The 144,179-nt window shown below is 42.0% G+C and overlaps 5 protein-coding genes and 3 pseudogenes across 6 annotated transcripts; 3 read left to right on the top strand and 5 right to left on the bottom strand.

The window, feature by feature from the left end:
• Nucleotides 1-19,604: 19,604 nt before the first annotated feature.
• On the bottom strand, nucleotides 19,605-20,467 carry LOC105106460 (ATP synthase subunit gamma, mitochondrial-like; annotated as a pseudogene).
• Nucleotides 20,468-38,009: 17,542 nt separating this feature from the next.
• LOC105106461 (tripartite motif-containing protein 60) lies at nucleotides 38,010-39,469 on the top strand. Its single transcript, XM_011000274.3, has one exon. It carries the CDS (start codon nucleotides 38,025-38,027, stop codon nucleotides 39,438-39,440), a length of 1,416 nt encoding a protein of 471 aa, XP_010998576.3. The 5' UTR covers nucleotides 38,010-38,024; the 3' UTR covers nucleotides 39,441-39,469.
• Nucleotides 39,470-43,432: 3,963 nt separating this feature from the next.
• Nucleotides 43,433-44,781, bottom strand: LOC116148974 (tripartite motif-containing protein 60). The gene is made up of 2 exons (XM_031439791.2): nucleotides 43,723-44,781; nucleotides 43,433-43,444 (listed from the first exon to the last, which is right to left on the bottom strand). Exons 1-2 carry the CDS (start codon nucleotides 44,779-44,781, stop codon nucleotides 43,433-43,435), a joined length of 1,071 nt encoding a protein of 356 aa, XP_031295651.1.
• Nucleotides 44,782-55,796: 11,015 nt separating this feature from the next.
• On the top strand, nucleotides 55,797-64,509 carry LOC105106463 (small ribosomal subunit protein eS26-like; annotated as a pseudogene).
• A 4,237-nt stretch (nucleotides 64,510-68,746) lies between these two features.
• LOC116148970 (tripartite motif-containing protein 75) lies at nucleotides 68,747-71,825 on the top strand. The gene is made up of 2 exons (XM_064475956.1): nucleotides 68,747-68,920; nucleotides 70,215-71,825. Exons 1-2 carry the CDS (start codon nucleotides 68,747-68,749, stop codon nucleotides 71,823-71,825), a joined length of 1,785 nt encoding a protein of 594 aa, XP_064332026.1.
• Nucleotides 71,826-76,181: 4,356 nt separating this feature from the next.
• On the bottom strand, nucleotides 76,182-77,603 carry LOC105094362 (tripartite motif-containing protein 60). Its single transcript, XM_010986369.3, has one exon. The coding sequence runs from the start codon at nucleotides 77,601-77,603 to the stop codon at nucleotides 76,182-76,184; it is 1,422 nt and encodes a 473-aa protein (XP_010984671.3).
• A 10,885-nt stretch (nucleotides 77,604-88,488) lies between these two features.
• Nucleotides 88,489-109,042, bottom strand: APELA (apelin receptor early endogenous ligand). Of its 2 annotated transcripts, none has more exons than XM_010986368.3 (3): nucleotides 108,830-109,042; nucleotides 107,382-107,471; nucleotides 88,489-90,520 (listed from the first exon to the last, which is right to left on the bottom strand). In XM_010986368.3, exons 1-2 carry the CDS (start codon nucleotides 108,903-108,905, stop codon nucleotides 107,383-107,385), a joined length of 165 nt encoding a protein of 54 aa, XP_010984670.1. In that variant the 5' UTR covers nucleotides 108,906-109,042; the 3' UTR covers nucleotides 88,489-90,520; nucleotide 107,382. The 2 variants fall into 2 exon arrangements, with proteins under 2 accessions (XP_010984670.1, XP_010984669.1); XM_010986367.3 differs by lacking the exon at nucleotides 88,489-90,520 and adding an exon at nucleotides 103,473-103,526.
• Nucleotides 90,899-91,300, bottom strand: LOC105094359 (large ribosomal subunit protein eL32-like; annotated as a pseudogene).
• Nucleotides 109,043-144,179: the final 35,137 nt, after the last annotated feature.

The following is a 144,179-nucleotide window of genomic DNA, read 5'->3' as shown; positions in this document are numbered from 1 at the left end:
GACACAGGAGGGACTGAGCTGTCAGGGAGGGGACGCCATGGAGGCGGTCCTAATACAGTAACTTAGTCTTCTAGGAACACAGAGATTTGAGAAGGGTCAGATCCGGAGGCGGACACTCAGGATTACTGAGGAACCCACAGACCGTCAGCGTCACCAGTGGGACTTCCTTAAACTACATTCAAGGCCTCCTCAAGGCAAACTTCTGATTCACTGCATCCAGGGCCTCCTGCTCTGCTGCCTGTGCTGGCGACTCCCTGGCACAGTCCCTCCCCAACCCGCTCCAGCACCCCCAAGAGCCCCCACCATCTGAAGGGGAGGGGCTGCTCCTGAGAGCTTGTCTGCTGCCTGGGGGTCTGCCACATGGACAACTGCAGAAAGCCCTTGGAAATGCACAAAGCAGAGATGAGGCCAGACTCCAGAAACACCTCTTTCCAGGGGCAGATGGAATTCCAACAAGCTCTGAAGGGACAGGCCAAGACTGCTGAGCAATTTCACTGGAGAGAAGCAAAGCCAGGACTTTCCAAAGTATTGGATGGTGTCATAAACTAGATCTCTGATGGAATTAGCTAGAGGGGATTAAGGTAGGCGTGTCCCCCAGCATCCACGGACAGAAGATGCAATCAGAGACAAAGATGAGAGGTCCCCGAGGCTGATTGCATCTGAGCTCTGTCCAATGGGAGTGAAGGAGAGGACCCTCCCTCCAGGCTTATAAAGCCCAAGGGGCCACACTCTGGCCCCAGTGTGAACTGAGAACCCGGGCTTTGTCGGGTGCTCAGACCTGCATCGAGGAAGGTCATCTGCTCTGAGAGGAAGAGAGGAGACCAGAGTCCTGGTGGGGTGGGTGGAGACTGCGCCCGGGCTTTAAGGACACAGAGCAGCTCCCCCAACACAGAGCCAGGACCCAGGAGCTGGGCAGGTGAGAGCAACTCGAGTTCCGGGGTTGGGGGGGCGGGGACGGAATCCCCTGGAGGCCTGAGTCGGGACAACCGAGCTGCCCTGGGTGCTGGGTGATCCCACCGTGGTAGGGGTTGGGGGATGCCGGCCAAGCTGGGGTGGCCTGGGAGGTCTGAGGGTGGGAGGTGCTTACTGGATTCGTTAACAACAGACTCCTGCCAGCTGAGTGGGTGATTCCCTGTGTGCAGAGGAGGACTGGGTTGGGGGAGGGAAGCTCCAGCTGTGGGTGTGGTTGTGGCCTGACCTCTGCCTCTCACCTGGACCACACCTGCGGGAGCCGTGGGCCACTCCCAGGGCCTCCTGCCTGGGGAGCCCTTGTGCCAGGCACCGTGCTCACTGCTGTTCTATTTTCTTTCTCAATATGTGGACTCACTACTTAAGGTTTTATGTACCTACATGTGTGGTCACTTTATGGAACAGAAATATTTGCTGGCTTTTTCATAAGGACATATACACACAGTTTCCTTTTATGGTGTAATCAACTTCCTGGAATTTCTTTTTGTGAAAATCACGCTAGATTTTAGGTATCCCAGGGAATTCAATGTGATTTTGTTCACTATTAATTTAGTTTTGAAAACTATGTTGAGAATAGTCAGGAAATCTATAATTAAGCAACCCAAATGAGGACCAGAAGTGATACAAACACCCTGAAATTCTGTGTCACACCAGTTTCTTGCTGTTCAAAACCAAACTATTCCAGGAGGCCTTGTCATATCTGTACTTAGGCCCACACACAAATGAGAGGGAAGATGAGGACAGTTCCCCATCTTCCCTGGGTCCCTGAAAGGGTGGGGGACCCAGGAAGCGCCCTGAATGGCCCCGGCTCTGAGACCAGGCCTGGACGCTGCCCCCCCAGCATCCGAGCACATGGACCCTCTGCTGCCTCCATCTCCTTTCAGTCTCAACCTGGGAGATTTGGGGAGGTTAGTGGAGTGGGCGGGGAGGGAAGGGTTGCAATGGGAGAACCGGGCAGATGTGGATCAGCTGTGAGAAACAGGAGACGGATCCTCAAGGATCAGAGATCCCCGATGTGGAAGGGAAGCTCAAAAAGAGGGGAGAGAGAAGTGGAAGCCAACCCCTGGCATCTGAAGATTCATCTGTGAAGATGTCCTTATGTGTCACCTGGAAGATATTTTTCAATGAAGGTGTCTAATACCGTGGTTGCCATTTAAGATAATTATCTAATATTTTTATAGCATCAGATAGACACCTTCCAAAATGGAGTTGTTACTGGACCCTTTCCAGATTCTTGGAGAGCAATACCATAAAAATGAGTATCATTTCCACAAGACTCTTAGACAAGCAAAGGTTTTTATTATAAGAGATCACTTCTGCACAAGGGAGAAGGCAGGGAAAGCGTGTCTACTCTGGTAGGAGAAGGGGTAAGAGTTGAAAATGGGTGGGGGCTGTCTCATGATCAGTGATAGTTTCCAGAAATAATCAAAGCTATTTGCTCAGCAGTAGGTGGCTCCTGCAGACCATCAGGACCAGGGAGCACTTCTGGGAGGGGAAAGGAATGCGTCAGAACGTTCTCCAAGAAAACACAGGAGCAGACAAGGTTAGAAGTTGCAGTTGAGCTTCTGGTCTTGTGGCAGTTAGGTACACTCCTGAGTGTAACTGAGATAAGGTTAATCTTTTAATCCTTTTTTCTTCTTCTGGGACTCAGGCCCCAGGGCTTTTGATTTTTAGCCTGCAAAGTGGGTTTTTCCAAGACCATCTGGGGTCCTTTTCCAAAACGGCTGTGCTCTGACTTCCTGTCTCTTTCCCCACAGACTTTATGTCCCGTCATTTTTGTTTTCATTCTTAAACTGTATTTATGTATTTATTTTACAATATCATATTTTTAAATTGAAGTATAGCTGATGTACGACATTATATGTTACAGGTATACAATATTGTAATTCACAAGTTTTAAAGGTTATACCCCATTTGTAGTTATTATGAAATATTGGCTGTGTTCCCCATGTTGTACAGCACAGCCTTGAGGCTTATTTTACACCTGATACTCTGTACCTCTCAATCCTCCACCTCCATCTTGCCCCTCCCCCTTCCCTCTCCCCACTGGTAACCACTAGTTTCTTCTCTACATCTGTGAGTCTGTTTCTTTTCTGTTATATTCACTAGTTTGCTGTATGTTTTTAGATTCCACATGTAAGTGGTATCTTACACTATGTGTCTCTATGTCCCCTCATTCTTAAGGGATCGTTGGAGGCCGCAGGTGGGTCTTCTGCAGTGGCATCAAGGCTGACTTAGGGCCTGGGTGCTACCTGACAGGAAGCAGACAAGTCTCAAACTACCTGGCTTGGATGAGGCCGGGGCTGGGCCACATAGATGTTTGAAATCTCCTGGGATTTCTTTGGTAAAACAGGCCTTGTCTATATCCTATACAACATTTACACCTAGCTCTACAAACCAGGGCAACTACACAGAAGACAAGAATCCTAAGTTCAGGTCCCACTGACACGGCTCCTCGAGTCAGAACACAGCCACCCAGAGGGTCCCCTGCCAGCACTGTCGTGCTCTTTAATGAGGCCAGTTACCTGCTTTCCCCCTTGATTTACTGTAAACAAGTGGTATTTCTTGTGTTATTTCTGAACAGTGGTGGTGTTTCTTGGACTAATAACCTGAAGTGTTTTTCTGGCCATTGAGCCTCCATTAGACTGATTTCCAGAAGTAGAGACAAACTGGTTTCTAGAAATAGCTTGTCTTTCAGCATCTAGACTGTTAAAAGTCTTACTCACTTGGAACAAAAAAGGTTTCCCATGGGCTGAGTGCTGTAGCAGATTCTTGTCCTTCTGACATTAACAGTTTTATTTTTATAAGTCAGAGAGCACCACGGTTTCACTGAGCCTGCCTTCCTAGCATAACTGTTCTTTCCCCATCACCAGATAGCGTTTCGTACTGGAGTTTCCACGATGGGCCAGGCTGGAGTGTCCTCTGAGCCCTACTGTGTTTAGGGTACAACCAAATACTGCTTTTCAGGGTGGAGCTGAGCACTGACTGGCATCCAGATTTGGGGTTCAGTCTTACCTAACAGAAGCCAGGGGCTCCCCATGGGGAGTATGCATTGTTTTTGAACTGTATTTCCTGTTTCAACCAACAGTACCACTGGGTATAGCTGCTTTTAACTAATTCAGGGAACTGAATTACTCAGGGCACAAAAATGAAGGTTCCAGTTGCCACTTATCCCATAGTCTTGGGGGACAGTAAGTCTCCCAGGTGAGTCTCTGGCCTTCCGAGGCTGGTAGGGTGGACCATTGTTTGGGTGTCACTTCTGATTTTATAGGTACCTTGTGGCCATAAGGTTGCAGTTGGCAGTTGCTAGCAGATACTGTTCTGAGAACAGTTGGTGGTGTCCTTAAATGTGCTGTAGCTGAGAAATTCAGATTCTCGGTAACACCAGGAAAGTGTGTGAGACCTCGTCCACAGTGGCCATCCAGCTCTATTTTGAATGTTTTAGCCATAGTTACTCTGCTTTAATTTTTAAATGTACTTTTTCTTTAAATGGTTAAAGCAGATGTACAATGCATGTTTAATTGGCCACAAACAAACTGTTTTGGTTAAAGTTTAAATTAAATCATATATCAGCCAGAATGGTTCCCCCATGTCTCAGAATGTGCAGATTTTTCCATCATTTCCCATCTTGATTGTAAATCTTTCAATAGAAAGCACTGATAATCCAAATAAATGCTCCCTGGACGCTGCAGCGGCTCAGCTGCCTGCCCTGGTCTGTATCATGTCCCTTGGTGCTAGGCCCCCTTTATGTTTGCCTAGTTACCCACGTTGAGGGAAAACCAATGAGACATCACGCACAGGCTCAGAGGTAAGTTACTGGGGAGACATTTGATAGGCCATACCTTTCATCACAGATACACAATTGTCACACAAGCTTGTACACGTGCTTGCAGCAACAGACTTAAAGCAAGCAGGTTTCACATCATGAGTAGTTAGTCTGTGAAAACTCCACTGGAGAACTCTCCCCCTGTCCTGAACACTGAGAGCAACAGTTTGGTTAGAAGTAAATTGATGACTTTCAATGTTGATAGGGAGACAAACATTTGGAAAACAGTCCCAGTAGCAGAGTGTGATGGTCTTGCAGGCATGGGCTGGATTCGTGGCTCAGCTGCTCACCACTGTTGTCTTCTCACCCTGGTGTGAATGCCTTTGGAGTCAGCAGTCCCTTCTATAGACCAGTCCAATGCAGAGGCACTTTTTAAGTAGGAAATACAAATTCAAGAGTGAGCTCCCTTCAGTTTCTTTGTGCAGGAGGCACTTAAGAATACCTGATAAGGACCTAGGTTGGAGGCAGTCCTTTAAATGATGCCTTTTCTGGTATGTATAATCCCTGCGGTGTAGAGCATGGGTCACTTGATGTTCATCCAAAGATAGATCACTGTGATCAGCTTCAGAAAGAAGCTTAGAGTATCTTAACTCACTTAAACTGTACAATAATGGAACACAGCAACAAGAAGGTATTTGGGAAATGAATCTTAGGCAGCCATTACTGAGCTTAATTAACAAAATTAGAATTTAATCTCTACTGAAACAGTTTCTTTTTCTCTCTAAAATTATCTCCATATTTGCCAAATAAGGGTTAGTTTAACCAAATAAAAGTTAATTTGTTCACAAAGAGAATGTGGTTAATTGCTTACACAGGCTCTTTTAAAGGGGCTGTGCTGAAACTTTTCATAAGGAATCTCATACTGGACTTCTTTTACTTTAAAATATTTTATTAAAACGTGCTATAAAACATATTGATAATTATTTGAAGGTGTACTGTATCAGTATATTATGCCATACATATATTTGCAAGAGATCAGAGCCAGTATGCATTTCAGTAAGAACTTTAAGAAAGCAAACTTTTAAAATCTATGCAACTGATTGAAATTCCAAATGTAATGTGCAGTTTAAACCAATACCTCAAACATTTTTTTTTTCTACAGCAGAATTTGGGCATCTTGATGGATGTAGATATTGCTCGACATTCAACTATCACAAGCTTTTCTGATTATCATGAGGGATGTGCACCCGCCCTCGTAATAAACCACACACCATGGGACGTCCTCACATATAAACAGGTATAAAAAAAAAAAAGGATCATGGAAAATCTGACTGGCTTTCACTGCTCCGCAGTCCCTTCTAGGAAATACTTGGGACAAGATGTGTTTCATAGTCCACATGTTTTCAGATTTTAGAAGGGTAATAGGGAACACATATTTATTACTAAAACCCCCGGCAGACTGAACTTTTAAAAAAGCGTCTGAAAGCCAGGAGCCACGTCAAGGGCTTGCCACAGATTTCAATGGAAATATCTACAGATTTGGGCACATTCCTGTCTTCCTGAATTTCAAAATATCTTGAGGTTCCTGCATCTGTCGGGAAGTAGCCTTCCTTATTCACCTGGAAAGGCTGCTGGGAACCTAAGAGTTTCTAAGTTCTGGAAGGATCCAGTTGAGAGAAAGGATAAATGCTTCAATACTACTTACAAATGTGTAATTTACCAAATTGCTAGAAATCATAATTAGCTTAAGGGGAAAGGTTCCCTGATATCTGGAAAACAGGATTAAAAGCCATTCATATTTTGGACAAAACCCCCCATAAAATTATAATCATAATTATTAGTTTACTCAGTCCTGTAAAACTAATCTGTTTTGCTAACAGTTTTATGAAACCATCAGGGTTTCCATTAAAATTCTTTAATTTTTTTAAACCTAGTTCAGAAGTATGATCTAAAAGTTGTTAGAAAATTATAGTTGTTAAAAAGTTCTTCTTGTGAATCTTGTTGAAAATGAAGCATTTTTGCAAAAGCATCAGAGTGAAAACAAAAACTGTATGAATGACAAAATGCTAAAAAAGGCACTGTTAAAGATTTGATTACAATGTAATTGATAAACTTAATCATCTTGCTGTGACAAACAACATTTTAAGAGAATAACTAATAATATAACTGATAACTTGATGACAGGACACATTTAAATTGTAGGGACTTTAGATAATTTCTAGAAGACTTCTATTAATGACATTTACCCATACAGTATAACCTAAGAATGTTTATCATTATTATCTGGCAATGCTTTCCAGGCCATCTAGTCTATGAAAAAGTGTAATTAATTTAATGTTTCTCTCTGAGATGATTCAGGTGCCTTCTGAATCATCCCAAAACTAGCTGGAGGTCAAAAGAACTTTAATTAGAACTTGATATTTGAGAAGTTCGTCAAAAATATCAAGAAGTTTCAAAAACACTTGGTCAAGTAGGAGCACTGTGAAACAATACTAACTCACTTAACCAAAGTGACAAAAGATTTCAAAAGCAATTATAGATCACTTAAAGGCAAAGTAATTGACAAAATCTGTTATCAAAAGCAGTATTCTAATAAAACTTGGTTCTCTTAACAGAGAGAAAAAACCGAACTCCAGTATTCTATCAGCTTACTTAAGAACATACTTCATTTACCTAATTAAATGCAATCTAATCTTAATGAATCTTGATCATGTACAGAACTCTTTTCTCAAGGCTCCTTTTCCACAAACTTTCTATCATTTTTATCCATCTTTAGGCCAAAACTATTCTCCTCTTTTTTCCCCAATGAATGTATTTCTACTTTTCACATACTCTACCACCAACAGAATATTTCCTATTTTTTTTTACACACTGAAATGCTTCTTTTATTATTTTAGTAACTTCAATTACACACTATAATTTTTAACCTTTAAAAATAAAAAACCCCTTAATCTCTAGTGAAAACCAAGAAGAAAGCAAATGCAGTCTGTTTGTCCTGCTGGAATAGCCTCTTAAAAACATACATTTTTTTTCGTAGCATAATTTCCCTTTTTAATGTGGTACCAGACGTGTGTCTAATAAACCCAAACATCTTTAGTTTTTTTTTCTCTCTCTCACAAGAAGGCAAAAGGGGTACACTTAGACTTGCTTAGCAATAAATGTTTCAGTATTTTATCTGAATTAAAATAATCTAGATTTTAAAAAATTTTTTGATGGCTTAGGTATGCTTTATTGATAAAAATGACCTAGACTTTCCAGGAATTTTGATCAATTAACTTAATTTAGCAAAACTCCAAGGTTTTAAGATACTAAGAATGTGGAAAAACTAAAACATTATTTCTAAAGAATTCACCTAAAAGCTTTTACATTATTTATCTCTATTTTATTACTTAAGACAATATTATCATACCAAGTTAAGTTTCTTGCTGGCATATTTTGCAGCAGATATAAAGTAAACTTACTGACTTTCAGTAAAGCTGGGTACAATAAAAGTACTATACTTAACATTGATGACTTTAAAGATGTGTCTGTATTAATTAACAAACTTAAGCTAACTCTAATACTAGATATTAATTTAATACAGACTATTCACCAGATCATGTGAACCTGAAATTTATTTGGGTTACTTTTTGTTGTATTTAGAATGTTTGATTTGTAAGTCTTTACCTTTTTTTTTGTTTGTTTTTTAACAACAAACGACATGCAAATGGAAACATAGGAAATCATGTCATGGCAATTTACCTGGAAAGTGTAAGACCAAAATTAACAGGTAGAATAAGTTAAATTTACTTACTTGAGTTAAAAAACCCTCTTTCCCACTTTTTTTCCTTTGGTTTGAAGTTTTAATTAGTCTCAGGCAATGTGGGCTGTGCTTATTTTTTAAGGACATGATATGATTTATAATATCAAGATTTCTCCTAGGAATACTTTTGTTCTCTCAGTATCAAAATTCTGGGGGAAAAAAGAAAATACATTATCAAGCCAAACTTTGTAAACTGTATATGCAAAAAGCATCAGTTTTGGAATTCTTTTTTTTTTTCCTCTGGGTTTAAAGAATATTGTGGCTACTTAGTGTTAAAAACAATCTTTCTTTCTTTATAGGAACATAATTAAAGATCTCCCAGTTTTTGTAAAATACACCCTATGGAACAAGAGCAGGATGGAACAGGGCTCTCATTTCCCATTGTTCTTTCAAGAGGCTGTTGTGACCAGAAACAGACAGGTCAGGACTAAAGCCCTGTTTCTTTCACCCCAGAACTGAAAGCTCTGTGGGCAGCGATGCCTGGTCAGAGGCAGCAGTCAGCACTGTCCCTGAGACAGAAGTGCTCAGGTAGCTGCTGGACAGAATCCCAGAGCCACTGGCCAGGGGCCAATGCTCCACAGGCAACAGGCCCAATTAACATGGAGCCCAGGACAAAAGTGGTCCCCAGTTACTCCCAAAGACCTGCTCTAACAAACCCCAGGCCACTGGCCACTGCAGAGAGCACTGCTGCCTCAGACCTTGACCTTCCCATCAATTTTTAACAATATACACTGTAGACCAGGTCCAATCCCTGCTTCATTATATGTAACAGTCTATACCACTCACTAAGCAGACAAGGAGAGAAATCACAGGAGTACATGGCTCAGAAATGTTCCCAGGTGGGGAATAACTGATTTTCCCAGAAATAGCAGTGAGCTGAGAGCAGTCTGTAGCCTCTACGGCTCCACTGACTTACATAGTCACAAAGGTCCTTTCCCCACAAATACTGACTTTGCTTAGAAAAATAGCATTGGCGCTTACAACGTGAAGTCAAACAAGGACAGTCATCCAGGTGCACCACAGTCAAAGAGACATGCAGAGGGGAAGCAATTCCAATGGTGCCTGAACCAACCCCTGGGGATCAGTCTTGGATTTTCAGATTCAGGCCAACCTTCCCAGTCAGCAGAATAGACAACTGAAGAGAACAGACCAGACACAACAGAGCAGATGAAGGACTCCCGCCTCCTTGCTAAGAAAAAAAAAAAAAGGGAAAGGAAAAGAAGGGGAGTAAGAGAAAGAGAAGAAAGGGGAGAAGCCATGCCTGCCTGTGACAGATTGACCAAAGCCAAAGCCCCGGCAGGGTAGCAGCCGCCCCAAGGACACTGAAACAAAAGCACTTCAGGCAGCTCTGCCCTCTGCCCCAGAAGGAATCTCCTCCTCTGGGATCCCGGGAGCCTGGGGGCCCAAAGAGGTCCTGGCTCAGCCTCCCTCCTAGCTCCCCATCTTACGTCACTAGGCCCTTTCCAGATACTTGGACAGCAATACCAGAGAAATGACTATCATTTCCACAGGACTCTTAGGCGAGCAGAGCTTTGTATTAAAAGAGATCCCTTGTGCACAAGGGAAAAGGTAGAAAAACGTTACACCTCCTCGAGCAGAAGGGGCAAGTTTTGCTTTTATAACAAAAAGGGAGGGGTTTGTTTCATGATCAGACATTTCCATAATGTGTCAAACTTCTTTGATCAGCACCAGAAGGCTCCCCAGTGACTATCAGGAATGGGGAGTGTTTCTGTGAGGGGGGAAAGGAGGCATGAGAATTTTCTGCAGGAAAACACAGGGACAAAAGGAACAGGAAATTGATAGTTGAACTTCTTGTCTTGTGGCAATTATGTGTACTTGTTAGTGTCACAGAGATAAAGTTATTCTTTAAGCCTGTTTCTTTTTTGTTTCTTTGCTTCTAGGACTCAGGCCCCCAGGGCCTTTGTTCTTGAGCCTAAAGGCATGCTTTGCTCAAATTGCTTCTGGGGTCCTTATCCAAAATGACTGTGCTCTTCTCTTCCTGTCTCAGAAAGAAAGTATTGTTGTCAAGTATTTGAAATGGCAGCCAACTCAGGTCAGTTACTTGTAATGGTAGGTCTGGCTTTGGGTTTGCTGTAATCCCAGCATTTCCCTAAGAGACAGAGACAGAAAGGATCTGGACCCTTGGATTAGAGGGAGAGTGTGGCTCACAGAAGGGAGAGGAGCTGGCCTGTTGCCTGGGGCAGGAGCCCACTGGGAACAGTGGCTGGTGACCCTTGTGAAACTGTATCCACACAGAACATGTTCAGCCTGTAAAATAACAGATACAGAGTAGAGCAATGTATTCCTTTCCAAGGGCTGCCATGCAGAACACCGCTGGGATGACTTCAACAATAGACACTGATTCTGTCACAATTCTGGAGGCTGGAAGCTGCTGATCAAAGGGCCAGGAGGTTCACTTACCCCTGAGCCCTGGCTCGGGGGCTCCCAGGGGGCCGCTTCCTGCCTGGGACCTCCTTTCCTCCGTGGGTGCCTGTCCCAGACGTCTCTTCCAAGGTGACCAGTCAGTGTTGAACTAGGGCCTCTCCCCAGCAGCCTCATTTTAACTTAATCAACATTTTACAGCCCTTCTCACCACAAAGAGTCCCATTCCGATGTGCTGAGATTTACAGATTCAGTATAGGAACTGTGCATGGGGGGAGGGGAGGACACACGGTTAAGCCAACATGTCCCATGTTCACATCCAGTGAGTCTCCCCCACCCTTCCCTGCTCCTCCTCACTGTGAAGCCGGTCCTGGTATCACAGGGTTTTATATGTAAATAGTGTACTGTGTAGCTTTCCTGTTGAGTCTCTTTTCATTAACAAAATCACATTAATTAACCATTACCAGGCTCTGCTATCCTAACTGACTACAATTCCTTTTTGTTTGGAAATGTATGTGTTTGAATCCAGAAAAAAACTGGTAAAACACTGTCGATTATGTACATGGTGTTTATCTCCTTAATGCGTGTTCTTTCCCCCGTGTTAGCATTTTCTGGAAGGAGCTGCTGAGCTGTGCGGAGACTGGCCCACGTCTGGATGTGCTGACTGGCCCACGCTGGGGATCCTCACGGCCACCTGGAGCTGGGCTGTCCCTGAAGGAGAGGACGACCTCTCAGGCCTCGATTTCCGGCCACCGAGTGAAAGGGACCAAGGTGCCCAAGGCAGCGGAGGCTCCTGGGGCTCCGGGCCCTGCGGCTGCGGCTGTGGAGGTGAAGGAAGGGGCAGGACTCGGCCCCACTGCACACAGCTCCCTGGGTCCTGGGAGACCCACGGGCGGGCATGAAGGCCAGAGAGAAGGTGGCGGGTCGGAAGCTTGTCCCTGTCCCAGCCCCTGGAGAGCCGGGCTTCTCTGAGGGCGTCTCCCCTGACAGGACCCCTCCCGGCACGATGGCCCTGGCGGCCTCCCTGGCGCAGCTGCACGCGGAGGCCAGCTGCCCCATCTGCCTGGACTGCCTGACGGACCCGGTGACCACGGGCTGTGGGCACAACTTCTGTCACGCCTGCCTCCAGCAGCGCTGGGAGGGGCTCCGGGACCTCTTCCCCTGCCCGCTCTGCCTGCAGCCCTGCCCTGAGCGCAGCTGCAGGAGGAACAGCCAGTTAAGCCACCTGGCTGACGCTGTGAGGCAGCTTCCCAGCACGAGGGCCAAGAGGGGCCGGCAGGGGGAGGCCCCCCTGTGTGAGAAGCACAGTCAGGCCCTGAGCCTGTTCTGTGAGGAGGACCTGGAGCTGCTGTGTCCCCAGTGCAGGCTCTCCTCTGAGCACCGCCACCACCCCCTGGTGCCCGTGGAGCAAGCTGCAGTGTGTCACAGGAGGAGGCTCAAGGGCTACCTGGAGCCCCTGACAAAGCAGCTGGAAGCTGCTGAAAAGGGCTTAGAAATGCAAGTCTCCAAGTCATTTGAGTTGGTGTCCAACATGGAGAATCAAAGGAGCAAACTGCACTCTGAAGTTGAACATTTTAAGAATTTCTTGAAAACAGAGCACAATGTAATTGACTTCGTGTTACAGGCTGAAGAGAAAGGTGTTCAGTATGAAATAATTGACAAAGAAACCCAAATATCAGACCATGGATCCACGTTGAAAAGTCTGCTTTATGAAATAACCAACAAGTGTTCCCAGTCTGACCTGGATTTACTCACAGGCATTAAAAGTATCCACAGAAGCTATGAAAACCTAGAGAGCCCAGCACCCATTTCATATGAAGTCAAAAAGGAGGTTTTCACTCTCCCCCCACAGTATTTTGGCTTGCACAAAATGATTAGCAACTTTCATGTGCATTTGACACTGGAGCCTGAAACTGCTCACCAGAGCCTCCAAATTTCACAAGATCAGAAAACTGCAACCTTTCAAAGGATGGAACCAAACTGTGTTCATCCTCCCCAGGCATTTGCTTCTTACCCCGCTGTCCTGAGTTCGGAGGGGTTTGATGCTGGCAGGCATTTTTGGCAGGTAGAAGGCAGAGGCATGAGGGAGTGGTCCTTAGGGGTGTGTAAAGAATCTTTCCCCAGAAATTCTCCTGTCTCACCTTCCCCAAGCAACGGCTGCTGGCAAATTCAGCTCTGGGCTGTGATACAGGACACGCGGGTTTTAGGAAACCCCTGGCGGTATGGCGTTTTTCTGGACTGCGATTTGGGAGAAGTTTCCTTTTACAATTTGAATGATAGATCACATTTATATACATTCAGTGAAATTTTTACAGGGAAACTTATGGCCTATTTCTCTATTAGACCTTCTCCTAAATCACTTACAATAAGTATAGTTGAAAATGAGTGTTGATCTAACTTGAAAGACTTTCTATATGATCCATGATCTTGCTATGTTTGTGGGAAGTCCTTGTAATAAAGAGTCTGAGTCCACCTTTGATGTCTTGATTGATGATGTCTGTTTTTTTTTTTTAATTTTATTTTTTGTTTATTTTTGTGAGGAGGTAATTTGGGTTTGTTTGTTTGTTTTTAAAGGAGATACTGGGGACTGAAACCAGGACCTCATGCAGACTAAGCGTGTGCTCTACCACTTGAAGTGCAGCCTTACTCCCTGCTGATGTCTTTTCACCCTCAACCTCGGGCCTCCCCTCTGCCCCACATCTGGGCAAGCCGTCAGGACAGCCTGGGGGCTCCTTCACTGGGCTGAGGAGGGTGGTTCCAACTCAGGAAGGTCCTGCATGCAAAGGACATAGCTATATTCATGTGGCATGTGTAGGTACATACTTTAAAGATAGTTAATATTTTGAAATACTGTAATATATAGGATTTATATTTTAAAAATTAACTATTTTTAGAAGTCACTGGATTATAGTACAAGTATAAAAATTACAAAAGGATGTAAAGTTATAATTGAATCCCACTAATCTGATCCTTCAGCCACATTTTTTTTTTTTCAGAGATAAACACTTCCTGGCTGGTCATGTATACCATACATATTTTATTTGGTGTTTTTGCTTTTTAAATTTATTTGTATGTGTGTATGTATGTATGTATGTATGTATTACCATACATATTTTAAACACAAATGTAGCCACAAACACACACAGTCAAATGATGGTGTGTTATATACACCATTCTGACTATGTTTTATGCTTAGTTTTGTTAATGCCTTCACATTGTCTTAAACATGACAACATATCAACGCTTGTAAATACTCATTCTACTTAAAGTGTCATCACTCCAATTGGACGTGCTGTAGTTCATTTAGGCAATCCTTTCATGATGGCCTTCTAAATTGTCCCAACATTTTCTCCTCAAAATTTGTATAACAAAATCAACTGCTGAGTCAAAGGTACATGCCACACTTACAATGTTGATATATGTTGGCAGATTGCCTCTTGAGTAGGATATTGGCAACCTACTGCCTGCAGACTGAATCCAGCCCAGGGCAGGCTTCGGTACAAGGGCTGAACTGGAACACAGCCTTGTCATTTGGTGCTGTATTGTCCAGGACTTCCTTTCATGCTACAGTGGCCACGTAGAGCAGTTGTTGTAGAGATCCTATGGCTCACAAAATCTTAAATACTCCCTGATACTTTTAGTGACAATTTTCCCACCTCAACTATAGTTTTATCAACATACACTTTCACCAGAAATATAAGAAAGTACTTTGTTTCTTCATATCTTTAGAAGCCCAGTGCCTTATCAAACTTAAGATTTATCAGGGAACTAGGCAGACTACGGTATTGTGCTGATTTTTATTTCAGATTAGAATTTTCAGTGATACTATCACAACTGCAGCTGTTATTATTTAATGTTTGAATTATAAAACCATTAGAACCTTCTCATACAAATATAGGTAAAAATTGTAAAGCTTCCTTCTTTACTCAGTTCTAATCTTACTTTCCTTAGGAGTGGGTAATAGGATTAAAACTTGGTTTATACCCCTGTAATCCTTTCTCTATTCCTCCACATTAACATTTGTCGAGGGGAGTGTGTGTGGATAGCCATACACGGCGCACAGATGGATGCAGATAGATGTGCCGTTGTACCGTCTGTGGGAAAATCACAGCTTTTGATATCTCCCCCATAAGCCTGGGTTCCTCCAATCTGTCAACATGTTTACCAACAATGGCCACACTTATCCATTTGCTGAAGCCAAAAATGGTAGGTTTTATGCTTCATTTCTTTTTTTCTCTTACTCTTCAATTATCCTTTCCACTAAAAAGTTCTTCAGACACTTGCTGAATCTTTCAGCTTGCAATCTCTACTCTAACATTCTAGACTCTGCCATCATCCTGTCTTGTCTAGATTCCTATAAAAGTCTCCTAAATGCTTTCTGTGCTTTCACACTGTTTTTATCCTTAATAACCAAGTGTTCTTTTAAAAATTAAATCAGAGCATGCTCTTCTCCAATGTCCCGTTTTCCAGTAGCCAAGGAGACAGAGACTGATTCTGAATTAAGGTTGAAGGGGTGGGGTTATGTTCAGGAGAACCAAGACACTGAGAGAAATCTGAGAGCTACCAGACATGGATCAAACCAGGCTGAGTCCCTGAGACCTGAGGCTGCCTCCAGAAGTAGGTTATTTTAGTCCATCTCAGCCTAGAATGGGGAAGCTGGCTTAGCAGAGTTTTCCAGGAGTTTCTGGACAGCGTGAAAATTAGACTAGTTTCTAGTTTGTAAGCTTCCCAGATCCCTAGAATAGTTCTTTACAGATTGGATGAGCACATTAGTGATCAGATCATTATACGATAATTCTTGCAATAAACCAAGATTGGATCTCTTATTACCTCTCCATCTGCAATGACCTGGCTAGTTCAAGTTACAATCATGAAATGCTCAGAATATTGCAATAGCCTCCTAGGGAGTTTCCCTGCTTCCTCTGCCTCCTGCCCTGTTCCTCACTGTAGTCCCTGTGCAGACCAACAGTTAGGGTGATCCCTTAAACATAAACCAAACATTGTCATTCGTCTTCTCAAAACTTCATCTCACTCAGAAATCATGTCAACTTGTCACGTGGTCTCCAAGCCAGTACAACCTGGTCATTGCCACCTTTTGCAGTCACAGAGTATTTCTCCTCCCTTTAATTACTCTGCTGAATCCACCTGTTACTGAACCAAACTTGGGTTCACTTGCCTACACAGAGAAAGGCAATCTACTGAGTGTGTTGAAGGAACGTGCAGTGTTTACTGCAGGTGCCAAGCAAGGATTTGGGGCAGCTAATGCTCAAAAGACCAAATTCCCCAATGGGCTTCAGGGAAGCATTTGTAAAGATAAGGTGAAACGGGGCATCCCAGGGCACACGGTCAGTTCGTGCACAGTCCTCTGATTGGCTGATGGTGAGGTAACAGGGTGGAGTCACAGGGGTAACCATCATCGGCCCTCAGACTCCAGCTGCTCTGGTTGCTCCATGCTGATGTGCAGTCACTTCCTCCATCTGGTAGAGGTTTCAGTATCTGTAAAACAACTCAGGAATGTGCATCAGACACTGCTATCTATGCCCTTCAGGGAGGAACTAAAGATTCTGTGACTGCTGTAAGGCTGATTTACTATTTAAATTGTTACCAGTTCTTCTGGCCCAACTGCCAATATTCTGTTGTCACTACATGTTCATATTCTTTCAATCGTTAACGCTTAAGCCAGGCTTCTGTGACTCAGGGGAGGCTTGGGAGACTACAGTGTTTTTATAAACAAGAGACAGGCAGAGGACACGGTGGGGGCGGGGCGGGGGTGTCCCCAGAATCCCCCATAGGGTCCTGCTCAGTTATACTCCTTCCTGTTTTGACATGTGGGGCATGGTCCTGCCTCAGGGTGTTTGCTGTTGCACTTCCCTCTTCCTGGACCACACTTCTCTCCATCATCTGTAGCCCTCACTCCCACATTTCCTTTGGGGCTTTGTTCTAATGTCACTTTTGTAATGGTTTTCCGTGAAGATTTCATGTAAAGTGGCTGTACCTCACCCTTACCCCAACACCTCTCTCTTTCTCATTTTCTGTCTTATTTTTCATTCATAACAAGTTTGTTCTGCATGATTCTTTGAAATGCAAAAAAACTATGCCTCCAGCCAGGATTTCAAATGAAAGGACCTTTAAAGATGAGTGTTCCACTTGGCACAGTGAAAGAAAGACACAAGGTAAGATGTGTAAAATGGAAACCGCGGTCCCAGAATGACGTCACTCATGCTAAAAGCCATGACACCAGACCTAGATTTACTACCTAAGTGCCCTTCTAGTTTCCAGATAGGATGCTGCCTGATTCATGAATCTTTGAATAAAGTCACCTGAGTCTTCAAATTTACATACTTGAATTTTGTTTTTTAGCAGATGTCATAAAGATCCTTGCATGGACAGTAGAATGCATTAAGTAAACTGTATTTTGGTCATATAGTTGTTCACTATTCAGCCCTGAAAATGATGCTTTTGATCAAGTTGAGCCAGAGTCAGAATTCCCTGGAGGGCTACTGAAAACAGATTGCTGGGTCAAGCCCAGAGATTCTGGATTCATCAGGTCTGCAGTGAGGACTGGCAACTTGCATTTCTAACAGATTTCCAGCTGATGCATCTGGTAGGAAGTTCCAGCAAATGCCTTGTTCAGGAATTCAGCATGGTGTACTCCCAGAAGGGAAATGAGTCTTTGGTCACCATCAGGAATGTCTGAAACTCCATAGGGGAAGAAGAGTGCCCAGGGGAGGACTTGCATTCAGGCTGTGGTACCTGTAGAGGTCTCTGTGACACTGACTGATATCTTGAGTATCTGTGAAGTCAGAGCTCTTGACCCGGAGGGGGCAACTCTTTACAGGCAATGGCCCCAGAGTCTGTAAAAATGTGCATGTGGGCTGATTATTGGTTAAATGTGTGCTAGAATGACTGTCTGAGGTTCAGCCAATTATACTGATCCTTGGGTTCCATCACTTGTCAGTAACAGTCCTGTAAAAGAGTGAAAAGCAACAAATCTCCCCTGAGCTCATTATGTGTGACCGAGGTGGTACCATCCATGCAGTATAGGAACGCTCACTGCTGTTCCCTCAAGTGGCCCCAAGCAGCTCCCTGCTAACCAAGCAGTCTGGGAGGGGTGACCTCCTTTAATACCACAGCATGATGCAAAGTAGCAACTGAGAAGAGGAAAGACCATCCCTCCTGCAGGGGTGATGTGCCAGAGGGTCTGGGGTTGGCTCCGTTTGGTAGCAAGGTGGTCTGGGTAGCTGTGGTGTGCTGGTGGGCTTCTGGCCCATAATTTAAGGCACTGTGGGCGGCTGGGATGGAGGGTTACGTCGACAACGGCCACGGCACATATCCAAGCAGGTCAGGGTGCAGCACCAGGAGCCCAGGGGAACCTGTGGCTGTCACTGTGGTCCAGAGTCTCCAGGAAGCATGAGGCAGTTGCTGAAGCCCCACAGAGAAGATGTCCCTGGGGCACTAATGGGATTCCAGCCTAGACAGTGTCTAGAGCCTTTTCATGGTGGCAGTCCCATTCAACGTGGGTTGATCCCCAAGTAACATCATAAACAGCCTGAAGTAAAATTTATAATGAGGAATATGTTGCCTTCAGAACCCAAAAAGTCCTAGAAGATGTTGGGCTTGTTTTCACGTTCTGGGTGCGGAAAGGGTCACTAGCTATCTCCTGACAGTGTCTAGGACAAAGCTGCCCTCAGTTACCAAATAATTTTCAAGAGTTTCAACAAAGTAGGAGGACCTTGCAATATGTGTGGGGCGATGACTCATTCCCCTGCTGTAAACTCCTTTGTGAGTCCTTTGTGCGTCCTGAGTTTTTCAAATTGATCTCTGTGGGGGATGATATCAACAAGGTAAGTCATATTTGTGCCTCTGGAGAAGTTGATTGCAGTTTAGATTTTGCCTGCAAAGACATGGGCCAAGGCAAGGCTGTTGAGGCGCTGGGATAGCCAGGTAGAGGTGCGTGGTTTCCCTCTGGAGGTGAAGGAAATTTATGGCTGGGAAGCTGTTGAAATAAGCCCTGAACAGAACATATGGGCCAAATCTATAACAGCCAGATATTTACCAGCTGCTGGTTGAATGGAAGCAGGAAGTAGACAACATTGGGTGAGAACACAGCATTTAGGTTGTGGTCATGCACTGTGAGATTCCATTCCCTCTTTTCAAGTCTAAGAACGGATCAAATTGGGGTTATCTGGAGAAGTCAGGCTAACCACTTCTACTCTAAATAAGTCTTGCATTATGGATTTCAAACTTGAATGCTCTGTTTTAATTAACATTTAGTGACATTATCTATTTTCACTGGGTGTAGGAGCACCCATGGGGTCCCATTAGTGAAGCGAATTAGTAATCTCCAAAAAATCAATTAAATTTTAATTTATTACATCAGGTCAGAGCAATCATACCTTCTCTGAAATATTTAGGGCCACGTACCCTGTGCTTATGGGAATTTGGGCAAGGTAATTGTTCTGAAGGTTAAGATGAGGCTTATCTCTTTGAACTGTATTTTGTCAATTTATTTTCTTATGGTGAGTGGTTTATTGTAAGATAATTTACAAATATCTTGCTGTCTTTAGTAATTCAAACACTGGACCGACAATTTCTTCCGACAAGGACAGCAGTAAGCTAAAAACAGAACCAGCTGGCTGAATTTTTCTTCTTTACCCCTTGTCTGAGGATGAAACTTGATTTTCATTAATCCAGAGCTGCAGCACGAGAGCCGATTTCAATCAACTCCTTTGTGATGACAGCTTGGCGGGTACGACTGAATGTCAAAGTCAATTTGTCAACTATCTCAGAAGTGTCCCTGCTGGCGCTGTCCACGGCCATCATCCTGGCGGTCTGCTCGCTGGCGAGTAGCAGACGACGGCCAGGCTGTACCCCTGGGAGTTCTGCTGCATGTCAGCACAGTGTCGTCATAGACACGCCTGCTCTCAGCACTTGCGGTGGCATCAATGGAAAAGATGGGGCTTTTCTTCTGTCTTGTAGGAGACGACAGACCTGAACTGGTTTAAGATGACAGACCCTTCATCAAATTCATATCCAGGATCTAACGATTCAAGGGTGATGACTGATGCATCTTCCCACTTCTTTGAATGTCACCAGAAACTGGTCAGATTGAGTCCTGTGAAGTAGACCCCTGATTTTGTCACCAGCGCCAACAATCTTCACTTCTTTCCCAGCTGCTGGGAGGTTGGCCACCTCATGCTTTATCTGTTTAGCAGCCGAGGAGTGAACAGCACCACAAAGCCCCGAGTCTGAGGACACACCGATGAGGAGGTGTTTCTTCTTGTCTTCAGGCGCTTTTACGTCAGCCTTTGCACGCAGAGCCAAGGATCCTACTCCCTGCACTCGGCTGGTTTCAGCTCCCTCTCAGCTCGGGCTTATTTTGCTCCTGCTACCATTTTGATACAGTTGGTAACTTTCTGTATGTTTTTGATCAACTTTAGTCACCTGGTAATATCTTTCAAGGTTGCCGTATTTTGAACTTGGATCCATTGCAGCTGCACAGCCCAGGCCGAGAGCCCCACGACGCCCCCCGCCCCCCAAGAGAACATGGTGGTACCCTCCTGGCGGAAGGGCGGCCAGACAGTGACCTGTATGTTAAATTCACGGACATCACTAAGATTTCTGGGGGAGGGAAATTTCTCCCTCTACCCATCTTGAGCTCTTATGGTTAGACTAATAATAAAATTGACACTAAACACACTAACAGGAGAAAAGGAAACAAATTTTAATTCACGTGCACGGAGGTCTCATAGGAATGGAACCTAACAAACGGCCAAAAAAGGCACCTTTTACACTTTTTAGACAAAAATATAATGAATTTGTGAGGAATTGACAGGACAAAGAAACTTAAGAAAATTAAGCTTTAGGGGGTTTAATTAGCGAGGCTTTAAACAGAGTTTGGGCTTGAGGTAGTAAATTAAGAAGTGACATGGTTTGCTTATTCAGGCTTCTCTGCCCGAATTCCCTGTCTCTGGAGATGAGGGTGCCCTTCCAGCTCCAGACGCAGGGAGCGCACTTTTCCCAGGGAGATTTACTTCCAGTTTTCAGGGAGAAAGAAAGGATGGTCAGAGTGTCCCTCTTGTATCTTAAGTAAACTTCATCCAAAATAATCAATATGCCGTTGAGGTATACTCTCTGGCAGCCTGCTCTTGGTCTCAACAATTTTAACGGTCTCCTCTTTAAATGTAATGGGATCTCCATGTGTAATAAACCTGAGGCCCAGTACTGGTTAAGTTCACGATCATTTTCTAATTGTTACACTCCAGCAGACGCTGGAGTTAAAACTGCATCTAGGTTGTCGAGGAACAAAAGCCAATCAGCACCCCCTCTTTTTTACATTGAAATAGTTGATTTACAAGCATCCTTTTTTGTTACTGTTGTATAATTTATTTTGTTGAGAAGGAAGAATATTCCCTTTACTTTTCTAAGTTCTTCTGGCTGGTCTAGGAATTAAATTGCCATGAGACAGGTTAAAGGAGAAAAATCAAACAAGGTTTAATAACAAGTGTACATAGAAGAGACCCAGGAACACTGAGTGACTCACTGGAATGGCCTATTGTGCTCATGGCTCTTAGGGTTATATCAAGTCATTCAACCTCCGTTTGCAGGGCTTCCGGAAAAAGGCAGCTTTAGATCTCAATGATTCCAAGTCAATAGTGGGAGAAAAACTGGAAACATTAGTTATAGCCAAGTATTTGCAGAAACTAGAATTTAGGGTCCAGTCCAGTTTATGGACTGAAAAACAAAACCTTAAAAACAAAGACATTTCACAGAACTAGAATTTAATATTCACAATTGTACATGATAGTTTTTATTGGAACTTTTCTTCTCTCTAAAGTCACCTTCCTTTTTACCAATGATAGCCAAAGTAAGAGTAATTTGTTTGCATAATCAGTTTAGTTTCATCAATCTTGGCCTGATTATTTATGTAAGTCCAGCAAAAATAGCAATTGACCACATAGGCTTGTTGATATCTACTTTGCTGGAAGTTTTCATAAGGAATCTCTAAACTGAACTTTAAATGCCTCTTGAGGCCAGGAGGCCAAGCAAAAGACTTGTCATCAGACTTGCCTGTAGTACGTATAGATTTGAGCAAATTCCTCTCAAGGTCTCCAAAATATCCTGAGGTTCCTGCACCTGCCAGGAAGTCTTTCCTTCCTCACCTGGTAAGGCTGCTGGGAACCCTGGTAGCAAGGTACCAGGCTGTTCTTCCAAGGGGCTTAACGACCCCATAAAGTCAATCTCTGTTCGTTAAAGCTGCCTGGTCATAACTGATTCAATGCACATTCTCAAATATGGCATTTCAGTCAAGCCTTGGTAATATAACCAATGTTTTCAATTATGTCCTGTTACAAGGAAAACAGATTCTTAGTGAACTCGTGTACATAAATATATTGCCATGAATATAAGAATACTCACTAAGAGATTCCATATTCTGGAGCAATAAGGTAGGGAGAAAAAGATAAGTGTTTCAATTCTATTTGCAAAAGTATAATTTACCAAATTGCTGTAAATCATGGTTAGCTTAAGAGGAAAGGTTTCCTTATATCTGGAAAAGTTAAAAAGCCAGTAATCTTTCAGACAAAATGTCATAAATATTATAATCATATTCATTAGTTCATTCAGTCCTGTGGAATTAATTCTTGTCGATTTTGATCTTTTGTTAGTTTTATGAAGCCATCTATTTTTCCATTAGAGTTCTGTAATTTCTTACCCAGTTCAGTATTATGATCTGAAAGTTATCAGAAACCTACGTTCATCGAAAAAATCCTTTCTATGAATCTTAAGGTTTTTTTTTTTTTTTTGGTTAAAAGCATCAGAATAAAACAATATCTATCTATAAATGACAATGACTTTAAATGGCATGGTTAAATGTTTGACTCATTTAGAATTTGGTTTGGGGAAGTTTGTCAGAGATAACACACTAGGCAGGCACTCTACCACTCAGCTATACCCTCCCTCCTGAAAAGTCTCCTTTAGAAACACATAATGACACAAAATAGATAAACAGCAAGGACCTACTGTATAGAACAGGGAACTACATTCAATTTCTTGTAATAGCATATGATGGAAAAGAATCTGAAAAGAAAAAATACATATATAACTGAATCACTTTGCTGTATACCTGAAACTAACATTGTAAATCAACTACACTTCAATAATTTTTTTTAAAGAAATACATAATGAAATATTTTATGAATGCAGTCATATTGTATCTAAGAATTTCCTTCAAAATAATGGCAAGAAGTTGGTAGGACTAAAGGTAGGACAAAAGTTTACAATTTCAGAGCAGCTGGATTCTTGGTGTATCAGGTCTTTATAATATTCTCTCTATTATTATATATGACTAAAATATTTTATAATTAAATCATCCCTTACAAACAATTTTTGAATTCACTATCTCTGCTCCATTCTAGCTGAGCCAGCTTCTCTTACTCTCTTCTTTAATATTTGTTCCATCTCCAAGCTCTCAGATTCTTCCAGTGCCTTCTTTCTTCCTCCTCACAATTATCACAAACCTGTCTCCTTTCTTTTCCAATCCAGTCCATCTTCTTCTTCCCTGTCCCCACTTCTTACCCCACCTCTCCTCTCCCAAACTGAGATAAATTGAGATTGGGGGAAGACCAAGCAGGCACAGGGTTCCATGTGCTTGAATATCATGTAGGTTGGATTCCAGGTCTGATTTCAGACTACACGTGTCATTGGGGACTGGTTGCTTGATTCCCCCACTCTTTCAGGGACACAGGTTACAAGGATATCTACACTCACCTTCTCTTTTAACTTGGCGTGAGTATAGATAAGCCTCTTGGAACACTTGGTTTAAAACAATTTGGTGTGGCAGAGATTTTAAAAATTTCTGAAGAGTATTTGCAATCTCTTCTGTGAAATAATAAGAAATGTCTGTTTCTCTTTTTATTCAGGAGATTGTCCATGTAGTTCGTTATATTTTAAAATGTGTTGCAAACTTGGGTACATATCTAAATGAGCTGTATTACAAACAATGTTTTTTGGAAAGCTTGTAGGCTGTCCTCTCCTCTTCTTTACTATTTCCCTAATATTTTGTCTTCAATTTGTTAGCTAAAAATACCTTCCATTTACTGAGTTATTAACTAGGTTACATGCACTGTGTCAAATGTTTCACCTAAACAATGGATTTTCAATGCAGCCAGTGAAGTAGTGATCATTATCTCAAAATAGGGAAGAGGATAGTGAGCCCTAGAAAGGGCAGTTTATCCAAGGTCACAGGGCTATTTTGTCATTTAGCATGCATGAGGTCCTGGGTTCAATCCCCAGTACCTCCTCTACAAATACATAAATAAATAAACCTAATTATCTCTCCCCCTCAAAAAATTAAAAATAAAAATTTTTTTCTTTTTTTATGGAGGTGCTAGGGATTGAAGCCAGGACCTCAAGCATGCTAGGCAGGCCCTTAACCACTAGGCTATACCCTCCCCCCAAAAATAAAATTAAATAAAGTACTTAACAGATGAGATGATAATGATTTTTGAAGTCTACATCAAAATGTTTTAGGGAAGGTGGAAAGGGCATGGAATTGATTAAAAAAAATATTGATCATGTTAATTGTTGAAGCTGTGTGACAGGTCTGTGGGGGGGTCTATTATACCATTTCTACACTTTGCTACATTTTGCAAATTTTCCATAATAAAAAGTTAAAATATACAAGCATAGACATTGTACTCAACTGCCATATCTCTAGTGATACTAACTTTTCAAGTCACCATCATCTCTCCCACGCTCTCAAACAAAATGTTGACAGAAAAAACAATGTGTAAGTATATAGTGTGATACCATACCATACGTAATTTAATACAAATATATAAAGATTACATACCTTATAGATATGTATATGTGAATGTATTAATTTATACACGTTAAACACAATTTCTATGAGTACAGATATCCAATTATCTTTATCTGTGATGTTTCATGTCTTCTTTTTTTAAGGAGACTTAGACATATTACAAAATATTATAATTGTCTATTCTCAGAACTTTGTTTTCAAATTTCTTTCAAATTAATTAGAAAGAAGACTTCTTTTTAAAGCAAAAATATAACCATTCCCATTTTTTCTTTGAAAATACAGACTTGTTACAAAAAAACCGAACCCTGTTATTTACTAAAAATAGTTTCCAAATAGCATCCTGGAAGATTCTTATTTTGTCATTTTAAATTACACAACTAACTGTATTTTAAAAATCGAATATAAATATCATTAAATATCAGATCATGGATGCAGTTGTGATCTGTTTTAATACAGGCAGTTTATTTTTTATTCTTTCCCTAAATCCATTATGATTCTGGGTTTTTTGTTACTTTATTTACCAGGAAATAATTATTCATAAAAATGTAAAGCAACAGGCATCATGTATCCTGCTAACATGGAAAAGAAAAAAATAAATATTTTTGAAGACTATGTTATTAAAATGAAATATAATTAAAATGTAAATATACAGATCTAAAATAGAATGTTCTCTAAAATCACTTTATCACATATCATGTAAAAGTGGTGAAAATACTTTTAAAATCCCAACTTCTCAGAATTAGATTTTATAATAAAAGCATTGGGGAAGGAAAAAATTATATAACAGTGATACAGACAAAGGATACAATACAAATACTGTCCTATCAACATTTCTCATTTAGGCAAGGGAACAAGGAACAAACGGTTTCCAAAAAGTGCAGTATATTAATATGCACGGATATTAAACAATTTGTAAGATATATCACTAAGTGAAAAGGCAAGTTGCAGAACACATTTAATTTGTTAGAAAAAAGATTCTGTGTTTATATATGCAAAAAAACAATTTTAGGATACTTAAGAGATTGAAAGTTACATAAACACACACACACAAAATGCTAGAGGAAAACTTGGAAACATAAGCAGTCTTTTTCTTATAATTGAAAAAGATGGATGTTCAGCAGAAAAGAAAACCATTTAAAGAATATCTAATTCTGAGTGCAAATGTTATGATTCTCGAGGTCTATAAATACAATGCTACAATCCAGAGATTTCTTATTTATATATTTGACCTGTGATCTGAGCAATCTGATTCACACACCCATTCCTAAAAGGTAGATGTTGGACAAAAGCATGAATGGACCATGTAGGTTTTTAAGAATTCTGTTCCCCAAAAATGAAAGTGATCACCATAAACTCATAATGAATTCTGAAAAAGTAATTGTGGCATAATGACTGTGTTTCACTGGGCATTGTCATAAAGATTTTTCTGTTAAAATTCTTATCAATGAAATTTAATCAATTATTTAAGTGATATTCAACCTTTCTTGAGTTTCAGCCTGACCATGTATAAATATTCACACTTGTTGTAAGAATTAAATAAAATGCATTTTATGGGGCTTAGAGTTACTTACCTAGTGGGCTCTCAAGAACTCTAATCCTTCTTGTCTTCTGGTCTTCTCATCAAAAACTCATCCCTTACTAGGGAATCCCCACTTACGACAAACTAGCTCTAAGGTGACTTCTAGGTCTCAGAATTTTTACAAGTATTTGAGGTAATTTTGATAAAATTTAGAGGACTGGATTAGATGGTAACAGATACAGGCTTATAGGGGAATCCCAGTAATAAAATATGGGATTACATTCATTCATGTTTACCCCATACCAAGTTAAGCCCTTCAATAAACCACTAACCGTAAATATTTATCATCTCCCACACCACAGTGAGTCAAGATAGTGTAGCCAACTGAATTCAATCTATGCAGTCCAAGAGATCATCCAAAGTTGGCATCAGGTCTACCTCTGTATTTCCAATAACTTTTTCCCAAGTGTTATAAAAAAAGTGCACAATGTTAGAGTAGTGAGTTAAGTTTTATTTGGGGCAAAATCGGGATTATAGCCTGGTGGACAGCCCCTCAGATAGCTCTGAGGAATTGCTCTGAAGAGGTAAGTGGGGAGGTCAATATATACGTGATTTTGGTGAAGGGGGGATACGTACAATGAAGCACACATTTTGGCAGAAGATTCCTGCTTATCACAAGGTTACTGCTAGTCGTGAGGAGCAGACGTCTCTATACGTGACTTACGTGCTTGTGCTTTTCTAAACATGAGAAGATGCAAGACATTGGGCTCATAAAATCTTCCAAAAATATCTAACCACCTGAAGGCCTGTTTTGCCAGTTTTTCTCAGAGCACAGAGTACCTCATTCCTGATCTCCACCCTAAACCCCTTTCAGGGCATGGTGAAGGTCAGTGACTGCAGTGGCTCATGACTTCAGTCGTACAGAACCAGGTGGCAGATGACAATTTCCAGTTGGCACGGCCCACACTTTGGGTTCTAGTAAACCATCTCCTTTTACCCAGCAATCCTGATCATGCTATCATTTGTCTTTCAAACATTGCAATAGTGTTATCAGACCCAAGTCCAAGTGCCTGATGCACAGTGAGGTCAAACAAACTGAAGTTCAGAGTTTGGAGCAGAGAAAGGTTTATTGCAAGGCCCTTGCAAGGAAAATGGGCAACTTCTCAAAAGACCCAAACTCCCCCTTGGTTTTTGGGGAAGTTTTTATAGGCAAAATTTGGGGTGAGGACTGCAGGATGCATGACTTTCTTCTGATTGGTTGATGGTGAGGTAACAGGGTGGTGTTCTAGAAATCTGGTGCTCAGCCCACAGTTACCATCCTCCACCTGGGTGGGGGCCTTAGTTCCGCAGAACTCAAAATATATTGGTATGTATATTCCTTGAAGAGGAACTAGGACTCTGTTATCGCTGCACTATTGTTTCTTTACTATTTTCCCTTTGTTTCTGCATTCCCTCACTTCCCTAATCAGTAGGAGCTTGAATCCACTCCTTGGAACTCAGGAAAGATCTATGAGGCTGAAACCATTTTCTACAGACAAGAAATAAGGTACCCAGAAAGGCTTTTGTACCTGGGAGGGCCCCACATGGTCCTGCTTGGTTTCAAACCCCCCTTTTCTTTGCTATGCCTCAATCCTGAAGGGAACATGTGTTGGACAAGAAAGAGAATAACATTTTGGATAGAGAAGTTAATCATAAACTCAGCAGAGGAACTTGGTTTCAGGGGGACTTAGTTTCAATAGTTTTTTATTGCTCTTGGACTAAGTGCAAAATTCAACATGGCCTAAAATGCTCTGGCCTCCATTCCAACCTGCTTCTGCAGCCAGTCTCTTTTTTGCCCATGACTGACCTTTCCAGTAGGTTCCCTCTGCTTTAACAACAACGCTGCTCTCATTTTGTCCAATTCACCCTTTATCTTTCCCGAAACAGGGGCCTCACAGACAGATAGTTCCCTGTCCCCGTGGAGATGATTCCAGCGCCAGTTCCAACAGGGGGGCAATTTTCCCCACACTGTCAAGCAGTGCTCTTGACACCAACTGGATTTCCTACAATTCAACTCAATTCCGACATCGTCTACTGGAGACAGCATCAGATTCCACCGATTAAGGCCCAATCCGTTAAAACTGCCTCCTACCTCAGGCACTCATTCCAAATCCAGGTTGCTACCTTCGCTTCTTACCTATAAATGGCTATACATCAGAGGTTCCCACAACCCCCACCTTGGGTTCAATTAATTTGTTAAAGTAGATCACAGAATTTAGGAAACCACTTTACTCACTAGATTACCAGTTTATCACAAAGGACATTAAAGGATATGAATCAACAGCCAGGTGAATGCAAACACAGGGCCAGGCCCCAAACAAGGGAGTTTCTGTCCTTGTGGAGTTCGGGTCTGGCAGAGCAGTTCAAAACAAGTGTTATTCACAGTTCATTCCCCAGGCAACCAGCAGGCAGATGCCCACCCCCTTCAGGGAATTTCCAAAAGTCACTTTATTAACATAGACCCAGCAGTGGTGGGGAGGAGCTGCTTGTGAATAACAAGACACCCATGTCACCTCGGACTCTGAATCGTTCAGGAATTGAAGGCATGTGACCAAAAATTATAACAATAGATGCTCCAATTACTCAGGGAATTCCAAGGATCCTTGGAGCTATAACCCAGAAACCATGGATGAAGGTTAAATATATGTGAGAAATATTTATTTTAGTCATCTGAATGAGTAAATACACAGTTCTTATGAATCACAGTATCACGCCTATCAACGAAGCTGCAATAACACACAATGGCTCTCCCTAATTGAGTCCTATTCTTCCACTAAATATCAGATCACAGAACAATAGGCTACTCTGGGAATCCAGCACTATGATTTCAACAGAAAAGTGATATGCAAATTTTAATATTTCTCCTGCAAATAGTAGCCTCTTTCAGTCCCACAGGCATGAAGTCACTAGAGCCAAGAAGCTTTTCAATTACAAGTGCTTCAGCCTTTAAGACTTTACCCTTAAGTTTGTCCATCTAATTCACATTCTTTCCTTAAATTCCACCTTAAATATTATTTCCTCAGGAGAGGCCTCAGGGAGCCCGGGTCCAGGTGGGACACACTGTATATAGGGCAGGGGCAGACCCACCCAGTCACCCACCCTGAGGCAATGGATCCGGCAGGAGACTGTTCTTCACTTTCTGAAACAAAACCACCCCTCCCCTGCTGCGTCCTGCGACCGCAGACCACCAGAAGCGGTTAGACGGGAGGTGGCGGTGACGCTTTTCACAACTACCCCAACCTTACTTTGACTCTCAGCTTGCTCATGGGACTCGAAGCAATAACAATGTGAAAAGTCCCCACCGGGAACTAGATGATCGGCAGAAGTTAACGTTGGCCCGACCACTTTGGAAATGTCCTCCACCGCATTCCCCAAGCTCAGGCGCTCCTCCTGGTGCTCCCGCCCCGTCACTGAGCATGCGCAGGCCCATCCCCGCCCACTTCTGGGGGAACCGCCAATCACCGCGCGCCCAGTGCGCTCCATTTCGCGAGACCGGCCGCTCGGTGGCGCGAAGCCTGCGCCCTGGGCCCACGCCTGGAGGCTCCTCATATTCGCTGGCCTGAGAGGGTCGAGCCACGCGCTCCAGGTGAGCCGGGAGGGCGAGAGGAAGGGCCGAGGGGGGCTTCGCTGAGCGGGGCTTGCTGGGCGTCTCCCGGCGCCGGACCGCGGGGTCTCCTCAGACTGTGGGGGGGGGGGGCGTGGCGGACGGCGCACAGTGACAGAGACTGACCTGGACGGAGGTTTGGGAGGTGGCAGGCCTCAGAGGCATTACTGTGGGGAATTAGGGGAGGCTCTCCAACCAGGCGGGTTGAGCCATCCGGTACTCCGCACTGTTGTGTCCAGGAGGTTGTCTTCTTTTCAGCAGGTGAGAGGGTGGAGGCTCTGGTATGTTAAACATCATCTAAAGTCACAGGCAGTGACTTTAGATGATGCTTCACATACCTGATATTTATGGAGCTCACACTCGCCAACACTTTTCAGCAGCTCCAAGAATAGAATAAGTAATCAGTTTTGAGGAGAAATAGGGAAGCATTCAGACCCTGAACCGTACATTCTAGTGTCATTAACCAAAGGTTGAGAAAAATGAATGGGAAATCCGAACTGTGACTTGTGGTGTGAGAGATGCGTGGGCCCGGGAAATGAGAGTAGGGGCAGGATGGCCGTGTACTCCGGATCTTGCTGTTCTTACAGTAAGGAGAAGGGCTTGCAGTGCTTGAAATGGGAGGTCGGAAGGTTATATTTGAGTTTAGAATGCTGTATTGTTGAGGGACTCATGACATGGAGTAGGAGACGGTAGTCAGAATAGTCGGCCTATGTTTGTAGCTTGGACCGCGAAAGTGCCCCCCAACGCTGTTCTTTTCACTCCACGGCCTGAGTCTAGAAAGTGGGTTAGGGGAGGTAACTATAGGGGGAAGGGAGGACCCATTTGAAATCTGTACGGAAACACTAATTTAAATGAAATAACTCTTTTTAAAGCAATATAACTCTTCCTTCTGATTCCAAAATTTTCAATCCTGCTTTGAAATGTGCTACCTGTATTATAGTCTTGGCAACATTCTTAAAACTTTCTCTGTATATTTTACTCTGTTAAAGTGCCTTTGTAAAATCTGGAAGGAATTTTAAACAAGGATTAGGAACCCATGTGATGTGACAGTGTTATTTATAAAAATTAGGTTGGAAGGTCAGAAGGTTAGAAGACACATTTTCATTACTTAATACATTCCTTTTTATATTGGAGGGAAGGAAAAATATTTTCCCCTCTGGTAGGCTGTTTCCTGAGATACCTCTACCCCGTCCCATAATAAAAAAGGTTAACAGAAGAAAAAAAAACCAAACCAGTTTTAATTATCTATGAACATAATGTACCTGCAGGAGCTCCACAAAGGAATGAGACTCAAAAGGCAGCCAGGCAATTGAGGCTTATATACCATACTGAGCTAAGGGGGGGGGGGGGTGTATGGGGTTTCAAATAGGAGGAAGACAGTTCATTGGAAGAGTAAATAGTTGGTGAACATAATTTGCTCTGCCATGTAAATAAGTCAGGTGGAAAAGTGATCTTTGTAATAGATCTCTTCCACGTACAGACTCCCTTTTTAATGTAAATTTTCTTTACAGAAGGCTACCTTCTACTCTTTTCTGAGTGCTGCTGTGTCTGCAGTTTCTCAAAATCGTCCTTATGCCAATGAGCATACTTTGCAGTGGCATTTTCTTCTGCTATTCAATTACAGTATATTAAAAAAGAATTTTAAAGGAATGATACCTTACAGCTTCTTCATAACTGGAATGTATGCACACTTTATTTGCCTAACTACTGCTATGAGCAGTTAACACCTTTTATCCTCACTAAAGAGCAAGCAGTACCAACATATGTAGTAGCTTTTAGACTGAAATAGTGCTATAGTATATACTTTAATATAATATTACATACTATAATAAAAATCTAGGCAGTTGTGCTTGATTTCTAAGAACTTTTTTGACTTTGAAATTTTATAAGCTCTAATAATACTTGTGTCTAGGGGTCCCCAAGACTGCACCTAGGTTCAGCCATTACTAGGAGGACTTATGGGGCTCAGCATGAAGTGTACTCAGAACTATGATTGATTATAGTGAATGGATACATGCAAAATCAGCAAAGGGAAAAGATGCATGAGGTGAAGTCTGGAGGAAACCAAGGCTAACTTCCAGGAATCCTCTCCCGGTAGAGTCACACAAGACCCACTTAATACCTCCTGCAACAAGTTGTGGCAAAATGCACAAAATGTCTGCCAGGGAAGCTCTTTAGAGGCTTGTTGCCCAAGAATTTGGGGGGGGAACAGGCTATGTAGTCAGCCTCTGCCTAGCATGTATCAAATTTCCAGATTCTCAGAAGAAATTCTGGTGGTTAGCATAAGCCACGTCATTGAAATCTACTCTTGAGCGCAGTAAAGCATTATCAGGGAATGGTGGGTATCCTTACAAAATCCAAGTTCCCAGACAGCCAAGGGCCAGCCTTTCAAGCAGGTCTTTTTTTTTTTTTTTTTTTTTTTTTTTTTGGTACAATACCACTTATTCAGCATCTGTTCTGGGTTAGGTACTGCATGCTGTTCCCACAGCACCATGGTGTATTCATCAACCCAGAAGTTCTCTGAACCCCAACATTTAGGGATTTTTTTTTTTAATGGAGGTTTCATTATGTAGACATGGTTTATTAAATCTTTGGCCATTGGTGATTACCTCAATCTCCAGTTCCTCTCCCCAGGAAGTCACAGGTTAGAAGTGTAAGTCTCATCTCTAATCATACCTTGATCTTTCTGGCGACTTGCCTCCATTCTGAAGCTGTTTAGGAGTCCTTGGCCATCACTTAGCTTGCAAAACACACTCTTGTCACTAGGGAGATTTCAGGGTGTTCAGAGCCCTGTGTTAGGAACCTGATAGGAAGACCAAATTCGTATTTATTAGGTACAGAAGTAACAAGAAGTAGAGGATGCTTAATGGTTTAGAGTAATGGCAGTAGTTACACCAATTAATTATGACTTTGGATAAGCCTGTTCAGATTCTCAAATTTCACAGCTGCAATGAGGACTTGTCTCCCAACTGTCAAAGTTTGTGGTTTTACTCTACTAGGAAGCTGATAAGTTAGCCTGTTAATGTTTCATAGTTGGTGCCAGGTGACACAAACTCCTGGGTCAGACACAGAGGACTCTTAGTACCGGCAGAGCCAGCAACATGAGCATCACGTTTGCATCAGGTCCCCATACCTCTCAAGTCCCACAGAGGTGCTGGAGGGGCCACGTGGACGCCGTGTACACCGTGGGTTTGTAACACAGCCAAGTAACCCTGAGTTTGGGGGATCCACTTTTAGAGAAAACCTGTTTTTGGTTCCACAGGGAGACTTTACCTCCTGTTTCAAGGGTGCTTTCTTCAGACAACCCTGAGAAATGGCCTGGGTGAAGGGAAATCAGGGCCCTGCATTCCTGGCAAATGTAGAGGATGAATGCAGAGATGCTCAGGGCCTATGATGAATTGCCTCTCCTGGCACTAATTTCACAAAGTTGTGTTTAAGTGAGAATCAGTGACTGTGTTTCCACACACCTACCACAGTGCCTGACACACAGCCAGCCTTACCAGAGAAGGTGACTTGAATTCCTTCCAAAAAGCCTCAACTCAACTCAGGGAAAAAGTGAGGAAAGGGAATAATTTTTGCACAGATGGGAGATTAACTGAGGGTCTAAGAAATACTGAGCCCTGCTAGATCAGAGGAAAAGGAAATAGGAGTTGTGGGTCAGTCCGTTTGAAAACCCACCTCTACCAGCCCATTCCTACCATTCACACACCTGACACAAGCCCTGCTTTCCAAACAAACATGCATGGATAATAGTAGCCAAAATATCTGGCAAGTAAATCAGACTCAAGGTATGTATTGGCTGGGTTGGGGGTGGGGCGGGGAGGGTGTGGGTGGTGTGATTTACCTCTAGAATAGGGTTACCTGGGCTACCTGCATGTATATTCAGGAAGGCAGGCCACACTCAGTCCAACTGGCTTGTCTAAGTTCCTTCAGGACTCTTAAGCCTGATGTTCTCTTAAAGTGAGTTAGTTAAAATGGGTGAGGAGAGGATGTTAAATGCACGACAAGTATATATAACCAATTCTAAGATGCACTTTTTTCACATTTTACTAATTTTAAAATAAGATGTAGTTTAGAATTGGGAGTCAGAATGAGGTGATTTCCTCTTGGTCATAAAGACAAATCCAACATCAAATGTGAAATCAAGACAATTTTACTATGTTCAAGCCTCATTTTATGTGAAATGTGAGCAGCAGGAAAATTTAAAAGAATGGTGCCTGGTAGTGTGAGGGAGAAGGAAAAGAACAGTGTACTGAGTAGCCACTATTTGAGAAAATAACTCTGCCTGGAAATTGGGCATGATAGAATAGATAAATCAACTAGAAGTTTCTCTAACCTTTTTTTTTAACATTTTTTTTTTGAGTTATAATCTTTTTTTTTAATTGAAATATAGTCAGTTACAATGTGTCAATTGTAACTGTTATACAGTATAACCTCCCAATCATGCATATATATTTGTTTTCATGTTCTTTTTCATTAACGGTTATTACAAAATATTGAATATAGTTCCCTGTGCTATACAGGAGAAATTTTTTATCTGTTTATACATATAGTGCTTAACATTTGCAAATCTCAAACTGCCAGATTTATCCCGTCCCACCCCCTTTCCCTGGTAACCACAAGACTATTTACTATGTCTGCAAATCTGTTTCTTTTATAGGTGAGTTCATTAGTGTCCTCTTTTTTCTTTTAACTTTTTGGAAATTTTTCAAACCTACAGCGATGTTAAAAGAATAATGTAGTAAACCCTCTTATTCCCTTGTTAGAGTGTCCAGTTTTTTAAGATTTGGGATGACCAGTATTCTTTCTACATATGAGTGCTAGTGTGTGTATGAGTGTAAAATAGACTCTTTTGAACAGTTTATATTACAGATATGTCAGTTTTCCCTTAAATATTTAAGCTAATATTTCTTGAGAATATGGATAGTTTCCTTTTTCATTATAAAACTTTATTGTACCCAGTTTATATTGATATACCTTAATTATCTAATACAGGTTCATGTTTAAGTATTCTCAGTTATGTTCACAGTGATCTTTATAACTTTCTCTCTGTTCCCAGTTATAGTCAGATATCACACATTACATTTGGTTGTCTCTTTAAACTCTCGTAATCTTGAACAGTCTTCCCACTTTTTTATTTTATATAACATTGACTTTTTTAATATTTGTGTTTTTTAGGGTTTATTCATTTATGTATGCATTATTGTTACTCAGTTTTTAATAAAAAGTCCTTGAGTATTTTCTACATGCCAATGAAAAAGGTAGACTAAGAATGTACTTATTCAATATTCATGGCCAAAAGAGAGAGTAACTAACAAGCAAATACATGAAGTAGACAATTTCAGATTATGATTGCATTCTATGGAAGAAAATAGAGATAGCAAGAGAGTGTAGGGAGAAGAAGGCAGTCAGATTGGGTGAGTAGAAACTGTTTCCCTAAGGAGACAGCATTTGAGAGAGAAGACCTGAAGAGAAAGACAGAGGTGTACAAAGGTTCCTGAAGAGAATGCTCCACTCCGTAGCAATGACCTCAGCATTGATGAAATAAAATTTATATTTTAAGGCAGGACAAGAAAATTTAAGCATGAAATTCTCTCTCTCTGTTTAGGCCACCTCTCTCCTTCCTCATAGTGCAGTATGTGCAGCATTACACATTAACCAGGGCTCCGCAAAGATGGGAGTGCCTGCTCCGACTTAAAGACCAAATTTTTACCTTTTTTCTGACCCTAGCAATATAACTTAAAAGAATAGCATTCTTTCCCAACTCTGTAGGAGGTCGTAATGACTTGCTGCTTCCTTTGTACACGCTTACTTGAACTATGCATCCTTGGTGAACTTTTTGTAAAATGTCAGTATATCATTTTGCTGTATGATCCTTTGTCTTGAAAATGTATATAACTGGGCCTTCAACTTCTAGCAGGTGGAACAGTTCCCAGAGCTTTCTGAGAGTCTGTCTTCTGGGTTATAATCCTCAGTTTGGCTTGAATAAAATTCCCCCTCTTCTTAACTTGATCATGAATTGACTTTTCATCTACAGCATATTCAACCACAACAAGATAATTGTCGCTGCAGTGTACCGAGGTAGGAAGAATGATAGGACTCCAGCTCAAAGTGACTAGGAGGGGTCAGTATTTTATAGGGCTTTGTATACTGTGTTGAGAAGATGAGGATTCAGATACTGAAGGAATGTAAGCACTGGAGAGAGAGATTCTAAGTTGTCTATTCAATGGAAAAATGTGATTGCTGAGTGGTGAATGGATGCAAGGGAGCGAGAGTGGAAGCAGGCTGACCAGGTAGAGACGGTGGTACAAGAGCTGATGGCAGCTTGGTCTGGGTGGGGCCTCTATACTGTGTCCATGTATCTCACAAGGTAGCAGACTGCCCCCAAAATGTACAATCAATGAGTAGAAAAAGCAAGGGACATAGTAATGGATCATGTGTCCCAGGGAACTGTATAGAATGAACTGCACCACTTCCCTCTGGGTTAAACATTTGGATGAGCCTGCAGGTGATTTTCCTAAAGCCTTAATATTTTGAAATAATTATAGATTCACAGGAACTTCTCAAGATAGTACAGAGATAGTACACCCTGATACCCACTGTGCATGTTCTCATGTTTCTTAACAATATAATATCAAAACCAGAAATTTGATATTGGTAAAATGAATATGTATAGTTCTGTGACACTTAGCACATACAGATGCATATAGCTGCCAGCAAAGTCAAGTTACAGAACTTTCTATCTCTTTGAAGTCTTTTGTACTACCCTCCTGTAGTCACACCCATGTCACTCCCACTTCAGACCAAAAGCATGCCACCCACTTTAAAAAAAAAAGTTTGGAGGTGGGGGTAATTAGGTTTCTTTATGTATTTTTTAATTAATTTTTTATTTTATTTTTTAGTGGAGGTACTGGGGATTGAACCCAGGACTTAGTGCATGCTAAGCACACTCTACTGTGTGTGCTATACCTTCCCCCCTTTGTAAAAATTTTAAAATTCTTTATTTTGGGGGAGGATGGTAACTAGGTTTAGTTATTTATTTTTTCAGAAGGAGTACTGGGGATTGAACCCAGGACCTTGTACTTGCTAAGCATGTACTCTACCACTTGAGCTATACCTCCCCACCCCCCCATCCACTTTTTTTAAAGTAATATTTCAGAGTAACATTCAGAGATCATGACCCGTCATCCATAAGTGTTTCAGGAGGTATTTCCTAAGAGTAGGATAATTTCTTAATGTAGCTAAAGTGTAATGATTGAATTCAGGAAGCTTAACTTTGATAATATTGTTATCTAATAAATAGTACATATCCAAAATTTTCCCATTGTACCATACTATTGACTTTATGGCAGTTTTTCTGACTATCTCGAATCAAAGCTTAAGATCATAAATTTCTCCTAGTTGTTTAGTCTATTTAATGTAGAATATTTCCCCTATGTTTTTCAGTCCATTGTTGTTTATGCAGACTTTTAAGACTATTGTCTTATTGAATGTTGCAGTGGTTTGGATTTTAGTGATTACTCCCCTGTGATTAGATTTTTTGGCAGTGGTGGGCTGGCAGAAATGTTCCATAATTGATTTTCTTCCCATTGCAGGCCATCAGTTTGTCCCTTCATTGATGAGGTATTCTCTAGATCTCTATATTGTAAAGGCACTTACTTTGTCTCTCTGTAAAGGAACTGTAATTCTTGGGGTGATATTTTGAGATGTATGAATATATTATAACCCAGGAAATTTTACCTTAGGGTTTCGGCAGTCGTTGATTTTTATCTGAATTAGGATATTGCAATTGCAAGCCTGGGAAATGTAGAAATTAAAAACTTTTTTCTTCCTTAGAAATGACTGCTTGCTTGAACCTGTGGCTACTTTCTTCAAGAAGCAAGTCTTTCATGTTAAATGTAGATCGGCTAATTTGTGATAGAGCTACAAGCAGTGAACCTACTTGCCCTTCACGTTGAGGTGCAGGGGGCTAGACAAGACTTCAGTGGCTGCTCGGCAGGCTGGTCCAGTGACACCCAGAGCTGGTCAGTCTGCGATCTCTGAGCGAGGATAGCTACTCCTCCTCTGGGCTTGAGCTTGAGGCCATCCTTGCCAAAGGGAGCATTGTTGTGGTAAGACTCCATGGAGTTTGTGACAGCGCTGGTACAGCTCCAGGAGGAGTCTAGCTGCCCCATCTGCCTGGACTACTTGAAAGACCCGGTAACGATCAACTGTGGGCACAACTTCTGTCGCTCATGCATCAGCAGGACTTGGAAGGGCCTGGGTGCTCCCGCCCACTGTCCTGTCTGCCGTGTTTGCTTTCAAGACAGGAATATCAGGAGCAACTCCCAGCTCAGCCATTTGACTGAAATTGCTAAGCTGCTGCAGATCAGAAGGAGCAAGAGGAAGAGGCAGGAAGAGAGTTCCATGTGTGAGACGCACAACCAGCTTCTGACCCTTTTTTGTGGGAAGGACCTAGAGGTTTTATGTACACAGTGCAGTTTCTCCATTCAGCACCAGAAACACTGCATTTGCCCCATTAAGAAAGCTGCCTCTCATCACAGGAAAATCCTGGAATGTACCATTAAGCCCTTGAAGGATAATATGGAACAAGTTGAAAAAGTGCTAACTCTGCAAGCCAGCAAATCAGTTGAACTGAGAAAGCAGGTGAAATATAGGAGAGAAGAAATACATTCTGAATTTGAGCAACTTAGACTGTTTCTACAAAATCAGCAAGAGGATATTCTTCGGCAGATGGAAGATGAAGAGATGGAGATTTTAGCAAAACTAAATGAAAACTTTGTAACATTTACAGATCATGTTTCCTCATTGAAACATCTGCTGAGGGAGGTAGAGGGTAAGTGTGTGCAGTCAGACCTGGAAGTACTGAGGCAGGTTAAGAGTATCCACCACAGGTATCAAAACCTAACCCCTCCTGAACGCTTTTCATTCCAACTAAAGAAATATGGGTTTAACCTTCCTCCACAGTATTCTGGCTTTGACAGAATTATCAAGCCATTTCAAGTAGATGTGATTCTAGACCTTGAAACAGCACATCCGCAGCTTATTGTCTCTGAGGATAGAAAAATTGTGCGATATGAGAAGAGAAAACAAAGCCTTTGTTATAACCCAAGGAGATTTTATCTCTGCCCTGCTGTCCTGGGTTGTAACAGATTCCATTCTGGTAGGCATTACTGGGAGGTAGAAGTGGGAAACAAGCCTAAATGGACATTGGGGGTGTGTCAAGACTGGTTTCCTAGGAACTGGCGGAGTCAGCCAGTGGTTGAGGGTGGATTCTGGGCAGTTGGGCGGTATGCTGAGAGTATTTATGTTGTGTCGGGTCCTAAGAGAAACCGTCTCCTGCCCATGGTAGGACCCAGTAAGATTGGCATTTTTCTGGACTATGACTTGGGTGAGGTTTCCTTTTACAATCTGAGTGACAGATCTCTTCTCTATAGTTTTAGTGATTCATTTACAGAAGCCATTTGCCCCTACTTCTATACTGGGATCGATTCGGAACCTCTTAAAATATCTTCAGTAACAGCTGATGAAAGTTGAAGTACCTGGGAAACAGTACAGCATCAGTGTTTAGCGACAACTTAGGAAATTTAGCTTCAGTAATCCTGGGACTGTTTTTAAGGATTGCTGCTGAAAACCAGAATAGATTTGTAGTCTGCATTTTCAGTAACAATAAAAACATGGTAGTAATGCCAATTTCATAGGTATTATAGGTATCAGTTTTCAAGTTCTGTTTATTTCTAAGATGAAGTAGTTGAGAATTATATTACTTGACACATCCAATAAATGATTTGCTGTTGAAATTGCCCGTAAATTGTTTTTTAGTTACAGTTATTTCTTTACAGTGATATAAATCTTGTCAACAGTCCTCCTTACCACATACCTACCTTTCTTTTTAGTGGATTTTTCTGTTTACCTCCGTATATCTTATATACCTTAATATCATGTTCTGTTCTTTATGTGTCTGTTACCAGTTGACACAACTGACTGATACTTATGAATAATGAGGATTTTTGCCTATTAAAAACCCTTTCCCTATACACATTTATGCAAATCATAGGTAATCTTAAGGTTTTTTTCCCTTGTGAACATGGTTCTGAATCTCATGTTGCAATCTGGACAAGCTATATATATATAGTTATCATCCCACCCCACTATCCTGGGACTTGTCCTCCAATCTTGGATTCCTTATTGGTTTAATCCTGTATCTTCCTGCTTGTTTCTCTTCATTTTGGAGTGTTGTGATGAAAATGTTTCCATATAATTCATTATCGTTGTTTTTGAGAAGTGTGATACCAGTCTGATTCTTGATACTTTGGATACTGATTTTTTTTATAGTGTTTAAATATTTTTATTCCTAAAAGTTTGAGTTTTGTTTGTTCATTTATCTTGCTGAATTCTGAGATACTCCATTTGTCAGGATTCTCCAGAGAAACAAGCAATAGGACGTATACTGTTAACCAGAGAAGACTCTAGGCTGCAGCTGAAATCCGAAAGTCATCCTTTGGCTGAACTCCCTCTTGTTCGTTGTAGGTCAGTCTTCTGTTCTATTCAGATTGGGTGAGGCTCCCCCACACTTTGGATGGCAGTCTGCTTAAAGTCCACCAATTTAAATGTTAACCTCATCCAAATGCAGTCTCAGAGAAATAGCTAGAATACTATTTGACAACATGTATGGGCACCAAGGCCCAGCAACACTGACATATAAAACTAAGCAGATACCTTCAATCCAGAATTGTACTAGCTGAGCAAAACAAAAGATTCCTGTCCTGGAGCAGTGTACTTCTAGAATGGAGAAAAAAGACAATCAAATAATAAATGATTGCTACAGTTCTTTCAGGCTGAGAAAGTGCTGTAGGAACAGGGAGAAGCTGATCAGTGTCAACAGCACGAGAGTACTGTGTGTGGGAAAGGGTCAGCCGTGAAGACTGGCGGTCAGGGTAGGCGTCTTAGAGAATAAAGAATGCAAACTGGATGAGGGAATAGCATTGGTGGAGCACTGCAGAATGAATGGCTAGAGCAAATGTTATGGGGATGGGATTGGCAAGCCCGGGACAGCAAGGAGGCCAACACATAGAGGAAGTCAGTGAAGTGGAAAAAGTTAACAGTGAGATCAGAGAGGTGAGTTAGAGGGAGAGCCAACCTTTTTTTTTTTTTTTTTTGGTAGGGTCACAAGGCCATGATAGGCATTGTTGTAGTCTATGAAATGGTCCTTAGAGACTTTTGAGGGAGAGAGTAACTTAATATTCTTTAAGAATTTTTTATATAGTATATATGATCTCTTGGCAGTTACTCAGTGCTGCCACTGTAGCATGAAAGCAGCCATAGATAATACAGCAAATAATGGCCTGCCGTGTTCCAATTCAGCCCTTTTTACCAAAGCACGTACTGGGCTGGATTCAGTCTGCAGGCAGTAGTTTGCCAATATCCTACTCACGGGGCAATCTGCCAGTATGAGCATTGGAAATGCAGCGTGTACCGTTGACTCAGCAATCCAAAACACCAATCCGACAGGTATCTCCTGAAATCTTTTGTTTGTTTGTTTGTTTTTGAGAAGGAAATGGACATTAAATTATATGGATTACTTGCTATGCCAATAATGACAAACAGGCTTCATCTCAGGACAGTGCTGATTGATTTGTAGCGGCGAGGCCTAGAATGCTGTGTTAAGGATTCTGAGGTTTTAAGGAATTTTTCATAAAGTGGTGTCCCATACATGTGAAAGATAGATACCCAAGGTTATTTGTTGTCCTACTGATTTTGAGAAAATACTGTCACAAGTGAAGTTCATCATTGGAGGATTGCTTAAGTGAATTATAGTGCATCCAAATTGGACTGATGATGCTTTAAGTAGAATGACCATTTATATGTATTGAAATATCAATTTCCAAAATAATGTAAAGGTGTAAACAAAATAAAAATGAAAAACAATCATAATGGTGTGTAATATACCACCATTTGAATGTGTGGATGTGTTTGTGTTAGTACATATGTGTTTAAAATATGTGTGGTATACATGAAGATCTAGGAAATGTTTATCTGTGAAAAGTAAAAATATGTGACTGGGAGATCCAGCATAGTGGGAGACCATTATGACCTTATATACTGTAATTTTTATATTTGTACTATAATCAGGTAACTTTTAAAAATAATGAATATTAATCAGTATTTTTAAAAGTATACCACACTGTATATACCACATTTACCTATTAATAGATATACCTATTATCTAGAGCTACAAGAAAAAAAAAAAGGAAAGGAAACTTATTTGCTGATACTTGCAAAAAATGATCATTGGGTTAAAAACAGGAAATATGACAAAATTACAACAAGCAAACCTAAATTTCAGATTTCCCTTGAAAGTGTGGGTGTAAAGTAATAATAAATTTCACAGATAAACCTGATAGGTGATAAATTAATAGTCAATTTATGCTTTATTTTTAATATGTTTGTGTCTGTGGCAATCACGTTATTTAATCGTACAGAGATATTATTTGGCAAAAGATTTAGGTCCTGTTACTGGAGATTTTGCAGGACCTGACTTCAAATCCAAATTTGTCTGTATAAACTAGTGCCATGGCCTCAAAACCCATGTGTAGATCACAAATTTCCTTCAGTTGTTCCTATCAGAGAGTCATCCTTTACTCTGTTGTGAAGGTCCTTAACTTTGTTAGGAAGGACATTTTAATGAACCCATCTGCACCTGCCATTTACTTACAATAGCTAAAACCATGCATTTCAGAGAGCTTTTTCATAGTTGTCCATGTCGATCTACATGTATTATTTTTCAACATTCACTGACATTCACTGCAATGTAAGACAAATTAGATGTCTTGTGGTAGAAATTTTCAGAAGAACCGGTTGTGAAACATTATTTTTGTAACTAAAAATTTCAAGGAATTTGTAACAGAATCCCACCCACACCTTTCTGTGGAGAAATGGGAATCACAAATATAGTTTTAAAAAACAAAGGCTAAAACTACCTGTCTTCTGATACTTGAAAAACAAAGATGAATGTAGCATCCCCCTGGGATCCGAATATCTGAAAAACTGGAATCAAACGATATTCTAAGGAGTGCTCTGGTCAACCCACTGAGGCAAAACCCCAGCCACTCAAAATTTACCTGTGTCAAGACTGCCACAACATACCGTTTATTACCACTCACTGAGGCCTTGTGTGAAATCAGGGCGGCCACTGGTCCAGAAGTGTCTTCAGAGAAAAGAGAAAAGCCACTAGTCTGAGGGGGTTGTTGCTGGGGAAAGCTCCTCTGTAGCCAGGACCGTCCTGGGTGAGAACCGCCTTGCTTAGCCCAGTGAAGGAGCCTCCAGGCTGTCCTGACAGCTTGCCCAGATGTGGGGCACAGGGGAGGCCCGAGGGTGAGGGTGAAAAGACATCAGCAGTCAGACATCAAAGATGGACTCAGACTCTTTATTGCAAGGACTTGCCAAGAACATAGCAAGAACGTGGATCATACAGAAAGTCTTCCAAAGTGGCTCAGCACTCATCTTCAACTATACTTATTGTAAGTGATTTAGAAGAAGGTCTAATAGAGAAATAGGGCATAAGTTTTTCTGTAAAAATGTCACTGAATATATACAAAGGAGACCTATCATTCAAATTGTAAAAAGAAACTTCTCCCAAATCATAGTCCAGAAAAATGCCAATCCGACAGGCATTTCCTGAAACCCGTGTGTCACGGGTGGTTCCCCAGAGCTGAATTTGCCAGCAGCCATTGCTTGGGGAAGGTGACACAAGAGAATTTCTAGGGAAAGATTCTTTACACACCCCTAAGGACCATTCCCCACTGCCTCTGCCTTCTACCTGCCAAAAATGCCTGCCAGCATCAAAACCCTCTGAACTCAGGACAGCGGGGTAAGAAGTAAACACTTGGGGAGGATGAACACAGTTTGGTTCCATCCATCGAAAAGTTGCAGTTTTCCGATCTTGTGAAATTTGGAGGCTGTGGTGAGCAGTTTCAGGCTCCAGTGTCAAATGGACCTGAAAGGTGCTGATCATTTTGTGCAAGCCAAAATACTGTGGGGGGAGAGTGAAAACCTCCTTCTTCACTTCAGACCAAAAGGCTGCTGGGCTCTCTAAATTTTCATAGCTTCTGTGGATTCTTTCAATGCCTGTGAGTAAATCCAGGTCAGTCTGGGAACACTTGTTGGTTATTTCATAAAGCAGACTTTTCAACGTGGATCCGTGGTCTGATATTTGGATTTTTTTCCCAGTTATTTTATCTACAACACTCTTTTCTTCATTTAGCAGCTTAACATGAATTTCGTCATGCTCTGTTCCCAAGAAACGCTTAAAGTGTTCAACTTCAGAGTGCAGTTTGCTCCTTTGATTCTCCATGTTGGACACCAACTCAAATGACTTGGAGACTTGCATTTCTAAGCCCTTTTCAGCAGCTTCCAGCTGCTTTGTCAGGGGCTCCAGGTAGCCCTTGAGCCTCCTCCTGTGACACACTGCAGCTTGCTCCACGGGCACTAGGGGGTGGTGGCGGTGCTCAGAGGAGAGCCTGCACTGGGGACACAGCAGCTCCAGGTCCTCCTCACAGAACAGGCTCAGGGCCTGACTGTGCTTCTCACACAGGGGGGCCTCCCCCTGCCGGCCCCTCTTGGCCCTCGTGCTGGGAAGCTGCCTCACAGCGTCAGCCAGGTGGCTTAACTGGCTGTTCCTCCTGCAGCTGCGCTCAGGGCAGGGCTGCAGGCAGAGCGGGCAGGGGAAGAGGTCCCGGAGCCCCTCCCAGCGCTGCTGGAGGCAGGCGTGACAGAAGTTGTGCCCACAGCCCGTGGTCACCGGGTCCGTCAGGCAGTCCAGGCAGATGGGGCAGCTGGCCTCCGCGTGCAGCTGCGCCAGGGAGGCCGCCAGGGCCATCGTGCCGGGAGGGGTCCTGTCAGGGGAGACGCCCTCAGAGAAGCCCGGCTCTCCAGGGGCTGGGACAGGGACAAGCTTCCGACCCGCCACCTTCTCTCTGGCCTTCACGCCCGCCCGTGGGTCTCCCAGGACCCAGGGAGCTGTGTGCAGTGGGGCCGAGTCCTGCCCCTTCCTTCACCTCCACAGCCGCAGCCGCAGGGCCCGGAGCCCCAGGAGCCTCCGCTGCCTTGGGCACCTTGGTCCCTTTCACTCGGTGGCCGGAAATCGAGGCCTGAGAGGTCGTCCTCTCCTTCAGGGACAGCCCAGCTCCAGGTGGCCGTGAGGATCCCCAGCGTGGGCCAGTCAGCACATCCAGACGTGGGCCAGTCTCCGCACAGCTCAGCAGCTCCTTCCAGAAAATGCTAACACGGGGGAAAGAACACACATTAAGGAGATAAACACCATGTACATAATCGACAGTGTTTTACCAGTTTTTTTTTTTTTTCCTGGATTCAAATACATACATTTCCAAACAAAAAGCAACTGTAGTCAGTTAGGACAGCAGATGCCTGGTAATGGTTAATTAATGTGATTTTGTTAATGAAAAGAGACTCAACAGGAAAGCTACACAGTACACTGTTTACATATAAAACCCTGTGATACCAGGACCGGCTTCACAGTGAGGAGGAGCAGGGAAGGGTGGGGGAGACTCACTGGATGTGAACATGGGACATGTTGGCTGAACCGTGTGTCCTCCCCTCCCCCCATGCACAGTTCCTATATTGAATCTGTAAATCTCAGCACATCGGAATGGGACTCTTTGTGGTGAGAAGGGCTGTAAAATGTTGATTAAGTTAAAATGAGGCTGCTGGGGAGAGGCCCTAGTTCAACACTGACTGGTCACCTTGGAAGAGACGTCTGGGACAGGCACCCACGGAGGAAAGGAGGTCCCAGGCAGGAAGCAGCCCCCTGGGAGTCCCCGAGCCAGGGCTCAGGGGTAAGTGAACCTCCTGGCCCTTTGATCGGCAGCTTCCAGCCTCCAGAATTGTGACAGAATCAGTGTCTATTGTTGAAGTCACCCCAGCTATGTGCGGTGTTCTGCATGGCAGCCCTTGGAAAGGAATACATTGCTCTACTCTGTATCTGTTATTTTACAGGCTGAACATGTTCTGTGTGGATACAGTTTCACAAGGGTCACCAGCCACTGTTCCCAGTGGGCTCCTGCCCCAGGCAACAGGCCAGCTCCTCTCCCTTCTGTGAGCCACACTCTCCCTCTAATCCAAGGGTCCAGATCCTTTCTGTCTCTGTCTCTTAGGGAAATGCTGGGATTACAGCAATCCCAAAGCCAGACCTACCATTACAAGTAACTGACCTGAGTTGGCTGCCATTTCAAATACTTGACAACAATACTTTCTTTCTGAGACAGGAAGAGAAGAGCACAGTCATTTTGGATAGCAATTTGAGCAAAGCATGCCTTTAGGCTCAAGAACAAAGGCCCTGGGGGCCTGAGTCCTAGAAGCAAAGAAACAAAAAAGAAACAGGCTTAAAGAATAACTTTATCTCTGTGACACTAACAAGTGCACATAATTGCCACAAGACAAGAAGTTCAACTATCAATTTCCTGTTCCTTTTGTCCCTGTGTTTTCCTGCAGAAAATTCTCATGCCTCCTTTCCCCCCTCACAGAAACACTCCCCATTCCTGATAGTCACTGGGGAGCCTTCTGGTGCTGATCAAAGAAGTTTGACACATTATGGAAATGTCTGTGATCATGAAACAAACCCCTCCCTTTTTGTTATAAAAGCAAAACTTGCCCCTTCTGCTCGAGGAGGTGTAACGTTTTTCCACCTTTTCCCTTGTGCACAAGGGATCTCTTTTAATACAAAGCTCTGCTCGCCTAAGAGTCCTGTGGAAATGATAGTCATTTCTCTGGTATTGCTGTCCAAGAATCTGGAAAGGGCCTAGTGACGTAAGATGGGGAGCCCTTCTAGGAGGGAGGCTGAGCCAGGACCTCTTTGGGCCCCCAGGCTCCCGGGATCCCAGAGGAGGAGATTCCTTCTGGGGCAGAGGGCAGAGCTGCCTGAAGCGCTTTTGTTTCAGTGTCCTTGGGGCGGCTGCTACACTGCCGGGGCTTTGGCTTTGGTCCATCTGTCACAGGCAGGCATGGCTTCTCCCCTTTCTTCTCTTTCTCTTACTCCCCTTCTTTTCCTTTCCCCCCCTTTTTTTTTTCTTAGCAAGGAGGCGGGAGTCCTTCATCTGCTCTGTTGTGTCTGGTCTGTTCTCTTCAGTTGTCTATTCTGCTGACTGGGAAGGTTGGCCTGAATCTGAAAATCCAAGACTGATCCCCAGGGGCTGGTTCAGGCACCATTGGAATTGCTTCCCCTCTGCATGTCTCTTTGACTGTGGTGCACCTGGATGACTGTCCTTGTTTGACTTCACGTTGTAAGCCCCAATGCTATTTTTCTAAGCAAAGTCAGTATTTGTGGGGAAAGGACCTTTGTGACTATGTAAGTCAGTGGAGCCGTAGAGGCTACAGACTGCTCTCAGCTCACTGCTATTTCTGGGAAAATCAGTTATTCCCCACCTGGGAACATTTCTGAGCCATGTACTCCTGTGATTTCTCTCCTTGTCTGCTTAGTGAGTGGTATAGACTGTTACATATAATGAAGCAGGGATTGGACCTGGTCTACAGTGTATATTGTTAAAAATTGATGGGAAGGTCAAGGTCTGAGGCAGCAGTGCTCTCTGCAGTGGCCAGTGGCCTGGGGTTTGTTAGAGCAGGTCTATGGGAGTAACTGGGGACCACTTTTGTCCTGGGCTCCATGTTAATTGGGCCTGTTGCCTGTGGAGCATTGGCCCCTGGCCAGTGGCTCTGGGATTCTGTCCAGCAGCTACCTGAGCACTTCTGTCTCAGGGACAGTGCTGACTGCTGCCTCTGACCAGGCATTGCTGCCCACAGAGCTTTCAGTTCTGGGGTGAAAGAAACAGGGCTTTAGTCCTGACCTGTCTGTTTCTGGTCACACCAGCCTCTTGAAAGAACAATGGGAAATGAGAGCCCTGTTCCATCCTGCTCTTGTTCCATAGGGTGTATTTTGCAAAAACTGGGAGAGCTTTAATTACGTTTAGGAAGAAGATACTTTTTTCCTTAACCTTAAGTAGCCGTAATATTCTTTAAACTCGGCATGCAAAAAAAAAAAAAAAAAACCCAAAACTGATTCTTTTTGTATATACAGGTTAAAAAGTTTGGCTTGATAAAACACTTCTTTTTTTCCCCATAATTTTGACCCTGAGGGAACAAAAATATTCCTAGGAGAAACCCTGAAGTTACAGATCTCATCATGTCCTTAAAAAATAAGCACAGCCCACGTTGCCTGAGAGTAAAGCAATGGGTTATTTAGTAAAACTTCAAACCAAAGGAAAAGAAGCAGGAAAGAGGCTTTTTAAACTCAAGTAAGTAAATTTAACTTATTCCAACTGTTAATTTTGGTCTTACACCTTGCAGGTAAATTGCCATAACATGGGTGGTCATGATTTCTTATCTTTCCATTTGCATGTTGTTTATTGTTACAAAAAGGGAAATTTGTTTTGCAAAGGAGCTCTTTTCAATTGGATTTTTTTAAAAAAAGGTAAGGAAGGGCTTACAAATCAAACATTTCTAAATACAAAAAAAAAAAAAAATTAACCAAAATAAATTTCAGGTTCACATGATCTGGTGAATATTCAGTATTTAAATTACTATCTAGTATTAGAATTAAGGTTTGTTAATTAATACAGACATCTTTAAAGTCATCATTATTAAGTATATTACTTTTATTGTACCCAGGTTTACTGAAAGTCAATAAACTCACTTTATGTATGTTGAAAAATGCCAGCAAGAAAATTAACTCAGTATGACAATACTGTCTTAAGTAATAAAATAGAGATAAATAATGTAAAAGCTTTTAGATAAACTGTTTAGAAAAAATGTTTTAGCTTTTCCAGATTCTTAGTAACTTGAAACCTTAGAGAGTTTTGCTAAATTAAGTTAATTGATCAAAATTCCTAAAAAGCCTGGGTCATTTTTATCAAGATAATATACTTAAGCCATCAAAAAGAAAAGGTCTAGATCATTTTAATTAAGATAAAATATTGAAACATTTACTGTTAAGCAAGTTTAAGTTTGCCCCCTTTTGCCTTCTTGTGAGAGAAAAAAAAAATCTAAAGATGTTTGGGTTTATTAGACACGCAACTGGTACCACATTAAAAAGGGAAATTATGCTATGAAATAAAAGTATGTTTTTAGAGGTTATGGAATATGTTGTTTGCTAATCAGGAAATTCTGGCAGGACAAACAGGTTGCATTTGCTTGCTTCTTGGTTTTCACTAGAGATTAAGGTGTTTTTTTTAAGGGTCAAAAATTATAATGTGTAATTGAAGTTACTAAAACAATAAAGGAAGCATTTCAGTGTGTAAAAAAGTAGGAAATACATTGTTGATGGTAGAAGATGTGAAAAGTGGAAATACATTTGTTGGAGAAAAAGAGGGGAATAGTTTTATCCTAAAGGTGGATAAAAGTGATGGAAAGCGTGTGGAAAAGGAGCCTTGAGAGAAGAGTTCTGTACATGGTCAACGTTGGTTAAGATTCGATTGCATTTAATTAGGTAAATGAAATGTGTTCTTAAAAGTAAGCTGATAGAAGACTGGAGTTTGGTTTTATCTTTCTGTTAAAAGAACAAAGTTTTATTAGAATACTGCTTTTGATAACAGATTTTGTCAATTACTTTGCCTTTAAGTGATCTATAATTGCTTTTAAAATCTTTTGTCACTTTAGACTATCCAAAACAGTTTGTTTGTGGCCAATTAAACATGCATTGTACATCTGCTTTAACCATTTAAAGAAAAAGTACATTTAAAAATTAAAGCAGAGTAACTGTGGCTAAAACATTCAAAATAGAGCTGGATGGCCATTGTGGACGAGGTCTCACACACATTCCTGGTGTTACCGAGAATCTGAATTTCTCAGCTACAGCACATTTAAGGACACCACCAACTGTTCTCAGAACAGTATCTGCTAGCAACTGCCAACTGCAACCTTATGGCCACAAGGTACCTATAAAATCAGAAGTGACACCCAAACAATGGCCCACCCTACCAGTCTCGGAAGGCCAGAGACTCACCTAGGAGACTTACTGTCCCCCAAGACTATGGGATAACTGGTAACTGGAACCTTCATTTTTGTGCCCTGAGTAATTCAGTTCCCTGAATTAGTTAAAAGCAGCTATACCCAGTGGTACTGTTGGTTGAAACAGGAAATACAGTTCAAAAACAATGCATACTCCCCATGGGGAGCCCCTGGCTTCTGTTAGGTAAGACTGAACCCCAAATCTGGATGCCAGTCAGTGCTCAGCTCCACCCTGAAAAGCAGTATTTGGTACCCTAAACACAGTAGGGCTCAGAGGACACTCCAGCCTGGCCCATCGTGGAGACTCCAGTACGAAACGCTATCTGGTGATGGGGAAAGAACAGTTATGCTAGGAAGGCAGGCTCAGTGAAACCGTGGTGCTCTCTGACTTATAAAAATAAAACTGTTAATGTCAGAAGGACAAGAATCTGCTACAGCACTCAGCCCACGAGAAACCTTTTTTGTTCCAAGTGAGTAAGACTTTTAACAGCCTAGATGCTGAAAGACAAGCTATTTCTAGAAACCAGTTTGTCTCTACTTCTGGAAATCAGTCTAATGGAGGCTCAATGGCCAGAAAAACACTTCAGGTTGTTAGTCCAAGAAACACCACCACTGTTCAGAAATAACACAAGAAATACCACTTGTTTACAGTAAATCAAGGGGGAAAGCATGTAACTGGCCTCACTAAAGAGCACGACAGTGCTGGCAGGGGACCCTCTGGGTGGCTGTGTTCTGACTCGAGGAGCCGTGTCAGTGGGACCTGAACTTAGGATTCTTGTCTTCTGTGTAGTTGCCCTGGTTTGTAGAGCTAGGTGTAAATGTTGTATAGGATATAGACAAGGCCTGTTTTACCAAAGAATCCCAGGAGATTTCAAATATTCTATGTGGCCCAGCCCCGGCCTCATCCAAGCCAGGTAGTTTGAGACTTGTCTGCTTCCTGTCAGGTAGCATCCAGGCCCTAAGTCAGCCTTGATGCCACTGCAGAAGACCCACCTGCGGCCTCCAACGATCCCTTAAGAATGAGGGGACATAGAGACACATAGTGTAAGATACCACTTACATGTGGAATCTAAAAACATACAGGAAACTAGTGAATATAACAGAAAAGAAACAGACTCACAGATGTAGAGAAGAAACTAGTGGTTACCAGTGGGGAGAGGGAAGGGGGAGGGGCAAGATGGAGGTGGAGGATTGAGGGGTACAGAGTATCAGGTGTAAAATAAGCCTCAAGGCTGTGCTGTATAACATGGGGAACACAGCCAATATTTCATAATAACTACAAATGGGGTATAACCTTTAAAACTTGTGAATTACTACACTGTATACCTGTAACATATAATGTCGTACATCAGCTATACTTCAATTTAAAAATATGATATTGTAAAATAAATACATAAATACAGTTTAAGAATGAAAACAAAAATGACGGGACATAAAGTCTGTGGGGAAAGAGACAGGAAGTCAGAGCACAGCAGTTTTGGAAAAGGACCCCAGATTGGTCTTGGAAAAACCCACTTTGCAGGCTAAAAATCAAAAGCCCTGGGGCATGAGTCCCAAAAGAAGAAAAAAAGGATTAAAAGATTAACCTTATCTCAGTGACACTCAGGAGTGTACCTAACTGCCACAAGACCAGAAGCTCAACTGCAACTTCTAACCTTGTCTGCTGTGTTTTCTTGGAGAACGTTCTGACGCATTCCTTTCCCCTCCCAGAAGTGCTCCCTGGTCCTGATGGTCTCCAGGAGCCACCTACTGCTGAGCAAATAGCTTTGATTATTTCTGGAAACTATCACTGATCATGAGACAGCCCCCACCCATTTTGTTATAAAACCAACTCTTACCCCTTCTCCTACCAGAGTAGACACGCTTTCCCTGCCTTCTCCCTTGTGCAGAAGTGATCACTTATAATAAAAACCTTTGCTTGTCTAAGAGTCTTGTGGAAATGATATTCATTTTTATGGCATTGCTCTCCAAGAATCTGGAAAGGGTCCAGTAACAACTCCATTTTGGAAGGTGTCTATCTGATGCTATAAAAATATTAGATAATTATCTTAAGTGGTAACCACGGTATTAGACACCTTCATTGAAAAATATCTTCCAGGTGACACATAAGGACATCTTCACAGATGAATCTTCAGATGCCAGGGGTTGGCTTCCACGTCCCTCTCCCCTCCTTTTTGAGCTTCCCTTCCATGTCGGGGATCTCTGATCCTTGAGGATCCGTCTCCTGTTTCTCACAGCTGATTCACATCTGCCCGGCTCTCCTCCCATTGCAACCCCCTTGCCTCCCCCGCCCACTCCACTAACCTCCCCAAATCTCCCAGGTTGAGACTGAAGGGAGATGGAGGCAGCAGAGGGTCCATGTGCTCGGGTGCTGGGGGGCAGCGTCCAGGCCTGGTCTCAGAGCCGGGGCCATTCAGGGCGCTTCCTGGGTCCCCCACCCTTTCAGGGACACAGGGAAGATGGGGAACTGTCCTCATCTTCCCTCTCATTTGTGTGTGGGCCTAAGTACAGATATGACAAGGCCTCCTGGAATAGTTTGGTTTTGAACAGCAAGAAACTGGTGTGACACAGAATTTCAGGGTGTTTGTATCACTTCTGGTCCTCATTTGGGTTGCTGAATTATAGATTTCCTGACTATTCTCAACACAGTTCTCAAAACTACATTAACAGTCAACAAAATCATGTTGAATTCCCTGGAAGACCTAAAATCCAGTGTGATTATCACCAAAAGAAATTCCAGGAAGTTGATTACAACATAAAAGGAAACTGTGTGTATATGTCCTTATGAAAAAGCCAGCAAGTATTTCTGTTCCATAAAGTGACCACACATGTAGGTACATAAAACCTTAAGTAGTGAGTCCACATATTGAGAAAGAAAATAGAACAGCAGTGAGCACGGTGCCTGGCACAAGGGCTCCCCAGGCAGGAGGCCCTGGGAGTGGCCCACGGCTCCCGCAGGTGTGGTCCAGGTGAGAGGCAGAGGTCAGGCCACAACCACACCCACAGCTGGAGCTTCCCTCCCCCAACCCAGTCCTCCTCTGCACACAGGGAATCACCCACTCAGCTGGCAGGAGTCTGTTGTTAACGAATCCAGTAAGCACCTCCCACCCTCAGACCTCCCAGGCCACCCCAGCTTGGCCGGCATCCCCCCACACCACAGTGGGATCACCCAGCACCCTGGGCAGCTCAGTTGTCCCCACTCAGGCCCCCGGGGAATTCTGTCCCCCCCGGAGTCGCGCTCACCTGCCCAGCTCCTGGGTCCTGGCTCTGTGCTGGGGGAGCTGCGCTGTGTCCTCAAGGCCCCGGCGTGCCTTCCACTCCCCACACTGGGACTCTGGTCTCCTCTCTTCCTCTCAGAGCAGATGACCTTCCTCCATGCAGTCTGAGCACTCGACACAGCCCGGGTTCTCAGTTCACTACTGGGGCCAGAATGTGTCCCCTTGGGCTTTATAAATGCCTGGAGGGAGGGTCCTCTCCTTCACTCCCATTGGACAGAGCTCGGATGCAGTCAGCCTTGGGAACCTCCCATCCTCCTCTGATTGCATCTTCTATCCAGTGTAGGATAAGACACACCCACCTTAATCCCCTCTAGCTAATTTCATCAGAGATCAAGTTTATGACACCATCCAATACTTTGGAAAGTCCTCGCTTTGCTTCTCTCCAGTGAAATTGCTCAGCAGTCTTGGCCTGTCCCTTCAGAGCTTGTTGGAATTCCATCTGCCCCTGGAAAGAGGTGTTTCTGGAGTCTGGCGTCACCTCTGCTTTGTGCATTTCCAAGGGCTTTCTGCAGTTGTCCACGTGGCAGACCCTCAGGCAGCTGACAAGCTCTCAGGAGCAGCCCCTCCCCTTCAGGCGGTGGGCAATCTGGGGGGTGTTGGAGCCGGTGGGGGAGGGGCTATGCCGGAGCATCACCAGCACAGGCAGGGGAGCAGGAGGCCCTGGATGCAGTGAATCAGAAGTTTTCCTTGGGGAGGCCTTGAATGTAGTTTAAAGAAGTCCCACTGGTGACGCTGACGTTCTGTGGGTTCCTCAGTAATCCTGAGTGTCCGCCTCCGGATCTGACCCTTCTCAAATCTCTGTGTTCCTAGAAGACTTAAGTTACTGTAGCAGGGTCGCCTCCAGGCCGTCCCCTCCCTGACAGCCCAGTCCCTCCTGTGTCACCGTCACACCTGTCGAGCGCTCCTGTCCATGAACTCTGACCCGCAGCCTGGGACCCGAGGATCCCAGCACCTTCCCCACAGGCAGGCAGCTGTGGTCCCCATGGAGGGCGATGGGCCCAGAGGGAAGGTTCCCCTGGTGTCCACGAGGACAGCCGTCCACTCCGAGGACAGCAGGAAGGTTTTCTCACTCAGGAGCACACAGGCCTGCACTCCAGAGCCATCCTGCTTAAAAGTGTTTCAGGGAACAATGAGATGGTGCCGATGCCAGAAAAGTCTCCCCAGGTGGAAGCATCACATGGTGGCCTCCTCCCTCTGTTTCCCTTTCTAGACGAATCCTGATTAATGGCTTTTTGATGAACCTTCCCAAGTAGTCTGTACACACAAAACTCAGCGCTTGCGTGGTGTCCACTTTGTACAGAACACTCCCCTGTGTGTATCTGCAAGCGAGGGCAATTTGTGGCATCTTCAACTTCCTATTTTGCACTTATTTTTCTCCTTCATTGCACTGCGTTGGTAAAACGTGTTGCCAACACTAAGAACATTGTGTAAGTGGAACCCATCTTTCCTGAGGCTCCCCCATAGGCTACCCTCTCCTCTAAAATAATGTTCCCCTGATGATTTGTCCCCTAGTTTATCGCTGAATACGGCTATCAGTTTAGCAATTAAAACCATGTTTGATTATTAACACAAGGTCCTTGTGGATTTTATTGGGGATTTCATGGATGCTGCACTCCAAACTGGAGAGAACTGAAACTTACGCTGAATCATCCAATGCGTGGGGTTTTGCTGTATTTTTACATTTGTAAGTGTCTTCTTTAATCTCTTCAGCTGAATGTTTATGATTTTGTTCATGAAACTTTTGCTTTTCATGTTTAGACTCATTAAAACCTATTTTACATTTTGATGCAGTTGTAAAAGATTCACTTTTGACTCCTTTTTCTTTACCGAAGTGGAGCTGCTGCACAATATTGTGTAAGTGATGGCTGCACAATATAGTGATTCACAATTTTCAACGGTTGGACTCCTTTTGTAGTTACTATATAATGTTGGCTATGTTTCCCGAGTTGTACTGTTTATACTTGCAGCTTCTTTTATCCATCAGAGCTTGTACCTCTTTCCGCCTCCCCCTTCGCACCCCTCCCCCTTCCCTCTCCCCACTGTGACCACTAGTTTGTTCTCTGTATTTGTGAGGAAGAGATTCACTTTCAGCACTACATTTTCCTGTTTGTTGCTCACATGTTGATATACTTAAAAAATATATATGTATTGATTTTTTACAAAATAACCTTGCCATAATCCCCTGAAGCCTTTACAATTTTTCTTCAGTTTCTTCGAGTTTCCTAAAAGACAGTCATATCTTTTGCAAATAATGAGAGCTTGGCTTCTTTCTCTCAGTGCCTGGGCCTCTTCCAGCATCAGCGTCCTGAGCTGGTAGCCGCTCTGGCGGGGACGTGACACCCAGGCTCTCAGGCCTCGGCGACCTCCCCCACCAATCACAGCATCCCCAGCGGGCCGCTCCCGGTTCCGTGCTCGCGTAGTTGACGTCTGTGGAGCTAGACTGCATCGCCTCTGAATTCTCCTGGCCACAGGACGTTGAGCCTGAATTCAGGAGCCTTTGTAGCGTCCTCTCAGTTTATGGTAAATGGAGGCAGTAGAGGAGGAATAAGTTAATGAACTTAAAAGAAACAGCACAAAATGTGGGAAATACTGTCGAACAATGACCTGGTCTCCTCAACAGGTAAATGATGGGGTTAAAATGAAAAAAAAAAAAAAAAAAAAAAAAGACAGAGAGAGTTGAAACTGAAAAAAATTTGTACATGTCAAACATGAAACTTCTTAGCATCCTGATTTGAGGAAACCAACTTTAAAAAGATATTCATGAGCCAACTGGGGAATTTTGAATCCATATTAGATAGTAAATGCTATTAAGGGGGTGTGACTTGTTTTCTAGGTACTGTAGAGGCTTTATTTTAAAATGTCCATATTTTAGTTGGGTTGAGGGAGACAGGTGTGTAATGAGAGTAACCAAAAAGGGAAGAAAAGAAAATGAATTAATGAAACTTTAATAAATGTTGAATGTGAGTTGATGGAAATTTTTTTTTAATACACGCTTCTCTGCTTCTCTGTATCTCTGAGATTTTTCATGATAATTAGTTTTACAGTGGACTGAGAGGTACAAACTAAACTCAGCTGCATAAGGAATGAGAATGAGGAATGGACTGTGGTACCTCAGAATTGTCTGTAATACTAAATTTTTCTGAATATTAAATATTGAATCAAATGTGACAAATTGTATCAGGTATCAGTGATACATGATTAGTTCCTCATGAGCTTGGTGAGGAAGCACGTATGAAGGAAAAGTTAGTAATGCTGATCCTGTCTTTATATAAGATTTTGACATTTTGTTCATCATGGATCTTTTACATTGATTTTGATTTTTAAAAATATTCCGAAGTATCGGTCTTGATTCCTGAGTGTTTCGGCACCCTTCCAATTGTGCTCCTGGGCTGAGTCCCTGGCTTGCCTCCCCCTGGACCAGCCCTGCCACTCAGCATGTGGAGCAGGGCTGGGGCCCTGGCTGGACGGCAGTGACTGTGGACGCAGCAGAATCTTGTCTTCCTTCACCACCCGCCCACCTGCCCCAGGCCCTCCCCCTGCACGGAGGGAACCCTGGCTCTGCCCTCCCTTCCCACAAGTTCTATCTCTCCTCCGTCCCTGTCAGCACTCTTAAGCCAAACGACCAGGAATCGCCTGCATTTGAGCACCTGGTTCACTGCTGTGGGCAACGGAGAACAGACCCCATGGGGAATTCTAGAGCACCACAGGAGGGGGGTGTTAGAAAGCGTTATGTTAGGATTTGGGTCTGTTATGTGACTTGGGGAAGGGTTAGGGACGCTGCCGTGACAGGATGCTGCCAGGAGGAGATGTCATTCTATGATTGGGTGTCTTGCTAAACCTCCTGCAGAAGGAAGGAAGGCTAGAGGCTGACGCTGTGACGGACGGGCAAAGTCACAGCCGTCACTCCTGTGGGCCAGGACAGGGGGGTCTGTCCTGGGTGTTGGGTCATTTCTGTGGTTTGAGGAATATTCATGTTTTGTCTGCGCCTGGACTTGGGTCTAGAGTGCTCTTGTTTCATCTTGTCCACCAGAGTCACAGAGTGGCCGTAAGGGACGACGGTGCTGCTCTGTGACATTGTGGACGTCCCCAGGAGACCCGCAGGATGGAGCGGAGGGTGCCAGGCAGCTCCCGCTCCGGGGGGGCAGGGCGGGCGTTTCTCGTCCAGGCTCCCACTCCTAAGGGTCTCTGGGCAGGGATGAGAAGTGCTTGTCTCCGTGCACAGCAGCCTGTGGGGCAGAGCACAGGTGGAGGGACCTGCTGGAAGGTGACAGTGAGCCCAGGGCAGACCCTGGGGACCACAGGCACAGCGCCGTCAGGAAGATAAGCCAACGAGAAACAGCTACTGAGAGAGTCGCTGAGACTGGGTGACAAGGTCCAGGTCCTGCATCCTCAGGTCATGACATGTCAGTGGAGGAGGCAGAGTCCCCACGAGGAACCATCTGGGTGGAAAGGTAGGACCGGAAGTGTGAGGAGAGTGGGAACTGGATCATGGGCGTGGGGTCGATGCCTGGAACTCAGAGTGGTCATTCCCGATGCCACCAAAGTCGAACAACTCAGTGTTCCCATCAGTTCTCTCAGGGTGAGGAGGTCCAACTCAGGTCTGCCCCCCACTTGCTGGAAAATCTACATTGTGTCCCTCGAAATGTGCAAGGCACTGAACTGCTAGTAGGGACTCAGACTAAAGTAAGTGAGGGATCCTATCCAGAAGTTTCTATCCAGATCTGAGCTTCTCAGCAGAGCCTCAGAAGTGCACCTGCTCAGGGGCGATGACAGTCCCCTCCTGACAGGGGCCCCTCATCCGCCCTGTCTGTGCTCTGACTGCTGTGAGCCCTGTCACTGCCCTGGGAAGAGGGTCTCCACTCACTCCCTGTGCAGGGGAGGGACTCGAGGCTCGGTGCTGAGCTCACCAGGCTCTGGAGCTCACAGCTCACAGCTCACAGCTGACCACCAGCAGATCCTGGGCTCCAGCCCAGACTCTCCTTCCAGTGTCCACTCCCACACTGACCACTTGCCCTGCCACCGGGGACGGGGCAGCGGGCAGGGTGCGCTGGGCAGCTTAGAGGTTGGGCTGGAAGGAAGGCTACGTGAGGCCCCACTGTGACCCACATCTTTGGTCACACAGTCAGTCAGTGAGCGTCCAGGAGTCTTATCGCGGTTTCCTCTCACTGCACTTGGAAGTCAGTCCCTTTCACGGGTTTCCAGTTGCTGGCGGGCACCAGAATGCTTGGTGCAAATGCAGGTTCCCTGGCCCATTTGTGGAAACGTACCAGAAGCAGTTTCTTTTTTTAAGTAAACCTTTACGGATGGAGACCACACAGACAGACACACACTGATGCTTTTGCATCACCTGATGCAGGATTACAAAGCAAACACAGCCCTGAAACCTCCACCAAGTCCACCCACAAAACAGTACCTGCTGCCTCCCCCACCCCCACCCCCACTCTCCATCACTGTCTCCACCCTCCTCCCCAAAGATAACCACCACCTGCTGCTGAAGCACACACTGGTCTGGCCTGGTTGTGACCTTCATATGAGGGGAAACATACAGGGTGTTTTATTTTATTTCTGGGATCTTGTGCTGAATATGATGGGTGGTGGGTTCATTCTTATTTCCATGTTTCAGATCCTTTTCCTTGGTGAGTAGTGCTCGCCTGTGTGCCTGCACCGCTGTTCAGTATGTCTTTCTGTTGCTGAATCCCTGGGTTGTTTCCCGATTTGCCCTGTGGGTTTTTTGCTGCTATGAGAATTCTTGCTTACGGGCCACGTTTCCACATGTAAATCCTGGGAGTGGAATTGCTGAGCCATACGTAGGGTAGGTACTTGCACACCCAGCTTAAGTAGAAAGAGCCAAATGATTTCCAAGGGGTTTGAACCAATGTCCTGTCTCATTTTTCTTTATGTCCACTGTCTTCACCTGACACATTATGTTTGTACTGGTCAGATGTTAGGAAAAGTGTTAAAACTTTTTTCTACCCTGAATATATGCACAAGACTTGCAATTTTGGTTTCCATCCGCACTGCTCTAGGAGACCAGAAACTTGGTTGTGGTCACTGCAGTTTCCCTGAACATCATGGACACTTAGTAGCTATCTGATGCTGATGTGAACATACATAAATACAGTAGAAATTGTCCGTGAGAGTACAGTATATATTTTACAAAAATGCTTAAATTAAGCCATTCACAGAAATTATTGGTGGCATTGGTAGACTTCTTTTTTGGTCCTTTATACATATTACCAATATATATTACTTCAAAAATATATAATTCCTATTATAGAAGGATTTTATGACAATAAAGGATGCCATTTAATATAATGGTAAGTGGAGGGAACCGGGTTAAGGAACTGTATGTAAAATATACTGCAATTTATGCTAAATAATCTGTCACATGAAAACATAAAGATGTGGATATAGGAACATTTCTGAGAGCACACAGCTGAGAACATGAATCCTGATGTATCAAAGTGTAGGTTTATGGCTGATTATCGCCCCCTGTTGGTCTTCCAATACGTTTTTACATCTTTCTTCTCCTGTCGTCAAATAAAATAATACTAGAAATAATATTAATCCTAACAGTGCAGTAACGGCACTCAGAAAAGGAGCGCTTCGTGTGATTGTACGCACTTTGCACACATTCTCACCTGAAATATTTACTGAACTTCTGGTTATTGGGCCAGAGACACTCTACGTGTCAACACGATTACTGTCCTCCACTCACAACCGGCAACGACTTTCAGGGGGCGGAGGAGCCCCTGCCCCTCTTCTCCGGGGAGTAAGGCAGCTGAGCCTGGTCCCAGTCGTGTAACTGCGTGTGAAAGGGTCGTAGTAAATCCTCGCTCCCAGCCGGGAATGCTCAGACCCGTGCGCAGCGCGGCCTTGTTCCCTCTCAGTAACTCTCCTTCACTTAACAGCCCGCAGGCTGCAGGGGCAGGGCCCTTGGGAAGCCCCAGCACCCCCTGCCAGCCCCTCGCACTGACTCCTGAATCTGGTGGTCGTCGTTATCCTCTCACCTGTGAAACTGGAAGTTCTGTGACAGCTTTTTCCTTGGTCACAGTGTCTTGTTTAAATTTTATGTTTATCTTCTTTTTTTAGTGGAGGTACCAAGGATTGAACCCAGGACCTTGTGCATGCTAAGCACGTGCTCTACCACTGGGCTGTCCCTGTCCCTCTCCGGGGCACCCTACAACCACCAGCTTAGAAATTATGCTCAACAAAGTATTTGACAAAGAAATTCACTCAAAATGAAAAAGATACCTGCACCCCAATGTTCACAGCAGCACTGTTTACAATAGTTAAGACATGGAAACAACCTAAATGTCCATCAACAGAGGACCTGATAAAGAAGCTGTGGTATGTTTATACAATGGAATACTACTCAGCCATAAAAAGATTAAAATAATGCCATTTGCAGCAACATGAAGGGAGCTTAAGATTGTCATTCTACGTAAAATAAGCCAGAAAAAGAAAAATACAGGATATCACTCATAAGTATAAATCTAAAAACAAGAAGAAAAAGAAAAGAGAACATTAATGATCTTATCTACCAAAGAAACAGACTCACAGACATAGAAAACAATCCTGTGGCTTTGTGGTTACCGGGGAATGGGGCAGGAAAGGATAAATTTGGGTGTTTGAGATTTGCAAATGATAAGCACTATATATAAAAATGAATAAAATAAATTTCTTCTCTATAGCACAGGGAACTATATTTAGTATATTGTAATAACCATTAATGAAAAATAATATAAAAATGAATACATGCATATATGCATGACTGAGAGGTTATGCTGTACACCAGAAATTGATACATTGTAACTGCCTATACTTCATTTAAAAAAGAGAGAGAGAGATCAAATGGGAAGATCAGGAGGGAGCTTGGCTGAGAAGTCCAACTACTTGGGGGCCGTGGCAACTCCTTTCCGTGGGGTTCAGAGTGTGGGGAGAAGTAATTCAGGAGTCAGAGGTTTCCCCTCAAAGGCCTGTGTGCTTTGGCAAACTGAGAAGTTATGGTGACATTATTTTCCCCGAAATGAGGGCACCGAGATTTACTCCCCTGAAACCAGTATGTGAGGCGAGAGACAGCTGGCCAGGGGCCGTGAGAGGAATTTCAGATTTGGACCCTGAGAACAGTGGGAGCCAGTGGCGGATTTCAGGCAGAGGGACCCCGAGAGCAGCAGGGACTTTTGAACAGCTCTCCGGGCTGCACCCTAATCTTGGTGGATAAGAGGTGGATACAGCAGCCAGTGGATACAGACTGGGCAGCAGGAGGCTCCCGCTGGACCCATGGTGCCCTGAGGCCGCCTGGTGGACGAGGTGGGAAGTGCACCCAGGAGTTCAGTAAAGGGTGGAGAGGGACCCCAAGGCAAGAGCTTCAGCCACGTAGGTGACAGCGCGGGACCAGGGCAGAACTGAGGGGAAGTGAGTGCAGTTTAAGCACAAGGCGTGTCTGGTCCTCGAAGAAACAGAAGGACCTAGTTTGCACTTGGATTTACTGAGGCTGAAGCTACAAACACGGACTCCAGACCCTTTAAGAGAGAGACGGCGGCTGAAGTCTTCAGAGTGGCTGACACCTGAGCGTCCGCGAGCTCTCCGATGTGCCATCCCTCCTGGTTTTACTCCAAAAATAACTCTTTTTTCACATATCCAATTTTCATTCAGAGAATCTCGCCTCTCAGTGCTCCTCCTGTCAGAAAAAAGCAAAAACATCCTCTTTTAACCCAGGATCCTCCCCTGCTGTGTGACCTACCCGTGTCATCTGCTGGGGCCTCCTGCGGGCGGAATCACCCAGCAGGGCGGGGACTGAATGTCTGCTCTGGACGCGCCCTGCAGGCAAGTGCAGCCCCCGCCCTACTCTGCTTGCCCCTGGCAGTCTCTCAGAGAAATTAGCAAGAGGGAGGCAGGGAATGGGGGCCGCAGCACCCCCTCGCTGGAGGAACCTAAAGGAAACGGAACCCCCGTGGAGGCTCAGAACCCCAGCTTATAAAGCAGCTTCGACAAACAGGTCATTTCTCGACCAGAGAGAGGAGCTGGGAACAGATTTAGGCTTTCAAGGGAGGCAGGATGTGGGAAATTCAATCCATGGAGGAGAATTAATGGAGTAAGGTTTGTTTGCAGCTTCCTCTGGCGCCCTCCCTGGGCTGACAAGGGTCTGCGGCCACTAAGACGAGAATTTGTATCCCACCACTAGCCAGAGAAGGGGAGGGTTTGCGGGTTTGCTGCTTCTTAATTGCCTTCAGCTCAATATAATTTTTGTGTCATAAAGGCATATTTTGGGGTGACATATTCTAGTTTCCTTGAAATGCAACTTCCAGATGAATGGTTCTCAAAGGTTGGGGTGCACCAGGGTCACCGGTAGGCTGTCGGTAACAGTGGTTTCTGGGCTCCGTCCCCCACCCCATTATTTCTGAGTCAGTAGGTTGGAGGTGGGGCCCAGGAACCTATATTTTAATAAATGTCTACATGGTCATGATGCTACTGGTCTGGAGAGCATGCTTAGAGACCCCTGTGCAGACCCCTTCTTGCAGAGGTGTCCTCCCTGGCCCTTCTCCACACCTCCCCTTCCCAATTCCTAAAAGTCTTCTTAATAATGTCCTCAGAGACCCAGATGTCCACGCCCACAGAAGAGTTGTCTCAGTTCCTGTTGTAATGCTGCTTCCTGGTCTGGGCAATGTTGGGAGAACATTCTGTGAGTCTGAGGGCTTCTGCACATCCTGTGAGCAGAGGCACTGGCTGCCATTTGGTTCTGCACTATATTTCCAAGGATGCTTCCTGAGGAGCTGCTTCAGAAGCTGGAGAGTCACCCTGCAGAGCAGAGGGAGGTGTGACTGCTGTACATCATGTTGAAGGCTATGCCTCCCTTTGGGGCAGAGTCTGGGCAGTTTTGCCCACAGCGCAGTGAGGATCCGGATGTCCTGGGCTGGGAATTCCCATCTGTGCTGCAAATCCCCTGTGTGCACCGCATCCATCTAGGCTCACCCCACGGATGGAAGGACCCCGGGTACTGAGACTAACATAGAGTTCATGCCACCACTGTGCCACGAGTAAGAAAGTGCTTTGTGTCTTCGGCCAGCATCCATCATACAGGGGCAGGCTAACTTGTCAGCTCAAAAATAAGGTAAATCTCACATCCTTCATAGTTCTTAACACATACACCCTCATTTGTTTTACATCACACATTTAAAAGCGTTTACTCCACCAGATCTTAATTTTTCATTATCCTTCATCAATAAAGCCCAACAGAGTGTCACAGAGAAAATATTGGTTCTAGGTCTGGTCTCAGGAGAATAAAAGATGGGAATGAAGGCTCCTGTATCTCACAGCAGGGATGAGCTCAAAGACTAGCGAGGACTGGCCAAGAGGATGCAGAGGCAGCATAGGGAGCACGGCCGGCTCCACGTGGGGCTCTCTGGACCTCAGCAAGGAGAATGATGGGTATACACGTTGGAGAGGAAGAGAATTCATGAGTCCAGGGGGTGCCTCTAAAAACACAGAAGGGGACGTCAGGGAGGGAAAGGTCTTCTTTAGGGAAGATGCCAGCAGTGAAGTGTAGGGGCGCAGAATTAGAGAACCTCCATCTGCCCCCCCAACACCATCACTGAGCCTGCTGAGTTCGTCACTGGTGGTTAAAACCTTTGAGGGCGCTGATCCACTGACCTAATGCTGATATTTACAGAATAACTGTGTTGCTCCTGATACTGTTTTGTGCCGGATAATATACAAGACTGTTAACCACATCGCAGTGACTTCTGTCTTACACCCATTTGGCAGACAGCCGAGGTTGCCCCAAAGCTCAGGCTCGGGCTGCTTCCCCTGCGCAGGGCGTGTCTCTCCTCCTGCCGTCTGATAAACGCTCCTTGCATGGAAATGTTATGAATCATAACTTTTTTCTTTTTGGACTTTTGGGAGAGTATTCTCAAATCGGGAATTAGCTGGCCAGTGGGAATAAAATGTATTTTGGCTCTCTCGTGTCCTCGCCTGGTGACCAGGCAAAGAGGGAACGATGGTCTTGCCAAAAAGGCCTGCAGCCTTGTGCAGTTTATTCGCTGTGCCAGATGCCTGCCCAAGGACACGGTCACTGAGAAGTTTGTCATTCAAAACACAGTAGAGGCCGCAGCCATCAGGGACGTTTCTGAAGCAAGCGTCTCCACGCCTACGTGCCTCCCAAGCTGTCTGTGGAACTGCACTACTACGTGAGCTGTGCCACGCACAGCAAGGTGGTCAGGAGTCCTCGTGAAGCCCGGAAGGACCGAACATGCCCACCCAGATTTAGACCTGCAGGTGCCGCCCCACGGCCTCCACCAGAGCCCATGTAAGGAGCTAAGTCCTTAATGACTGAAGAAATCTTGTTCTCTGCAAAACAAAACAACAAAATGGAAATTATACTTTTTAAAAAAAGTATTTTGAAATACTCTTAAGTATTTTGAAAGAGACGGGCTGTTGTGGCCACAGAGGGGTGACACTCCATCCCGGTGGCCCCGCGGACGTCACCACTCTAACCCTCCCTTTCCACTTTTGTCTATGGGAGGCAAGTCCTCCCACAGTAGAGAATTCTCGTGAAGTTTTCACAGGATGTTTGAGTAAAGCACAGAGCACGCAGTCTAACCTGGTAAAGCACTCAGTAGGCGACACCTCTGATTTGAAACTGAGAGGGCGGAAGAACACTGGAGGGAACGCTGACCTCGCAAAGACTGTCCTTCTTCCAGAAACTTCTGTTCCCACCATGGATGCAACACTTTCCATTCAGGCTTCTGCTCATAGTGAAATATGTGTGTGGATGTGGAACAGTTTCTGAGACCCTGAGTTCAGTGAACAGAAGGGGCTGGGCTGGGGTTGGAGGACACCTGTCCTCAGCCGTGGTTTAAAAGAGGGAACAGCCGCCTCCTGTGTGTGCGCAGGCCGCTCCGGGCTGACCAGGAGCTGGGAACGCTCCGCCCCGTGGTCCTGGACACGCATTGCTGTGGCCGCAGGGGCTCAACTGCCCAGTGTTATTTTTGATCTAATCGTGTGGGTTTGGTTGTTCAAACGTTTTCCAACAGATGGTACCAGACATTTTGGTGCAGGATCTGCAGGAGGGGGGCAATGTCTGTTCCTGATGAGAAGCAAAGCCTCATCCTCTCTCCGGATGGGAAGGTCATCCACACTGAAACGGGGCAAGGAGGCAAATATGCCCTGCTTTCCTATGTCTCTGCTCCCTGGACGGTCATAGGCCCAGCTGGGATGACACTCATGTCTCTGGCTCCAGGACTCTAACTATGAAGTGAGTGAGAGAGCTCCGGAGGCTGGCTGGGTGGGGGACTAGGTGATAAGCCGATCAGGAGATGATTGGGTCTATGAAGAAGATGTGGGCAAAGCACAGGACTGAAGGTCAAGACCCGGCAGCCATTCCCCTCTGCTGTCAACTGAGAGGAGTCGTCTGTGTCTGACAGACCCCGGATCTCCTGACCCATCAGAATAGTTTGAAAATAGACCCGCTCCCAAAGTCCAGATCCAGGTACAGCCCTAAACACGTGACTCCTGCACCTCCCTTACTGCACCCCGCGGGGCAGCCAGCTCCCCCTGACCCTCTACAAAGGGGACAGGCCTGGAAAGGACCCTCCTGACAGGAGTTGTCAAGGGAAACCAGGTCACGTTGGCACATTCTAGGGGACTGGAAGTGGGGTGGGCAGCCTCCAGACTGAAGAGAAGTGGGGCGGGGTCAGACCTGGACTTGCTCCCAGGGGCTGAAAGTGTCTCCAGCAGGTATGGAGATCTAGACCCTCCAGCGGTCCTTTCATAGGAATGGGAGAAAAATGGATCCATCTCTTGAAAACATTTTAACCTACAGAAAGTGTAAAATCAACCTTTCCACGGTCAATTTGACCCTTGATACTGAAACTTGAGTTCCCAGTCTTCCCACCTCAGAAGACAGAAAAGGCATGACAGTGGAAACCGTGAAACCACGCTGTCCACACAATCTCACAAGGTTACTTGTTTACCGGCTGCCCTGAGTCTTCAGAGGGTTGGCATCATTAGTTGGTGGAGAAGGAGGCAGTGGTGAAGGGGCCATGGTGTCTGTAGGGGTCCGTCCCCTGGGATGCTATGGCTCTGCTGTCCCTCAAAGGGGAAGCTGACAAATCTTTCTCTGGTCTTAACTCCTGTGTTGCACCGCATACACCAAAGTCCAGGGGGACTGGCGCTTTCTAAATTATGAGTTGGGAGAGGTTTCATTTTGTACTTTGAATAACAGCTCTCATATCAGAGCAAAAATACTTACACCAATACTTTTCGAGGAAAATGTAGGGCTTATTTCTCTACTGGACCCACCTGGGAGACATTTCCCGGTTGGTACTTTTCCTCTATGGTTCATGAGAACATTATGCAAATTAATACAATTAATAACTGTGGGATAATATAATCTCAAGAATTAGATGGTGTTTGGGGTTTTGGTTGTGTATTTGTTTTAACTTGTTTAGAAACAATTGTATTTTCACAGGAAGCTGCAAAGCTAGTGCAGGTGTTTTGTTATTTGCCACCTGGAAGACAGCCATTTTCTGTCTGTCCTCACTGACTATGTTACTTACCAGGCTTATTTTACAGAAATGTTGCAGGAAACAAATGCAAACTGCTTTGGCAGTTCCAAAGCAAAATACATCAAAATTAGAGGGTTTTACCCCCAAACATCGTCTTTTCAAATTTTCATCAAGGCCCTGGAATTCTAATCCCTGCTGCGCTGAGGCCGCGGGGCGCGCCAGGAACAGAGTTGGCAGACGCTCAGAGGCCACCGCCCTCCGGCCCTGCTGCCCTCTGGCCCTGCGGTTCCTGCCTCACTCCGGGCTTCTCCTGGGTGCGCGTCTCCTCCCAAGGGGCCCCTCCCCGCAGCGCCCTCGTCTCTGGGAGACAATCACGCCGGGAACCTGAACCATCCGCAGCGGCACAACTGTCTCGGGGGCCGGAACTTCGCACAGTTTGTCTTCTGTGTGTCAGGCAGGTCCGGACCTGGGCTCTGTACACTGCCCTGTCTGCGGTCGGGGTTCAGCGGTCCTGGAATAGGAAACTGCTCGTCGTGAGGGTGCAGGGGGCCCGGGATGGACTCACCCAGACCCCGGACCGTGAGAGGGGCGGCTGCCCCTCCGCGTGCACGCGGAGCTGGAGATCGGGAAGGGCGGGGGAGTCACACCTCCCTGGGGAGGAAATGGACAGACTCACAGCGCCTTTCAGAGTTCATTTCCCCCATCGGAGAAGATTAAAGTTAAGTGGCGTTGAAAGGATCATGGGAGGATCTCAAATCTGCAGCTGGGATCCTGTTATCACCGGGACAGCGGCCGCCCATCAGCTTGGCCTCATCCCAGGCTGGGTCCTCCCCCCCCTTCCCCCCCTCAACTCTGAGCAGCACCTCTAAACACTCTCATCCAATCCACTCTCCGGGGGAGGAGCCACAGCCTTTAGGGCGGGACCCCAATAGCTCCACCCTCCTGGTGGTGTATATATGCTCGGGTCACATCCCCGCCCACACTATTTGGTGGGACAGCAGACTGAGGACCAGGCGTTGGGACACCGCCAGAGCCGCACCAGGTAAGTGGGGAGCAGGAGTGGGGAGGTGACAAGGCCAGGGCTTCCTGAGTCCCTGCTCTGGGCCCAGCCTAGGGACCCACCTCCCAAGGAATCGAGGCTCAGGTTTGACTTCTGCTAAAACCTGTCCTTTATCAGAGTTCCCAGTCCCTCAGCCTGCCTTGTCCTAAGTCACCTAAATGCGTACTGAGAGCACAGATGCCAAGTTCCTACCCTGTCCTGGGGGCCTGAGGATGAAAATACTTGTGTGTGACAATCCCCCAAAGGTTGGTCTGAAGCTGTGGGATCCCCCTCCAGGATGTCTCAGTCCTGGGAAGTGTGGAGTGTTAACCAAAACCCCAGAAACCCAGACCTCACTGAAATAGAGACGTTTATTGGGGGTCGTTAGGACTGCAGCCCCGGAGACACAGATTCAAAAAGCACTTGAATTGTGTCCCCAGGATACACAATGGGGAAGGCTTATAAAGGCATGAAACCTGCAAGGCTCCATCAGTTGGCTGTCAATAATTAGGATGGACCTGGCAAGAAGGGTGATGGTTAAACAGAGAAGGACTGGTTGTTGCTCAAATTGATAACACAATTGTGAGGGTGGGGGTGGGGAGGGGTTTGAAACTACAAGGTTGCAGCTAGAGCTGTCAGCAGGTACTGCTTTGTAAACAGCTGGTGGTGTCCTTGAGTTTGATCCAGTTCAGAAAAGTCAGGTTGTTACTGGTGCAGGGATGTGTCTGAAACCACATCCACATTGGCCACCGGCTCCATTTTGACTTTTAAGGAACTTTAAATCTCATCAGTGTGCAGGTGGGGAGGGACAACGATTAGAGCTCTGGGGGCCTGGGAGGAATTTGGTCTTCCTCCATCTCACCACGCCTGCCTGCAGACAGGCAGAGCAGAAGCAGGTTACCCCAGAGTCACTCAGTCCCTATGGGAGACCCGGAAACCTGGCAGGATTTTAGTGCCTCTACAGCTTAGCCAGGGACTGAGGTGATTTTTGGAGATGCAATCATGGCAGACAGCACGGAGGTGACAGCTCTGTGTGGGATGCAGTTTTTCCAAATCTGTAAATCTACAGCAGTCAGAGTGAAAAGAGCTCACGATCCTGTCCTTACTGCTCTGTCACATTTTGTTGGGGAGGTGACCCTCATGCAGCGGGGAAGCTGGGATCTGGAAGAAGTGACAGTGAGCTCTGAGTCGGGCAGCACCGGAGACCACTGAGGGCTCTGCTGGTACAAAGGCACTGGGGCCAGAGGAGCTGAACATACTACAGGAGGGTAGGAGGTGAGAGCCTGGTGCTGGGGAAGCTGGAGCTGAGGGAAGGACGGGGTCCTCTAGATGAAACGCAGTCCTACAGGAGAGCCCTGTGGGAGGGGGTGTGACTAGATCTGGGTGTGGGTGGCAGGAGACTGGAGGGGGCCCAGAGGGTGGTCGTGGGCTGGGCAATCAGAGGCTAGAACACTCTGAAATTCATTTGTCCATCATTCTGGATCAAAATACTGTTTTAAACCAATCAGGCACCAAGATAATTAAATCAATAGACTCCCTGACACCTCCCCGCATCGGCCATGGATACTCAGCGTCCAGCTTTGGGATCACTTCACTGATCTCAGAGGAAAGTCTGGGGAGTTTACCAGGACATATCCTCTGTGGGTGCCCTGAGTTGGCCTCTCAGCTCTTTGAGAATCAGCAGCAGCTTCTAAGGGAAAGTGCCACACATCCTTGTAGAGATTCTGACCTCACAAAGCTTCACTAGCTGGCAGCTCACCAAAGATGTCAGGGAGTAGTTATGTGTATGTGTGTTTCTCAGCTTCAACTCACAATAAAATCCTGATCTCAATCTCATACTGTGCCTGATGTGAAGAGTTTTCTGACCTGGCAGGGTGTCCAGATAAATTTCTTCTAGTCCAAATCAAATCCACTTATGCACACAGTCTGATGTATCTGATATATCCTGTAGTTGAGAACCTTAAGTGAAAAGTAAATTTTTATGTATTATGAATTGAGTGCTGTCAGAAATATCTGTGGTTTAAGCCAAAAAGTAGCAGGTTCTTTTATTAGATTTTTGACAACACTGAAATGATTGAAGCTGAGAATTTTGTCCTTTAACCAGATCCTCTTAGAATCAGGGATGCTATGTGACTTTGCCCAGGTCCACAGATAAGCTGTTGACTGAGGGGGACCCCCCACCCAGGCCTGGGGCTCTCATCCCCAAGCCCACACACATTTCAACTCCCAGGACACCGTCACATCAGCCAGTGGTCCCTGCGGGTGTAAGTGGATCGTGGTGGAGGGGAGGGTCAGCAGATTCCTCAAGGTGGCAGCGAGCTGGTCCCACAACACAGGGCAGCCTTTTCACAGGCAGGATTATTTTTCTCATCCCCAGGAAGGAAAAGGCACTTTCGACTTGTGTCTGCTTTCTGACCCAGAGAGTTGCTGAGAGCAGTGAGTGGCCCAGCTGCTCTGTGATCAGCTGCAGGAAGTGAAGGAAGCCACTCTGGCCACTGCCCGCGCCACCGAGTTCCGACGGCCCTTCGGAGCGCAGCGTCCTGGACAAGGAGTGAGAACCGAGGGTGCGCCTGCTTGTCAGCGCGGAGACCCTGCAGCCCGGCCTCCAGAGAAAACCCACCTCGGTGCAGCCCCGATGGCGGTGGCGGCGGCCCTGGCTGGACTCCAGGCAGAAGCCAACTGTCCCGTGTGTCTGGACGGCCTGAGCGACCCCGTCACCATCGACTGTGGGCACAACTTCTGCCGCCGCTGCATCCAGCAGTCCTGGGCTCACCTGGAGGACAGGTTCCCTTGCCCCGTGTGCCGCCACCCGTGCCAGGAGCGGCACGTCAGGAGCAACACCCAGCTGGGCAGGATGATCGACATCGCCAGACAGCTGGGCGGCCGCAGGAGCAAGAGGAGGAGGCGCGAGGAGCCGCGCCTGTGCGAGCGGCACCACCAGGTCCTGGGCCTCTTCTGCGAGGACGACCTGGAGCTGCTGTGTCCCCTGTGCACGCAGCCCCCTGAGCACCAGGGCCACGTGGTGAGGTCCGTGGGCGAGGCCGCCGCTCACCACCGCAAGAGGCTCGGCAGTTACGTGGAGCCCCTGAAGACGCGGGTGGCCGACGCTCAGAGCCTGGTGGCCGCGCAGGACAGGAAGCTGCTGGAGCTGCGGGAGCAGGTGCAGCGCCAGCGGCGGGAGCTGGCCTTGGAGTTCGGGCAGCTGAACCGGGCTGTGGACCGCGAGCAGGAGGCCGTCCTGGAGAGGCTGGTCCAGGAGGAGCGGGACATCCAGGAGCAGCTGGGCGCCAACGTGGCCGCCTTCTCGGACCACATTTCCACCCTGAAGGGCCTCCTGCAGGAGGTGGCCGAGCGGAGCGTGCTGCCCGGCGTGAGGCTGCTGAGAGGCATCGGGGGCGTCCTGCGCAGGTGCGAGGGCCTGCGGTGCCCCGCCGTCTACTCCTTCCAGCTGCGCCGCGAAGGCTGCAGCCTCCCCCCGCAGCACTCGGCTCTGCGCAAAATCATCCAGACGTTCCGGGAGGACGTGAGCCTGGACCCCGAGACGGCGCACCCCAGCCTGCTGGTGTCCGAGGACAGGAAGTCCGCGACGTTCCTGGGGAGGAAGCGGAGGGCGCCCCGCGGCGCGCGGAGGTTCAGCGCGGAGCCGGCGGTGCTGGGCGCCCAGGGCTTCGCGCGCGGCCGGCGGTACTGGGAGGTGCGGCTGGGCGGGCCGGCGTGGGCGGTGGGCGTCTGCGCGGACCCCGCGGACCCCGCCCCCGGGACGCGCGCGGGGCGCCCGGCGGGACCCGGCGGCCGCTGGACGGTGCGGCTGCGCGGCGGGGCGTACGAGGCGCAGGGGCCCGGGGGCGCCGTCCCCCTGGAGCTGAAGGACCGGCCCGGCGGGGTGGGCGTGTACCTGGACTACGAGCTGGGCGCCGTGTCCTTCTACAGTGTGGACGACAGGTCTCACCTCCACTCCTTCTCCGCGGCGTTTTCGGAAGTCCTGAAGCCCTACTTCTGCATCAGGAGCGACTCTCTCACAGTCTGCGCGGTGAGAGACTACGGGGGTGATCCCAGCCAACAGGGACCTGCAGATAACTGAAGTGTTTCCAGAACTCTAACGTGGGAGCGTGTGAAACTGTAGTTTCACAGCTGCAATAAACTTGTGAACATTTGCATGTTTCGTCTACCTGCACTTTACCTGTTTTATAAGCACCTTACGCGTTCCAGGTGGGAGAGAAGACAATTGTGCGGGGACACTTTTCAGTGGGTCTCTTGCTTTTCTGCAAGTGTCGGGAGCGAGGAACTGAGGGCTCCACACTGTGTTTCCCGGTATGTTTAAGATAGAAGTGGTGTCTGCATCCAGACTTTTAGGACTCACCTTTCTTTATTCCTTTCCCCCACACCTGGGAGAGCTGATAAGAAAGTCTGTGTGCAGGGGGAGCTTCAAAGCAAGCAGGACCCCAGTAGTGCCAGAACCCTCACACCAGCCCCACCCAGTAACCAGCAAAATAAAACAAAACCCCAAGTTAGTCTCCCTTCTCTCTCATTCATCTTGCACCTACTTGGTAACCACTGTGGTCACCCCATAAACCTTATTGTGGGAATAATAAACGTTTTCATATTCTTCTGGTATGTGTGGCATCATCAGTCCCGCCCACACTGAACCAGATTTTGGGCGAGGACCCACCCTGGCCACAGACCCTAGTCCTAACATTTGGCACTCTGGGCAGGCATTTCTCCTCTGGTTTGGCTTCAGACTGGCTCTGCTGCCCCAAAGCAAGCATACACTTTGAGCTTTTATGCCTTTGCTTGCGAATCAGCCCAGCCTTAATGGTGTCCCCTCCCAGGGTTGGGTGGGGGGAGGGGAACACAGAAGGAAGAAAGATGGAAACCTGAGGAGGAAACAACTAGAAAAGAGGTCCACAATTTGACCTAATTGGAAATCCATGATATACTCAATTTTTTGAACGAAAAACTTAAAAGTGTGAGATTCTCTTTTGTGCTCCCACTAAGTTAAAACCCGGTGCCCCCAACGATGTTAGTACGTTACTGAACATAAAGTGGACATCAAAGAGGTATGCAGCATCTTATCCATGGGAACTGTGGCCGTGCCTGAATTCCCCCAGTTCATAGCACATATTGTCATAAACTGTCCAAGAGAAGGCATGGCTGATCTAAACCGTGAGAAATAGATAAAAATTAAATCGAACCGTTGGCACCTACAAATTGGCTTCACAAAATGGGATCCCATGGAATTTCAACATTTTGAAATTCACTGTGCAAGATCTATTTTGGGTAAAGTTTAATTATCCCCACTGCTTTTGTTTTACTTAAATTTTGCCTGTTTTTTAACTTGAGAAGAGGGTATCTCACAGTGAATGACCACAACCTAAATGCTGTGTTCTCACCCAGTATTGTCTAATTACTGGTTCCATCCAATCAGCAACTGGTAAATATCTGACTGTTATACGTTTGGCCAGTATGTTCTAATCAGAGCTTATTTCAACAGCTTCCCAGCCGTAATTTTCCTTTACTTACAGCAGGATACCAGGCAATCCCAGGAACTTCAACAACCTTGCTAGGGCAGGCAGTGTGTGGGGGCAAGATTTTCACTTCATCCAGCTTTCTCTGGGAGTACAGTTGATTTACATTTCTGATGCCCTTCTTCAGAGAATCATTTGAACACTCAGTCTTGGTTAATTTCCTGACAATTACTTGGTAAACTGAGAGCACCGCTATCCCTGACACTGTTGAGAAGTAACTGTTGACCCTCTCAAAACCCACGATGTGGAAACAAGCCCAATGTCTTTTAGGCCTTTTTGGGTTTTGGAGGCAATATATTCTTCGTTTATCAGTCTTACTCAAGGCCATTCATAGTGTTACTTGCAAATCAGCCCACCTTTAATGAGGCCCCTTCCAATGAGGGCTCTAGAATCTGTCAAAGTTGGAATCCGTTAAGTGCTCCTATGAGTGCCCCAGGAACATCTCTGTGGGGCTTCAGCAACTTCCTTGTGCTTCCTGGAGACTCTGGACCACCGTGACCACCACAGGTTCCCCTGCACTCCTGTTACAACACCCTGCCCTGCTTAGATGTGTGCCATTGCCACACTCATGACTATTGACAGTTACTGTTACCTATTGAGAAGAGCAGTAACTGTGCAAAATCAAATTGGTTTTGGTCCTTTTATAACATACACGGTAGATAATAAATTTGTGTAAATAATGTATATGTGCAGTTTAAAGGAAAAATACCATACTCAAGTGTCTACCATTCAACTTAAGAAATATACCTGTGGTTTCAAGTCCTTCTGTACCCCTCCTCAATTGCATTCCATTTCCTCCCTGGAACCCAGAGTAATCACTAGCCTGAATTTTGTGTTGCATCCCTTGTTTGCTTTTCTTTGTGGTTGTCATATGTATCATTAATAAATTTAGTTTTGCCTGATTTGGGGCTTCCTATAAATGGAAACATACAACAGATTTCCCTATGGCTTGCTATTTTCTCTAAATGTTATATTGAGATTCTGATACGTGTAACTTTGTCTATTTTTAAAATTGCTGCTGAGTATCTGTTATATGATCATATCAGTTTGTCCATTCTATAGTTTCTACAGTTAATAAGAGGGCCCATATGACATTTCTATTGCCAGAGAGAAAAACCTTTCTCTAATTGTCAACTTAATTAGCTACATTAAAAGAAATCACTGGTTTCCTATTGAAAGAACCATGGGGAGCAACTTATTAGTTTGAAAAAGGGTAAGCACTAATTGCTATGAAGGGAAACAAAGCAGGGATCTGTGACAGACAACACTGAGGAAGGGATAGCAACTTAAAGCAGCTGTGCAGATGTCAGATAAAAGAGTGTTCCAAGCAGAGGGAATGGCAGGTGCAAAGCCATAAGGAAGAATCACCCCTGGCCTATGGAAACAGCAAGTTGCTAAGAGTGGTTGGAGCAGAGCAAAGAACGAGTGATAGGAAACAAGAAAAGGAGTAGCAGGGGCCCAGACACTGTAGCAGTGTCTGTGATATAACCGTAGGGGCCACCAAGTGCTTGGTGGGTTTTGAGCACGGAAGTGGCACATTTGTTTTCAAAGGATCGCTCGGCTGCAGTGTTGCTGACAGACTGTAGGGAGCAAGGATAGAACCAGGGAGACAAATGAGAATACTGGAATAATAATCTAGTGTATGCATTCCTTGTACATTGTTTGCAGAAGTTACATATGGGCTAAACAAACATCCACCAGTGGGGAAATCACTAGGTACCACTGACAGCATTATTTTATGTGAAGGAACAGGAGGTATCAAAAGTAACAGAAGTAACAACAGAAAAAAGAAGTACAGAAACTGAGCAAATATGAGCAATAAAATGAAGGGTAAAACCAATCATAAAATATGTCAAGAATCAACGTTGTACTGGAGGTCCCAGCCACTGTGATCAGGCAAGAAAAAGTACCTAGATTGTTAGAGAATTTAAAATGTATTTGCTGATGACATAATAACTCTGCATAAAGTCCAATGGATCTACTTAAGGATAACCTGACAGAAGACATTAAGGGCATGTACAATGAAAAAGCTACAAAATACTGCAGAGAGAAGTTAAAAGACCCAAATAAGTGAGTTCATGGGTTAGAAGCCTTGATATCAAGATGTCAATCCTCCCCAAATTGGTCTAAAAACTCAACACAATCTCATCAAAAACTTAAGTCTTTTTTGATGATACAAGTTCTTCTGAATTTAACCTATCTGTGATCTACTGAAAACTGTGGTTCCCTGAGTAGAGTTAGCCTGAGGAGGAAAACACAGAAACCAACAGGGATTCTGGGAAAAAAGGTCAGTTCCCCAAATGGGTCAAGGATGGCAGCTAAACGGAGCTAAGGACATGTAGTCCAAACGGGAAAAAAGCGAAGATTACCTTCTGATTGTATGCGTATATTTAAGTATATGATGCATGTACATAGTGGGGGCACCACCCCATCTTCAGTAGTACTAAGTGAAGATTGAGAAAGACAGACACAGAATTAGAAGGAAACATGTTACTGAGAAATATTGAGGTAAAGAGATGAAAGTTGAATGTGGCTACCTTCACACAGCAGTTGGTCCTGTATGACTTTAAAAGAGGTTTATTTTTTAAGGAAAAAAAAAAAGTAGGCAATTAATACAGAAAAAAATTACTGGACTTTTATTGACAATTAGTGAACTTCTAAAGTAATGTATTTCATAAGTATTTCATCTTAGATTTCTAAAGCACTTTCCAATTGGATCCCATAATTTATCTGTAAGGTAGGCATTATAACCACACTCTTTAGAAGTTTCTAAAACTGAGAAAAACTGTTCTAGTTGTTTACAGGAAAAACTAAAATTAAATAAAGAATTGCTGAGACTAGGTTCACTAGCTTAGTTTTGTCCAGTCACTGACAAAAAAAAAAAAAACATTTAAGAGTCTTACAATAGTCCATCATTCAGAATCTGCTACTGTACAGATTTTAAGAGGTTTAGAGTCAGTTCCAGTATAGAAATAAGGCCAAAGTGCTTCTGTAAAACAATCACTAAAAATATAGAGAAGAGCTCTATCACTCAAATTGTAAAAGGAAACCTCACCCAAATCATAGTCCAAAAACACGCCAATCTTACTGGGTGTTACTCTTGGCAGAAGATTAATTTTTTTAGGGCCCAATGCAACATAATTACTCTGACTGCATCGTCCAATACCCCATAATCCATCCTGTACTAAAATCCACTGATTCTGACTCTTTCTCCTTCTGGGAAGCGAGTCTTCACAGACACCCACGATCCATTCAGGCTTGTCTTTCACTTCTACCTCCCAATAATGCCTGCCAGCACTATAGCCCTGAGAACCCAGAACAGCTGGGCAGAGATAAAATTTCCTCGGGTTACGAGATAAGCTTTTCATTTTACTTCCATAATGCACAGTTTTCCTATCTTCTGAGACAATAAGTTTACGATGTGCTGTTTCAGGATCTAGAACTACATCTACTTGAAACTGCTTGATAATTTTGTTTAGGCCAGAATACTGTGGAGGAAGACTGTAACCATATTCTTTCAACTGGAATGAAAAAGGTTCAGGAGACTCTATGGTTCTATACCTATGGTAGATATTTTTAACATCTGCCAGTAATTCCAGTTCTGACTTCACATATTTGCTCTCTATCTCCTTTAATAGATATTTTAATATGGAAACATGATCTGAAAATTTTGTTAGATTTTCATTTAGTTTTGTTAAAATATCCATTTCTTCATCTTGTAATTGCCGAAGAACAGTCTTTTGCTCATTTTGGAGAAACAACACAAGTTGCTCAAATTCAGCCTTTATTTCTTCTCTCCTATATTCCACTTTCTTCTTCAGTTCCAATGATTTTCTGGTTTGCATAGTTATTACTTTTTCAGCTTGCTCCATTCTCTCCTTCCAAAGCTCAGTGCAACGCTCCAATCTTTTCCTGTGATAGGGGGCAGCTTTTTCTATGGGCCAAATGTAGTGATTCCGGTGATCAGTGGAGAAACTGCACTGTGGACATAAAACCTCTCGGTCCTTCTGACAGAAAAAAATCAAAACCTGATTGTGCTTTTCACACATAAGCTTCTCTTCCTGCCTCTTCCTCTTGCTTTTTCTCATCTGGAGCAGCTTAGCAATTTCAATCAAATTGCCCAGCTGGAGATTGCGCATCAATTTCCTTTCTGAACAGCAAAATCTGCAAAAAGGGCAGGGGAAAGTATCATTTAGATCCTTCCAGGACATATCAATACAGGACCGACAGAAGTTATGCCCACAGATGATAGTCACTGGGTCTTTCAAGTAGTCCAGACAGATGGGGCAGCTCGCCCCTGCCTGGAGGTCTGCCAGGGCTGTCACAAACTCCATGGAACCACGTGAACAGAAGTGGTCAGGTAATGAGCCCTTTAGTAAGACTGGGTCTCTGGTGCTCAAGACCCAGTGAGCAGTGGATGTCTTCCCCCAGACCTCACAAACGGACCAGCTTTCAGCTTTAATGGCTTGGTATGTTGATGGCAGCCTCTACAGACTACTTCCCTCTCCCTTAGCTCCAGAGTCTGTTGCCAAGAAGACTCCAACTCCACAGGCTGCAGTCTACTGCACACTAGAACACAGTAGCTGGGCCACTGCTCTTCCCACTCATGTGAAGTCAAGTTCAATGGCTTTCTAGTGTAAGAAAGTAGTCTTAGGTCCAAGGCAAGGAATCCTTCCTATGGGTGAGAAAAGACATTAAGTTAAAAATATGGTCCCACAACCACCAATGTATTAAAACATTCGCACAAGAATCATCAATGAATGCTAAACTTGTTAGATGGAGGTACATGGAAAAAAATGGGAATTTACAGTTGTAGACATTCAGCTCACATTCCTTATTAATCAAAAACAACAACAAACTATGGCACAAATTGACTCTATGTGCTTCCTGATATGATGCAATGGGAAGCACACAAAACTGCCTATAAAATATTCTATCTCAATCTAATCACAAGAAAACAGTAAGTCTAATTTAGATTGTGGGGCATTTACAAGAAAATTGGTATGCGTTCCTCAAAAATGTCAATGTCGTGAAAAGGCAAAAAAAAAAGATTCTAGATTTAAGACTAAAGAAATATGACAATAAAATATGATGCACAATCTGATGAATCTGGGATATAAAATAAAAAATTAGACTAAACTAAACTAAAAGAACACTTTGGGGAAAAATGTGAGCATTTTAGTATGGACTGTATCGCATATAACATTGTATGAGTACTAAATTGCGTTTAATTTATCATATTATTTATAAGTAAGAAGTAAAATGTCCTTGTTCTTAAGAGATAAAACTGCAGTGGTGGGAGTGGAGGTGGGGACCCAATGGCTGCAACTTACTTTAAGAAGGTTCAATAATTTTAAAAGGTATATATACATAGAGAAAAGGCAACTATATAGCAAAAGGCTAACAATTGGTGAATCCCGGCAAAAGGTATCTTTATGTTCACTGCATATCCTTTCAACTTTTCTGTAGGTATGAAACTTTCAAAATAAAAAGTTAGGGGGCCATCATCAAAAAGTCTACAAATAATAAATGCTGGAGAGGGTGTGAAGAAAAGAAAAAACTCTTACACTGTTGGTGGGAATGTAAATTGGTGCAGCCACTATGGAGGTTCCTTAAAAAACAAAAAAATAGAGTTACTATATGATCCAGCAACCCCATTCCTGGGCATATACCCAGAGGAAACTCTACTTTGAAAAGATACACACACTCCAATATTCACAGCAGCACTATTTGCAATAAGCAAGACATGGAAGCAACCTAATGTCCATCGACAGACAACTGGATAAGAAGATGTGGTATATATGTGGGTGTGTGTATATATATATATTACTCAGCCATAAAAAAGAATGAAATAATACCATTTGCAGCAACATGGATGGACCTAGAGATTATCATACTAAGTGAAGCCAAAGACAAATATCATATATCACTTATATGTGGAATCTAAAAAAAAGATACAAAGGAACTCATTTACACAACAAAGACTCACAGATACAGAAAACAAACTTATGGTTACCAAAGGGGAAAGGGGAGTAGGGATAAATTTGGGATTAACAGATACACATTGCTATGTATAAAACATAAACAATAAGAACCTACCATATAGCACAAGGAGTTACATTCAGTATCTTATAATAACATATAATGGAAAAGAATCTGAAAAATAACATATATATATATATTCAGTTATATATATATAACTGAATCACTTTGCTCTATGCCTGAAACACTGTAAATCAACTATACTTCAATTTAAAAAAAAAAGATGCTATACTCCCTGGACCAAAAAAGAGGTAGGGGGAAAATTTCTTGGCTTGTTTTCAAGATACACCCAATTTTTAAGCAAATCAAATTCCTGTAAGCTTATCATCAACACAGTATTCTTTCCCTTCTCCAGGAACTAACAGACACTTTCTCAACTTTTCTTCTTCACAACACGAAGACAGAATAATATGGGCATGGTTTTGACCTTTGAAACTGGCTTTGCCGTGGTGACCTAGTAAGTTCTTTTACTACAGACTTTCTTTTCCTACCAGCAGAATAGGAAAAATGCAGTAGTTCTAGAAATTCTCTGTAAAGTATCCCAAACTCAAGGCTTGACTGTCTTGTACCTGCATAAGCAAAAGCTATCATAGCAACATGCTATGGGAGGCAGTGTTTCACAATGGAAAGACTAACATTTTTAGAAGGATACTAGGTTTGAATCCTGGTTCAGCTACTTATTGTGTATCTTCAAGAAAAGTCATGTACCTTTTTTTGAATCCCATTTTTATGACCTATATATAAGAATTATAGTAACTTTTGAAAATAAGGACACCATATAAATTACACTTAATATATGTCCACTGTTCTTGGCCAATAAGGATCTATTTATTTGAATCTGGACTGAAACGTGGCCCACCCATTGCATTTGCTTAATAGTTCTCTTGAATACCTTTCAATCTAGAATAGTATTCCCCTGTCTCCACCTTTGTCCTGTAGATTATCCCAAGTTCTTTATTTGCCTATTGCTTCTTGATATAATTTATCCCTCAAGCCTTTACTTTTTTAATGGAGGTACTGGGGATTGAACCCAGGACCTCAGGCATGCTAAGGACACACTCTACCACTGAGCTATACCCTCCCCACAAACCTTTATTTTTTAAGCTGATTCAATCTTCCCCTCATTTAAACCTGTCAACAACTCACCAAAGAAAGTCAGGACAAGTGCTCCACCTTTTAGCTTACAATTCAGAGTCCTTCATACCTCATTATCTCCATCTGGCTATGGTGCCACAAAGTACTTGGTTTTTATTTATTCATTTATTTTTTAACAGAGGTGTCATGCTCTCCTTCCTCTTTGCAACCACTCACTGCTTAGACTACTCTTTTCTCACTTCTTGGGACTGATTTTTGCTCCTTAGGGAGACTCAGCCCAAGAGAAAGGTTCTCTAGGATGGTTTATCATGTATCAGGCACTACTAAGGCTCTTTCATTAAATCATTGATTCAATTAAACTTTGAGAACAATCTGATGAGGAGCTATTTTCCTCGGTTTGAAGTGTAAAAGCTGAGTTTACAATCCTTTGAATACACTCATACAACACCACATTAATTGGCATAACCACTGAAACGATACTCAATCACTACGTTGTACTGCCTACTGCCCCTTCTTCATATGCCCGCAGTATTCTCTGCTTCCCTCTACTTCTATTTCAAAGCACCTTGTATTTTTCATATTTGATATGTTCACATTTATTCACATTTGATAACATATTCCAAAAATTTTTAAGGTGAAAAAACAGGGGTTTACTGACTCCAGCCTTATAACTGAAAACAGATAAACACAAACTGAGAGGTAGCAACACCTGAGAGAACTGGGTTTGCATCCAACCACGCCACTTAACTAGCTATATGTCCCTGCCAAATTAAAATTTCTAAGGTTCAGTTTTCTTTTCACTAAGTGAGAAATAATACTATCTCACACTGTAATCATTAAATGAGAAAATAACGTAAGGCACATGTCACAGTGCCTGGCATTTAACACACGTACGATAAAAAGTTCTAACACCATCTTAAAAAATCTCAAAAGCTCTTAGAAATCTAGCCAAATCCACATACTTAGACCGTAACATTTCACACTTCATTACATTATATATTACATATATACACACACGTATGTACGTGTATTGATTAGCATACAAAAAGCACCGACATTTAACCTAAAAGCTGCTATGTGTCCTGTAGTTTCTAAATCCTCAATGACTAGTAAAGGCATTAACTTGCACACAGTCTCCTCCAAGCCAATCTCCCTACCTGCCCATGCCACATTATGATAGCTACGAGCCAAGGCTTCGGTGACTTCCAATCCTTGCCTAATACTTTCAAATTGGTACTTCTGAGTAGGCTAAGGAAGATGGGGGGGGGGGGGGGGCGAATGGGATTGGGGGTGGTCAGAGATTAGAAAATGGAGGCTGAAGGAAGTTTTAAGCATCTTGCCAATGTCACACAGCTAGTAAATTGCAGACCTTAACAGGAAAACCAAAATCAGAAGAAAAAAAAAAACTTTTAAGAAAGTATGTATAAAAAAGGACTCTAGCACAGTACAAGGACTATGATAAGGTACTCAATCACTCCAGTATTACTGTGTTTTCTTTTCCCAGCATACACACAAACCAGTCTTCCTAGCTTCTCAGAATCAAGCCCTTAAGTACACAGACCGTGAGGTGCACAGAACCAGCTTCGTATGCACTGTTACCACCCTATTTCAAGCCACCACGTCTCTCCCTGGATTACGAGCCCTTTTCTACTCCGAAACACAACGGAGCCTCCAATCAATTCCCTAACTCTGTAGCTAAACTGATCTTTCCATATACAATATAATCCTTTCATCTTCCAATTTAAAACAGTCTACTGGTCCTTTACTGTTTTAAGAAAATAGTTCTCAAACCTTAGCTGGCATCATAACTACCTGTAAGTCTAGGCAAAAGCCTGCTAAGTCACAGGGCCACTTTCCGATTCAGCCGCCCTCTGGTAGTTCTAAGACGTTCCCAGGGGATGCTGCGGGCCCGGGGCCACGTGTGAACCACTGCTTCGTGGGAAACAAGGCTTAAAAGGCCCACCAAGGTAGGCACTGTGTGGTCACAGTACCTAAACGGTGGCCACCACCCCACTCCCTCAACACCCCCCGTTTTCCTCACACCAAACAGCAACTCCTTGGAAATAATGCAGCAATTCCCAAACCGCCGTCCAGGTCAGTCTCCGTCACTGTGCGCCGTCCGCCACCCCCGCACCGCCGCAGTCTGAGGAGACCCCGAGGTCCAGGGCAGGGAGACGCCCAGCGAAGCCCCGCTCAGCGAAGCCCCCTCCGCCCTTCCTCTCGCCCTCCCTGCTCACCTGAAGCGCGCGGCCCAACTCTCTCCAGCCGGCGACTGTGAGGAGCCTCGAGGCGCCGGCGCAGGGCGCAGGCCTCACGCCCCAGAGCGGCCGGTCTCAGGAAATGGCGCGCACCGGGCGCGCGGTGATTGGCGGTTCCCCCAGAAACGGGCAGGGGTGGGCCTGCGCATGCTCAGTGACGGGGCGGGAGCCCCGGACGAGCCCCTGAGCCTGGGGGATGGGGTAGGGGGGCAGGTTTCCAAAGTGATCCGGCCGACGTTGGCTTCTGCCGATCATCTGGTTCCCAGTGGGGCCTTTTCACGTTATTACTGCTTTGAGTCCCGTGAGCACGGTGAGTGTCAAAGTCAGCTGCGGGAGTTGTCAAAAGCGTCACCGCCATCTCCTAACCGTTTCTGGTGGTCTGGGGTCACAGGGTGCTGCAGGGGAGGAGTGGTTTGGTTTCCAAGAACAGGCATCTCCAGGATCAGTTGCCTCAGGGTGGGTGACTGGGTGGGTCTGCCCCGCCCTGCACTTTGTGTCCTGTCTGGACTTGTGCTCCCTGAGACCTCTCCTTAGGAAGTGTCGGGGGTGCGGTGGAATTTGAAGAGTGAATTTAGTTAGTTGAAGTGAAGGGTAATGTGGTCAAGGATGAAGGAGGAGCCAGTGAGGAGGCCATCAAGGCTGAGGAACTTGGTACATGATGCAGGATCGAGGTTGGTGTGGCTGGCACCTGGGCGGAGCAGGGAGGTGCAGGAAGTAGTAAAGGTGAGAAACGGCCTTCAGGAAGCTGGGGAGATGGGCGAGAAACACTGCTGCAAGACCTTTCAGTCGAAGGTTAAGAGTTTGGTCTTTTTTAAGTGCAAAGGAAATGTAGTGAAGCATTTTTAACCATTAACGTGATATAATAATATTTGAATCTTGAAAGAATGGCCATGATTCATGAAACAGGTCTTTGGGTGCCTTTAAGAGATCCAAGAAGTCGTGCGTGGTGGGCAGGTAAATACAGGTGCAGGTTAGAGAATCCTCAACAGATACTGTGAAAGTTGTGTTCCCTAAACATTTTGAATTGCTGGTGGCAGCAGCTTCCCCTCTTTTTGTTCTTTTACTGTGGGGTGAGTATATGGTTTTAATTTAAATACTCTAAGATACAAAATAATTACTATATTATCATTCCTATTCACAGTTGATGACATATAAAATTCCTTAAGAAGGGAACTTTTTCCTTTTGATACTGAATCCTGAAAGGTTGACCCTGCTTTGCAGGGTACAGCAAAATTCAACAGGATGGGGCCAGTTTACCTATAAGTGCTAATTAACCTGAAGAGTTCATTGTTATACACTGAATCCTGCCTCTGGACCCATTGCTTTTAAGAATGACCGTTGTCTTCCTGACAAACTACTTCAGAAGTTATCTGGCTTTTGTTACCAAGCCCAAACTCATTCTGCTCTCCGCTCGACAGGCCAGGAAATCCAGAGATGAGGTGCTGGGGCAAGGAATAGCAACTTTATCCAGAAAGCTGGCAGACCAATAAGATGGCAGACTAATGTCCTGGAGAACCATCCTACTCAAGTCAGAATTCAGGCTCCTTTTATACTAAAAAGGGGAGGGGTTGGTTGTTGCAAACTTCTTGGTGAAGGAATTTTTTGTTCTTGGAATCCTTTGTTCTTGAAGCTGTCCACCTGGATCAGGTCACGGTGCCCTTGTGAAACTGCCAGCAAAACATGACACTTTCTTTTCTGCAACTTGTTGTCTTTATATAAGTGCAAAAGTGTTAATATCCTTAAAAGTCAGAGCCTTGAGAATGGACTGTCCTGTATATTTCAGGCTATAGGCAACATTCTTTAACAAAAGGTGCAGAACCAGCAAGACTGAGCCTAGAAAACAGGGCACAGGGTTAAAGTCAAAGGAACAAATCTAATATGGTGTCAGATTTGTTCTTTTCTATTACAATTTTACCCCCTTACACCTTCTTTGTAGAACTAAAACTGTTCTAAATTTATCAGTTTCTCAACCAAGGAATATTGTTTTACACGTGTTGCTCTCTGGGATGCTTTATAGTCTTGAGCTCTGGGTTCTTCATCTTGTTTTAGCAGGTTGCTCTTCCAATGCCTGCCCTTCACGCATATACATAAAGGCTTGCAAAGGCACATGACAAGCTTTTTATATGTAGTGTGGAACATATATATGTATGTGTATATATATGAATACACACATGCATCTATATCTATAGATATAGATATCTATATATGCACATATACATGAATTTATGTGTATATTCATCTAAATGCCTATTTCTGTTTCCTACAAAAGTGAGATTTAGAGGGAGCAGGTCTAAGTGTCTCATTTTGTTTTGTATCATTCGTAAAGCTTTAAAAAAATTTTTTTTAAAACAAAACAACACAAAAATATATGGACTTTGCTATTTGAAAAGAACTTTTTAAAGAAAAAAAGCCAAGTTCTTTTGATACAATTATTTTTAGAATAAATATTCTGCTTAAGTATGATAGTAAATAAAAGAAAGAAGAATTTTATGCAGGTACTTTTTTCTCTTCTTAAAAATAAGTAAACAGAATGATTTTCAAAAGTCCTTGAAAAGAAAGGAGAGAAAGTTGAGAGGGACTGAATTCAGACTTTGTTAAATGACGTATGAATGCACATACAGAGAAATACACAGGTCTCTGTTTAAGTAAGCTGAAGTGGTCATCACTACACGACCTGCTTCCATGAGGTTCCCAACACAGGTTCCCACACCTGATGCACAGTGAGGCCAAACCAAAATGTTTGGAGCAGAGAAAGGTTTCTTATAGGGCCAAGCAAGGGGAACAGGTGGCTGTGCTCAAAAAACCCAGAACACCCCAGTGGTTTGGGGGAGAAGTTTTTATAGTCAAAACGTGGAGGGGAGAGCTGCAGGGTGTGGGACTTTCTTCTGATAGGTTAGTGGTGAGGTCACAGGGCTGTGCTCCAGGAATCCTGTGCTCAGACTGAAGTTACCATTCTCCACCTGGGTGGGGCCTTGGTTCCTGCAGAAGCTATTGTTGTGTATATTCCTTCTGAAGGAGCCAGGAACCTGCCTCCTCATTGCACTGTTATTTCTTGAGTGCCCCTTCCTTGTTTCTGCATTCCCTCACTTTCCTGATTAGCAACTGTTTGAATCTGCCCTTTGGTACTTAGAGAAGGAAGGTCTAAGAAGCTGAAGCCTTTTTTCCTACAAACAAGAAATAAGCGACATGGAAAGGACTTGCATCCAAGAGGACCCCACAGGGTTGTGCTCAAGTTTCAGAGGCATGAACCCATGGAGCAAAAATTTTTCTTCGTTTTTTAGTTGCAGATCAGGAACCTTTTTTATTCCATTATAAAATAGGTGACTTTAATAAGTTGTTTAAAACTCCACTTATATCCTAGAGCTTAAGAGCTCATTTGGAAGGTACTTGGCTTTGTATTCCACCTGTATCAGTTTACTAGCTGTGTGACTTCAGGTTACTCTCATTTTCTTAGTTCCTGTTTCCTCATCTAACAATGGGCAAAGTGGTACTTAATCCCATAAGGTTATTGAGAAACCACTTTGCAAAGGGTAGACCCCTTCTTTTCTTTTTTCTCTCCCTTCCTTACTAATAAGTGTTCTCTTTAAATTAAATTAAAACTAAATAATGAAAAAGAAAGGCTCAGACATTCCAAAATCAGAACTCCAAAAATCATGGTATGAGTAACTCATGTACAATCTCATCACAGGAAAGAATGTTTAACAGCAAACATCATTAAAAAAAAATCATATTGCAAGTTTAGAACTTTTTCATTTTTCAAAGCTAATATTATTAAAAGATTTTTTCCAAATGCTGAAGAATTGGAAATATTTTTGTTTTGTTTGTAGTATTTGAACTTTTCATGACCCTTGAGGCTCAGTTTATACAAGTCATATTTAGTTAAGTGTAACTGTTTGAGTTATGGAACACAAAAGCTTTGTGTACAATGCACTGGAAGAAGATAGTTTGCAAACTGACATACTAACACGCCCTTACAGGAAACATTCCATTAAAAATAGAAAAACTGAGAAATGGCTATATACCAATATAGTTTTTGCTCTTACTCAATACCAAGTTAAAAACGTTTTTAAGCAAAAAACAACTAACCAGCAATAACTTCTGGACTCCAGAAGACACCAGCAGTCAACTTCTCAACAGTGAGACTTTTGGGTTTTTGTTTTGTTTTGGGGGGTGGTAATTAGGGTATTTATTTTTGTTACCACTTGAGCTATATATACCCTCCAACAACAGTGAGACTTGATAAGGGTCTGGTTACCTGATAATATTTACTATCCTTTAATTCTTAAGGAAAAATCATAGAGATGAACAGATATTTCTAAACATATAGGACAAAAAACTCACCTCCCCCCATATTATTCACAGTAATAGGGAAGTCCAGAATAGAAATATTGTTATAGTAAAAATGCTTATTAGGTAACAAAATGTATGTTTTGTTCTAAAACAAGTTAAAGTTGTTTACAAAATTTGAGTATCGTCAGAAGCTCCATGCAGTTCACGTATATTATAATCTTAGATTCCTCATTTACATAAAATAACTAACATGAAGGATGCTGAAACCCCCACAGTGAGTCAAAGGCAGCATCTGCTTCCAGCCACAGCCATCAGTGAGATCACCTCCTCACATGCTTTATGATGGCTTTATGCTTATTCTGTGGGTAAATGAAAGGACAGATAAGCTTTAAGAAACTCCAAGTTAAAAATTTTGAAGGATATTATACGACCTCTTACATAGCAAGTGCCACAAAACAGTTGATATAAGATACTATGAGAACTTGCAAAAATAAGAGTATTGTAATCATCCAAAAGGTAGAGTCAGGAGATGGTGTAGGTAGTTCTTATATGTTCTAGTGTACAATCAGATGACAAATTTCCAGAGGTGGTTGACAGGGGCCAGAGCCTCAAATTATCAACCACATTATCTCTTACCAAGACTCCTTGGAATCCAATTATACGATTTTATAGTAGGGTGAGAGCTTAGATATAAAAAGAAGCCAGGGCTAGAATCCAGTGTTCTGTCCATGATCACCCTGGCCAGGTGGAAGCCAATCATGGAAGATGGGATATAGATCTAGAGTTTAGGGAGTGAAGTCATTTGGTGATGTGAGAACAAAGGGAAGAAATGGAGGGCTGGACTCAGGGTCCAATGTCCTAAGACAAGCTCTAGTTACTGACAGGATGAGAGCTAGTTTACTAATTTTTATCTTTTGCCTCAGGCTCTGACATGGCTCAGATCCTGTATTTACCTAAAGTTTGATATTTTGCTCATCATGCATTGTTTGGTGTTTAATTTTTTTACATGGCATTAAAAGATACACATTACTATATATAAAATAAGGAAACAACAAGGACCTACCGTGTGGCACAGGGAACTACATTCAGTTTCTTGTAATGAGCTGTAATGGAAAAGAATCTGAAAAAATATATATGTATGTATAACTGAATCACTTTGCTTTACACCTGAAGCTAACATTTTAAATCAACTACATTTCATTACATTTAAGAAAGGCATTAAAATGGTGTTACTTATCTTGATTACTGAGGTTTTGGGCACACTGTTAGATGTTGCACCTACTTATTCAAGTACTGGCCCTGGGAAAGAGTGAAAATGGTGTAGGGACCAAAGCCTTCACTGATTTCACAGAGTTTGGAAGGGACTGAGCCAGGAAAGAAGGGATCAACATTTACAACTCTTCTTTGATCCACTACTCTGCTCCACTTCAGTGACTCATCCCATAGCCCCAAATTGTGGTGGCACCATTATTTCTGGTCCCCTCAACCATCTTGATGAAACGATATAAAATTTTTCCTTTGTGTTCTGAAAATGTTAGAAATTGCAAAGAACTTTTAATAGAAAAAAGAATAAAACAAACACCAAATCACAAAGAAGGTAAAGTACACATAGTTTAACACTCCTCTGGTCTCCCCCTCCACCTTGCCAGTGAAAAAAATATGGCTCCATTGCCATGGGCTTGTTCTGGTGTGCCACCTTCAGCAAATGTGTCACTGGTTGTTGAGAGACTCTTTGCCTTTCCTCTGATAATCTTGAGTGAGGTAAAAGATCTGCAGTGGCAGGGTACGATCAGTCTTAAAAAGGAACAATGGAAACAGAGACAAGTATCAGGAACCCATCTACCATACTGTGTTCCACAATCTGAATGTTTCTTATACAAGTAAGGACAACTAGAACTCAGATCACTGAGTGTTTTATTGAACAGTTATTGAAATTGTATGAGCAGATGTGCATAACCATTTAACTACCTTACAATGGGAGGGGTGGTTTTTAACTTTTTCTGTGAATATGGGAATCTGTACTTGCAAAAGTGTAGGCTTGTAGTCCATGAAATATACCTGAACTGTATATTGTTTTTTTCTCTTTTTGTACAAATTATATAAATAAGTACATACATGTTTTAAATATAATTGTAAATAGCTTGTGTTTCTACTGAAATGCACTTGTGTAAAGGAATTATAATTCACCCAGAAATCATTTAGAGTTTCCCCAAAATATCCAATTTAAATAATGAAATAACATGTTTCACAAAACATCTTTTGTGTGTGAATTTAATTACAGTACTTTGTATAATCACCTCCCATTGCAAAAGACACTGTTAAGAAGCTATGAAAGGGAGACAAACATTCATGATGTCAGAATTTCTATTTCAAATTCTTCATACATTAATCCCAATCTTTTATTTTAGCAAAATAAGAGATAATGGTTTATGGCTCTAGAATGTTTATAAAGTAAAATTTCTAGTCAAGACATGAATGTGTAAATTTCATATCTGGAATTATCTTAACTGTAAAATAATAAAAACTTTATGGCACTGAGCTAAACAGTCTTTGAATAAATACAAATTAAGAGCATATTTAACAACTTTGGAACAACTGATTATCATATCAGTACAGTTCAGACAGGACAGTTTCCTTCTTAGGTAATCAAATATTTAAATTCCTTCTGATTTTGTATTTACACGTCTCATCACAAGTTGAATAACATCAAAACAAAGCCTAGCAGAGTGTTGAGCACTCATATGTTAGAGACAGACCCTGCCCTGCTTGAGACTTCATTGGCATAGGTGTATTTTAAATGTCAGTTTTAAGTTGGCTTTTCTAAGAAGCTATCGACACAAATGAATTAAGAACATAAAACAGAACTTCAAAGGAAATCGAACATTGGTTTCTTATGACTACATGTGGAGAAACAGGTTTTTGAAATGAACATTTCAGTTATAATATAAAATGAACTACAATTATTTCAGACTTTGTTTTACAACTTTAAGTGGGTATTATTCAAAGTAAAAATAACGTACATAAACATTAAAGCCTATTATATAAAATTGGTAGAAATTAGTAACTTCTTTCTTAGTCTCTCTATATAATCAATGAACCAATTATTTTCTCCCTAAACTTTAAAGTCAAATAGTCAATGGAATTGATTTCAGATGTAGAATAAAAAGAAAATCACTCAAACATATATAAAGTAATTTTAATACCTTTGGAAAACTATAGGAATGTGAAAGAACAATTTTAAACTCTTGCACATTTTACTATTAGAGAGTTCTAAGACATTAAAACAGTTTTTCTTCTTAACTCAGGTAAGAATAATAATGTGCAGAAGAAGAGAGAATTTTGTTATGCAAGCAAATAAATATACTTCAAACTGGACTGCTTTTGAATTTATGTTATTTTGCCTCTAAAGAGAAACCAGGAAGAAGAGAATCCTGTGAAGCTAATCAACCATCCCAGGTGCTTTCAAACAACTCCTTTTCGTCCAGGAACTTCTAAGCAATCACACAATTACATCCTTTCCTTCACTCTTCTTCTGACAGACCCGGTGAGGTTAGACAGAAAAAGACCTGTATTTGGAAGCAAAAGAGAAACAAATGTAATAATAAATGCTACGCAGCAGACCAGTTTACTCATGCTTAATTTCTTTTTATACCCAATGAGTTACGAAAATTTACCAGGTTTTTCAGTGCTGAAAGATATTTTCTTACCTTTCAATATAAATATAGCAACTATATTTCTTAAAAGTTTCAATTTATACAATTAGTTTTTTTTTTATATTAAATGATTGTTCCCCTAATAATCTTCACTTCTCAATGACCTACATTGGTAGTCTCAACAATTTTTCTTAATATTTTGGGGTTTTACTTTTTCTTAATTTTTAAAATTTATTTATTTATTTTGAGTTTCATGGTTTTATTCACACAAATACAACGTGCACGAGCTGTCTATTCATTTTCTTCGCTGCGCAGCCTGGCGTTGGGATTGGTGACTAGGCTGTTCTTTCCACAATGGCTTTGCGGTTCTCGGAGACGTTGTGAGCAATCTCAGCACAGTAAGATCTGTTGCACATCAGCAGCACTTCGAGCTCCTTGACGTCGTGGACCAGGAACTTGCGGAAGCCGCTGGGCAGCGTGTGTTTTGTTTTCTTGTTGCTCCCGTAGCCGATGCTGGGCATCGGGATCTGGCCCTTGAACCTCCTGCGCACCCTGTTGTCAATGCCTCTGGGTTTGCGCCAGTTCTGCTTAATTTTGGCATATCAGTCTGACTGGTGCCGGATGAACTTCTTGGTCCTCTTTTTGACGATCTTGGGCTTCAGGAGGGGTCTGAGGGTGGCCATGATGCTGACTAGGAGACGGCTTCCACCTCCACAGGTAGTGCCGAGGAAGAGGGGGGCGGATTTTTTATTTTTTAATATATGCTTTTATTTATATTTTGCATAATGTAAAATTCTACTAAATAAAGCAACTTGGCAAAAACAAAACAAAAAACAAAACAACACATTCATTCTGTCCTGTAAGTGAAAGCACTCATCTTTTGCTCTCTGGAAGGAAGTTCTAGGTCGCTCTTTACTGCCTGACTTTGATCATGACTGTGGACGGCAATAGTCCATCTAGAATGGTATGTTTCAACGTTTGTTTCCAGTCTTTCTTTGCTTGCTTTTCATTCTCCAGTTTAGAGTTTGGCATTGTCTTTTCTGCTGTCAGAACATTAAGCTGTCCACTATATTGGAATAATGTTCTCCTCATTCTGTTTTACTTTCTTTTGAAGATCATTCTTTTCTTTTACAATTTCAATGTCTCAAAATACTCATTTTCCTTTTCTTGGTTCTGATTTTTTATTGTTTCTTTTTCTCATTTCAGCCTGACAGTTTCTTTCTGTAACATGTGGGTTTTATGCAACAGGTCTTTTTCATGACTATGAGAAACCTCAGCACTCCTTTCCTTATTAGCCATTTCTGTCTCCTTTTGTTTGGAAAGGTGATTGGTCAGGATTTCATCTTGTAATATTTTGCATTCTGCTCTCGAGAACATTGCCTCTCAGAGTCATTTCGCTTTTCTACAACCTGATTTGGATTATTTCTTATACCCTTCAGTTCCATTTCCAGGGCTCGGAGAGTGAGTTCAAGCTGCTGCTTCATTTCAGCTTCTTCATTATATCGCTCTTCTTTTCTTCTTAAATGCTCCCTAGTTTTTTCATCTAACTTGGCATTTCTCCTCTTCTCTTTCTCTTGTTTTATGGTGAATCTGACTCAGAACAAGGCCTGCTATTTGATATTCTTCTGGATATTTATCTTGTTTGTTTGTAACATATTCCTCCATCTCCTCATTTTGCCTAATTCTCTGTGTTTATTTCTATGTCTTAGGGAAGTAAGTTACATTTCCCAATCTTGGAGAAGTGGCCTTATGTAGACGACATCCTATGGGGCCCAGCAGCACACTCCTCTCTGTCACCAGAGTTATGTGCTCTAGTGTGCCCCCTAGATTGGTTGTGTGGGCTCTTCTGTGGGCGTGTTGGTAGGTGGCTTTGGCCCACAGCCCGACTGGCTGCCAAGCCCTGCCTCATGTAGTGGCTGCCAGTCCACTGGTGGGTAGGGCCAGGTCATGGTGAGGCTAGGTATGTGGCCTGGGGGTCCCAGGGCTTGTGCCAGCCATTGGGTATTTGGGGCTGGATACCAGCATGGCTGCCTGTGTGTCCAGGGGAGTCCTGGGGCTGGTCCTAGGCAGTTTATTTTGACCACCTCCCAAAGACATGAAAGCAGCCTCTTGCTTTATTTCTAGAAACTTCTACCTCCTTCATTTTTCATTTACCTGACAGTCATGGTGGGGTGTTAACTATAATTAATTTAGCAGCAAGAATATGCAGTATGCCTCTTCTAGGAGTCATCTCTCAACTCAGACTGCCAAAAATTTGAACATAATGAGATGGTTTTTTTGCTTATGAGACAGGCAGACTAAAAGTATTGATAATACTCAGTTTTGGCAAGAGTATGGGGAATACACATTCTCATTACTTGCTATTGGAAATGCAAAGTGGTGAAGCTTTTCTAGACAGCAATTTGCCACTAAGTACCAATGTTTAAAATATACATAACCTGGAGGGTTACTTAAAGTGGTGATATGAAGAACTCTGTGGTCCCTGTTCCCTGTGAATCAACCATAGCTGGTGAAAATTATTATTATTATTTTTAATATTTAAATCCTCTGGAAATTGTTCTAAGAGAATAGAGCAAACAGAGAAACATTTATTCAGGTGCTATAGGATGAATGTTTGTTTTCCCCCAAAATTCATATGTTGAAACCTAATTTCCAATGGATAGGGGCCTTTGGGAGATTATTAGGTCATGAGGGTGGAGCCCTTGTGATTGGGATTAGTGCCCTTACAATGTAGAACCCACAGAGCTCCCTTCCCTTACCACCATGTGAAGACACAACAATAAGACGACCATCCATGAACAAAGAAGTAGGCTCACACCAGACACTGAATCTGTTGGTGCCTTGTTCTTGGGTTGGGTAGTACAGTGGTACTTATTTAGTGAAAAAAAAAATCCACATAAGTGGACCTTCACAATTCAAACCTGTGTTATTCAAGGGCCCTTGTTCATGTATTGGAAAACTTAATTGTCAAGATGGCAGTACTTCCCTGCAGATTAAACAAAATGCTATCCAAGCCACAGCTGGCTCCTTGTAGAAACTGACAAGCTGATATGGAAATTCAGAGGAACCAGAATAATCAAAACAATCTTGAAGAGCTACAAAATTGGAGGACTCACACATCCAGATTTTAAAACTTGCTACAATACTGCCATAATCAAGACAGTATAGGGTTAGTTCAAGGATTGACATATAGATCAATAAAACAGAACTGAGAGTCCAGAAATAAAACCTTACATTTGTGGTCAACAGATTTTTTACAGTAGTTCCAACATAATTCAATGGGGGAAAGAATAGTGATTTCAACAAATGGTGCTAGAACAACTGGATAACCACATGCAAAAGAGGCTGAAACCCTTCCTCACACCAAATACAATATGTAACTCCAAATGGATCATAGACATAAATGCAACAAAACTATAAAACTCTTAGAAGAAAATATAAATGTGAATATTTGTGATCTTGGGTTAGTCAGTGGTGTTTTAATATAACATCTAAAACACAAGCAACCAAAGAAAAAGTAGACAAATTAGATTTTAACAAACTAAAAACTTTTGTGCTCAAAGGACACCACCAGGAAAATGAAAAGACTACCAAAAGAATGGAAGAAACTAATTTGTAAATCATATATCCAATAAGGGCCTTGTATTCAAAATATATAAAGAACTTTTACAACTCAAAAATAAAAAGACAAGTTAAGTCAATTGGAAAAAATGTGCAAAGAATTTATATAGACATTTCTCCAGAGAAGATAGACAGATGGCTAATGAGCACATGAAAAGATGCTCAGCATCCTGTCATTAGGGGAAGTGCAAATCAAAATCACAATGAGACACCACTTCACATCCATTAGGATGACTATAAAAACAAGTATTGGTGAGGATGTAGAGAAACTGAAACCATTCTGTATTGCTCTTAGGAATAGTAAATTGCTGCGATCACTGTAGAAAATAGTTTGGCAGTTCCTCAATAAGTTACTCAAACACAGAGTAACCATATAATCCAACAGTTTCACTCTTGGGTATACACCCAAGAGAACTGAAAGCATATGTTCAAGCAAAGACCTGTACACAAACATTCAGAGCAGAATTATTCCTAGTAGCCAAATAGTGGAAACACTAGATGACTGGATAAACGAAATGTGATTTCTCTATACAATGGAATTTTATTCAGCCATTAAAAAAGAATGATTTCCTAATTCATGCTACTACATGGATGGGTCTTGAAAACATTAAGCTAAGCAAAAGAAGCCAATCACACAAGAAAAAAAACACATTGTAAGTCTATTTATATGAAATGTCCAGAATAGGCAAATCTATAGAGACAGAAAGTAGATTAGTAGCGGCCTAGGATTAGAGAGTTGGTGAGAAGTGGGGAGGACCTGGTAATGGTATGGATTTTGTCTTATGGGGAGATAAAAAGGTACTAAAATTGATTATGATGATGGTAGCACAACTACTTGACTATAGTAAGAACCACCGAACTGTATAGTTTAAACGGGTAAATTATATGGAATGTGAATTTTATCTCAAAAAAATGTTTTTAAAGTGCATATCTTAGTGATTCTACTTCTAGACAAGTTTTGTAAGAAAGTAAGCGTACAGGTGTTCAGATGTGCATACATGTTCAATGCACCATTGTTCAGAACAGTATAAATAAGTAAATAAATACCCATCAACAGAGTCAAGTTAAATAAAGGCTGTTCATATAATGAAAAAAGTCATACAAAATGACTGTTTCTGTATCTACAAATAAGTACATCTAAGTTTAGCAAGCTGTAATGAGGCAAAGTAGTAAGTGCATTCCACATGTGTTTAAATAATATGTGTATGTATCATACATATAATTTTTGTATATATAAAAGTGTTACTACAGCAGAAGAAGTGAGGGATAAGTATAAAGTTGAAAGCTCTAACACAATTTCAATGTGAACGAAATGTGAAATCTAAAGAACTCCAAAGTGACCTGAAAGTTACTCGGGCCAGTGTCATGAGAGACCTTCTATTTAATACACGTACACACACACACACGCTCATACACACACACACGCTCATACACACACACACGCTCATACACACACATACAAAGTGGCAATTGATCAGAGCCTTGATTGAGTAGGAATAAACTCGATAAAGAGAAGGGAAAAAAGAATCCTAGATCCTAGGCAGAGAAAATAAAATGTGTGAAAATTCTGAAGTGGAAAGGAATAGGACACATTTACAAACTCACAGATAGCTACAGGGAGTCAGACAGGGGTTGGGATGAGAGAGAAATGCTTTTCCATGTCCAGTTTTGTGAGTTACATTAAGAATTTTATGTGAATCTCAAGTAGGATGAGAGATAACCTAAAAAGTATTAAAGCAGCATGAAGCCGTAAGATGAAAAATGGATAAAACAGCAAAAGTAGATACGAGGAAGTTGGTGCAAGGCAGACAGTACATAGGTGTGGGTGGTGGGAACGAGATAAGTTCGGAGCTGGAAGACTGAATTTACAAACGGACAATGGCTAGACCATATATTAAAATAGAATTCTGACCCATAAACTCTGTAACAATTGGCCCCACATGGTAAGAATTTGGTCAATAACTGTCAGCTTTACTAATATTTGCCCCTAATTCTAATTCAGGACTATCCAGAGAAAGCCATACAGGTTCCCCAAACCAATCACACAGGAAGCCCCACTTCTAGGTAACCTGCCATCAACTGTCCCTTACCAACAACCTGCAATCAAATTAGGTTTGAAGTTTTCCTTTTTTTTCTATGTGTTTTCCCACTCTCCTGCCTCTGTCAACGTAAGTGATGGTGGTTGACTCCCTTGCTACAGCAAGCTATGAATAAATAGGCTTTGCTTGTTCTCATTTGGATTTTTTTTTTCCTGCAGAGTATTAGCAGTGTAAAGAGGTAATTAAATCTAAAGGAATGGTTGAAATAGAGCAGGAGAGAGTAAAGAGAAACCCTAGCATGCAAGTCGTCCCAAGTAAGATTAAGCCTGCCTAGGAGCCAGAGGGTCAGCTAAGAATTTAGCAGGAAAGTTTAAGTGTGGTATCCTAGAATTTAAGAGAGGGATTTTGCAGGCTGAGTCTTCAGTTGCTAAATTCTGCTGAGAAATCAGAGGGAAGGCCAAGAAAATGAAAATGATTGGTTATTTTAAAGAAATTATAAGACAGATGAGAGTAGGTTGAAATGTGAATGGAAAATAACGCATCGGAGACAAGGACAGAATCCTTGAGAGCTTTGACTGAGGAGTGTGTGTGTGTGTGTGTGTGTTTTACTGTGTAGTCTTACCGGCATTTAAACCTGTGCTGACATGATGATCCAGAGGGCAAGAGAGAATGAAGACAACGTGTATGTGGCAGTTTTAAGATTCCTGAGAAAGTGGGAAGGGAGGGAGGGGGTCCACGCATGGATGGAGGCATGGTCCCGCCTTCGTGGCACTCAAAGGAAGAGGGTCGGGGTGAGCAGAGTGGGAGGCGGGTGAGGTGGGATTTATACTTGGGAGCTGAGGGATATACCATGTGATGACTTGCATTTTCTCTGTGACGTGAGGCAAGGCCCTCTGCTGAAAATGAGGAAGATAAGGGTCTAAAATTTGAGGTGCGTAGAAAAAGTTAGAAGCCGTTAAGGTGAAGCGTAAGGCAAGTTGACCACAGAAATGTAGGTTTGCTAGACAGCATGGGATTGGATGAAGAATTCAAAGGGTTTCCAATCTGACTTCTTGGGTATACTCCAACAGCAGTATCATGCCTGGTTGAAGACTTCAGGATTCTTCCAGAACAGTGAGATGAAGATAGAGTGGCAGGAAGCTTGTAATACTGGCAGCAATTATGGAAATAATCAGTCTTAGCAGGAGAAAAGGACCAATCAATGGTCAATGCTCTGGAAGGCTGAAGGGGCTGGAATAGTGACTGGCTGACCAAGCTCCTGGCATGACCACGGATGTGCAGGTGGACATGACCATAACCATGACCCCGTGGAGGAGGTATACAGCTCAAGAGGCAGAGTGTATACTTAGACTGCATGAGGTCCAGAGTTCAATCCCCATTATCTCCTAAATAAATAAATAAATAAATGGAATTACCCCCCCAAAAAAACCCCCCAAAATAGTCATTGAATTGTACACTTGAAATTAGTGGATTATATGATATGTAAAATATGCCTCAACAGAGGCATATGTTAAAAAAAAGAAATGTAGAAAGCACAAGATATGTGGTTTGTATGATTAATTATTTTATTTATAAATATTTCTAAATAATCTGAGTGGTAACAAGTAAACTATCAAGGATTTTAATTGTAAATTAGCAATATTCTGAGGAATTGTAGACACGCTTACAAGATTTTGACTGTGTCTGGTGACAACTGCTTATAATTTGTTAAGATCAGGAAGTTTAGAACTCATCTAACATTCTGATATTATTGGTATTGCGGAGGGAATTGTGGCGTTCAATACCACACATCACTATTAAAAAAAAGATACATCCAAGAATGAAATGTACTGAAGAAGTTAATAATAGGTGATTTTGTTTTTCTCAAGTCACCTAAAAAATAAAAATAAATAAAATAAATATTCTCTTGCTCTTATCTAAGATTAATCAATTTTTCAAATATATTACTGCCCTGTAATAATACAGTTAACCTGCTATCACTATGTCACTAATTGAATACTTAACTGAGAACAAACAGAAAATTTATGCTACAAAGAAATTTTAGATTCCTGAAAATGACAGCGAACAGCTACTTTTTTTTTTTGGTGAGGGGAAGTAATTAGGTTTTTTTTTTTTTTTTTTTTTGGAGGAGGTTCTGGGGCTTGCTAAGCATGCACTCTTAACGCCTGAGCTATTCCCTTCCCCGAGAACAGCTACTTTAAGTAAATATCTGCAGAAAGAATTATTACACACTTTGTAATGAGAAATCAGTCTCCAAAGTGAAGAAAACTCTGAAATGAGGCTTTAGTCCATCATATACATATTTCGTATAGGGGAATATACATTTATTATAATAATATACAAAACAGCTATATTTTTATACATTTATATATTCAATATGTTATAAATATTACCATTAAGGCATTATGGTCTTTATAGAAAAGTTTTAATTCATCAGTAAATTAGGGATTTTTCTCTAACGTGGTCTTTGGATGCTGGACTATGTTTAATTGAGAAAACAGTAGTTTTAAGCAAGACATCCCACAGATATTATAGTCCATGCAGGAATCCCCTATACTTAAAGCTGCTCTCAGGCTGCTCATACACCATAAGGTTATAATCTAAACTTTAGGGGCTGTCTGGTCTTCAAGGAACCCATATTCTAGTGCTGATAAAACTTGATGAAGTAAAGTTGAGTATGATAAATGGCTTTAAAAAACCTACAGACAAAAATGTAGTGCGGGGGAAGGTATAGCTCATTGATAGAGTGCGTTCAACCCCCAGTTCCTGCGTTAAAATAAACAAACAACCTAATTACGCCCCCCAAATAAAACAACAACAACAAAAACAACAACAAATAAAAATGCAGTGATTGTTGAGAGTGGAAGATTATTTTAAGCTACTTGGATCAGGGCAGGTCTCATACAGAAAATGGAATTTGAAGAGAACCCTGGGGGAGGGGAGGGGTTTCAGCTTGGTGAGATGAGGGAAGGATTTCTGGAAGAGGAAGCACCTTCCAGAACAGCACAGACGTAGGGAATCGAGAGTTCAGTTTGACAATTAATATCAGGAAATAAAGCTGAAAATGTGTGTTGGGGCATGATGGTAGTAATTCCTGAATGCTAAGATAAACGTTTAATTGTATTCCATTCAGCAAAATTTATGGAGTGCCTGCTGTAGCCCAGGCACTTTTTTCAGCTGAAGATACAAAGATAAATAAATACAAGCCACCATCGAGAGTTTAGCTCAGCTACTCCGTGGTATTGCTGCCAGGTATGTGCTTTATGTGGCCCCCAGCCCCTCCTGCACATGCCCTGGAGAGCAGTGCAGGGTCACAAGCAAATGGAAGTGCCTGATGTGACACACCCCCTCCACAAACAGCCCTTGTGACCAAGAGTCTCCCTGCCTCCCAGGGCCTGTTTACCTAATGTGCCCCTTAGATAAGACTCCCTGGGGCTGACCAAAATCTAACTCTTTTGGTTTGAAAATGAGACAGGAGGGAAGGGGGCAGGGCACAGCCCTTCAAGGAATGACAGCAATTAACACCAGGATGGTGGAGGATTCAACTCCCAGTTGGCCTTGAGGATTAAGATGGTGGGAGGTTTGACTTCTAGTAGACCTTGAGGTTCATTATATGCTCATTGTAACATAGTAACATGGTGAATAACATGCCCACAGGCGCCATGACAGTCCCAAGACTAACCGCAAAAGGCCAAAGAATGTGTGGTGGCCCAATTCCTGGGAGTCCCAGCCCCTTTCCCAGGGTAGTTGGAATGGTCCCATCTGTAGGCGTGTTAAGCTACTGAGCCCATAAAAACAGGTAACACCATGCCTGGCCTCCCTTTCTCACTCTCTCCTCTTCAGAGACAGCCCGTACTCTAAGTGTAGAAGAGAATAGCCTTTGTTTTGTTGGAGGTTTACACCGACACCATGACCTAGCCCACAGGGATGGCTTCGAGAACAAAGAACGCCTGCAGCAAGAAGGTTACAGCAACCAACCCCCCCCCCTTGTTTTCTGTATAAAAGGAGCCTGTATTCTGACTAGAGCAGAATGGTTCTCCAAGACATTAGTCTGCCATCCTCTCGGTCTGCCAGCTTTCCGAATAAAGTCCCTACTCCTTGCCCCAACACCTCGTCTCCCAATTTATTGGCCTGTCATGCAGCAAGCAGAATGAGTTTGGATTCGGCAACATAAAAAGTGTGTACCTATTTTTACTTTAATGTGAGCACCCACCCACTCCCACACCTTGTGGCCTTTCTCTTGCCTTTTGAAACAGCCTGCACTCTATGCAGTATGTATCTCTCTAAATAAATCTACCTTTACTCAACGGTGGCTCACACTCGAATTCTTTCCTGCATGAAGCCAAGGACCCACACTTGGCGGGGCACATCCCAGGGGCTCAGCCAAAGCCTGGGACACGGCCCTCCTCATGCCCCACATCCGTTTTTCCTGCATCAAGTTCACCAATATGGCTCCAGCCCTGGAACCCAAAGTGCTCCACCCACAGGGCCCTTATTAGGCACATACCCCAGGTCCTGGCTCTCGGTCTGCACACTGCCTTCTTCCCAGGGGGCCCCTCCAGGCATGCCGGGTACTTCCTCCAAGACCTGTAGCAAACTTCTCTATTTCAACTTACCAGCTGTTGAAAAAAGGCTTACTGTTCTGCTCCACTTCACAAATGTTAATTTAACAAAGTCCAGACACCTGCACTACACCTTCAGAGAATTTTCAGGAAAGAGGGGAGGAACCCCATTAGTGGACATATGATTACCATGCAGTGAGTTCAGTACTTGCGCAGAAGTGTGCAAATGGTGCTGAGAACAAAAAATGGGCATCTAATATTGGTAGGGGTATCAAAATCAGGGAAGGTGTCTTGACGGATGACTTGATAGTGAGGGGAGAGAGTAAGGAAAGGACCCTGCAGGCAGAAGTGTAGCTTGAGGATTGGCAAGAGGTGAAGGATGGACTGACATGAAAGTAATGGTAACCACTCTAGCTACTGTGTGTTTAGCACCTACTACGTGGTAGCTATGGCGATGATAAGGTAAACACCATTACTAGCTCCACCTCACAGACGTGGAAGGGGAGGGAGGCTTACAGAAGATAAGTGACTTACCAAGGATCAGCAGCAAGTCAGCCGTGTGGCCAGAGCTAGAATCCAGGCAGCCCAGTCTTAACTCTCATCCGCTCGGAGAGAGGGCAGGGGAGAAGAGGCGGGGCTGGGCAGGGGCATTTTGTAAGGCGGTCCTTGCTAAATGATGGGCGTTCTCACTGTCCTGAAGACCTCAGAGACAGTGGAGGATTTTAATCAAGGGATCATGATCGGATTTACAGTTTAAAAAGATCAGATGCTAAAACAAAAAAAATGGGCTTTCCGGAACCAGAGCTGGAGGCTGGAGTGATCAGGTGTGGAGGTGATGCTGGAGAGACACGATGGCACTAAGACAGTAGTAACAGAGATGAAAAGAGGAAGCAGGGCCATTTGCAGCAACATGGATGCTCCTGGAGAATGTCATTCTAAGTGAAGTAAGCCAGAAAGAGAGAGAAAAATACCAGATGAGATCGCTCATATGTGGAATCTAAAAAACAAAAACAAAAACAAACAAACAAAAACAAAGCGTAAATACGGGACAGAAATAGACTCATAGACAGAGAATACAGACTTGTGGTTGCCAGGGGGGTGGAGGGTGGGAAAGGATAGACTGGGATTTCAAAATTGTAGAATAGACAAACAAGATTACACTGTATAGCACAGGGAAATATACACAAAATGTTATGATAACTCACAGAGAAGAAAATGTGACAATGAGTGTGTATATGTCCATGAATGACTGAAAAATTGTGCTGAACACTGGAATTTGACACAACATTGTAAAATGATTATAAATCAATAAAAAATGTTAAAAAAAAAAAAGAGGAAGCAGGGAGTCAGGTAGAAGGGACAGGAACACGGATGTTTCACTGCACAGGGCCTCATATATAGTAAACATCTAGTACATGATGGCTTTATAATTATCCTCCAGGTTTTGAGAACATAGGAGAAATACTTGAGAGAGAGGAATTAAAGACTCTACTTTTAGGTATTCATTCAGTCACGCATCAAGTATCTCTGGAGGGCTGACGACAGAGAGTCACTGGGCACATAGATGGGATCAAAGCAAAGTTCCCGTTGTCCTGGCACTTACGTTTTAATGGAGAGAGGCAGACACGAAACAAACAAGAAAGTAAACATATGTTCTGTCACGTGGTGTTAGGTGTTACGGAGAAAAACAACCTAGGAAAAGGAAAACAGTATCGGGTAGGGGAAGGAACTGTTTTGTTTTTTTTTTTTTTTTAAGATGTTGAAGGAGGATTAATAAAGTGGCTGCATTTAGGCTAACAGATTTCTTGCCCTTAAAACGGTCGACTAATCTGACTGACCGGTTGCTGCTCACAGTCCCAGGCCCACTGTTAAAACTAAAGCTATTGATCTTACTGCTTCTGCTTTATTCCAGTAATCAAAAGCAATACTCATACTTGGTTTCTGAGTTGTCCTCAGGGAGGTCACAGAACTGTAACCTTACGAAGTAGGCCAAACACCCAGAAGACCACGCCTTGGGCGCTTGCGAGATAAAGAGATGGAAAGAGTGACAACCGCTGGCGTCTATAGAATCGGTCACCTGGAGGCATCGTGACGCCATTCTAAGTCTTCTGCTGAGAAAATGATTGTTGATTGTTATCAGTACTTCATTGTTTGAGCTATGGCTATATAACCACCCCACCCCATCCCCAAGGAGGGTTCACAGTTTTGAAGGCACCAGCCTGCTGTGAGTCCCCTTTGCCCGGCAAAGCAATAAAGCTGCCTCTTTTCTTCTAAGACCCAAGACCCGGACTCTGAGTTATTTGGCTTGTCAGGGACGGGGGCCATCTTTCAGCAAGAATGTGACCCTTCTTTTTTTAAATTTTATGTAATCTTTTTAGTTTTTTGGGGGGGGGTGGTAATTAAATTTATCTTACTTTATGCTGGGGATTGAACCTAGGACCTCAAGCATGTGCTCTACCACTTGAGCTACACCCTCCCCTCCTGACCTGTATTAAGACTTTATTCTGGTACTGCTTTTTTGCCAGCAGGGAAGTCCTTCCTGATGACATCTATGGTACTGGAACAGAGTCGAGTTACAGGAGTAGCTGTGTGGAAGCCGTGTCGGAGACATGCTCGTGCACTGTGGCCGTGGGCTTCCAGAGTCTGCAGGGCAGCAGAGGTGATGCCAGGTTGGCAGTTGAACACCCCGTACGGGTCCTAAGAGGAAAAGTATCTCTTATTCCAGAGATAGCCAGACGGAAGCATGGTGTCACTGAAACCAGGAAAATTCATTCTATGTTTTTCTTTTTTTTTAATTAAAAAAAATTTTTAGTTTTTTTCTTTTTTGGCGGCGGGGTGGGGGGGATTAGGTTTATTTGAGGTACTGGGAATTGAACCCAGGACCTAGTGCATGCTAAGCATGCGCTCTAGCACTTTGAGCTCTACCCTCCCCCCTCATTCTACCTTTTGACCCACAGAGACAACTGATGTGTTCACTGGATTTCAGAAGAAGGAGGTCACTAGGGAACTCTCCCTGGGAAGCAGCATGTTGGAAGACAGACGGGAGGAAACGAGTCACCAGAGTGCACTACGGGGTCAATGGTGCACCTTTTTTCTTTTCTTTTTTTTCCTAAGATGAAATAGATCAGTTTGGGTTTGTTTTTTTGTTTTTTGTTTTATTTTTTCCTATTGTGTGTGGGTGGGGGGGTAGGTAATTAGGTTTATTTATTTATTATTATTTTTTAATGGAAGTACTGGGGATTGAACTCAGGACCTCGTGCATGCTAAGCACATGCTCTACCACTGAGCTATCCCTCCCCCTGAAAGGGATCAGTTTTGACATCTTGAACATTCTGGGGAAGCGAGTCATTTCTGGATCACGGTGCTTGAGGTGTGGAGAGAGTAACCACGCCCAAGAGAGGAGTCTCTTAATGGAAGACTAGGAAGGCAAAATAGGAGAAGTGTTGCAGATGAAGATGTTTGTAGTTTGAGGGCAGTGTCTGATTTTGAAGCTTAATTATCTCCATTTTCTCTGGGAAGAGGAATTATCTCTTGCTGTGAGTTGGATGAGGGGGTTAGAAAGTTTAAGGAAACTGGAGGTCATTAAAGGTTTGAAATACAGCTGAATGGAAATCGGAGGTGCATCAAAGAAGAGTTAACTTCCCGAGAGCCCTGCTAAAGGTGGTGATGACGTGCTCCACTGAAGTGGAGGTTCTGGGTGCAGCGTTGGCTTTCGGTTAAGCCAAAGAGGCAGAATGGAGTGAGAAGGGCCAGGACACCAGGACAGTTGAGTAAAAATTTTGGAGACAGGACAGAGGTTTGATCAGGGGGGTCAGAAGCCCATGACTGTAAGGGGGTAAGAATCAGGCAGAAAATAGACAACCAGAATCACTTACATTTGAATGGCAATCAAGGGTGATAAGAGAGTATTAACTGGTCTCAATTTAAACTCATGTATTGAAAGGTACCTTTACCAAAAACATTTTCATAGCCGTTATCTCTGGGAAATGAAAACGAGGAATGAGGTAGGGTGACAGACTTTTACTTTGGACTTGACATTCTCCTAGACTGTTAGAAAAAAATGTCCTACCGTGAACATATATTATAATAATTATTAAAAAGCTGGAAAGAATACATGTTAGCAGAGTGTGTAGTTACCAGGAGAGCGTATTTATAAATAAAATCGAGGCTGTAGTGAGACAATACTGTTGGAACGGGACAGCATTAGCACCAAAGCCCCTACCTCATTTCCGCTCTACTTCTCACACCGACCTATAAGCTTGGGTTTCACCCTTCTCTTGCTTTCCTTCACTCTAACCACTGGGGGCTGAAGGTGATGCCAAAATATTTGTGAGAAAAAAGAAGCACGAAGAAAATGAATTTTACACAGCATAGATTTTCTATTTAACTACCTCAATTGTTAGGAAATCTCACTGAAGATCTTTGACAAGGACTCCAGGAGAAGGAAAAATGGACAGAGTAAAGGTAATAGGGCTTTCCCATCCTAAACCACACTAAAGGGTTAATCTGTAAAACTTCAAAGTCAACTGTTTACCTTACCTATCCTTTTACCTTCCTTGACCCTAACTGAGTCAAGTAACTTGTGATTTTTATCTAAAGCATGAAGGAAACAGAGGGGGGCAAATGAACAGGAGGTTCTGCGCCAGAGTTCTAACACCTGCGTTTACAGTGCTTTTATCCAGTTGTCAAAGTACCTGGTCGCAAGACATATTAAAAATGTGCAAGTATTTAGGACAGTGAGAATCACGCTATCAAACCCGAAGGTAGCATTTTGCTGGCTGAGCAAGATCTTGGGAAACTATCTTAACGTTTACCTTGCACTGGCTTTTATACTATCGCTGGATTCTAAAATGTGACTTCTACACATTCTTTAAAAAACTGTTAACTGGAATGCAGGACTGGTCTAAACACTGAGAAAATGGACGCTGTAACCTGAGCCATTCTTTAAAAGGATTACCCAACTTTTGTAAAGGATTGCTGTTCTTAACAGACTTATGTGGCTTTGACTCAAATTTCCCTTTGGTTTACAAATTTGGTTTACAGGTCAAAATTTTCCTTAGCTTTGACAATTCAAATGTCCCTAGTCTATCTTGTTTACTGGCAGCAGAGTTTTTATGGCAGGTGGTTTGTGGAGAAAGCCAATATAACCTGTGGCCGACTAAGGGCTTTTGTTCGCGTTTGTGAGGTATCTTTCCCTGCATATGCAGGAATTCCCTCGCTACTGCAAGATGCCTCTTTTGTTATCTGTGGAGGAGGGCTGGAGAAATCTTGAACTTCTCCACCCATCCTAAGCACAGATTTTTATCATTATTTACATAACAGACTGAAATGCATTATCTACACATACCAAAGGATGTTTTTCACATATAAAATCCTTTTAATGCATGTTTGAGTCCCTATTAATTGGCTTCTCAAGAACTTTTTATTGTATCTTTCTGGATTCCTCCACCAAATTTATTTTTCATGTTTTACTAGCAAAAACAAATTTGTTACAGATACAGGCATAGAGAACTTGGCTTTTTGTCTTGGTTCTCGTAATAAATGCTTATTACTGAACTGTTCTTCCTTCATCTGCTGTCTGACGCCGGGTGTTCACTGGCTGGAAAAGCGCGTATTAAAACAGGCACAGCAATCATTCTTCCCTCTGAATGAAAAGTGCCATAAATACCCCAGTCCACAGGCCAACTCAATACGCTAATTTAGCCATTGCCTGTGTTCTGTTAACCAGTTGAAGGATATTTCTATGACTTATTTTTTTAAAGGAAGATACATTTCATGTAAATTAAAGAGCTTAAAATCATTACAATGGAATGTCAAGTTCCTTATTTTTTAGTATGAAGTAACTTAAACAGGTGTTTGAAGTTAGTTGATTCAAGCAGTATTCCTGGTGATGGTGGTGGTGTAAAATCATTGCTTTTTCCATGAATGTTAAAAAGAGGGAAAAATGCTATTCAGAATTTATCCTTAAAGATGCAACCATCTAGACCAATTCTATTAGTGAAGCTGGAAAGCTGCCATGTCAGTAATATTAAGTTGATTTTACATATTAAAAGAAATGTTTTCAGAAAGAATAAACTACTAAGTATTGAGGGTAATACATCATCCATTTGGTGATATTGGGCAAATGTGTCCAGAAAATTTTTAGCACACAGTGGTCTTAATGGGAAATGTGCTTGTTCTGGAAAACACAGGGAGCTAGTCAGTGTTTTCCAAAACTCATTTTTAAAGATACCTTTATAATTAAATTCTCCTAGTGCTTGGTTCTTCAATTACGAAAATTCTCAAGCACATACAACAGTATTAATCCTCATACAGCTATCACTCAAATTCAACAACTATCAAGATTTTCCTCATCTGTTCCATTAAATGATGAAAGCAATTCCCAAACATCATTTCATGTCACTGTTACTACGCCAGCTGTGAGTATGCGTTCCTGAAACAGACATCACTGTCAAGCCATGATCACACGTGCAAAATATGAATAAACATTCTCAGGGATATCTAATCTGGAACATTGCCCAAATGCAGTAAAACTCTTTCTATCAGAAGTACCTCAGGGGAAGGGGACTCGTGAATGGAGGGGTATACATCTCCTCTGAAGACAGTTGTATCTGGGCAGCTTTCTCCTCATTGCCAAATTAGCTGCAGGGGAAAAAAAAAGAAAAATATGAGAAGCATTTACCAAAAATTAATGTTGTTTAATTTGGAGGATGTGAGGGAACATTCTCGATCCAAATTATACTGTGATTATTTGCTATTTGTTCAGATGTGCAGTGATAAAACAAATTAAGGTGATGCAAATGCATGACAGGTATTCCTAACAGTTCACGTTTCTGGTATACACAGGGATTCAGTTATATATAGAGTCCTTTTCATATTCTTTTTCATTATAGGCTATTACAAGATACTGAATATAGTTCCCCGTGCAGAGGAGAAACAGTTTGAATAGCAATTGCTGGAAACAGTAAGAAAGGATCAGATGCTTTTGGAGTTGTTAATTTGAAATTTTTTTCTTACTTATGTAAAAGGGCAGACCAGGAGCCCTTATTTGAAATAATCTCAGTGATCAAACTTCTGATTAACTAAAAGGCAGAGACTGAATATTTAATCACTTATGCACCATCTTCTGTTCTAAATGGGGAAGTATATTATCAAGTGAATAATCTAACATATTTGGATATAAATTTTGTCACCTTTCTATTTAAATTTAGTTGGCTTTTTTCTTAGAAAACTTTATATATAGATACATATATATATGTATATACTCTTTTTTTTAACTTGCCAGTGCTTTGAAATCTTAGATATTTAGTTTTGAAGTAAAAGCACTTTAGAATAACTTTGTTTACTAAATTCCTGGTATTTAAGAACAACACAACTGATGGAATCCTTGAAAAATATGTCAAGTGAATTAATATTATTTATCTTGACCAAACGTGATAATACTAAAAATGGCACCTTTTAAAGTGGCACATCTGACTATATATCTAGAAATAACAGCTGTCTTTTTACTTACAAGTATAACATACCTATGCTAGCTTTGGAATCAATTTTCTTTGAATTTAGAAAAATAGTGATAAAATATTTATCACCATTTTAAAATCTAGCTATTTTTAAAAACATGCAAATAACAGACCTACCAGGATAGACAACAAATTTCTGAAATCCTACACACTTATCCTCAATTCTCCGAAGCACACCTAAGTGGTTTTTTAAAGTTGAAGTACAGTTACAATGTGTCAATTTCCGTGTACACCATAATGTCTGTCATACATATACATATATATATTCGTTTTCATATCCTTTTTCATTATAGACTACTACGAGATACTGAATGTAGTTTATTTTATATATAGTAGGTAGTATCTGCAAATCTCGAACTCCCAATTGATCCCTTCCCACCCCAAGTGATTTTCAATACAAACACAGTCGTGCTCGGAGGCCCATGGGCACAAACAGGCATAAAAAACAATTTACTCGGTACAAAAGTGTCAAAGTCCTACCTGCTCTCTGTCCGTGGATAAGGAGAGGACTCATCATAAAGATTAAAAAAAGGAAAAAGAATTGTTGAAGTCTCATTTTTCTGCCACACTGCGCTGGAGCGACGGCGCGCGAGGTAAAGCGAGCGGTCCGAGCGGCCTGCGCGGTGTCCGCGGGGCTGTCCTCACATTCTGAGCCTCAGAGCTCGGGCAGCCGCGTTCCCCAGAAAGGTTAATGATCATAGCAGACAAGGTTGCTGGTGCTCAGCCCGAGCCCCTCGGCCTCAGGCCCCTCCTCCACCCGCTCCTCCCGCCCTGGCCGCGCCCCTTTATTTCCATAAGCAAATATTGGTGAAATAAACCATTCAAGCGCCCGGTAACTTGGGAGGAACTGTCCCCGGCAAGCTCCGGGGAGAGGCCCGACCTGGGCCTGGGGAGTGTGCAGCGCAAAGCCTGGCCTGGCCTCCTCCCTCACCATTTACATCTGTTTACACTTTGCATTGTCCACCCAGGTCCCACATGCAGAAACACACAGGAATGACAGGAAGTCTCCCATCCCTTTCGGAAGGAATTCTGAAGCTCTCACTTAGCCCGCCAGATGCTTTGTGGCAGAACATGCGCTGAAATGCTTTCTCTTTTCCAAACCTGCTGCAAAGTGGGGCCCCCTTGCCCGAAATCTCTAAATTGCTTAATCTGTGTGGCCTGGCATCCATAAACATTCCTGGGATTTAGAATGCTCTGAAATAAATCTGAGAAATGTTTATATTTTTCTTTTGTAAAGTTCAGTTTCTAAAGCAGTGGAGATCATTTTCATTTTCTTCTGTGGTACCTCCAGGATTTTAAAAAAAGTAAGTTCAGACAAGGCACAAACTCATCAAAGCTGTGTTCTGTTAAATGATTTACACATGGGTGGCAGATACAGCTCAGACACAGAAATTAGGAACGAGCTCAGAAGACAAAAGCAGTCTCGTGTCATCTTCTGCACACATGCTCCAAGATGCCTTGTTGTTTGAAGTGCGTCCTTGCCTGTTACACGTAGCTGATACCAATGAAAATGTCTGTACTTACTGTAAAGTAAACTGAAACGCTAGTGTAGATACACTCAAATACAGGTAGATCCAAAATAGCAAATCCAGAGCATATGCAACTTGTGAATTGCCAGGAAGTTTGTTGTATTTCCTGCCTCTCAATTCAGGGAGTTGGTACACAACCTTGGGCTTCCTGAGTTTTGAAATGAATGAGTAATTTTCTTGATCTTAGACATCAGTGTGTAAGAAGCCCTGCCTGCATCCTTATGCATGCACTTTTTAACGGGCAAGAGCACACAGAAACTCTTAAAATCACCTTCTTTAAATCCTGAGAATATTTGTCTGGGGGCTGGAAGTGTGGTGTTATAGGGTACCATGTTGCCTCGCTGCATTTGTACATCACACGGTAAAATCAACGGAACACAAGAGTGTGGACTCGATATAAAAGTGCCTCATGAATAGCACAGGGATTTTTCAGATTTCTCTCCCCAGCAAACTTCTCTGTACAGCACACTGGCAAGCCATGAGCTGACACAGTGGAGTGTTGAATTGAGCAAACCATCAGGAAACCAATATAGATTTTGCCAGTGTAACTTCAGGCCAAGTCTTAAGACTATTCAAACGTATAGTAGTGAGCTTTCTTTGTGGATAAGACGGTGACCACCACAAACTGCGTATACTGATTACAATTTTATATTTCATTACCAGATGATCGACGATGAGCTCCTACCTAAAATATGGCTAATAAAAGCAGAAGATATCTCCAGCGGTCAGGATACAGCAAAGTGCTGTATTTAAGTCATCTAATCCATTTGAACATCAGTTTTCTTATTTTAAAAAATTGAAATAAAATATATTAGCAAGATAATATATTATATTTATGGAAGTTAAGACATTATTTATTTATATAATTTACCATTATTCTTTCCAAAAATAACTCAAGGAAGAAATTGATGAGGTTGGTGATGGAGAAGCAGCAGTTGTTTTTTGGAGAACAGTAAAACAGTGTATAAAGGCGATGGGCAAGCTGAAATGCTAGACACCGAAGGGCAGCGACATGTGACCCGGCATTTCTATGGGACGTGGGTCACCAGCGGTGGTCAATCATTCATGTTCGTGCTGAACAAGCAGGTCTGGGGAAGACTTGTAGCAGAGTGCTAAGTCGTAAAGACGCACATGTCTCTGCACACAGCGCCAGGCTCAGCTGGATGAAATCATGTCATCTGGTTCATGTGAACAGAAACCCCCACTCACAGCCCACCTGCGGCACAGGCTGGCTTCCTTGGAGTGAGCCACACACTGTCCCTCTAGGCCAGTACCATGCTAAGTGCATCACACACATCCCTTCACTCAGTCCTCCCCAAACACTCGGAACTTTCTGCTCCCTGTTTATCAGATGAGAAAGCTAACAACTGAAGAGGGTGTAGCCTCCAAGGCTACACAGCCGGGAAGAGGAATAGATGGAATTCAAACTCCTTGACCTGGGTCCATGACCATTTCATTGTCCTCCCCTCTAAGGCCCCAAATCCTAGTTCTTATAACAATAGCCTATTGCAGTGAGTCTAAAAACAAGGATAAATTAGGAATACACATCTTATGTTGGGTTGAAGAGCGTTCCCCCCAAATTCAGGTCAACCTGGAACCTCACGTTGTTTGGAAGTGAGGTCTTTGCAGATGTCATTCGTTAAGATGAGGTCATACTGGAGCAGAGTAGGTCCTAAAGCCAACATGACCGGCGTCCTTAAGAAAAAAGGGCAGGCACGGGGGCACACGGGGACAAACAGGGAGAGGGCCACATGACAACAGATGCAGAGACTGGAGTTTGCCAGCAACCACCAGAAGTTAAGACAGAGGCATGGAACAGATTCTCTCTCTGAGCCTCCAAGAAGAAACCAACCCTGCCAACACTGATTTTGGACTTTGGCTGCTGAGATGGTAAGAGAATACATTTCTGTTGTTTTAAACCACTCGTTTGTGGTACTTTATTACAGCAGCTTTAGGAAACCAATATACTACTATATATTCACATGTTCTCCAAGTAGACATATTCCCTATATAATTCTATAAAAACATACTCATTTTTACGGTGGCATACTGTGTATGTCGGGTATTTAACAAAATTTGTCATATTTAGACATGATAATATCATGTAAGTTTCATCTCCATTTTACAGATGAGAGAACAAACTCAGGGAAGTAAATGACTTGCCCCCAAATCAAAACAAAACAAAAACAGCTAATGGCAAGGCCAAGATGAGGCCAGTGTCCACAGCCCAGAGCCTCTTCCTCCTGTGACTTTGATCCTGAGAGGTCCTGCCCCACCTCGCTTGTCGTCTTCCTCACCTGCATCTCACTCTTCGTTCCAGCCTCGGGCTTCGCTCCTGCGCCCCTTTCAAACCCTTCAGCCAGACATCTGAAACAGAGTCTGCCTGGGTGTCTCACCCCCTCCCCGCTTCTCCTAGATATCGGGCTCACACTTTTCACTGGATGCTGAAACCAGTGTGTCTCACGTAAAGTTATTAAACTTTCAGACAGGAGAGGGAGGTAATTAAGTTTATCTATTTAGTTTTTGATAGAAGTACTGGGGATTGAACCCAGGACCTCACACATGCTAAGGACACACTCTGCCACTGATCTATACCTTCCCTTCTTCGAATAGACCTTTTTGGTGAGCACTACAAACGATCCAGATCAGGCTAACTTCTGCTCACATTTTCTCTTTGCTTATTTTTGCTCATGTTGTGCATGTCTTTTCTTTGAAAAGACCTCCTCTGTTTGTCCCAGTTTTACCTGTTTGAAGTCCTAATGGTTCAGGATTTAATCCAGTCTAAGATCGGTTCAACAAATATTTCACTAATTCACTTACATCCAGTTCCAGTCTCTGATTTTAGAGACTACGGATAAAATGAGGAATCAGATGTAGTCCCTACTCTTAAATTTAATGTTTACTCATTAAATTTTATCTAATCTAATTTGATTTTCTTTTACATTTGATAGATTTCTCTATAAGCGTTTCTTGATTCCTGCCAACTGAAAATGATTTCAGTTCTGTTCTGGGAATCTGGAAAACATCCTCTGTTATCATAGCCTTTTCACCACCGTAGTACTTAGTGCCTCCCTTGTGGCCCATCACTCTTTCATACTGATCTGACAGTTTCCCGAGGACATATGGACTCCTGCAGAAACAAAAACTCCTTGAGTGGACAGCCTTGCCCTCTCTCCTCTTGATGTCTTCAATGGAGCCTAGAAATACTGAATTCATATTGATTGGATGGAAATTATGAGATACTAAAAAATGAATGCGTGAGAACTTAAAACCAATATGGCTCCAGAAGTGAATAAAGGAATATGTGAAAAATATTTACCTAGAAAAGTGAAAAAGCAAAAAAAAAAAAATAAATAAATAAATAAAAGACAAGTTCAAGAATTGATTACAGCAAATACTAGGATAGCAGTTTTTGGAACTTGACCTAACTAAGGATAGAAACTGAGTTACCTTTCAAGTCTGAAAAGTTGTGTTCTGTAACTATGCTCATAATGTAACAGAGAAGAACAAATCTGTTCCCCTGCTTTAATCCTGTGCTGTTTCCTGGGCTTAGTCATACTGGTTCTGCACCTTTTTAATTAAAAAGAATGTTGCCTACGGCCTGAAATAGACAGGAGAGCCCATCCTCAAGGCTCTGCCCTTTAAGGGTGTAAAGCTTTCCCATCCATGTAGAGAGAAAAGTTGCAGAACAGAGAATAACATTTGCCTTGTTAGAGGTTTACAGGGACACCATGACCTGACCGACATGGACAGCTGCAAGAACAAAGGATCCAGACACCAAGAAGTTTGCAACAACCAACCACACCCCCTCCTCTTTTAGTATAAAAGGAGCCCGAATTCTGACTTGGGGAAGAGGGTTCTCCAGGATATTAGTCCCCCATCTTCTCTGTCTGTGGGCTTTCTGAATAAAGTAGATTTTCCTTGTCCCAACACCTCGTCTCCCGATTTATTGGCCTGTCATATGGTGAGCAGAACGAGTTTGGACTCAGTAACAATAACCTGTGATTTACTTACCTCTATAAAATGTAAATTTCATGTGGGTAGGACATTTTGCCTGTTTTCTTCATTGCTGTATCTTTGTTATCTAACTTATTGTTGAATAAAATTCCACTCTAAGCATCCTAGTAAAGTCAATCTTAACATTATCAGGATCTGCTCTTGATTCCTGGTTAGACACCTGTCTCTCTTTATGGTGGGAGTAATCCTCGCCCATAGATGGAAACATTCAAAAGTGGAGACAGACCTTGGCTTACTCGAGAGTCTTTCTTTCCAAGAGTGTTTTCTTTTTGATTCTCAATTGCATGGATGATGTCGACTTCCCCTACCAACACCTTGCTCTAACTTCAATTATCTACTGGGGGCCTCGTTTCCTTTTGGCTGCCCATTCTTCCACTTCGCTGCTGTCTGATTCTCTGGATTTCACACCAGTACATGACTTCTGGTTTTGATATACGTTTTTCTTTCTTTCTATTTTTTAAATTGAAATACAGTAAGTTTATGTGTCAATTTCTGGTGTACAGCATAATGTTTCAGTCATATATATGCATACATATATTCCTTTTCATATTCTTTTTCTTTATACTACAAGATATTGAATATAGTTCCTTGTGCTATACAGAAGGAACTTATTTATTGTATATATACTAGTTAATATTTGCAAATCTTGAACTCCCAATTTATCCCTTCCCACCCTCTTTCCCAGGTAACCATAAGATTGTTTGCTATGTCTGCAAGTCTGTTTCTGTTTTGTAGGTAAGTTCATTAGTGTCTTCTTTTTATTTTTTTTAGATTCTACATATGAGTGATATCACATGGTGTTTTTCTTTTTTTTTTTTCTGGCTTACTTCACTTAGAATCATGATCTTCAGATCCATCCATGTTGTTGCAAATGGCATTATTTTATTCTTTTTTATGGCTGAATAGTATTCCATTGTATAAATATACCACATCTTCTTTATCCAGTCATCTGTCAATGGATATTTAGGTTGCTTCCATGTCTTGGCTATTGTAAGTAGTGCTGCTATGAACATTGGGGTGCATGTATCTTTTTGAAGTAGAGTTCCTTCTGGATGTATGCCCAGGAGTGGGATTGCTGGATCATATGGTAAGTCTATTTTTAGTTTTTTGAGAAATCTCCATACTGTTTTCCATAATGGCTGCACCAAACTACATTCCTACCAACAATGTAGGAGGCTTCCCTTTTCTCCACACCCTCTCCAGCATTTATTGTTTGTGGACTTTTGAATGATGGCCATTCTGATTGCTAGGATGGGATATCTCATTGTAGTTTTGATTTGCATTTCTCTGATAATTAGTGATATTGAGCACTTTTTCACATGCCTATTGGCCACTTGGATATACACTTGTCTTTTGATCCTTGGTTTCATTTTGACCACTTCTGAGTCTAGACCCATTCCCTGCTTTTTAGTTATTCCCTATATTAGTTCTTCTAGTCCTCCCTTAATTATCTACTGCTATTCCCAAATTAACACAGAAGAAGAAACTAACAACAGAATTTATAGAAAACAAACGTGGTAAAATGATTATAAATCAATAAAAAAAAGTTTTAAAAAAAGAAGTTATAGAAAACAGTCATAGTAAATTTTAAAAAAAATATTGTTTTTTTTGAAAATGTGTGTGACTAAAATTGGCATTCTCTATGCTTAGAGGAAATGGTGAATTAGACATGGTAGAGATATCAAATGTATAAAATTAGGCTATCGAGCATGCTAAGACATTTATTCAGTATGATGCTCACTCAAAAATTTTCCCAGGATCTTCCTGGGCACATGTGCTAGTTGAAAAAACATTACTGATCATAAATGCGGCATCAAGCTAACATCTGAGCCAAAAGATATATTTTCACAAGAAACCATAACTCCAAAAAAGGCATGCACTTTTGACAGTATGGATATCTTTCTATCCTTCATATGCCTGGCAAATCTGGAAAAAAAAAAAATGACTACTACATAGATATGGATGTAGCAGACTCTCAATTATATCAGGTACAAAAATAATAGAGGCAACAACATATGTGTTGCATTCATATGTGCCAACATTCAGACACCCTCTGCATTGTGGTGATTCTTACCCAGGCTACTGGGTTAAAGTGATTGACCAAATGGCATCAAGAAAACTTTTGTTCTTGTGAGACATTAAAAAGAGATATTGGTGATCTTTACATAGTTTTCTAATGTAGAATAAATTAGGTAAAAATTGTTTGATTGACATAGGAACAATCCCACTTCATAATATTTCTCTCTTTAAAAATAAAAAAAAAAGAAAGAAATGAGACACTTTGGGTTTATCTTCTCTACTCTGACTTTTAACCTTGGTTACAGGCTTATTTTTTTTCTTTATCAAAAACAGTCTTAAGAATTTTCATAATAGATCCAAATGACTTCTAGACAACAATTATTGTTTACTAGGTGAATTATATGTGATGTAGAGCTGCTAATAAGCCTGGCGTGGAAGTTCTTTAAAGGCGTATTTAAGACTTTGAGAGTCATGGAGTTCTGAATCTCTTCTGAACCACAGAGCTTGAGGGGGCTAGAGTTTAACATTAAGCTGATAGAACAGAAACTTGATCTTTGAATCTTGGCTTGTGATGATTTTGTTCATCACCTAAAGTGAAGGTCATTTGGTGTAACGGAAATAGCATGACCTTAGGAGTCAGGCAACTTGAATTTTTAGTCCTGCCTGGCTCCTGTCACTAAGTCATATGGCTTTGGTCAGGTTAATTTATCAAATCCCTCATTCAAAATATGAGGTATTTAGTCTTTAAGTTTGCAGATTCTTAGGTTCTCTGAAACCCTAACTTTTGGCTCTATTTCAGTTTCCTTTGGCTGAAAATTTAAGAAGTTTCATTAATTCATGTAATAAACATGAAATGAACAGTTGATGTATGCAGAGATTTTGTTGCATTTTATGAGAAAGAAAAAGATAAGCCCAAAGCATCCTTGTCTCAAATAGACCCCTTGTGTGGTAGCTTGCCAATTGATGTGTGGTTGACAAAGTACAGAAAACTTTGTTGATCAATTTCCAAGCATTTCATCCTTTCAATCCTGACCTTCACTCCCTAGTAACATCCTGCAAAATATCACTTCTCTTTCCCAGACAATCCAGTCCAATTAATGTTATCCCAAGGTATTTGGACGGGTTGTCTAGCATTGCTGCACTTTGCCTGACTTTCTTCCTGATAATTAGTCAAGAACAATGTTCAGCTTTTTCGTTTCTACAGTGAGTGCCCACATGAACTATTTGACAAGAATGTTGGAAAGAGTTCCCTCATGCCTCTTGACTGGGCTGAAAGGAATATTTTATTATTATTTATTATCATGGTGCTACCTCTGCATTCCCCAAACTTGGCATCCAGACTAGAAATGTTTGTGATCAATTACTCAATTACTGTGACTCCCTTAGATTTGTTGAGCCCACATCACACACAACAATATTGAAACCAGTTTTTGTGCTACTGAGGTCCAATAAAGGTCCTTGAAATATAAATATATGTTATATATATGGAATGTTAGAAATGAAATCTGGTGTCTTTTTTTATACAAATGAGAAAACTGGCATTAAATGGCTTTACGTGGGCTCTACTGAGCAATTATCTTTTGGGGAGGGTACAGCTCAGTGGTAGAGTGCACGCTTAGCATGCACGAGATCCTAGGTTCAATACCCAGTACCCTCATTTATAAAAATAAAATAATAGATGGCTTGCCAAAAGCCAAAGCAAGTTAATGATAGAACAAACGTGCACCATAATGGATCTTGTTAGAAGCAAGTTTAATGTGAAAGAATCTCTCTATCACCTACTATATGATAAGCATTATTGTAGACCTTTACTTGAATTAACTAGTTTAATCCTCACAACAACCCTCTTATGTCTGTTTTATAAATTAGGCAATTTAGTATAGAGAAATGAGATAGTTTCCCAAGGTTACGTAGCTAGTAAACAGCAGACCTAGGGTTTGACCCCAGAGTTCCTCTTCTGAGCTGCTTGCTACCTCTCCACACCTGCAGGAATAAAACCATCCTTTTCATATGTTAAACTTTGTGGAGCCCTTCTTAATATTTAATGAAAATGATTTTGTATTTTTAATAAGACTTTATTTGAATTTAAATTCTATTCATGCTTTTGTCTTCAAATGAACATATAGATTTCTGACTGAAGAACTCCCAGTCAAACGCTATTTTTCAGAAATATAATGGTGTTAAGAGTTATAGAATATGTACGCACGTATGCATGTACTTAGAGACACTGAATTATTTAGGTTCGGCTACTACTTTCTTGAGAACAGCTTTAAGACAGCCACTTACTCTGTAACACAAGCACAGGACTCTGTAGAAGACATGATGCTAATTTGCCAAGAAATAAACTAGATGGAGAGTTGTAGGTGTGTCTTTCAACTTCCACCCCTTTTCTTACTCAAATCAGAGCTCCATGTTGAAGTTAATTTCTTTTTAAGCATCTATAAGTCAGCACATATGGATCCAATTACTTAATTGTCTGCAGAGTTGTAAGGGCAGTGACTTCCACTGATTTCAGCCAGCCTGTCAGATTTTCACTGCACACTGAAGGATGGCTCCTCTAACTGACCCTTTGTCCTTTGTGGAGGAAGCCAATCAGTGCAGATGCTGTTGGGTGAGCGGTACCAGGTGTGTGTGTGTGTGTGTGTGTGTGTGTGTGTGTGTGTGTGTGTGTGTGTGTGTGTATGAAGAAAAAATGTTTATGGTGATCTAGTCATTTGAAAAGGTAAAGAATAAAGTGTCAAGTAAAAGGGGAAAATGAGAAGAAAGAAGTGGAGGGAGCAAGACAAAAGGAAAGAGAGCTTACATGTTCAGGAATTTCAATGGAGTCTTTGTTTACTTTTAGGAAAATCAGTTTTACAGATTTAATTACCACACAACATGATTATTCCTGGTAAAATGGAACCCTAAAGCCACACCAAGTTAAACTAGAATTTAAGGAAGTTGGAGAGCTGGAATCATAGTCTCATAGAAACAAAAAATTTGGAAATACTTTGCTAGGCATCTAATCAGACCTCAGCACGAGAGGTAAAGAGGCTCGTTAACATAGCAAAATGTTTCCTCCTGATTATGGCAGACAACAACACAGTGCCATTTTCCATAAAATCTCACCTTAAAGATAAAATTGACAGGGGTGAGCAACCTCTTCGTTCAGTTTTCTGCTGAATCTCTGCTTTGTTTCTCTGTTTTTCATCTCCTTCTTTTAAAAAAATCTAATGCAAGAGTACTGATGTTGGCAAAATAGAGTGGAAGGAAATTCTCGAGGCAGAATCACTAAGAAGCTGGCTTGCTTCTCTACCACTTTGGAGACCATATCCCTCTACTTTTAATGAATTTTCTGTACTACCTACAAGTAAGGAATGAAGCACAGATAATTGGCAGGTGGAACCCACTTAAACCATCCCTCAAATTGTCATGAGGGTCTGGGTTAGCAAGATTCTCTTGTCTCATAGACAGGGGTTCACTAATGACAGGGGTTACATTGTTTATTCCCACACTAATGGCCTTTTCCTCCCCTCACCTGGGAGAAAGAGTTGGTCAAGTACTAGCCAGTCCCTCCTGAACACAAACCAAGCATAACATAGCATAAATATAGCATTACTAAGCAGTGCTGTTACCGAGTCCAAACTCCTTCTGCTTGCCACATGATAAGCCCGTATATTGGGAGACGATGTAATGGGGCAAGGAATAATGACTTTATTCAGAAAGCCAGAAGGTCTAGAAGATGGTGGACTAGTGTCCCAAAGAGCCTTCCTCCCTACAATGGCTTTTCCTTCTTGGTCTTGGCTACTCCCTCTAATATCCTCTCATACTCTCCTGTTTACTTATCTTTGGCCATTCAATGTGCTCTTCAATGTTGTAAAATATATTTGTTTGTCTCTGCCCACTAGAATATAAACTCTGTGAAAGTGGGGGTCTTGTCTCTACTCATAGACCGTTGAGCAGTGCGTGGTACAGAGTAGGACTCAGTAAACACTTGCTGAATAACCGAACGAATGCAAGAGGATCTGCATGTTCTGTATTTACCCTTTCGATTAGACATGAACACCGAAGTGTCCCCACAAGAACTTGAGTGCATTCTGGGTGTGGCTATGGGGGATTTAAAGACTTCATTGTCACTGCAGGAAACTTCTTGACTCTTACTATAACATTGCATGCTAATACCTTAATCTGTGTTCATAAACACTAACCTTTGTAAGTCCCAAGAGCTTACCTCCAAGTAACAAAATATAATTAAAAAAATTTTTAACTTGTATATGTACATGAGGTAACTAATTTATTTTCAGTAATCATAAGGCAAAAAAAAAAAAAAAACCCAAAACCCCAAGGTTAGAGGACAAAGAACAAATGGGATATAATTTCTTCAACATTCAATAATAATTTAACATTTCTGAGGCTTTTACCAGACTGGGAAATGATCTTTTCCAGGGTAAATTCCATCTTCCCTGTATATGCTTCTATATTCTGACCACCCAGGCAACAAACCATTTTTATGACTCAACGACTTTAAGTTCAGGGGAAAATGTTTATATGGTCATGTAGTTGGGAAGTTATTTTTCTTGCTTTGTGAAAGCATCTTATTTGCACAGCCTGCAGACAAAGGCAAGGGCGAAATCCCACCAGTGTGCTCTGTCAGTGTCGGCACAGAACAGAGGACACAGCCCAGGGCTGACTCATTGTGTTCCGAAGACCTGGCCTGTGGGTCACAAAATACCAGACACAGGGAGCCATTCAAACATACTGTGTCCTCCCTTTGTGTCCAGAGAAGCAGAAAACAAACCACCGACTGACAAAGGTCACCTCTGGATTAATGACTGGTAGGTTTAATTTATGCAAATGTCTCAAGCTTCAACCTACGAGCTTTACAAATTAGATTAATAGTGGCCATTTCAGGGATTTTTGTAAGCCCTGAGAAACTAAAACACTGGTTCTGAAGGAATCAATTACGTTGGTTTAAAAACTGTGTCCAGGTTTTCAGATAACGGATGACAGAAGGGCTATTGAAAAGACCCTTACATTTTATTTTTACTTCCTCTAAAATCTTAGGGTTTAAACACAAGCATGCATTTTAATTCAATTATTATTTTACCATGTGGGCAAAAACTGTCTGTCTTATTCTCCATGGAAACTGCCTACACCAACAGAAAAGTCAAAGCAATCTACCTTACGACACTCAGCCAGTAATATCTGAGCCTCTGCCTTTTTGACGTTGGAATTTTTGAACCACACCTCTTTCTGCGCCCACCCGAAATGGAATAAAGCACGATGTATGTAGAAAAAGGTGTGAGGAAGAAGAAAATATGACTCATGATCCTGCCACTTAGAGGCAGTCACTATTAAAATTTTGGAGCATTCCTTCCTTTCTTTAAAAATATTTCCCCCTATTCTCCTCATTCTCATGTTGCCCCATATTCTAATGAATGTGTCCCTCTCCACATTTGGTGGCTGACCTGTTCCATCATTTTGTACTTTGGAGTCACGTCAGGCACGAGAGTGCTAGTCTGGCTAAGTTTTGTCCTGTAATGACTAGCCTTAAAAAAACTGTGCCTGGTGTTTGGATGGTTTTCTTATTTTAAATGATAGCTCAGAATAATTTTTAAAATAAATATTCTGCTGTGAAATTGCATTCCTCCAAATCAGGATAATATGCTTTATTCATTTCTAGAGAGAGAAACAAAAACTTAAGAACACTCAAGAAACATTCCTCCTAATTAATGGAGTTCCACTGGGAAAGGATCCAGGTTTTGAGGGGAGTATACAGTAAAAGAATTAGAAAAGGACAATTAATGGTTTCTAGTTACTTAAAATTGGTACTTGGACCCAGAGTTCAGCTACTCACTAGTTTGCATCTGTGTATAAAAAATAAAGTTGTGAATTAAACCTTAAATCATGAAACAAGAGTCTACCAGAATGGCTTTATTTAACTCCACGTACATTGCTCAATAGCAAAGCTGTTTCTGTTTTCCTTTGTGCTAGCTCAGTCCTAAGATACATGTAAGTGCCTTGCAGTGTAGTTGGTGTTAGTTTCATCTTTATTAAAAGAGAAAACTTTTAGGGAAGGGGAGGGATAAATTAGGAGATGGGGATTAATAGATGCACATTACTGTATAGAAAATAGATAAGCGACAAGGACCTCCTGTATAGCACGGGGAACTATAGTCAATTTCTTGTAATAAACTATAATGGAAAAGAATTTGAAAATTATGTATGTGTATATATATGTGTGTGTATATATATATATATAACTGAATCACTTTACTGTACATATGAAACTAGCATTGTAAATCAACTACACTTCAATAAAAAAGAAAATTTAAAAAAAAGAAAGAAATTTTATCCTGATCTTATCAAAATATGTTCATTATATAGTGAGATGGACAAGTCAGGAATGCTTAGGCAGTGAGGCAGTGTGTGTGTGTGTGTGTGCGTGTGTGTAAGGGAGGGTCAGATTCAGACTTAACTGAATTGCCTGCCTTCTTCGACCACTGCTTTTCTCAGCCACTTCCTTCTCTAGAATTTACCTATGAAAAGTTACTTTGTAACTTAGAAAAATTTTAAATTATAGAGTGCTTCTCATTTTTTAAGACTAATTTGGATCTCTAGAGATGCAAGAAGAAAAAGAGCCAATCTTGTTTCTAGTATTTCAGGGGACGGGGAGAAGGTATAGTCAGGACTTTTATGCAGAAGGAGTATTTTGGTTTGTTTTGGCTTTTGGTTTTTGTTTTATCTCCCAGGTAGCTCCTCACCCTGGAGAATGTTAAAGTTACATATTAGACAAAGATTTAGCTTTCAAACGTTTTCTTTGTTGTTGTTGTTGTTGTTGTTGTTGTTGTTGTTGTTGTTGGAGCGATTGATTTTATTTTTTCTTTTTCTAAATATATTTTTATTGAAGTATAGTCAGTTTACAATGTGTCAGTTTCTGGTGTACAGCAAAATACATCAGTCATATAGGAACATACATAAATTTGTTTTCATACTGTTTTTCACCATAGGTTACTACAAGATACTGAATATAGTTCCCTGTGCTGTACAGTATAAACTTGTTTTTTATCAAATGTTTTCATACTGATGTCCTTATTATTTTTTCAGTGTTTCAATGAGCTGTACTTAAACGTACAGATCGATAACTTTTCTTTTAAAAGGCTCTTTCAGTAAGTGTATTGAGTAAAGCATTTTGAAGTAGACGTGGCTATTGTCACAAAATAATCAATGGACATTAAAAAATAACACAACAAATTAACACTCTAACTCTCTTACTAAGACTGCCTGCAGTGTTTTGGCATCAGGCACTTTGAAGAAGGTCATATTTTAAAGACATTAGCATTTCATGATTTAAAATAATCCAAACAAATTTAGCCATCTGTCTATAGTTTTATTTCCAAACGTTTCCATTCGATCAAATGGGCCGTAACTGTCAGTCTAGCTGTACCTAGTTACCCAATGGCAGAGATCAAACTAGAGAATGGAAACAAACCGCCTTTGCTTTTGCAGGCAGTAAGTCCTTCTCACGCTCTCTGCCTTCAAATCATCCTCATCAAGGAAGACTTGCCCATAAATACTTTTCAAAAAGCAGCACTTTCCCGCTTTGGAATGTGGAGAGTAACATATGTTATGATTTCCCCGGAGAGGCCAATGCCTGTACCTTTCTCTTCATTCTTAGTATGTTACCTATTTTGACCCTTGCTACTAAGTCAAGAAACATTAGGACATTGTAAGTTGCAGTGAGAAGGCAGATGCTTATTTTCCAGTGGAAATCGAGTCAGGGGAGAGCACTAGAGAGTCTTCACCTCCTCCAGACCATCTGGGGCAGGGGACCCAGCTGGTTACCACACCTACCCAACTGCTGGCTGTCCACGCATGCAGTGTAGAAAGTGCTTTACTGATGTCCTTTATGGTGGCATTTTGTGTGTGTGGCAGGAAACATCATGTGCATATTTCACATGGGAATGGAATTTGCCTTTATAGAAGAATGTGGATAACATCTCCTCATGCATTTATGCATTTCTTTCTCTTCTATCCCACCCCCCATTTATTTTAATTTTTAGATACACCAATTTATTTCAATAAAGATGGTGTAATATAGTAGTTAAGAGCACTATACTTTGGCATCAGAAGGATTGGGTGGAAAACTTATCTCTACCACATGTTGGCTGTGTGTGCTTAAGTTTCTTCACAGTGAGTTGGATAAAGTCTAACAGGAAAGAAGTGAGGCATAAATGAGAATGCAGGTCAAGCACTCAGGGCAGGGCCTGGTGAGTGAAATGCTAGCTTTTACTGTTAATTGCATTTTGAATTATATTCAACAGTGACTGGTGAATGGCATGGCCATGTGAGTGGCACCTGCAGGACATACCATCCCCTTGTTCCTGATCATGTGACACATGAACCACACTGCTGCTGCCTGTGTCACCTGTCCTGGTATGGGGTGTGTGAGGAAGAACAAAAGATTTGACAATAAGAGGAATGGACAAAAACAGGCATTTTTGTTTGGTGGCAGAATTTAGGTGGACATGGCTTCCTACATCAAACTTTTCATGTTTCCTGGGATCTTTAATCATCTTACTATTTTCAAGTCAGACAAAGATAAATATCATATAATATCACTTATATGTGGAATCTAAAAAAAATGATACACATTCTATTTACAAACCGAAAACAGAGTCACAGACATAGAAAACAAACTATGGTTACCAAAGGGGAAAGGGCAGGGAGGGATAAATTAGGGGTTGGGGATTAACAGATACACACTACTATGTATAAAAGAGATAAATAACAAGGACCTTCAGTATAGCATAGAGAACTGTATTCAATTTCTTGTTATAACATACAATGGAAAAGAATCTGAAAAGAAAATATGTATATATGTGTGTGTATGTATAACTGAATCACTTTGCTGTACACCTGAAACTAACATTGTAAATCAACCACACGTTAATAAAAATTTTTTAAATAAAAATAAATTAAAAAAGAACAATCTTTAACAAAAATCTTACTACTTTGACCATAAGTATCTAATGATTCTTTTTCCAGAGCTCAGCCTCAGTCCCCACTAGAGATGCTATGTCCTGGCACACAGTCATCTCTCTTTGAGACTCAGCAGCATGACTTCCATTTCCTTGGTCCTCTGCTCCCCGGAACCCCAGGTTCTCTTGCCCGTTCCCATGGCAACATATGTGGATGTCTGCCTTCTCATTGGGCAGAGATTTGACTCAACCACAACAGGTAGGGGCTCAGTTCCTACATTTCCATCAGCCCAGCCCTTTCAGCTTGCCCTTCCTGGGGGTGGATGGTGCCTGGGGTTGAAATGCCCAGAGCCTTGCCCCTTAGGCAGAGTGAGAACTAAAGTGAACCTAACCTACAGGGCATGGCGGCGCAGGCACCCGATTAACAGAATTTCAGTGACAGTCTCAATGCTGTCACGTACCCCCTGAGACCTAGCATCATCTTCCTGTGTGACCTTGAGGAAGTCATGAAGTTGCTTCAAGCTCCACTTTCATTACCTGTTAAGTGGGTTTATTGCTTATCCATATCCCCTTGAAGGATCATTGTGAAATCTCAAGAAAGGAGAAGGTGGATTAACAGAACTCGGTTGCATGTCTATTGCATGTCACATAGTAAGACAGTTTACACCGAGGGATCCCATAAACTGAAAATAATCATAATGTTAGCTAGTACTTTTGTTACTTTGATTATTTGTGCTTTTTAAAAAAAGACTCAGTAAGATGTGGAGAAGTAGTATCTGTATGCTGGCATAGAATGTGAACTTTAAATGCCTGGAAAGAGTGTGGTTGAGTACAGGAGGAAACCCACCACATCTCCCGCTGTATTTTGTCGGCTGGGCTGGCTGGAACGCTCTCGTGTGGGTGCCTGGTTGAATGCAAGGTAATTGTGGACGCCTGCTTCTCTCTCTGCTGATACAGCCAAAGTTCCTGGTTCCAAGGAGTTGCTGATGACATAAATTCCAGCGCACAAAAAACCCACACTTTTCATAATGGGTTTCAGACCCATTACTGGTAATAATTTAAAGTTGTTTGAATTCATGGCTAAAGGGAGATGCTTCTGTTTTTCATTAAATGTCACTGGGGCAGGTGCTGAGTTCTGCAGTCTGTAAGGACTGCCAGCCTCTCTGCTAAGTCATATTTAGAAGTGAAATATTTGAATTCCTCCCAAACTTCAAGAGTCACATTAGTGAGAGAGTTCAAATAGGCACACATTTTATAACCTCTGTTTTGCATCATTTGGTTTAGATTTCAATGGCAAACTTTTTCTCTTCTGGTGGAATATGGAGTGGCATAAATGGTTGGAAAACAACACGAGTTTGTCTTTATTACATTTGTGGTTGCAGAAAAATCTCTGGGAACACCAGCCTCCTCCTTTTCTTTCTCCTTTTTTTAAAACTGCAGCAAGAGGTGTTGCAAAAGTAGGGCTTCTCTGCTGGGGAGTGTCTGAAGCAGACACCTTTGTGCCTGGGAGATGGCAGGTATTCAGAAGACAAGTGACTGGCACGTCCGGCCGATTCATGGAGGGTTGAACTAAGTATTTCAAGCTGTCATTTGGTCTGTTGACTCACGTTTAGATGAGGCTGACCACTCCCACCGCCGCCTTTTAGGCTCTGTTCCCAGGTGTCTTTTGTTGAGCTGTGGGGCTTATTTGAATTACTTTATGAGGAATATTTAGAAAAGAGGGAGAATGGGATGATCAAGGGTGACTTGGACTTCTAACGACCCTGTGACAATTCTCTGTTCTGTCCTTCATTGTAGCTATGGTACAAAAAAAGTAAAGTCTTGGGGTTTTTTTTGTTTGTTTGTTTTACTTGTGATTCTACAGTTTCTTTTCTTTTTTTTAAATTTATTTATTTTTATTTCTTTTTTTTTTTAATGGGGAGGTAATTAGGTTACTTATTTATGTATTTAATGGAGGTGTTATCGAAGGTAAGTTCGTGTGCTGGCCACACCATGAGGCCAAACAAACTGAAACATTGAAGCTTGGAGCAGAGGAAGGTTGACTGCAGGGCTGAGCAAGGAGGACAGGGTGACTTATGCCCAAGAAAGCCCCAAACTCTCTGAAGGTTTTCAGCAAAGTATATTTAAAGTCCCAGTGAGGGAGGGGGTCACAGGGTGCCTGATCAGCTCGAGGACAATCCTCTGATTAGCTGATGTCGAGGTAACAGGGCAGTCAACACTATCAACTGCTAGGCACCAGAAGGTCTGGGGACCATGTGTCCTTGATCATCAAGTAGTTAATTTCTTCCCTTTGGTGGTGGTTTAAGCATCTGGAAAACTCAGGAAATATACATGAAATACTATGATCTGGGTGCTTCAGAGAGGAGCTACAGCAGAGAATATGGGATGGGAGTGGTCTGACCCTGGAAAGCCTCACCCGGTCCTGCTTGGTTACAGAGGTGCTGGGGATTGAACCCAGGACTTCATGCATGCTAAGCACACACTCTGCTATTGAGCTATACCCTCCCCCTGATTTCTAAAGTTTCTTATGGACTTGTTAGAAATTTTACAGGAATGAATAACTCAGTCACTGACAGATCTTTGATTATGAAGACTAATTTATTTATTTATTTGTTTTTAGAGTTTTAACGATGCAACTAAAAACTTCTCTAAACTAGGAGTACACGGCATTTGAAGAGATGTTGATGTTGGACATACAGGAGAAATTCTCACTTCTTAGGAGATACTTGCTAATGCATATAGATGTGGTGTAGCATGCTGTTGGCAACACATTTCAAAATGTTTTAGCAAAAATATATTATATAGTGATAGATAAAGGAACTGTGGCAAATTGTTAAGATATCATGGAACTGAATTTTTTGGTAAATGTGTTCCATATATTGTTCATTCAACATTTCTGTGTGTTTGTAGATTTTCATAATCAAAAGTTGAAAAAACCCTTCTTTTGATATTCACAAAATGCTAAGACTCAACTGACAAACTTGGGAAATATTTGCTAAATATATGCCATATATAGGATTATTCTCCTTAAAGTAGAAATCACTTATGAATCAATGAGAGCAAAGATGAACACTCCAATAAAAAATAGGCAAAGGAAATAAAGCTATAGAAAATTGTCAATTTACATAGTTGCATAGTGATCTCACTGTCAACAGAAGTATAATTTAAAGCAGATAAAAAGAATTATAATAACTATCAGGCGGTTGCTCTGAGTCATGCATCATTCAAGCATTTTCCCTCTCTTTTTACATTTAACTCTGGCAAAAATTCTATGATGTGGAAACTATCATTATTTCTGTTTTTACAGAAGAGGAAATTGAACCCAGAGAAGTTAAATTCCGTGCCCAAGACTACAGTGGGAAAGCATTAGTAAATATTAGATTAGGATTCACGCTAAGACCATCCCTGTCTGGAGCCTGCTGTCTCGGTAATGTGCTGTACATCTGATGCCCAGGAGGGTGGGCATTCACAGCTGGTGTGTTCACAGAAACCACATTCACCCCCTTTCTGGGGGGTAATTTGACAATACGTGTGGCTCAAATGACTTAAAAATGTGCGTAACATTTGACTCAGTGATTCTAGTTCTAGGATTTCTTCTAAGGAAACAGGACAAGTGTGCAATGATGTTTATACAAAGATATTAATCCAGTCCTGGGTATGTATTAAAAAAATCAAAACTAAATGCCCAATATGTAGAGGACTGGTTAAATAAATTATGGCTCAGCAATCCAATGGTATGTTAGGCAGCTATTAACAGGTCTATACTTATTTTAAAAATATTTATAAGACATTGCAAATTGAGAAACAAACTGGTTGCTGTACAGTTTAATCCCATGCTGTTGAACAAAAGAAGTACATCTAAGGCATAGAAAATGTATGTATCTGGAAGAATATATACCAACATTTTAACAATACTTGATCTTTAAATGGTAAGAATACAGATTTTCCTCCTTGTTTTTATATGTACTTAAGGATTTTTCCCACAAAAAATATTTTTTGTTACACAATAAAAATAATTTTAATGCTGCATATGCAGTAAAACGTACTGAATATTTGTCATGATGAATTTAAAACTTTTCTTGTAAGAAAACTTTGCATAAGATGTACCCTCAAGAGACTTTTTAAGTGTACAGTACATCATCGTTAACTCTGGGCATTAAGTTGAGTATCAGATTGCTAGAGTTTATTCACCTTGCATAACTGAAATTTTGTACTGGTTGAGTAGCAACTCCCTGCAGTCCCCTCGCCCCAGCACTTGTCAACCACAATTCCAGGCTTTGCTCCCATGAACAGACTCTGTGAATATTTTAGATCCCTCATATAAGTTGAATCATGCAGTAATTGTCCTTCTGTGACTGACTCGTTTCACTTAGCGTGATATCTGCAAAGTTCATCCATGTTGTCACAAATGGCAGAAATTTCCTTCTTTTTTTAAGGCTGAAAATATTTTATTGTGGGTGTATGCCATCTTTATTTATTCACCATCTGTGGACATTTAGGTCAATTCCACATCTTGGCTAGAAGTATGAATAGTGCTGCAATGGACATGGGTGGGCAACTATCTCTTCATGATGAATTTTTTTAAGGAAAGCATCTCAAATGATTATTTTGGAGACTAAAGACTGTGTGGTCCACAAGTTCTGACTTCCTGCAGTGTGAGTGATCATACTTGATGTTGCATTCTCTCCTCAAGCCAGCTAGTCCTGGCTGTTTTCTCACTCACGAAGCAGAAATACTAGCTGAAAAAGTCATGACCAGCAAGGCATGCTGCAGCTCTGCACCCACTGATTGGTCTGCATTCTCTCCCTACACTTTGCTTCCTCTCTTCAGTTTTTCTCCTCTAGCTTTTCTCTTAAGGGTATAAACATGCTCAAGTCTCTTTCACTCTTAACGTAAAGCAAGAATCTTCTCTGGATTCTGTTGTCTCCTTAGAGGAATCTTTCTGTCACCTTCTTTTCTTGAAATAAGTCAGTCAACCTTTACTGACTTCAGGTATTCCTCTTTCTGCTCAATCTGCTGAGATCTAGTATCTACTTGAAACCAACCTGGAAAGCTCTTTATTAACAAATCTAGTGCCTTTGTCTCAGAATTCCCCCTCTCTCATCTCTATTGAACTCAGTTAACTGACACAGTTGATTAAGACATCCTTGAGTTTCCTTTCTTAGCATTTACCACTTTTTAAAGCTTATTTTTTTAAATCATATTTTTTTGACAGTGATTTTTTGGGGGGGCGGTAATTAGATTTATTTGTTATTATTACTTTTTTAATGGAGGTACTGACGATTGAACCCAGGACTTCTTACATGCTATGAATGTGCTCTACCACTGAGCGATATACGCTCCCCACTGCATTTACCATTTTTTAAATTCTTTTTGTGTGTGTGTGTGTGGGGAAGGTAATTAGATTTATTATTATTATTATTATTATTATTATTATTATTATTATTATTATTATTATTATTATTATTATTAATTTAATGGAGGTACACTGGAGATCAAACCAATGGCCTCATGCATGCTAAGCATGTGCTCTACCATTGAGCTATACCCTCCCCCTTAAATTCTTTTTTATTATCCCCTCCATTTCAGTTTCCTTTGTGGCCATCTGTGTTGGGCTGAATAATGACCCCCTCCCCAATATATCCACGTCCTAATCTCCAGAACCTGTGAATATTACCTTATATGAAAAAGAGAGTTTGTAGATGTGATTAAGTGAAGGGTCTTAAGAGATGGGGGATTATCCTGGATTAACCCCCAGGCCAGCTGTAACCCCAATGTTCCTCTTCAGAGGGATACATCAGCAGTCAGAAGGCAGTGTGATTGTGATAGAGAAGAACAAACCTGACTCCATATTAGATCTGTTCCTTTGGCTTTAATCCTGTGCCCTGTTTTCTAGGCTTTGTCTTGCTGGCTCTGCACCTTTTGAAAAAGAATGTTGCCTTTAGCCTGAAATATACAGGAAAGCTTATTCAAGGCTCTGACCTTGAAGGATATTAATAATTTTGCACTTATATAAAGATAACAAGTTGCAGAATAGAAAAAAACATTTGTCTTGTTGGAGGTTTTACAGGGGCACCATGACCTGATCCACGTGGACAGCTGCAAGAACAAAGGATTCCAAGAACAAATAATTCCTACACCAAGAAGTTTGCAACAATCAACCACACCTCCTCCCCTTTTTTGTATAAAAGGAGCCTGTATTCTGACGTGAGGAAGATGGTTCTCCAGGACACGAGTCTGCCATCTTCTCGGTCTTCTGACTTTCCAAATAAAGTCACTATTCCCTACCCCAACACCTCATCTCCCATTTATTGGCCTGTCGTGTAGTGAGCAGGATGAGTTTGGACTTGATGACACAAGCAGAGAGTGGAGTGATTGAGGAAGGGGCTGATAGCTAAGGGGCACAAGAAGCTAAAGAGGCAAAGGAACGCTGTCCCTTCAGAACCTCCAGAGGAAACTAGCCCTGTCGTCTTCTGGACTTCAGCCCAGTGAGACTGCTTTAGGACTTCTGACCTGCAGAACTATAAGGAATAAATGTGTATTTTAAGCCACTAAGTTTCTGCTAATTTATTACAGCACTAATAGGAAACTAGTATACTGTGTCTTTATTGATTCTTTCCTAAGTGCCAGAGGAACACATGGCCCTGTATTCTCCTTACTATAGAGTAAATATATGTTCTATATGTTTTCACTTGGCGATTTCACCTTCTATCCAAGTTTCAACCATGACCCACGATTCCCAGAACCAGCTGTCTCAATCTACATTCAAGTCTTGTGCTATATTATCACTTGGTGTCTTGCAGGCAACTAAAACTCATTAACCTGTGTGCTGTGTGAAGGAGGACTTTCCAGGAAGTTAAAGAAGTTTAAGGTTCACATTTCTTCACTTGTACGAGTCTCTTCTAAGACCATGGGAGGACCCTAGAAATTTCTATTTGTAATTTTATATAATTTTTCTTAATAAAGTTGCCTGTGGTCATAAAGTCAGTATCTTAGTGCTTGCAGCTGCTGTAACAAAAATTCCACAGGATGTGTCTTAAACAACAATCATTTATTTCTCATAGTTCTGGAGGCTGAGAAGTCCAAGATACCTACCCTGGCAGATTCTGTGTCTGGTGAGAACTCAGTTCCTGGTTCACAGACAGCTGTCTTCTCACTGTGTCCTCATTGGGTGGAAGGGAGGAGGGAGCTCTCTGTGGTCTCTTTTATAAGGGCATGAATCTCATTTATGAGGGTTCCACCTTCCTGGGCTAATCACCTCCCAAAAGCCCCAGTTCCAAATACCATTGCATTGGGGATTGGGTTTCAACATATGAATTCTGGGGGACACATGCATTTGGTCTATAGTGGGCAGTAAGTTACATTTTCCTTCATAGTTCCATGAGTGAATCCAGCATTTGTGTAACCCCAAGTTTGTACAATTAACCATGTCTATGAAGCACTTAACCTCACACGCAGCAGGTGGTCACCCAGTTGTAACAGTGTTGTCCTCAGATGCTTTACCTTGGTTAATGACATCACAGTCCTGCCCTACAACAGCCAGACACCTCAGAGTGACTCTGACACTCACGTACCCATATCCAAGCCAGGAAATCCTATTGGTTTTGACTTTCTAATTAAGGCTTTGCCTTAATTCTGCCCCACAGTGTCTAATCACCACAATCTCTGCCTTTATTCAAGTCTTCATTATCTATTTCTTGATTTATTATGATAGCTTCCTAATTTGTTTCTGTGCTAAACTTACTCCAGTGCAATCTCTTTGCTGCTGATGAATTTATTTTCCTAAAGCCAAAATATAATCACATCTCTATAGCTTAGGGCTTTTGAGATGTGGGTTTAATGTAGGGAGCTCCTACACAGTAGGGAGACAACAAGCATAACAGTCACTGACCATCAGTGTTCCTGTGCCATGTATTGTGTTTCATACAGAATGTAGTTTCTCAGTTTTAATTATTCCTTCAGAAAAGCTTTTCCTAATGCCACCAAGCAATACAGTCATGTCACTGATGTTGTATACTTTATAATTCATATCTCAATCAATAATTATCTTGATTTTTTTTTTGTTAGTTTACTTATTTATTATCTGTCTCCCCTGCTATCCAGGTTTCAACCATGACCCACGGAATGTAGCTCTGTGTGGAGAGGGATTTTGTTTTTTAACTTTTGTTCATTGATGTGTCTCCATTGCTTATTACTGCACCTGGCAAAAAAGCAGAATCTCACTGCTAAGGGCTGAATGTCTGCCCCCACCCCCACCCCACCCTGAATTCATACATTGATTCCCTAATCCTCAGTGTGATAGCATTAGGAATTGGGGCCTTTGGGAGGTAACTAGGTCATGAGGGTGGAGTGCCTATGAATAGGATTAGTGCCCTTCTAAGGAGAGGCACAAGAGATGATCTCTTGCTCTGTCTGACATGTGGAGATATAGCAAGAAGGCAGCCATCTGCAAACCAGAACGAGGGTCCTCACCAGAATCAACCATGCTGATACCTTGACCCTGGCTTTTTAGTCTCCAGAACTGTGAGAAATAAATATTTGTTGTTTAAGTCACTCAGTCTTTGGCATTTTTTTGTTACAGCAGCCTGAGCTAAGACACTCACTGAATATTTGTTGAAGGAAAGAGCTGAGCTAGGATATTAACAACAAACAAACCCATAACCCCAGAACTATCATATTCATTTAATAAAATAAGTGATATAGTAATGCCACAAAGTTGGGAAGATCATGATTGCAGAATAAAGGATGTTTAAGAACTGAGTCAGGGTTGTCTTATAAACCGTCCCTACATTTTTCTTGTGGTTGAACTTCCCTTGGGTGGTACAACCTTCTCACATCTAGGCTCGTGGCTGATAGCATGATTTCCTGTATATCTTAAGTAGCTTGACCTATGAAATGTTATTAACCCTCTTGTATTTATTTTTTTTGGGGGGGAGGCTTGGGGGATAATTAGATTTATTTATTTTAAATTAATTATTATAATATTTTTTTTAGTGGAGGTACTGGGGATTGAACCCAGTACCCTGTGCATGCTAAACACATGATAGACCACTGAGCTATACCCTCCCCCTGAAATGTATTTCTTACTATGAGTCTCATAAAGTTGGGAACTAACCAGGGTGAACAGCCACAGTTTGTTTTGTTGAGATATAGAGTTCTGTTCCACCAGGAAAGAGTTTTAATTCTGCCTAAATTATTTCTTTTATTTTCTAGACTTCTTCTAGAGCTGTGAATGAACAGCTCTCTATGGCTTTTCCTCCATGGCCGTGTTCACAGTCCGTCACCCCATCATTTCACTTCTCTTCTTACACGGCTTATGTTCCATGGCCCAGCATTACAATCACCCTTTTGCAGACCCTCTGTCCTTTTCCTTTCTTGCTTTGACATATAATTCTGGAAAAACAGTAACTCTGGTTAAAGCCACCTCCCTTCCCTTGTCCACTGTGTCCCAGGAAGCTGCATGCCCTTGGAACCAGCACACGACCTCACCTGCTCTTGGTGCTGCTGCGCAGTCCTTCTACGCTTCCCCAGCCCCGGGGCAGTCAAACTTTAACTCACATCAGAATCACTTGTGTCTTACACAGAGCTCCACTGCTGGGCTCCACCTTGAGTTCCTGACTCAGTAGGTATGTTAGCTATTAATAGCAAATTACTTCAAAGTTTAGTGTTTTACAGCAAACTTTTTTATTTTAACCTCATACCATTTCTTCAAGTCAGGAATCTGGGAGGAGCTTGGCTTGACCCTGGCTTGGGATCTGGTGAAACTGCAGTCACATTGTTGGCTGGGGGATGGCCTCCCAGACTGGGGCTGCTGACATGTAAGACTCTCTGTGGCAGCTGGTTTCTCACAGATCAAGTGATCAGAGAGGAGAGAGGGACAGAATCTGCAGTCTTTTAAACCTCTGTCTTACTCCATTGGTTCCATAGGTCAGTGGGCAGAACTGTATCCTGGGACTAAATAAGGGTATTACTATCAGGATACAGGGGTGGTTAGGACCATCTTGGAGTTTGGCTACCACAGTTGTCTAAGGTGGAGCCTGAGATTCGCATTTTTAGCAAGTTTCCAGGTGACGTTGCTGCTGCTGGTCACTCCAAGGCCCACCGCCCAGGTCAGCCGTTCCCTCACTCTGCGCACCAGTGTTTTCAAACTGAAGTCCATTAGGACTTGGATGCTCTTGTATAGAACTACAGAAGACCCCGAATAGTCAACACAATCTTAAGAAAGAAGAACGAAGCTGGAAGAATCACACTTCCTGACTTCAAACTATACTACAGAGCTACAGTCATCACAACAGCGTGGGGCAGCACATAGACAGACACACAGATCAATGGAACAGGATAGAGAGCCCAGAAATAAACCCATGCACTTATGGTCATTTACTCTATGACAAAGGAGGCAAGAATATACAATGGAGAAAAGATGGTTTCTTCAATAAATGGTGCTGGGAAAACTGGACAGCTATACATAAAAGAATGAAATTAGAATATTTTCTCACAGCATATACAAAACAACAAACAAAGAATTTAAAAAAAAAATCTCAAAATAGATTAAGGACCAAAATCTAAGACCGGAAACTATAAAACTCCTAGAAGAAAATGTAGGAAGAATAGTCTTTGACGTGAATCGTAGCAACATTTTTTTTTTTGGATCTGTCTCCTAAAATAAAGGAAACCAAAGCAAAAATAAACAAAAGGGACATAATTAAACTTAAAATCTTTAGAACAACAAAGGAAACCACTGACAAAATGAAAAGACAAACTAAAAGAATGCGAGAAAATATTTGCAAATGATATGACTGACAGGAGGTTAATATCTAAAATACATAAACAGCTCATATAACCCAACATCAAAAAAAAAAACCAACTTGATTAAAAAATGGGCAAAAGACCTGAATAGACATTTTTCCAGAGAAGACATACAGATGGCCAGCAGGCATGTTAAAAGATACTCAACATCACTAATCATCAGGGAAATGCAAATCAAAACCACAATGAGGCATCACCTCAGAGCTGTCAGAATGGCTATCATCAAAGAGAACACACGTAAGAAATGTTGGTAAGGATGAGGAGAAGAAGGAACCCTCCTACACTGTTGTGGGCATGTAAATTGGTGCAGCCACTGTGGAAAACAATATGGAGGTTCCTCAAAAAACTAAAAATAGAACTACCATATGACTCAGCAATTCCTCTCCTGGATATATATCTGAAAAAAACAAAAACAGTAATTCAAAAAAATACATCCAACCCAATGTTCATAGCAGCATTGTTTACAACTGCCAAGATAGGGAAGCAACCTGAGTGTTCATCAACAGAGGACTGGATAAAGAAGAAGTGGCATATATACATAATGGAATAATACTCAGCCATAAAAAAGAATGAAAATTTGCCATTTGCAGTAACATGGATGGACCTGGAGATTGTCATTTTAAGTGAAGTAAGCCAGAAAGAGAAAGAAAAATACCAATATGATATCGCTTATAGGTGGAATCTAAAGAAAAGGACACAAATGAATTTATTTACAAATCAGAAACAGACTGACAGATACATAGAACAAACTTATGGTTACCAGAGGGTAAAGGAGGTGGGAAGGGATAAATTAGGAATTCGAAAATTGCACCTCTTAGGGAATGATGGAAATGTTAGTTGTTTTGATTGTGATAGTGATCTCATTGGTGTATACATCTATCAAAATTCATTAAATTGCACATCTGAAGTATGTGTAGTTCACTGTACATGAATCATACCATAATAAAGATGTTAAAAGATAATATAAAATGTCTGCATTACAATAGACTGGATATTATATCCTTAACAACTTTTTAAACTCACAGTGAAGAATTATAAATGCTCACTTACAAATGTGTGAGGACACAGTTAACGGAATTAGCTTAGAGGTGATCATTTCATTACCCCTCAAACTTGCAACACCTTTCCCCTTTCTCTCAATCATTCTAGTTTTGATCTTGCTTATTTACTATTTCATCATTAACATCAGAGCAATGAGAAGAGGATTTCTGCTCTATGTCCAACCACCCTCAGCAGCCCTCATACATTCTACTTCCCTGACCATCGCTACTCTCTGGCCAGGTTAGTCTGTTGATAGTGTTATGTTCACAGATTAATGATAGTCTTCATAATCCAGAGCCAACCCCTTCTCTATTTATTATACCTTTTTCCACTACCTGACATCCTCACTGATGTAATAATCTTCACTTAACTGACAAACCTTTTAACATTTGTCAGAAGTGACCTGTGAAAAAGGGTCATGAACTGGAAAAACCACGATGTGTGTGTTTGTGTCTATGTGAAAAAGTGACTGTGTTAGGGAGAGAGCAAATGATAGCAAATGATACTGATTCATTTCTGAAGACAGGGATCAGAGACAGAATCAGTGTCTTATTTCTGATTACCCTCTTCTTTCTACTTTATATTGGAGCTATAAAAGCAAATGGAAGGTAAAATTGGCATCAGTAAATACGTTTTGCTGATTTACCACCAACCCCATTCTGCCATTAAGACCACCAGGATGTGAAATTTCTTGGACTAGTAATGTTGACTTACTACTTTTTTTTTTCAGTGTGAAAGTCTTTGAAGTCTTTGAAGTCTTTGACTCTTATTCTTTTTTTAATTCTTATCTTTTATTGCAGTGTAGTCGATTTACAATGTTAGTGTCAGGTGGGTCTCAGCTACTTTTGATGCCTATCCAGTTTCAGTGCTTGACACACAATATTTTTGTTTCAAAATTATTTGCTAAATCAAAAATTAACTTAGTTGCTTTTTATACATTGTTTTATAAAGAGATAATTTATAGTTTTCAACCTAATTCAGCACATTTACTAAGTCCCTACTATGTTTTAGGTACTTGTCTAGATCCTGGAGTTAGTCAAAAAGAAACAAAGACAAACATGGTTTTGAAATGTTCTTTCAATTCAGGGCTTATAAATTCCAAGAATATAGGTGCAGTTAAATTCTTTATGCTGTAACTCAATAGACTTCATAAAAACATAGCTGGAAAGGAGTTTAGGCAAAATCAAGTCCAATGGCCTTACAGATAATAAGTAAGTAAAGTCAAGAAAGTTTAAGGAATTTGCCCCAAATCACACAGCTAGCTCATATCATCGCAGTGAACGGCATTCCCGGAGCTTTGTTCATTACCATCAACCTTGTTGCCAAGTAGATACATAAATAGAGACAAGTATTTGAATGTGTAAACAAGTTTTTTTTTTTAATAACTGGCTTCTTGTGAATTGTGAATTTTTTGCATAGCTGAATTTAATACTGCCCTCAACTTTCAGGTATATATGGTCATCTGCTCTTTGAAGTTTGTCATTTCTAGAATATTTATAACATCTACATCTGGGCTAATAGACGACTGCTTATATTTAGGGTTCTTCAGAAATGCTGATTATTATTATTATTTTTAATGATTAATCTGTTATAGCAAAGATATGCAAACTGCAAGACCATGGGCCACTCTGGCTTGATCCTGTTTTCATACAATCTATAAGTGAAGAATGATTTTCACGTTTTTAAGTAAATGGGAAAAAATTAGAAGAATAGTATCTCATGACATGTGAAAATGCTATGAAATCCTAATGTTAATGTCCATTAATATAGTTTTGGGGGGGTGGAGGTAATTAGGTTTATTTATTTAATTTTTTTTTATAATGGAGGTACTGGGGATTGAACCCAGGACCTTGTGCATGCTAAGCATGCTCTCTGATACTTGACCTATACCCTCCCTCCACAGTGTCCACTAGTATTGTTTTATCAGAACACAGCTGTGTTCATTCACGTACTGTCTGTGGTTGTCTTCTCAATACAACAGGAGAACTGAATGATTGCAACAGAGACCATGTGGCCTGCAAAGCTTAAAGTATTTACTCTCTGGCCCTTTATGGGTAAAGTTTATTCATCCTTGCACTACAGCAACAAATATCCTATTAAACCTGCCTCTCGCTCCCAACACTTGTGGGACATTTAGATAGCTATTTAATGGGAACCAATGATTTCAGTATCTTTGAGGACTGTACCAAAGCTTTATCCCTAAATTGCAAATAACCCAAAACAGGTCCAGATTTTTCCTTACTTTCTCTTCTTGCTTAATACTGTATTGATATCTGCATAGTCCTCTCCTGAAAAAATTCAAGCTTACAAGTGGTGTTTATATTTGACAGAAGTAAAAGCTTTCCACAGCCACCAGCAGAAGGTCTGCATTGAGATAATTTATATTGAGGGCAGCAGAGCAGTCTTCCCAGGGGATCTGACTATGTTGTCTGCAAGGGAGAATGTGTGTGTGTTCTTTTGTTTTGTTTTGTTCTGTTTTGCTTTCTGTGTTTCAAGCTCCTTATGCTTTATGTCTCGATAGTTAAAACTAAACATTTTATATGGATTTAAGAGCTTAATATGTTTTTGAGAGGGAAGTTCTGGGCTAATAATAGAACTAGTCAAAAACAGTTTCTTAAGTAAACTTAAGGAGATTTCTCAAGCTATTAAAACATACTGCATAACAACTTCAACTTTGACTCCAATAAAGTTTACTAGCAACTCAATGAAAATGAAATACACATAATGAGTACACATATGGAAATGTTTACCTTCATTAGAATTTAAATAAAGGCGGGGTTCAGCTCAGTGGTAGAGAGCTTGCTTAGCATGCATGAGGTTTCAGGTTCAATTCCCAGTACCTCCATCAAAAATTAAAAACAAATTTAAAGAAAAAACAAATCTAGTTACCTACCCTCTCCAAAAAAGCTTAAAAAATTTAAATAAATGGAACTTAAAACAGCGATTAAATACCATTTTCCTTCATTAAGTTACAAAGAAAAAAGATGACACTCTCTAACACTGACCATTGTGTAGTGACACAAGGAATGTTGATACTCTTTTACGATGCAAACTTAATTTTTTTGGCACTTAAAGGCTTTCCAAAAAGAAATTCCTTCCAAAAGAATTCACTTGAACATTGAAGGTTTTTGATGTGTTATAAGAAGTAACAAATCTTGAGCAACAAGGGGTCCGTTCACATTCTAACCTAAATCCCATGGTTGTTATCTAAAGCACAAAGTTAACATGCCACTCCTCTGCTTAAAATCCTTTGAAGATTCCCCATAATCTGCTGAGCAAAATCCCAGTCTCTAGAGGCATTAAAGTCTCCGTCATCTTGGCCTGGACTTTCCCTCTCTTATTTCCTGCCATTCTACCTGCGTCATAAAGCCTCCTCCTCCCCCTCCCCCGATGAAACCCATCCCTCCAGAAACCGGCCCCTGATCTCTTCTGCATTATTCATTTTTCCCCCTCTTTCCTGGGTCACTTGCAAACACGATACTTTCTCCCATCTCAAGAATTTTTTCTGCATCTCAGATATTGTCAGCTACTATCCTATTTCTCTCCTTTAAAACAGATTTTTTGAAAGAGTTGCCTATATTTTATAGAGGATTTGTCTCCAGTTTCTCTCTTCCCATTTTCTCTTGAATCCATTCTTCTCTCCTTTTTAAAAAAAACTTGATTGTTTATTATGGGAAAATTTTTAAATAAACAGAGAATTGTATACCCATCCAGCTTCTAATGGATTATTTCAAAGCCAACAGCAGATATATGAACATATTCTAAACAGCCTTTCAGATTCATCATCTGATCAAACTGTTTTCAAAGTCAACAACGACCTTCACCTCAGTTTGTGCAGTAAAATACACACCCATATACTATTCTTCAAAGCAATAGCTTGGATTGAACAATATATGTATTTATTAAAAATGGAAAACACAGGGAAAAATCAACAGAAAGTTGACTACTCAGAGCCAGTCAATACTGACATTTTAGTGAAATTTATCTCCAATTTTATGCTATGCAAATGAACATGTATTTAAAAACTTAAGATTACACTATTATAAAATCTTTTCTTTTTTAATGAATTATGCACATGGATTTTTATGTTCAATAAATGACAGGTCTAGATCATTTTCTAAGCTCTTTAGCAATCTGTCATTTTTATGTTTTATGATTTATTAAAATAATTTTCTATATTTGTACATTTTACGTTTCCAATTTTAACTCTCATATTTGCTATTGTAATGGTCATCTTCATAAAGCATCTTTGTGCACCCATAGTGTACTGCTTCAGGATGAATTCCTAGAATTAAAATTTTGAGTATTGCATGTTTTTATTCTTTTTATTATAGGTTACTACAAGACATTGAATATAGTTATCTATGCTATACAGAAAGAACTCCCTGTTTATCTATTTTATATATACTACTTAATGTTTGCCAATCTCAAACTCCCAATTCATCCCTCCCCACCCTCTTCCCCTTCAGGAACTGTAAGATTGTTTATTATGTCTGTGAGTCTGTTTCTGTTTTACAGAGAAATTCCTTAGTGTCTTCCTTTTTCCTTTTTTAGATTCCACATATAAGTGATATCATATAGTGTTTTTCTTTCTCTTTCTGGCTTACTTCACTTTGAATGGCGATCTCCAGGTCCATCCATATTGCTGCAAATGGCATTATTTAATTCTTTTTTATGCCTGAGTAGTATTCCATTGTATAAATATACCACAGCTTCTTTATACAGTCATCTGTGGATGGATATTTAGGTTGCTTCCATGTCTTGGTTACTGTATATAGTGCTGCTATGAACATTGAGATGCATGTATCTTTTTGAATTAGAGTTCCCTCCAGATATATGACCAGGCGTGGGATTGCTGGATCATATGCTAAGTCTATTTTTAGTTTTTAAAGGAACCTCCATACTATTTTCCATTATGGCTGCACGAAATTACGTCCCCACCAATAGTGTAGAAGGACTCCCTTTTCTCCACAGCCTCTCCAGCATTTGTCATTTGTGGACTTTTGAATGACGGTCATTCTGACTGGTGTGAGGTGATACCTCATTGTAGTTTTGATTCTGATAATTAGTGATATAACCAATTAACTATTGAAGCCATCTGAGGAACCTTTTTGGGGGAAGAAAAAACTAATTTTATTCAGGAAGTTGAAGCTGGATCTCAGTGGAAAGATCTAAGGCCAGTGTGTTTTACATTGACAAATACTAAAAGGAAGACATGTCCTTACATTTCTAAAGAAATATAGTCATCACAGAGCCTTTTTATTCCTCTAACTTAAATTCTCAAATGACCTTCAATTCTGAAATTGTGGAAAAGAACCTTAACACTGCCCAGGTGTCTGACCCTCTAAGAAGTGGAGAAGCCTAGGAACTGAAAGTTGCTGGGGGTTTACACAACCTTTTCCATCTGCTTTCAGAGAAAACTCTTGAATTACAGAATGTCCAGCTAGCCCCAGGCATTAATTAGCATAGCCTGAATGATAACAGTAACTTAAAAAAATCAGTCAACAATAAATGACTGGTTTGCTTTCATCACTGCAATTCCAATACCTAACTCACATTTTAAAAATGGGACACTACTTGTTTATTATTATATTTAGTATAAGGAGACAAAAATTGGTGGGGCTGGATTCTCTGTCCCTTAAATTGTTTTGATTTTGAAAGAATTCCTTAATTCAGGATATAATGTGAGTTTCAATTCCTTGGAATAGATGGATTCTGGATTCAGTCTGTGGTTTAGATAAGACTCAAGTCTTGAGTTCTCAGCTTATATGAGCTGCGGGGTTGGTCTGATACCCTAAAAAAGGCTTTTGGGGTGGGGGTGGTGGGGTGTTTCCTAGATTAGATATTATCAGAACTCAGCATTCTCCCAGTCAACATACTGATCTCACGACTGGATGGGAAAATAAATGGCTGTGGTGGTAAATGCTGGGTCCCATGGGACCTGTTCTCTCATCATTGAAACTTTGTCATAGGTCTAGTGATGCCTAAGCCATTGTTTTTCATAGAATTATAGGGCTGGTAGTTACTTTAGAATTATTAGTCTCTTTTTGACCCAGTGGACAAACTTCTTTTGCAATATCCTAGAGAGATTGTTACCAAATTCAGGTTCACCAGCTCGCTGCTGGAAAGCCAATATTCAAAAGAGACGAGTGTTGATGGAAAGGAAACATTACTTTATTCATGAGGCCAGCAACCCGGGGAGAAGGCAGACTTGTGTCCAAAAACCAACTTTGAAGATTCTGCTGGACTATGAAAGTTTTTAAAAGGAGAATAAAGTTTTTAAAGGAGGGGGGTCAGAGTCTTCATTATCTTCCCCTGTGGTCAGACTTTCTTCTGATTGGTCGGTGGGGAGGTAACAGGGAGGTGCTCCAATAATCTTGTGCTCAGCTTGAGTTACTATCCTCTACCTGGGTGGGGGTCTCAGTTCCCCTGCAGAAGAACTCAGAGATATTATTATGTGTATACCTGGAGAAGGAACCAGGACCCTGCCCTGAGGCTGCACTATTGTTTCTGGACTGTTCCTCCCTTTGTCTGCATTCCCTCCCTTCCCTGATTAGCAACTGTTTGAATCTGCCCTTTGGAACTCAGGGAAGGTCAAGGAGGCTGAATGAAGCCTATTTCCTACAAACAAGAAATAGGGGTGGGAGGGGACAGAAAGGATTTGTACCCCAGAGGGCCCGACAGGGTCCTGCTCTGTTTCAAGATAATTATCCTCAACTCTTCTAAGGAGAAATTTATTTATTTATTTCATCATGAAGAAGCCCATTGAACAGGTTTACATTTTTAAAATATATTATTAATCACATAATTTAAAAATTTTCAATAAAATTATTTTCTAAGAAGATAATGAGGTATCTGTCTGAAATATCTAGCCATTGCTTCCAGTTCTGAGTTTGTGGCATTCCAGAATAAATCTAGTTCCTTAAAAACAAATGTTTTTTTTATTAAAAACATCTTTCCATATTTGGAGAAAAACTCTGCCTCTCCCTGAGTCTTCCTTTCTGCAGTGTAAGCATCTCTAGTTTCCTCAAGAAAACTTTGTGTAACATGATCTGTTTATTTTGTCCTTTGTCATTCTGAGGGGCCCTGGTTTATTCCTGTACCTTTTCGTATGTAATGTCAAAACCAGAAAACCAGGATTTTACAATAGCTATGAACTCACTCAGGAGCATATGGTTAAAAAACAAAATTCTACTAAGTAAATTTAAAAGATCTTACTGGCTTCATTCAGTGATTCATGAATCGGGCAGCTTTCAATCTAGCAGATAAAAGCGTGCACCGAAGTGCTGTCCAAGGTAAGAGAATTTACAGGCAGAAGGGAGCAGGAACAATGAAGTTATACTGGGCAGGAAAGCAGATTGGTTACTGCAAAGTTACTTTCCCTGTAAAGCATGTCAGGGGTCTCTCAGCACCAAGCCACCTGAGCTTTGAACTGCGTCTGCGAATGTCTGAACTTTA

The sequence above is a fragment of the Camelus dromedarius genome, chromosome 1 (genome assembly GCF_036321535.1).
Source record: "Camelus dromedarius isolate mCamDro1 chromosome 1, mCamDro1.pat, whole genome shotgun sequence".
Taxonomy (NCBI): domain Eukaryota; kingdom Metazoa; phylum Chordata; class Mammalia; order Artiodactyla; family Camelidae; genus Camelus; species Camelus dromedarius.
The sequence above is the reverse complement of the archived record's forward strand: the minus strand, read 5'-3'. Positions and strand labels throughout refer to the sequence as shown.

What these genes read in the sequence shown, in the direction of transcription:
- APELA (XM_010986368.3), bottom strand. Translation starts at nt 108,905, where the DNA reads ATGAGACTTCAACAATTCTTTTTCCTTTTTTTAATCTTTATGATGAGT. An exon ending in TATCCACGGACAGAGAGCAG is followed by an intron (nt 107,472 to 108,829) that starts GTAGGACTTTGA and finishes TTTCCCCTGCAG; the next exon opens with CTAATTTGGCAATGAGGAGA.
- LOC116148970 (XM_064475956.1), top strand. Translation starts at nt 68,747, where the DNA reads ATGGCAGACAGCACGGAGGTGACAGCTCTGTGTGGGATGCAGTTTTTC. An exon ending in GGGATCTGGAAGAAGTGACA is followed by an intron (nt 68,921 to 70,214) that starts GTGAGCTCTGAG and finishes GATCAGCTGCAG; the next exon opens with GAAGTGAAGGAAGCCACTCT.
- LOC116148974 (XM_031439791.2), bottom strand. Translation starts at nt 44,781, where the DNA reads ATGGCCCTGGCGGCCTCCCTGGCGCAGCTGCACGCGGAGGCCAGCTGC.
- LOC105094362 (XM_010986369.3), bottom strand. Translation starts at nt 77,603, where the DNA reads ATGGAGTTTGTGACAGCCCTGGCAGACCTCCAGGCAGGGGCGAGCTGC.
- LOC105106461 (XM_011000274.3), top strand. Translation starts at nt 38,025, where the DNA reads ATGGAGTTTGTGACAGCGCTGGTACAGCTCCAGGAGGAGTCTAGCTGC.